General features: G+C 42.1%; 26 protein-coding genes across 26 annotated transcripts; all 26 read right to left on the bottom strand.

Moving 5' to 3' along the window:
• Nucleotides 1-11,006: 11,006 nt before the first annotated feature.
• LOC143132911 (protocadherin alpha-3-like) lies at nucleotides 11,007-13,673 on the bottom strand. Its single transcript, XM_076292736.1, has 2 exons — nucleotides 11,313-13,673; nucleotides 11,007-11,012 (listed from the first exon to the last, which is right to left on the bottom strand). The coding sequence occupies exons 1-2, from the start codon at nucleotides 13,671-13,673 to the stop codon at nucleotides 11,007-11,009; spliced, it is 2,367 nt and encodes a 788-aa protein (XP_076148851.1).
• An 846-nt stretch (nucleotides 13,674-14,519) lies between these two features.
• LOC143132912 (protocadherin alpha-8-like) lies at nucleotides 14,520-16,880 on the bottom strand. The gene has a single exon (XM_076292737.1). It carries the CDS (start codon nucleotides 16,878-16,880, stop codon nucleotides 14,520-14,522), a length of 2,361 nt encoding a protein of 786 aa, XP_076148852.1.
• A 361-nt stretch (nucleotides 16,881-17,241) lies between these two features.
• LOC143132913 (protocadherin alpha-3-like) lies at nucleotides 17,242-20,130 on the bottom strand. Its single transcript, XM_076292738.1, has 2 exons — nucleotides 17,809-20,130; nucleotides 17,242-17,295 (listed from the first exon to the last, which is right to left on the bottom strand). Exons 1-2 carry the CDS (start codon nucleotides 20,128-20,130, stop codon nucleotides 17,242-17,244), a joined length of 2,376 nt encoding a protein of 791 aa, XP_076148853.1.
• Nucleotides 20,131-23,271: 3,141 nt separating this feature from the next.
• Nucleotides 23,272-25,647, bottom strand: LOC143132915 (protocadherin alpha-3-like). The gene has a single exon (XM_076292739.1). It carries the CDS (start codon nucleotides 25,645-25,647, stop codon nucleotides 23,272-23,274), a length of 2,376 nt encoding a protein of 791 aa, XP_076148854.1.
• Nucleotides 25,648-26,035: 388 nt separating this feature from the next.
• LOC143132916 (protocadherin alpha-3-like) lies at nucleotides 26,036-28,622 on the bottom strand. The gene is made up of 2 exons (XM_076292740.1): nucleotides 26,259-28,622; nucleotides 26,036-26,068 (listed from the first exon to the last, which is right to left on the bottom strand). Exons 1-2 carry the CDS (start codon nucleotides 28,620-28,622, stop codon nucleotides 26,036-26,038), a joined length of 2,397 nt encoding a protein of 798 aa, XP_076148855.1.
• Nucleotides 28,623-28,704: 82 nt separating this feature from the next.
• Nucleotides 28,705-31,550, bottom strand: LOC143132917 (protocadherin alpha-3-like). Its single transcript, XM_076292741.1, has 2 exons — nucleotides 29,175-31,550; nucleotides 28,705-28,764 (listed from the first exon to the last, which is right to left on the bottom strand). Exons 1-2 carry the CDS (start codon nucleotides 31,548-31,550, stop codon nucleotides 28,705-28,707), a joined length of 2,436 nt encoding a protein of 811 aa, XP_076148856.1.
• Nucleotides 31,551-31,677: 127 nt separating this feature from the next.
• Nucleotides 31,678-34,598, bottom strand: LOC143132918 (protocadherin alpha-7-like). The gene is made up of 2 exons (XM_076292743.1): nucleotides 32,223-34,598; nucleotides 31,678-31,716 (listed from the first exon to the last, which is right to left on the bottom strand). The coding sequence occupies exons 1-2, from the start codon at nucleotides 34,596-34,598 to the stop codon at nucleotides 31,678-31,680; spliced, it is 2,415 nt and encodes an 804-aa protein (XP_076148858.1).
• A 127-nt stretch (nucleotides 34,599-34,725) lies between these two features.
• Nucleotides 34,726-37,586, bottom strand: LOC143132919 (protocadherin alpha-8-like). The gene is made up of 2 exons (XM_076292744.1): nucleotides 35,259-37,586; nucleotides 34,726-34,764 (listed from the first exon to the last, which is right to left on the bottom strand). Exons 1-2 carry the CDS (start codon nucleotides 37,584-37,586, stop codon nucleotides 34,726-34,728), a joined length of 2,367 nt encoding a protein of 788 aa, XP_076148859.1.
• A 53-nt stretch (nucleotides 37,587-37,639) lies between these two features.
• On the bottom strand, nucleotides 37,640-40,488 carry LOC143132920 (protocadherin gamma-A4-like). The gene is made up of 2 exons (XM_076292745.1): nucleotides 38,131-40,488; nucleotides 37,640-37,657 (listed from the first exon to the last, which is right to left on the bottom strand). Exons 1-2 carry the CDS (start codon nucleotides 40,486-40,488, stop codon nucleotides 37,640-37,642), a joined length of 2,376 nt encoding a protein of 791 aa, XP_076148860.1.
• Nucleotides 40,489-40,925: 437 nt separating this feature from the next.
• On the bottom strand, nucleotides 40,926-43,658 carry LOC143132921 (protocadherin alpha-8-like). The gene is made up of 2 exons (XM_076292746.1): nucleotides 41,295-43,658; nucleotides 40,926-40,937 (listed from the first exon to the last, which is right to left on the bottom strand). The coding sequence occupies exons 1-2, from the start codon at nucleotides 43,656-43,658 to the stop codon at nucleotides 40,926-40,928; spliced, it is 2,376 nt and encodes a 791-aa protein (XP_076148861.1).
• A 304-nt stretch (nucleotides 43,659-43,962) lies between these two features.
• Nucleotides 43,963-46,703, bottom strand: LOC143132922 (protocadherin gamma-A5-like). Its single transcript, XM_076292747.1, has 2 exons — nucleotides 44,349-46,703; nucleotides 43,963-43,974 (listed from the first exon to the last, which is right to left on the bottom strand). The coding sequence occupies exons 1-2, from the start codon at nucleotides 46,701-46,703 to the stop codon at nucleotides 43,963-43,965; spliced, it is 2,367 nt and encodes a 788-aa protein (XP_076148862.1).
• Nucleotides 46,704-46,879: 176 nt separating this feature from the next.
• LOC143132923 (protocadherin alpha-8-like) lies at nucleotides 46,880-49,692 on the bottom strand. The gene is made up of 2 exons (XM_076292748.1): nucleotides 47,301-49,692; nucleotides 46,880-46,885 (listed from the first exon to the last, which is right to left on the bottom strand). The coding sequence occupies exons 1-2, from the start codon at nucleotides 49,662-49,664 to the stop codon at nucleotides 46,880-46,882; spliced, it is 2,370 nt and encodes a 789-aa protein (XP_076148863.1). The 5' UTR covers nucleotides 49,665-49,692.
• A 209-nt stretch (nucleotides 49,693-49,901) lies between these two features.
• On the bottom strand, nucleotides 49,902-52,840 carry LOC143132924 (protocadherin alpha-8-like). The gene is made up of 2 exons (XM_076292749.1): nucleotides 50,477-52,840; nucleotides 49,902-49,916 (listed from the first exon to the last, which is right to left on the bottom strand). The coding sequence occupies exons 1-2, from the start codon at nucleotides 52,838-52,840 to the stop codon at nucleotides 49,902-49,904; spliced, it is 2,379 nt and encodes a 792-aa protein (XP_076148864.1).
• Nucleotides 52,841-53,515: 675 nt separating this feature from the next.
• Nucleotides 53,516-55,903, bottom strand: LOC143132925 (protocadherin alpha-7-like). The gene has a single exon (XM_076292751.1). It carries the CDS (start codon nucleotides 55,901-55,903, stop codon nucleotides 53,516-53,518), a length of 2,388 nt encoding a protein of 795 aa, XP_076148866.1.
• A 359-nt stretch (nucleotides 55,904-56,262) lies between these two features.
• LOC143132926 (protocadherin alpha-3-like) lies at nucleotides 56,263-59,051 on the bottom strand. The gene is made up of 3 exons (XM_076292752.1): nucleotides 59,002-59,051; nucleotides 56,495-58,880; nucleotides 56,263-56,283 (listed from the first exon to the last, which is right to left on the bottom strand). Exons 1-3 carry the CDS (start codon nucleotides 59,049-59,051, stop codon nucleotides 56,263-56,265), a joined length of 2,457 nt encoding a protein of 818 aa, XP_076148867.1.
• A 611-nt stretch (nucleotides 59,052-59,662) lies between these two features.
• On the bottom strand, nucleotides 59,663-62,059 carry LOC143132927 (protocadherin alpha-8-like). The gene has a single exon (XM_076292753.1). It carries the CDS (start codon nucleotides 62,057-62,059, stop codon nucleotides 59,663-59,665), a length of 2,397 nt encoding a protein of 798 aa, XP_076148868.1.
• Nucleotides 62,060-62,877: 818 nt separating this feature from the next.
• Nucleotides 62,878-65,277, bottom strand: LOC143132928 (protocadherin alpha-7-like). Its single transcript, XM_076292754.1, has one exon. It carries the CDS (start codon nucleotides 65,275-65,277, stop codon nucleotides 62,878-62,880), a length of 2,400 nt encoding a protein of 799 aa, XP_076148869.1.
• Nucleotides 65,278-65,550: 273 nt separating this feature from the next.
• LOC143132929 (protocadherin alpha-8-like) lies at nucleotides 65,551-68,323 on the bottom strand. Its single transcript, XM_076292755.1, has 2 exons — nucleotides 65,969-68,323; nucleotides 65,551-65,574 (listed from the first exon to the last, which is right to left on the bottom strand). Exons 1-2 carry the CDS (start codon nucleotides 68,321-68,323, stop codon nucleotides 65,551-65,553), a joined length of 2,379 nt encoding a protein of 792 aa, XP_076148870.1.
• A 126-nt stretch (nucleotides 68,324-68,449) lies between these two features.
• LOC143132930 (protocadherin alpha-8-like) lies at nucleotides 68,450-71,520 on the bottom strand. The gene is made up of 2 exons (XM_076292756.1): nucleotides 69,163-71,520; nucleotides 68,450-68,479 (listed from the first exon to the last, which is right to left on the bottom strand). Exons 1-2 carry the CDS (start codon nucleotides 71,518-71,520, stop codon nucleotides 68,450-68,452), a joined length of 2,388 nt encoding a protein of 795 aa, XP_076148871.1.
• Nucleotides 71,521-71,883: 363 nt separating this feature from the next.
• Nucleotides 71,884-74,298, bottom strand: LOC143132931 (protocadherin alpha-10-like). The gene has a single exon (XM_076292758.1). The coding sequence runs from the start codon at nucleotides 74,296-74,298 to the stop codon at nucleotides 71,884-71,886; it is 2,415 nt and encodes an 804-aa protein (XP_076148873.1).
• Nucleotides 74,299-74,410: 112 nt separating this feature from the next.
• LOC143132932 (protocadherin alpha-11-like) lies at nucleotides 74,411-77,438 on the bottom strand. Its single transcript, XM_076292759.1, has 2 exons — nucleotides 75,081-77,438; nucleotides 74,411-74,467 (listed from the first exon to the last, which is right to left on the bottom strand). Exons 1-2 carry the CDS (start codon nucleotides 77,436-77,438, stop codon nucleotides 74,411-74,413), a joined length of 2,415 nt encoding a protein of 804 aa, XP_076148874.1.
• A 2,032-nt stretch (nucleotides 77,439-79,470) lies between these two features.
• Nucleotides 79,471-97,312, bottom strand: LOC143132933 (protocadherin alpha-C2-like). Its single transcript, XM_076292760.1, has 3 exons — nucleotides 94,913-97,312; nucleotides 85,687-85,723; nucleotides 79,471-84,156 (listed from the first exon to the last, which is right to left on the bottom strand). The coding sequence occupies exons 1-2, from the start codon at nucleotides 97,310-97,312 to the stop codon at nucleotides 85,712-85,714; spliced, it is 2,412 nt and encodes an 803-aa protein (XP_076148875.1). The 3' UTR covers nucleotides 79,471-84,156; nucleotides 85,687-85,711.
• Nucleotides 97,313-98,025: 713 nt separating this feature from the next.
• On the bottom strand, nucleotides 98,026-100,901 carry LOC143132934 (protocadherin alpha-C2-like). Its single transcript, XM_076292761.1, has one exon. The coding sequence runs from the start codon at nucleotides 100,423-100,425 to the stop codon at nucleotides 98,026-98,028; it is 2,400 nt and encodes a 799-aa protein (XP_076148876.1). The 5' UTR covers nucleotides 100,426-100,901.
• A 3,080-nt stretch (nucleotides 100,902-103,981) lies between these two features.
• On the bottom strand, nucleotides 103,982-106,529 carry LOC143133187 (protocadherin alpha-C2-like). The gene has a single exon (XM_076292953.1). It carries the CDS (start codon nucleotides 106,422-106,424, stop codon nucleotides 104,022-104,024), a length of 2,403 nt encoding a protein of 800 aa, XP_076149068.1. The 5' UTR covers nucleotides 106,425-106,529; the 3' UTR covers nucleotides 103,982-104,021.
• Nucleotides 106,530-106,561: 32 nt separating this feature from the next.
• Nucleotides 106,562-112,546, bottom strand: LOC143132935 (protocadherin beta-16-like). Its single transcript, XM_076292762.1, has 3 exons — nucleotides 110,140-112,546; nucleotides 107,157-108,022; nucleotides 106,562-106,618 (listed from the first exon to the last, which is right to left on the bottom strand). Exons 1-3 carry the CDS (start codon nucleotides 112,544-112,546, stop codon nucleotides 106,562-106,564), a joined length of 3,330 nt encoding a protein of 1,109 aa, XP_076148877.1.
• A 21,419-nt stretch (nucleotides 112,547-133,965) lies between these two features.
• Nucleotides 133,966-139,339, bottom strand: LOC143132936 (protocadherin-10). Its single transcript, XM_076292763.1, has 2 exons — nucleotides 136,933-139,339; nucleotides 133,966-134,357 (listed from the first exon to the last, which is right to left on the bottom strand). Exons 1-2 carry the CDS (start codon nucleotides 139,337-139,339, stop codon nucleotides 133,966-133,968), a joined length of 2,799 nt encoding a protein of 932 aa, XP_076148878.1.
• Nucleotides 139,340-139,359: the final 20 nt, after the last annotated feature.

Genomic DNA, 139,359 nt, shown 5'->3' on the forward strand with positions numbered 1-139,359 from the left:
ATTTCAGATTACAGCATACTTCAAGATTTCATTATTTTATTCATGATGGGAAAGATGTGCAGGAGCTAAAAGTAGAAGTGTTGAGGGGGGAAAAAAACACGTTCTAGAGCACTACAGGAGAACCCCCTGTGCTCTGTGGCAGGTGTGTGTGTGCTCTATTTGCAAATCTACCATGCCGAGTTACCCTTTAATGAAGCTCAGCTACTGCTTATTTTACTGCCCCATTTAGAGATGAAACCCTAACTCATGATAAAAATGCACCATCACACACTATTATTGCATGCACTCATCCCCTAAGATGAGGCAAATGTAATTAATGACATAACTACTAATAATAATGAAGTAATATTTGATTGCAAGTCTAACATGACACATATTAGTAAAGCAAGTGAGTGAATTAATTGTGTACATGCCCCTGCATACAATATTTATGTTATGTATGCAATAAGGTTACCAGCTGATGTATTCAAAGAGTAGGCTATGTAGCCTATTCCTAACTAATGAGTACTGAGCCCTAGAGGGAAGGTGCCTCAGCCTATGGTCTCAGCTCTTATTTACATCAGTAAGTTGCTCTTAATAAAATGTCAGAAGGGGCCTTAGGACTGGTTAGAATATTTGTCATAATGACTCATCACATCAGAGGACATTCACTGTATGCTGCCCCATAACAAAGGATATGACTATAAAGATACATAACAATGAAATTGAACTCAATACTGCCACCTTGAGGAAGGAGTGTAGAGGAGGGGTGTGGTCATTGAGAGACATAAATTGCTTTGTGTCAGTGTGGTAAGAGGCTACTCGAAGGACAACCACAGGACATTTGTGTGGATGGTGATGCATTGAATGTCGCAGTGAATGAGAGCAGAGAAGAGCACACAGAGTCTGCAGGGAGGAGGACTACATCTGTGACCCTACTCACAGAGAGCCTTCTGCAAGGGAAAACAAGGCTCCACACAGGCTCCACACTGCACAATAAGAGGCCTGCACACTTAATCGAGATGGATTTGAGAGCAGTCGTGTGGGCGCTAAGCACCACAGCATCTGTGAGACGCAGCAGCAGTTTACACAACCCTGCAGTGCGACGTCATGAGGAACAGGACACGTATGGGTCAGCGAGCATCATCTCAAACTTAAAAAGACCTCTACCTACTGCTACGGCACACGTCCCTGTTTTAGCTTCAGCCCTTTGAGCCTTTAGTCTGTCATTTTCCCCTCTCTCCCCTCTTACACAGTGGCCACTGGTTTAGGCAGGTTTCGGATAATACACAACAAATCAATCACTCTCAATCACTCACAAACATTAATCCTCATGCAGGTGAAACCACTCGCGTCATGTTTTTATAATGTTTTTCCATGTCATTCTGAAGCAAACGGAGGCAAAGTGGTCCCTGTGCTAATGGCGTGAAGAGAAAGTGTGGACCTTCTGCTCCCACAAACAAGTCACAAATGTGAGTCACAGAGATGAATATGCAAATGGCCATGTGTGTGTGTGTGTGTGTGTGTGTGTGTGTGTGTGTATGTGCGTGTGTAGTGTGTGTAGTGTGTGTGGGTGTGTGTGTGTGTGGTGTGTCTGCAACAGAGGGGCCGTGTAGGGCCAGAGACACGCAATGGATTGATTCAAAACGCCTGGCTGAGAATTACCCAGAGTGCAAATGCGAGGTGAGCAGGAGAACAAGCGGCCACGGGGGAGTAGTGACCTGGCAGCTGAGGACCCGACTGCAGCCAAACAAAAAAATACCCAGACACTGCAGCAGCACCCAACCTCCACCGCCCCGCATGGCAATACCCAGACACTGCAGCAGCAACCAACCTCCACCCCGCATGGCACGACACGACACAGCACAGCACAGCACAGCACAGCACAGCACAGCACAGCACAGCACAGCACAGCACAGCACAGCACAGCATATAAAGCCACACTCAACCCCCCAGGTCTGTGCACAAAAACATTTTTTTTTAAAACAGCAGGGCAAATTAAATTGCTTCTGTTCAATACAGTGTATGATCTAAAGCACCAAGGGATTACGGTTGTTCGTGCCTTTGAGACCTTACCGATTGCTATTTTTGGGACTCACTGCTCCGGGTTCGTGTGTGCTTCACCTCACTGTGTGTTCACTGTGTGCTGTTTGTGTTTCACTAATTCACGGATTGGGATAAATGCAGTAACCAAATTTCCCTCACGGGATCAAAAGAGTATACTTAATACTTAATACTTATACAACTCTGGAGAAGACCCATGCTGTGTGCTCTATCTGCTGGAACAGGCCGTGTGTCCTCGTGGACAAAGTGAAACTCATTTAAGTCTCGTTAATAATACAGTCGTCTTTCTTTTTTTACTGCTGTTACATTTGCCGCCTAGTTAATTTAAGCAGTCGGTGCTGAGTGCTTGTTAGAGCTGAGTGCTTGACTATTGTGTCGAGAGAAAATGTCAGTGAAATTACTGATAAGTTATCTAATGCCAAGGCACCAGCACCATTCCAGGACTCGACAAAAGGAACTCTGCAGGATCACAGGCCTAGTCTGACCCACTGAGGGAAGGGCCTTTGATGAGAGATCACTGGATGTACAGAGACTGAATAAAGACAGGGGGTTATGTAAGCCTCGGTGGTACTGTTGGAGTGCATGCCTGTGTGTGTGTCTATGGCAGTGTGTTAAAAGACCAGTGTACAGGGGGGGTGGGATAGAGACAGAAAGAGAGCGGGAGAAAGAGAGAGAAAGAGAGGGAGAGAGAGAGAGAGAGAGAGAGAGAGAGAGGGAGAGGAAGAGAGAGAAAAGGAAAAGAGGAGAAAGCTGAAGAAACTGAGTGAGTGAGTGAGAGAGAGAGAGAGAGAGAGAGAGAGTTATGCGTATAAAAAGCCATGCACTTGGGGCAGGCTGCAAAAAGTGAGATAACAAGGCCAGGCCTACTAATATGAGACCAGGCCAGAACCAGAAAAGTCTTGACCTACTGCAGCCTCAAATTAAAACTGTTCTGGCCTGACCTCATCTGCTCTGCCAAAATCAGACCTGGAACTCAGGAAGTTTGTCAGTTCAGGTCACTATTGAAGCTTACATGATTGCACAACACTTGCACTCTTATTTTTTCTTACTAAAATCTTTCATCAACCAATGAGAAAGGAAAGAAAGGGGGAGGGAAACAGACAGCGCTGTTAAAGTGTGTTGGAAGAAGCACGGAGAGACATGCCTTCAGTGAGCTTTGGAGGGCTTACCTATTGTGGGATTTTATGTGATGGCAGACATAGGCCTATAAAGGTGGAAATGTCTAGTTGGTTAAGAATGTTCAAGTCCATATTACAATAATGGCATTAGCATATTATTAAGAATAGGACATGGTTTGTCAGATTAACTACACATGAATTCACAGGATGAACCTAAGCTGCTTCCTGGTAACATGTGTAATAAGAGAATAAATTGAACTAGAACACAACACCTTTAACTAAAGTTGCCCCCTTCATAAGCTCAGTTATTACAATATAACCACAAACCATGGACCGACAGAAAATAAACATCTAAAGGGCAATGAGTGGTTGTTGTGCCAAAAATACACACAGGCAGCCAAAGAACAAATAAAGGGCACAGTGTCAAAAGCAAGGAAAACTTCCCAAGGAATTTGAGTACACTAAGGACAAGGACAAAGACATAGGAAAACAGAAATTGGACATAAAAAAACAATCATAACACTATTTTGTTGGTTTGACTGAAATATTATTCTGACAGGTGACCCTAGTCCCCCCATATATTTATCTCATTTTAACAGAATCATTCTCATGATAAGGAAAGGGGATACCTCCCCAAAATGAGAAGACTTGAAATTACTTTTTTTCAAGTTAGATGGATCTGTCTGATGACAGCCACCCCTTTATGTACTAGCTGCTTTTGTGCTCCTTAATTCTGATATAAATCCTATATGATACAATAGACCCCTTCAATGTTTGTAAACATCCAGAGCCTGTTAATAGACTGGCATGTTCAGCTGTCAAGGTATGCACTGCCATTGTTACCCAAGGGCCGCAAACTGCACCTTAACCCTTGTAAGGTGTTCATATTTTTGTTACTCAGCCAATGTTCCCGGGTCTGGTGGACCCACCACATTATTAGGCTTTTAAATCAATACAGCCATAACAATTTATGTAAAAATACTTAACAGATGTTTACTTTAGCTCAATTACCAATGATATAGACATCATTTATGGTTCATATTTGCCATTTGCCCCTGTGAGATCACATTTATGATCATAGCCTATGATCATTTTCGTTTTTTGTGAGAAAACAAGAAAACTCAATTAAAAAAGATAATTATTGGTGCTTATTTGTTACTTAGAACGTAATCAAAACAGGTGAAAGTGCTTGAAATGTAACAATTTCTAACTTTGTGTGGGAATAGCAGGTGCAGCACCTTACAAGGGTTAATAAATTAGTCTTAGCTAATGGCGATTGTCTGCCTGATCCTGAGCTGATAACAGAATGGTAGACGACGTTAACAAGTGGCCAGAAATGTATTAGCCCGACATATACGGCTATCTGAGCCCAGCGTGTATACATGGAAAAAAGTAGTAGGCCTACAAGTAAGCATTTTGTCGTTTCCTTGACGTTTCATTCAATTCACACACACACAATTCAATGGGATGGAAAGCTTTCTGACCCCAAAAGGAAAAAAGGTGGATTGTCCGCACACTTGCTCCCATCAGGATTTTTTTTGATAGCCTAGCACTTTTTGTCCAGCACCTGCCTTGGATGTGCGCACCAACAAACTACTTTTCATTTGACAAGCTTTCTGACCCCGACAGACGCACACTTTCTGTGACATGAACCGTGAAGGGGTCTAAGCAACCAGTCACTCCCTGAAGCTTCATTAGATAAGTTCACATTGTGCGCTAAACTAAACAAAAATGGTGAGCAATAAACTACTATAAACGTTCATTGACACTAAACCAGCACGCTCTTCTAATTTTTGGCATTGTTATCTTTCCCTGGGGAATGCATTAAAACACGCAACTTGTCCTTAATACTACACCAGTTTACACTTAAAACCGAATGATAGAGGACTGATGGATTTCTTGTGTGTCTGCGCAACTGAACCACCTTTCCTCTCCTCACCTCATAGTGGCCACTGGCCAAAGCATATCCGTTTCAACAAGTCCCTCAAAGTGCAGCTCGATAACATCTTGTCGCAACATGAAGAGGTCCAAAGTTGTTTACTTTAAACCAAACAGTCACGCTTGCAATGGACTGGTGTGTGGTCTCTATTGCATTTGTACAGTTACAGCGGATGTTTGTTAGTTAGCCTAAAGTTAGCTTTACTACCTGGACAGCTGCAGTCGACGAACGTTAGCCAAATGGAACACTTCCTTAGCGGTGTTGTAGTGAAAGTCAACACAAATCCAAGACGGGGGGACCATTGAACAGACGTTCACCAGCAATGGAACTCTTCGCTTTCCTGCATCAACGAATTGTTTAGAGGTAAGCAGCCATGTTTGTCTTAGCTTCCCAAACGGCACTGCAGTAGAATCAATGTAAGTTTACCGGGCGGTCGTCTTGGTTGTTGGGCCTAATCAAATTGGGGGAGGGAATCATGCAGTAGGCTATCTTACTATGCCTAGGCAGATGTGCACTGTGGACTCGTATCACCCCAGTTTAAAAAGGTCAGTAGTCCTATAATAGACCCTCTCCTTACATGCCCTTGGCTACTACAGAAACAAACTATACATCTAGAATAAATAAATGGCCTGAGAATGAGTTGCAACATTAATGGATAAAACGCGTTGGTTACAGTCTTAAGTTGTAGTTGATTGAAAACAAACAACACTCTGCCCCTCATTAAAGAGTAAATGCCTGAGCCAGAGAGTCCTCTGGGAAAGCGCTGCTGTGCTGTTTCTGTTTAAAATGTGCAGCTGTATCCCTCCAGACTAGCTGACCTTCACACCGCCGGGTCTTCACATGTGCTGATCTGTGCACTATAAAGGCTAGATGGATGTGCCATCACTGCAGACACAATAAAAAGCCTCAACTTAAGCAAACCCAGAGACTTAAAACTGCAGCATGCAAGCAAGTGTGATAAAACCACAGATTAAAATCAAGCATCAGGGCTTAAGGGGTTAAAGGTTTTAAGTTTATCTGCGCATAGAAGGGAACACCACAAATAACCACAGCAATGTCAAAAGCAACAGAACAGCAGGACAAAACTGAAGTAGGAGAGAGAATGGTGCAGGAATGTTTAAAAGAGAGAGACATCTTTGACCCAGAACAGAAGGATGCAGGCGGAGGGGGGTGGGTGATGGGATGAGGTCTGGGGACGCAGAAAGTGTGTCAATTTGGCAAGATGCAGCATTACATAATGCGCCCTCTGTCCCTCTGCATGCGAGGAAGTGTGTGTCAGCCTTAGCGCGTGTTCCCTGTCATCAGAATGATGGCTCTCCAGGGCCGCACAGATTGAGTGAACAGGCACAAAGATGAGTCTGATGTAGTGTGTGTGAGAGAGAGATAAAGTGTGTGTGTGTGTGTGTGTGTGTGTGTGTGCGCGTGCCCCAATGTGGCTGATTGCACTCCTAGAACCCCAAAGCTGACCCTCTTGCAAGCTGATTTGCCCTCTTGAACCAAACCCAACAGCCGAAAAGCATTCATGCCCTACTGACACAAAACATGGGCTTACTGCACACCAGGATACAATCCCAAACAGTACAGTTCAGATAAGTGAAGGGGCAACATACAGTTGAACATTGTTTTGTTACTCATCAAGTCTTACTAACAAACACGCACATTTCACAAAACATCTAGTATGTTAGTATACTATAGACTGAAGAAGATGAAGATGTATAATTTCCATGCATCACACTGAGTCTGCTGTCACATCAATCAGTATCACTCAGCAGCATTTACAGGGCCCAGTGGCTCATTCAGTATTAAGACTTCAACACATTAAATTTCAAATGGCTAGCACTGTAATTATGTTTCTATTAGTGCTGCTTACTGACAGAGTAAGTACTAACAAGACATGGTAACATGAAGGTGCTCAGTGGAGAGGAAAGTCACCATATCTGTCCTGTCCGTCATATCATTCAAAAAACAAATCCTGCACAGCATATTTGAGACACAGTCAGCACACAGTGAGCTGAAGCACACACTAATCCCGGCACAGTGAGCTGCCTGCAACAACAGCGGCGCTCGCGGAGCAGTGAGGGGTTAGGTGCCTTACTCAAGGGCACTTCAGCCGTGCCTACTGGTCGGGGTTCGAACCGGCAACCCTCCGGTTTCAAGTCCAAAGCGCTAACCAGTAGGCCACGGCTGCCCCCTATAGCCTGGGTTGAACTAAATACCAGACCCGGTTCAGATTTAGTTGATCAAGATTTAGGAAAGTGATTTCAGATGTGCAATTTGGATTATACATGCCTGGATCAGGGGTTCTGGATTAAGATTAATGATTTTGGGGTCTCTGTAAGAGGCTGCAGTGGACTGGTCCTCCCTTGAAGGTTTTATGGGAATCACAACCATATCTCTCAGCAACAGAAGAGTACTCATGCCTCTCCCCAATGGAGAGAACGACAGAAATGGAGTACACAGTAAACAGCAAGCATCTCTACTACTAGGCACAGAATATTATGTGAGTGCTATGTTTTAACATTTTAATACGAAAATGGATGGCATCATGCAAATAATTCAACACATCAGCTACTCATACCTCTGCAGTTCTCTACCCCCCCCCCCCCCCCTTCCCCAAAGGTTCTTTGGGAATCAGCATTTCTCAATAATAGAAGACTGTTCATGCTCACATTCCCAGTGTAGTGCCTAGGTGATTTTAAAGAGCCATTTTAAAGAGCATGGTTATGCACTTTTTGAAATAAAGTCCCTTTATGTCAGCATGTTCAGTGAGATCATATAAGAAGTTGACTATTTGCAGAGTCCCCTAATGCATTAGGTTGTAATGGGAATCCATTATTACAATGTTCATCTATGAATAGAGGAAGAATATAGCATTTCATCTATTAGCCTAGCAGAGCAAGAATAAGAACTTTAAAAAAAAAAACATGTAACGAGGCAACACTCATCCATGAAGTATTTGATTTTATTAAACGCCGTCCTTCTTCAAATTTATTTACCATGCATGTATTTTATGGTCTAAACGACTGAGCACTGTGAGAGAGTTAAGCATGCCAGAGCCCTGCTTTCATTTCCCCTTTATACAGTGCAGTCCAGCATGAATGTTCCAGCTGTGGCTGGCTTTAGGCTATTAGCAACTGTGGAAATCAAATATGGGCTGTAAGTTTGCATTCAAAAGGACAAAACTGTTAGGCGACCATATGCTGCACTGTTCACATTCAGTTTTTAATGTACTTGGAAATCATCAGGTTGCAGGAAAATTTCAGAGATATGTATGTCCAGATGTAGGTGGGTTGGTATTAATCCAGGTGTTTGCATTAGATAACAGAATTAATAGGTCACTGAATTTCAGATCAATGACGTCAATAGCATCCTGTTTAAAGATGGCCAAAAGCCAGCCAACCAAAGCACCAGTTAGTATTGATAGCTACACAGATAGTTCAGGGCAAACACTGTTCCAATGCCACGGCTTTGTGTCACAAAAATAATTTGTTTCTCTCTCTCTCTCTCTCTCTCTCTCTCTCTCTCTCTCTCTCTCTCTTGCTTTCTCTCTCTTGCTTTCTCTCTCTCTTTCCCCCTCTGTCTCTCTTTCACTTGCTTTTTTCCCTCTCTCTCTCTCTCCCTCTCTCTCTCTCTCTCTGTCTCTGACACACACACACATACATTTACATTTTACAATTTAATTTACATGTATTTATGTGGCAGGTACTTTTATCCAAAGCGACTTTTATCTAAAGCGAACAAACTGGAATAACATTCAAGCTTCATTGCAGATGAGACCTTGGGTAACGATTAATACTACAACAATAAATACTACTACTAGAGGATGAGAGTGCAGAAGATTAAGAACTAGTCAAAATGTAGTGGAAGAAGATAGTGGTAGAAGAAGGAGGTAAAAGTAGAATGAGGGAAGAAGGGAAGTGCACAGTAAGTAAGTACACAAGCAGACACACACACACACACACACACACACACACACAAGTAGATAACATAGCAACAACATAACATAGCAGCGTGGCCTACTGACACAGAGCAGCCTACTCCAGACACACACAGCAACATACCCCTGGGCAGAGCATGCAGACAATGAGACGGGGAGCAGAGAGAACATGAACATAAAAAAACACAGAGATAGGAGGGGAGAGAACACAGATTGGACGCGTAAACACACACATGAGTAAAAGAAATGGGAGATGTACACAATAATGTGGAATGCAACTAAGATTGCAGGTGAAAAATGAAGCGATGCACACACATGTTAAATATAGGAGGAATGGAAAAGGGGGGAGGAAGGAGTCTGCGTGAGAGAGAGAGAGGGAGAGAGAGAACATGAAGGAAGCTTGTTTGTGAAAAGAAGGTCAGACACATGCATAAAGAGAGAATGTGTAGGAGTGTGCGGTGGAGAGAGGGCTGGAGAGGGAGAGGGGAATTGAAAAGGACAGGGGCTTGGGGAATCGGTGCTGTGCAGCAGCATAGAATAAGGTCGTTTCTCTCTGCCTGATGGCGGAGAATATGCCAGTTTAAAAGCCTGGGGTGTTTTTTTTTTTTTCCTTTTTTCATCTCCAAATGCATCTCTAAAGCCCGGCTTGAATCGCAGAGGGCGCGATCGACACATCTCTCTAACTAAATACAATAGTGATGTGCTTAAATGTGCAAGGCTGTCGTAAGGAATTGCTTTGCGCTAAACACGCAATCACTAAATGAATGAGAGAAAGCAACGCTTGGCACACTAACACAATTACGCAAACAAACTGAGATGCAGCAGAGCATGATGTACCACACCCAAAAGGGGAACACTGAGACAACGCCCCCCACCGCCACCCCCCCCCCCCCCTCCCCTTCAACCCACACTCACATGAGAGCACCCTTGACAGTCTAATCATACTGGAATGGAAAAAAAAGGCAAACATTTTATTACATTGGAAAGGATCACGCTAGATCTTATATTCATCATGGTCATCACCATCTGTTGCCCAAATTAAAATGCGGATTTTTCCTCCTAACGTAATCCATCTGGTTTGATCAAAATAAACCCATTTCCTTTAATTCGTTCTGAGCGAGAGGGGGAGCTCAGACAAAAGACACCCCCTACACACATGCACGCGTGCGCGCACACACACACACACACACACACACACACACACACACATAAATACACACATGTCCACTCCGCCTCCTCCTCCTCTCTTTCTCTCTGCTACCAAGGCTCTCAGTCATGCTGACAGAGCTACACAGCCAATAGCATTGCAGGGAAGAAACCAGTGTGTTTCCATGGGAAACCAGAGCAGCATCCACACCACTGCCAGCTGAGCTACAACAAAAAATTAACTAGCACACGGCACACAGACTGTATAACCCCGACCAGAGAATGGTTATGAAACAGCACAGATATACAGGCACAGGGCAGCCGAGAGAAAGGGGCTTTTCTCTCCTGAACGCCGGGCCTTCGTGTTTGTCACACGTTAGCATGCCACTCATGCATAGGGGAAGGTCCACCCCAGGCTGGTAGTGAGGCAAGCTCGTGGATGTGAATAATGAATGGATGCCACACAGAGGGAGAGAGAAAGAGCGTCAGCAGGAGACAGGGAGAGAGGGAGAGAAAGAGGAGAGAGAGAGGGAGGGAGGGAGAGAGAGGAGAGGGAGGGAGAGAGAGGAGAGGGAGGGAGGCAGAAAGAGGGGAGAGAGAGAGAGATGGAGCAGCCTCCCCCACCCCCAGTCCCCTGCGCTGGCTGACTGACTCATCCAGTGCCTGTAGCGAGTGGCATCGCAGCCTCAGCAGCACAGCCACGGCCCCTGCTAGCGCTAACAGCACAGCCCTGGCTGGCGTGCCAGTCACACATTAGGGAAAGGGAGTAAATAAAACAACAGCAAGCCCTCTCTGCTACTGAACACACAATAGCCTGTGACAGCTATGTCTAAAAAAAAAATACGTGAAAAATCATCATTAAAATGTGCAATTAATTCAACACCTCAACTATTGTGATGCAAGATGTCAAAACAATCCATCGGCACTCCAGGCTATACTGTACTCCTTGTGTATGAGGTTATGTTCATATTACAGGACTCATTCACACACACACACACTCTTACGCACACAGACAGACACATTCCATATCTTGGTATTGGTATGTGTGTGTCCTGCGTTCACAACAAGCCATGGAAGTCAAGACAGTTGATAATGTATTAAAAGGCCTGTCTACAGTGTCCCTGCTTACCTCTCCAGATGCCCTCCTCCTGCGATCTGGCACGACTAGTGTATTCCCGTTACTGCCTGGAACTATAGTAGAACCGATACTCATTCTGGGCCCAACCAGCATGTATCTTTTATCACCAGATCTGTACTGGATGCTATGGCACAGAGTTCCATCATAGTTTGTATCCTGCAAATACTTGGATGAATAGTCTGTTGATTTGGAGCACTGCATGATGATCAGCACAATGATGCTGATGAGAAAAAGGGTAGAGACTGACCCTAGTGTAATAATTAAGTAGAATGTCACATTGTTTTCATCCTCATCTTTCAGGATGCCTTTAACATCTGAGGCTGCAAATGCTTCTCTGGGCTCTACAAGATTGATAAGTACAGTCGCTGTGGCTGACAGTGATACATTTCCATTGTCTTTTACCAAGATGACCAGTTTGTGCTTAGCCTCATCAGTCTCTGTGAATGGCCGAAGGGTTCTTATCTGACCAGTGTAGCGGTCTAAACCGAAGAGGGTGTGGTCAGAAACTTCGTGCAGTGCGAATAGCAACCACCCGTTGTATCCTACATCGAGGTCGTAGGCCCTTACTTTGGCCACTAAATGTCCAGCATTTACATTGCGGGGAATCTCCTCCACACCTTCTGCAGAGCCGTTGCTGCTGAGAGGGGACAGAATCAGGGGGGTGTTGTCGTTCTGATCCAGAATAAAGACTGTTACTGTGGCGTTGCTGCTGCGCGCTGGAGTTCCAGAGTCTGTAGCAAGTACATGGAACTGAAATGTTTTCACTGTTTCAAAGTCGAAACTTTTTAATGCGTAAACCATCCCATTTTCTGAGTTAATGTTTAGGGCGGATGTGTATTTAGTGTCGTCACCACAGTCTCTACAAATCTGATAACTTACCAATGCATTTTCATTTAAATCGCGGTCAAGCGCTGAAACTGAAAACATCGACTCTCCTGGAATATTATTTTCTGCCACATAAAATGTGTAAGGGGTTAATAAGAATTCCGGACTGTTATCATTGACATCTGATACAATTACCTTAATGGTTTTAAGAGATGACAATGAAGGTTCACCCGCATCTTTTGCAACCAAAACAATGTCGTGTTCATATACGCCCTCTCTGTCAAGTGGTGACTTCGTTACCAAAGAGTATATATTATCTTGCGTTGAAGGCATTAATTTGAAAGTTGTTTCGTCGGGAAGAGAAAGGGATACTTTGGCATTCTGGCCATCGTCAAGGTCATGTACACTTATAAGTGCTACTGTAGTTCCTGATCTTGAATCCTCAGGAATGGCACTGGAGAATGATGTCACGTCAATTTCTGGAACATTGTCATTAACATCAATAATCTTAATAATTACGCTTTTATCAGCTGTTAATGGAACAGCACCTCTGTCTGATGCCTGAATGTCTATCTCGTAACTTCTTTGTTCTTCAAAATCTATGTTCCCTTTCACGAGTATTTTGCCTGTAATGAAATCTAAATCAAAGAGTTCTCGCAACTTGCTATCGACGTCATTTCCAAATGTATAGAACACCTCACCATTCGGACCGTCATCCAAGTCAGTGGCGTTTACTTGTACAACTGTTGTGCCTACAGGTGAATTTTCATTCAAAGTGACGGAGTATACATCCTTTGTGAAAACAGGCATGTTGTCGTTGATATCCAGCACATCTACAGTTATCTCCATTGTGCCAGACTTTGGCGGACGACCACCATCAACTGCAGTGAGCAGTAGTTTATGATTTCTTTTCGACTCTCTGTCTAGCGGCTTCTGCAGAATTAGAAAAGGCATTTTTCGATCCTCGCCTCGCTCTTTGACATCAATACGAAAGTGGTCGCTACTGCTTAATTTATACATCTGTATGGAGTTGGTGCCACCATCGGGATCACGGGCTGCTTGAAGCTGATAACGCGCACCTGGCATGGCTGATTCGGATATCTCCAGCCGTTTCTCTCGCTCAGGGAAACTCGGAGCGTGATCGTTTACGTCCACAATCTCGACAACAACATAATGGATTTCTAGAGGGTTTTCCAAGACAGTTTTGAGATTAATCAAACACACAGTGGTTCTCTCGCAAACCTCCTCTCGGTCTATTTTCCCTTTCACATACAATATGCCATCATTGTGGTCAATCTGAAAAAGAGAATCCCTCGAGCTTGATACAATACGAAATCCTCGCTCTTTCAGTGTACGTGGATCAATTCCCAAATCCTTTGCGATATTTCCCACGGCAGCCCCGTCCTTCATTTCTTCAGAAATAGAATATCTTATCTGCGCAAAAGACCCCTTTAAAAAGAGAAGCAGAGCGACAAAAATCAGATGCTGGAAAGGCTCTCGCCATGCCCCGCGTCCTTTATGTCCCATTTTCTCGAAAATAAACGCTTCGCGCGTCAAAACCCAATAAGCTCTCTATGCATCGGTAGCCGTAGTTAACACAATGAAACACATTTATTTTAAATTCCTTTTCTCTGATCTTCACAACGATGGGTGTAGGAAAGAGCGCTCTCGCGAAGTCATCTAACGTGGTTATGATGCATTATCTACGACGTGTTCTTTTTCTCCCTCTCTTGGAAGCGTTTCTTTAGATGTACAGCGACACCATCCGATTACTAGTAGACACTCACTGTCATTGGCTATTTTGTGTGCCTCAAAAGAGAGGCTATTCAACTTCTTAATATGAAGCCGAAACGTATTGGTAAAAGTTTCAGCACTCGCACTATGGACAGCAACCAGTACTGTGTACTGCCTTGTCGGCTACCACAGCAACCACTTACCACCTGTAGGCCTAACTAGGCCTACGCCATGTTGCTAAAGGGACAAAAACTGTGAAACTACAACAAGGGAAATAGAGAAAGAAAAACAGACATTTCGGATCTTCTATGTGAGAGGTTTTTAAAATGTCCAAAAACTGAAATGTAAACATTTTTTTTTTCACACATCTCAGCACTCAAACTGGACAGCGACCAGTACTGTCTCCCTTATCAGTTGCTACTGTAACCTCCTACTGTAACCTCCTACTACAACTGTGCAATAGTGCTTAGGGCAATGCACACAACAATGGCAATAAGCAATCAGGGAAATAGTTAGAAATAAAACCTCTCAAAACCCATTACCATAGGAAATGAGTGTTTACTATATCAAGTGATCTGAGTAATTTTGAATGGGGGACACTTGGAGACAAAATATTGTTTTCAGTTTAACTGCGTAACTTCATCTTACCTCCACAGAAAGTCGTCGTCTTCGATCTGGAATCACAAGAGTGTTCCCATTACTTCCAGGAACTATAGTAGATCCAATACTCATTCTGGGCCCAACCAGCATGTAACGTTTATCTCCTGATCTATATTGAATACTGTGGCACAGGGTTCCGTCATAACTTGGATCTTGTAAGTACTTGGACGAATAGTCTGTTGATTTGGAACATTGCATGGCAATCAGCACGACAACACTGATTAAAAACAGTGCTGACACTGACGCCAGTGTTATGATGAGGTAAAATGTGACATCACTCTCATCGTCGCTTAATGGGTTTTTAACATCCGAAGCAGCAAAGGCCTCTTTTGGCTCCACCAGCTTAATAATAAGTGTAGCAGTTGCAGAGAGTGAGACGTTTCCATTGTCTTTGACCAGTATGACCAGTTTATGTTGGGCTTCATCTGTTTCACTGAATGACCGCAGAGTCCTTATCTGTCCAGTATAACGGTCCAAACTAAAGAGAGTGTGGTCAGTGACCTCTTGTAATGAAAAAAGTAACCACCCGTTGTAACCTACATCGGCATCAAAAGCTCTCACTTTGGTGACTAAATGACCTGCGTTCACATTACGTGGGACTTCCTCTACACCTTCTGAGGTGCCGTTGGCACTTACAGGAGACAGAATCACTGGTGCGTTATCATTCTGATCAAGTATAAATACATTAACTGTGGCATTGTTTCCTTTGGATGGTTTCCCACTGTCACTTGCCAATACTTGAAACTGGAAAGATTTCAGCGTTTCAAAATCAAAACTTTTAAGTGCATAAACGTTACCATTTTCTGAATTAATGTTTAGAAAGGATGCATATTTACTGTCATCTCCACAATCCCTGCAGATCTGAAAGAGAACGAGAGCGTTTTCACCAAGGTCTTTGTCAGAGGCAGACACTGTGAAAATGGATTCACCAGGAACATTATTCTCTGCCACATAAAACGCATACTGACTGACTGGAAACTCTGGACTGTTGTCATTGACATCTGATATCAGCACTGTTATTGTCTTTTCAGATGACAACGGTGGTTGTCCTGAATCTACGGCAGTTAAAGTGACATCATATTGAAATACTTTCTCCCTGTCCAGTGGCGAGCTAGTGATTAATGAGTATATGTTATCCTGAGTGGATGCCATCAGTTTAAAAGGTAAGTGTTCAGGTAACGAACAAGCCACTTTACCATTCACACCAGAGTCTAAGTCATTTACACTGATCAGTGCCACTGTTGTTCCGGGTCTAGAATCCTCAGAGACTGCTCTTGAGAAGGATGTCACCTCAATCTCAGGTACATTGTCATTAACATCCACAATTTTTATAGTAACACTTTTGTCTGTTGTCAGAGGAGCAAACCCTTTATCTGAGGCTTGTACATCTAATTCATATCTGTCCTTTTCCTCGTAGTCTATGTGTCCCTTTACAGTAATTTCACCGCTGACGTGGTTTATGTCAAACAGCTTGCGTAATTTACTGCTTACAATGTTGCCGAAAGAGTACACGACCTCGCCATTTGAACCTTCATCTAAATCACTTGCATTTACTTGTATCACTTTGGTTCCGATTGGTGCATTTTCCTTTAGCGTGACCGTATATATCTCATCTGTAAAAAGAGGAGCATTATCATTCACGTCCAAAACATCAATATGTATCTCAGCTGTTCCCGACTTGGGAGGTTTTCCACCGTCAATAGCGGTAAGCACTAGCTTGTGGGTTGTGGCAACTTCCCTATCTAGAGATTTTTGTAAAATCAGAATGGGAATTTTACCATCCTCCCCACGATCTTTTACCTCTAAGCGGAAATTATCGTTTTGACTTAGTTTGTACAGTTGAATTGAATTTATACCTCCATCCGGGTCGCGTGCTGGCTGAAGCTGAAACTTCACACCGCGGAGTGCAGATTCTGATATTTCTAGACGCGTTTCTCGATCAAGAAAGCTCGGGGAATGGTCATTGACATCTACAACCTCCACTGACACATAATGGATCTCTAGCGGGTTTTCGAGAATTGTTTTAAGATTAATCAAACACGAGCTGCTTCGCTCGCAAACACCCTCCCTGTCTATTTTACCATTCACATACAATATACCATCGCTTTGGTTTACCGTGAAAAGGGAATTGTTTGAACTTGACACTATACGAAAGCCTCGTTCCTTCAGTGTTCGAACATCAATCCCCAAATCCTTAGCAATGTTCCCAACGACAGCTCTGTCGTGTTCCTCAGAAACAGAGTATCGTATTTGTGCCAAAGATCCTTTCCCAGACAAAAAGGCTGCAAACAATACTAGGCACTGCCATCTCTTCCACCATCCACGTCCCCTTTGTTCCATGTTCTCTACAATATAGTATCCTACTGTTCCTCTTTCTTAAAGCATATCCAAATCCAAATAATGTTTATCCATTGACCGTCAGATGTGCAGTTGATAAATGTCCCGTTAATGGCAAATCGGTGATCGTCTGTTCGGGCTTAGCTACACCTGTTTTTTTCCGTTCACTTGAACGGAATGAACTTGATGGGCAGGACCTTAAAACTATGATGTTTAACACTAGATGTACAGTGACACCATGCGTCTGGCTGTGTATTGCACTACATCTTGATAAATTAGCATTTTATTAATCACGAACATATAAGAAAACACTAACACAAACCTGTGTTCACATATTTCCAAGCGTGAGTTTAAGCACATGGGATTATGACTTTTCTGCTTTTGAAGTGTCATATACAAAACCGAATCCGTCGTCATCCTGCAGACGCCATGCATGGTTGGATAGTGCTCTTTAAGCAGTGGAAACCGTGCAAACAGTATATTTCTGTAGGAAATGACAACTTATATGTTTTAGCTTCCCAACATTAAAAAATGCAGAGAGAAATTCAAAAGGCTCTTAAGTAGGCTACTAGGGCATGACCCATAACGAAATGGTAGTTCACCATGAGAAGAACCCTTCCAAAATGGGCCACGTCATGTATTCTAATGTAAGCGTCTATATGTAAGCACTGTGCAGCGCTAGATCAACACATTACATTGTTAAAGCACATAAAATGCAAAAGGAAACTCAACAGGTGAAGATGCAAACGGATCGCAAACTGTCTATACATTTCTCTTGTCCATCCAAACAATAAACCTCTGTTCCAAAACACTAATGCATGCTTGATTGTCTCACCGCAATGTTTCATTAGCAGGGAAGACGTGCGAAACATGAAGAGAAGAAGTAATGTCTGAAAGAAATTAACGCCTTTATTATGAAGCAATATCTTACCTCTCCAGACGGCCGTCTTCTATCAGGCATCATAAGTGTATTGGCATTACTGCCTGCAGCAATAGTAGAACCGATACTCATCCTGGGCCCAACTAACATATACCGTTTATCTCCAGATCTGTACTGGATACTGTGGCACAGTGTCCCGTCATAATTCGCATCTTGTAAGTACTTGGAGTTATAGTCTGGTGACTTAGAACACTGCATGGCGATCAGCACAATGATACTGATGATGAAAAGTACTGAAACTGACCCCAATGTTATAATCAGATAAAACGTTACATCGTTCTCCTCGCCCATGTTCGCTGGGCCCTTCACATCCGAGGCTGCGAATGCCTCCTTAGGTTCCACTAATTTAACAGTTAGTGTAGCAGTTGCAGAGAGTGAAACGTTTCCATTGTCTTTGACGAGAATGACGAGTTTATGTTCAGACTCATCTGTTTCAGTGAACGCACGAAGAGTTCGTATCTGCCCTGTATATCGATCCAAACCAAACAGTGTATGATCAGTGACTTGATGTAATGAAAATAACAGCCATCCGTTGTATCCTACGTCGGCATCAAAAGCCCTGACTTTTGTGACCAAATGACCTGCATTCACATTACGAGGAAGTTCCTCTGTACCCTCATAAGAACCATTTGAGCTTACAGGATACAAAATGACTGGTGCGTTGTCGTTTTGATCCAGTATAAACACGTGCACAGTTGCATTGCTTTCTCGAGATGGTTTTCCACTGTCACTTGCCAATACTTGAAACTGGAACCTTTTCATCGTCTCAAAGTCAAAGCTTTTGAGTGCGTAAACATTCCCATTTTCTGAATTTATATTCAAGAAAGAGGCGTATTTATTTTCTTCCCCACATTGTCTACAAATCTGGTAGCGCACGAGAGCGTTGTCATTTACGTCTCGATCAGAGGCAGTCAGGGAAAACATGGGTTCTCCGGGAACGTTGTTCTCCGACACATAAAACGTATATGGATTATGGGAAAACACTGGATTGTTGTCATTCACATCAGACACTATCACTGTTATTGTCTTCATAGACGACAACGGTGGCTTCCCTGAGTCTGTTGCAGTTAAAGTTACGTCATATACACTCACAGCCTCCCTATCCAACGGTAAAGATGTGACTAATGAATACATGTTGTGTTTTAAGGACGGCATTAATTTAAAAGGCAAATCTTGAGTTATTGAACAGGACACTTTTCCATTTTCACCAGAATCTAAATCAGTAACGCTTATGATTGCAACCGTAGTTCCAGGTCTAGAATCCTCTTGGATAGCTCTTGAGAAGGACGTTACCTCAATGTCAGGTGTGTTGTCATTTACATCAACAATTTTTATAGTCACACTTTTATCCGTTGTTAAAGGTGCGGGTCCTTTATCGGATGCCTCTATATCTACCACATAAACGTCGTTTTCCTCAAAATCTATATGCCCTTTAACAGTAATTTCTCCATTAATGGAGTTTAAGTCAAAAAGGTCGCGTAATTTGCTGTGTACGCTATTTCCGAATGAATAAACAACTTCTCCATTCAAACCTTCATCTAAATCAGTGGCATTTACTTGAACCACAGTAGTTCCAATTGGTGAATTTTCCTGTAAAGTAACTGAATAAACCTCCTCTGTAAAAACAGGTGCGTTATCATTTACATCCAGTACATCAACTATTATATTCACAATTCCCGATTTCGGAGGTTTTCCTCCATCAATGGCTGTAAGGACTAACTTGTAGGAAGGGGTGGTCTCTCTGTCTAATGGCTTTTGTAAAACTAAAATTGGGATTTTACCATCCTTGCCCCGATCTTTCACCTCTAAACGAAAATGATCGTTTTCGCTAAGTTTATAAAGCTGAACCGAATTTGTACCACCGTCTGGATCACGGGCTGGCTGTAGCTGAAAACGCACACCGCGTAATGCCGACTCTGCTATTTCTAAACGTTTCTCGGACTCCAGAAAGCTGGGGGCATGGTCGTTAATGTCTATGACTTCTACTTCAACATAATGAATCTCGAGAGGATTTTCTAAGACAGTTTTCAGGTTAATCAAACAAACGCTGCTTCGATCGCAAACCTGCTCTCTGTCAAGTTTCCCATTCACATACAATACCCCGTTGTTCTCGTTTACTCTGAAGAGAGACTCGCTTGTACTTGTCACGATACGAAATTCTCTCTCCTTTAGTGTTCTGACGTCGACCCCTAAATCCGTTGCGATGTTGCCCACGACTGTTCCATCCTCCTGCTCCTCTGAAATGGAATATCGTATTTGTGCCAAAGATCCTCGCCAGAACAAAAAGGCAAAACTGAAGACCAGCCACTGCATTGACTTCCGACATGAAGGGTGTCGTCTTCTTTCCATATTCCGTGAGGTAAGTCGCAATCCACCCTTTTTATTGTGTGTTCAAACGCGCAGATTGTATATCCATTTGCAAATCGTTGTTTCTAATAAAATTGTAAGACATCCACCCTAGAATTGTATTTCATCTGTGGAATAGCCGATATAGCCAAGTCTGTTCAGCCCCCTTCTAGTAACCTGATTGGGTGGACTTAAATGACGATGCGTTCGCTTCGTCTCTTTGTGTGAAGCGATACTTTAGATGTGCACTGACACCATGCGATGTCAACTCATACTACAGCACGTCGGTATTCCCACGTCCATTGGAATGGACATGATATATTTTGGGGTCTAAACCAATGAAAATCTGTGGTTTCACCATTTTAATTATGCTTTGCTACTGATTGGATCCTGATGACCCAATCAGAATGCAGTTATGACCTGAAACTTGATCTGAGAGCACCTCAGACATCAAACAACACAAGCATGGCTCTGAAGCTAGATAGGAACAGGAGTAAGCATCTTTTTTCCCTCATCAATATGAATTTATGTTTATGATAGCCTAACCAATTTGCACTCAGTATAATTCTAACCATTGCAGGTGATGATATTTTAAGTTAGTTTGAATATATTTCATAACAGTGTAGTACAGGATTTTTTCAAAGTTTAATGTCCATCCCAATGGACACCAGGTGTTGGGAGATGTTAGCCAACACTCACTTAATTATTGTCACCAGGCAAGGTTCTGACATCCTCAAGACCCAAGCTATAATTCTAAATATATTTTTTATTTATTTCAGCTTTTTTGGATGAATGTGCACTCATTTCACTAAAATTAGTGGTCGGTTGTACTAAATCGTCCTCTCATTTTACTAGATTGTGCACAGAATTTAGTAAATTGTGTGCCCGGTTTACTAAATAGTATCCTCATTTTACTAAATCGTGGACTTATACAACTACATATTCTGAGCATTTAGCTAAATTGTGCTATTTTTTGTGCAAAAGTGTGGAAGATTTAGTAAAACGAGCGCACTATGTAGTAAAACGAGCGCAAAATTTAGGGTGCGTTTGTAAATTCAATCTGACACGCTCTGAAGTTCGAAAAAGACAAGCAGTCTAAATCTCTGTGAATTATTTTGGGTTACAAACAGTTTGGTTTAGGCCTACAATATGGACACCACTACAGCACTTGTGAAACAGTGTTTAGGGCCACTTCAACCTTAGGCTGCTTCAACCTAGCCTGACGAGCCAGATCCATATTATTTGCTGCCGCTAGGGTGTGTCTAGATTTCTAGGCTAGCTTCAACTCTCTCTGGTATAACACTCTCTCAGCCTACTGTGTGATGTCATGCTCTGCCACTCCATCCCTTCAGCTGGAGTGCCCAGAGTACGCACTGAAAGCTCCAAGATTGTGACACTCTGAATAAACGAAAATCCGACCAACGCTCCGAATTACGAACGGTTAAAAGTTTCAATGTGTACATTTGGAATGGCAATTTAAGAATGCACTCTAAGTAAAATGAGTGCATAATTCAGTAAAAACAGTGTATATTATCTTGATATACAAAAACAATCTTGCAATGACATCTCCTGGGGTGTGTCATTGCACGATTTTCTATGTATTGAGAAAACATACACTCGTTTTACTAAATCATGCGCTTGCTTTACTAAATTGTGCACTTGTTATACTACATTGTGCACACAATGTGTGTATTGTGCTCTTGTTCTCATTTTGCTAAATTGTGCTCTCATTTTACTAAAAAGTGCACTCATTTTAGTAAATAGTACGCTTATTTTACTAAATTGTGCACTCATTTTACAATGTGATGTAGTGAAATGAGAGTGGAATTTAGCAAATTAGCCCACAATGTAGTAAAATAAATGCACTGTTTAGTAAAACAAGCACAGGGTTTACTAAATTGAGCAAAAATGTAGGAAAATGTGAGCACAATTTCGTAAAACGAGCGCACAATTTAGTAAAGTGAGCAAACAAACATGTTCAAGCATACCTCCGGTGTTCCGTATTGGAACATGTAATTAAACAGTTCAGTTCACAAGACTGTGTGAAAACAACAAAATGCAAAAAACAATGCAAACAGTGTGTGTATTGAAAACTGCTAAACATTTAGCACTAGCACCACAGGTCTATTGTGTGGACACAATCCGGCACATTACAACTATGATGTTATATTTTAAAACTCTTTGGACCTTACAAAAAAACATAATTTGAACTGTTCAAGTTCATGTTCCATGTGATATCAATGTGAATTATAAGACAAAAAATAGGTATGAATGTGAATTATAAGACAAAAAATAGGTATGATGTTGTCATATGATGTTGGTATTTTAACAACTGTTTGGACCCGATGTCCATTGAAATGGACAAAAAAAAAAAACAATTAAAAGGTTGTGATAAAAAATTTTTTTTTATTGATTCTCATTTATGGTTGCATTAAGGATGGGAAAAAATCATTATTATATTTTTCACCACCTTGGAACATAATTGGGGTCTGAAGGGGTTAAAACCAAGGGCAAAGTTATTAAACGTGGCACTTCACAGTGTGTTTGACATAGTCATAGACCGTTTCAGCACTCTGGATATGGACAGCAACTTCTTTAAAGAAACTCCCCACCCTCATCCTCGACCCAAAATGATTACTGCCATGTTATACATGAATTTAGCATACTTCTGAAGGCAGCAGTTATTCGACAAGAAAGGAGGGGGGGGGGCGAAATAGGTTAGGCCTACTGATAATAAAGTTATGTTTCCCAATCTGCAAAACAGATGGATCCTTTCTTTTTGGCACACAGTGACAAACGCCATGACCAATTACCAGAACAAGCTACCCTGGATTCCTTGTAGAAAAAGTGTAAAACAAGTTCAGCAAATTGTTGCAAAGATGTATTGGAAACTTCCTTAACTAAACAAGGTAATGTCTAAGTTTCTGCTTCCCTAGACCAAAACAAATGGCATTCACTCCGACAAGAGAACACCACGATGCAACAAACATCTAAACACCCCGTAAAAATGTTGTTTCTGCACATTATACAAAAGTGTAGCTCCAATTTCAGAGAATAAACAAAAAATAATATGTAACTTTATTAGAACAAACTAGATTATAGAATTTGTTACACTTGTTTGTGTCTTACCTCATCAGAGGCTCTTCTCCTTCGATCCGGAATCACAAGTGTATTCCCGTTACTGCCGGGCACTATAGTGGAACCAATACTCATTCTAGGCCCTACTAGCATGTAGCGTTTGTCTCCAGATCTGTACTGAATGCTGTGGCACAATGTCCCGTCGTATGCCGCATCTTGTAAATACTTGGATGAGTAATCTTTTGGTTTGGAGCACTGCATGACAACTAGCACAATGATACTGGCCAGAAAAAGTACAGAAACGGCTCCCAGTGTGATGATTAGGTAAAATGTAACACCATTTTCCTCGTCATCCTGTGCCACGCTTTTGTTGTCAGCTGCTGCAAAAGCCTCCTTGGGCTCCACCACCTTTACTGCCACAGTCGCTGTTGCTGAGAGTGAAACGTTCCCATTATCTTTGACTATTATAACTAGTTTATGTTCAGATTCATCTGTTTCTGTAAAGGACCTTAGGGTCCGTATCTGTCCTGTATAGCGGTCCAACCCAAAAAGAGTATGGTCAGTAACTTCTTGTAATGAAAATAGCAACCAGCCATTGTATCCGACATCGGCATCGTAGGCCCTCACTTTAGCCACAAGATAGCCAGCGTTTACATTTCGGGGAAGTTCTTCCACACCTTCAGCAGAACCATTCGTGTTTATAGGAAAAAGTATCACTGGAACGTTGTCGTTTTGATCCAGAATAAAGACGTTTATTGTGACATTACTAGTAAGGGAGGGAGATCCGGTGTCTGTGGCCAACACGTGGAAATGGAACATTTTAACAGTCTCAAAATCAAAGCTTTTTAGGGCATAAACCTTCCCATTTTCCGAATTTATGTTTAGGAATGATGTGAACGCATTATCGCCACAATCTCTACAAATTTGGTAGGAGACAAGTGCATTGTCACCTTGGTCACGGTCAGAGGCAGAAACGGAGAATATTGGCTCACCTGGTTCATTATTCTCCTTCACATAAAACGTGTAAGATGTTAACGGAAACTCGGGACTGTTGTCATTCACATCTGACACTAACACTTGGATTGTTTTCTCGGATGACAAGGAAGGCTTTCCAGCGTCTTTTGCACTTAATGTAATATCATATTGAAATGTGTTTTCTCTGTCTAAAGCGGAATTTGTAATTAAAGAATATACATTATCCTGCAAAGACGGAGTTAATTTGAATGGTAAGCCTTCTGGTAATGAACAGGACACCTTTCCATTAATACCAGAATCTACATCATTCACACTAATCAAAGCTACTGTAGTGCCTATTCTGGCATCCTCAGGAATAGCGCTAGAAAATGAAGTAACTTCTATCTCAGGTGCATTATCATTTATATCAACAATTTTTATAAGCACGCTTTTATCTGTTGTTAAAGGAGCAAGGCCCTTATCTGAAGCTTGTATATCAATTTCATAAACATCCTTTTCTTCAAAATCGATTAGTCCTTTCACAATTATGTCTCCAGTAATAGCATCTATATGAAATAGCTCTTGGAATTTGCTGTTAACGTCATCACTGAATGCGTAAAAGACCTCCCCATTTTGGCCATAATCCAAATCAGTTGCGTTTAGTCGTATAACTGTTGAGCCAATTGGAGCATTTTCATTGAGAAAAGCAGAGTAGACATCTTTTGTGAAAGTTGGCGAGTTGTCATTTACATCCAAAACATCGACATTAATCTCCATAGTTCCTGTTTTGGGTGGGCGTCCTCCGTCATTGGCAGCAATAATTAACTTATGGTTTGGAATAGACTCTCTGTCCAGTTGCTTTTGTAAAACTAAGAACGGAATTTTACCATCAGCACCGCGATCTTTCACCTCAATTCGGAAGTGCTCGCTCTGGCTGAGTTTATATTGCTGCACAGAATTGGTGCCTCCGTCAGGGTCTTGAGCGGGTTGCAGCTGAAATCGGGTTCCGGGTAAAGCTGACTCGGAAATGTCTAACTTTTTCACTTTTTCAGCGAAATTCGGGATATGATCATTGATATCCAATACCTCAACTGCAATGTAATGTATTTCAAGAGGATTTTGTAGGACCATTTTGAGGTTGATCAAACACACGCTGGTTCGATCACAAACCTCCTCTCTGTCAATTTTCCCATTCACGTACAATACGCCATCGTTCTGATTCACCCGGAAAAGCGATTCACCTGAGCCCACAATACGGAATCCTCGCTCCCTTAAAATTCGCGGATCAATCCCTAAATCCTTTGCTATGTTCCCCACCACGGCTCCATCCTTCTGTTCCTCCGAAACAGAGTACCTTATCTGGGCAAAGCACCCTTTCCACAACAGAAAGACAGCGATGCTGAACAGCCACCATCGTGGCTCCTTCAATGCTCCACATCCTCTTTGTTCCATATCCGCTAAAGGAAAATATCACGCTCCCAGGTTGTCACAGTGAAACTACAAACACTCGATGCATATCCATTAGGCAGTACTTGCGGAATAAATCCCAAAAAGTAAGCAGAATCAAATCCGTTATGCAGAGCGATTATTTACCACACCTAATGACTGATGCAGCCGCAAGCGGGCATTCAGTAAGTCTACGTGAATAGGCGGGATCAAAGCACTGCAACCAATGACCCTCGGCTGCGTGTTATTTTAGTTTTACACTGACACCGTGCGATTACAGAGAATATAGCATTTTTGTAATAAAAGAAAGCAAAAAAGGAGAAAGAAAAAAACCCCAAGGATGTCTCTGTGCTTTCAGCACCAGGATGATGGACAGCGATTTTTAAAAACTAGATTACCCTTTCAACAGTTTTGTTATATCAGTAACCTGCATGAAAGTGCATACAGAACCACCTGGCATGTGAATGCCAGAATCTCAGCAAGTGTCAAATTATACATGAAAACCATGTCAGACGACGTCTTTCTGACGTCATGCCAATACATAAGCCAGCCCTGCGCCTTTCAGCACATTCAGATATTTGTAGGATTGGAAAATATTGTAAGCCTTTACTTCTTACCTCCAGAGAGGCTCGTCTCCTTCGATCTGGAATAACTAGTGTATTCCCGTTGCTGCCTGGGACTATTGTAGAACCGATACTCATTCTGGGCCCAACTAGCATGTACCGCTTGTCCCCGGATCTGTACTGGATGCTGTGGCACAGTGTCCCGTCATAGTTCGTGTCTTGCATGTATTTGGAGGAAAAGTCATTGGGCTTAGAACACTGCATAGCCACCAGCACGGCTATGCTGATGAGAAACAGTACCGACACGGATCCCAAAGTAACAATTAAATAAAATGTCACATTTGACTCCCCATCATTAGCGGCTGTGCTTTTTACATCAGAAGAGGCAAATGCCTCTTTTGGTTCCACCACGTTGATTTTAACGATTGCTGTTGCCGAACGTGAAACGTTACCATTGTCTTTGACTAGTATAACCAATTTATGTTCAGCTTCGTCAGTTTCCGTGAAAGGTCGTAGAGTCCTTATCTGTCCTGTATAGCGATCCAAACCAAAGAGAGTGTGGTCGGTAATTTCTTGAAGCGAAAATAATAACCAGCCGTTGTATCCTACATCAGCATCATAGGCCCTCACTTTAGTTACCAAATGCCCGGCGTTGACATTGCGCGGAACCTCTTCTATGCCTTCAGCAGAACCGTTGGCACTGACAGGAGACAGAATAACTGGAGTGTTGTCATTCTGATCTAATATAAAGACGGTCACTGTAACGTTACTGCTAAGCGATGGAGTCCCAGAGTCAGTGGCGAGAACTTGAAATTGAAGCATTTTCATGGTTTCAAAGTCGAAGCTTTTGAGAGCGTAAACATTTCCGTTTTCGGAGTTTATGTTGAGGAATGATGTATATTTATTGTCCTCACTACCACAATCTCTGCAAATCTGATAAGTAACTATGGCGTTTTGATTAATGTCCCGATCAGATGCAGACACTGAAAACACGGAGTCGCCTGGCACATTGTTCTCTGTCACATAAAACATGTATGGAGTGTTCACAAATTGTGGAACATTATCGTTGATATCTGATATTAATACAGTTAGAGTCTTTACAGATGACAACTGTGGCTGTCCTGCGTCTTTTGCAAAAATTGTAATTTCATACTTGTCTGTGTTCTCTCTATCTAGTGGTGCATTTGTAGTTAAGGAGTACGTGTTATCTTGTAAAGACTGCATTAATTTGAAAGGTATATCATCAGTTAAAGAACAAGATACTTTGCCATTAAGCCCAGAGTCCATATCATTCACACTGATCAAAGCAACAGTTGTCCCTGGTCTGGAATTTTCAGGGATTGCATTTGAGAATGATGTTATTTCCATTTCTGGCGCGTTATCATTTACATCAACAATTTTAATTACTACACTTTTATATGTAGTTAGAGGAGCGACTCCTTTATCAGATGCCTGTATATCAATTTCATAACTATCCTTCACCTCAAAATCTATAGTTCCTTTAACAAATATCTCGCCTGTTATTGGGTCTATATCGAATAGTTTACGTAATTTATTGTTTATGTTCTTCCCAATGGAGTAGATTACCTCGCCATTTGCGCCCTCATCTAAATCAGTAGCATTTACTTGTATAATTGCTGTTCCGATCGGGGTGTTTTCATTTAATCTGACAGAGTACACATCTTTTGTGAAAACGGGCGTATTGTCATTAACGTCCAACACATCCACATACAGATTCAGTGTTCCAGACCTAGGAGGTCTCCCGCCGTCGAGTGCAGTGAGTAACAAATGCTGCGTTTTTGTCGTTTCTCTATCTAATGGCTTTTGAAGAACTAAAATGGGAATTTTACCATCCTCGCCACGGTCTCTGACCTCGAGGCGGAAATGATCGTTGTTACTGAGTTTATATGTCTGTACTGAATTCATGCTACCATCGGGGTCGTGCGCAGCCTGAAGCTGAAATCGAGCACCTGCCAGCGCCGACTCTGATATCTCCAAGCGTGTTTCATTTACAGGAAAGCGGGGTGCATGATCATTAACATCAACCACGTCCACAGTTACATAGTGGAGCTCCAGCGGATTCTCCAAAGCGAATTTTAGATTGATCACGCATGCACTACTTTGCTCACAGATCTCTTCTCTGTCTATTTGTCCATTCACATACAGTATGCCATCGTTACGATTTACCCGGAATAGTGTGTCGCTTGAACTAGACACGATGCGAAATCCTCGCTCATTTAGTATTCGGTGATCGATGCCCAGATCTTTGGCAATATTTCCCACGACAGTCCCTTCTTTCTGTTCTTCCGAAATCGAGTACCGTACCTGCGCAAAACATCCTTTCCGAACCAAGAAGATGGCTAGGAAAAACAGCCAGTTCCTTATATCCTTCCACGAGACACGCCGGCTTTGTTCCATTGCGACGTCCCACATTATTTCTGACAGTGTTCTCAGAACTTGGCAGGACGTTCATACATATTGTCAACACGTTTATGCTTAACTATACTTCCACAATGACGGAATAGCAAATGATACCGATCGACACTTTTCTTTCCGACAACTGAGAGCGCGCACAAAGGAATAGCGTGAAGAGGCGAATTCGGCGAGCTGTGACGTATTTGCTCCCTGTGAAACACATTTGTTTTGCTCACAGTGACACCACGCGATTATTCTGTGCATGGCAATTTTAAGAATAGTGGTCATCTGCTAAATGCATATCACCTTACAACATACATGAGAGAAAACAATCCACGCAACCCCAAAAACTCAATTTTAACACATCTGAATGTTGCTGCTCCCAACGCATTTTCAGCACCTGCGCTATGGACAGCGATATACCCAGACAACATAACACAATGCAGCAGGATCAGCTTTTCAATGATTTTCATTGTCATATAGCCATTTCAATGTGCACATTTGAGCTGTTTCAAATTTAGTGTTAAATAGCGTGTAATTATTTTGAACCCTTACCTCTCCAGATGCTCTACTCCTTCGATCAGGTACAACCAGAGTATTCCCATTGCTGCCGGGAACTATGGTAGAACCGATACTCATTCTAGGCCCAACCAGCATGTATCTTTTATCACCAGATCTGTACTGGATGCTGTGGCACAGAGTTCCATCATAGTTCGTATCTTGCAAATACTTGGACGAATAGTCTTTTGGTTTTGAACACTGCATTACAACCAGGACCACTATGCTTATGAGAAACAGAAAGGAAACGGACCCCAAAGTAATTATTAAATAAAATGTGACATTGTCTTCGCTGGTGTCTGCTGCGGCATTATTGACTTCAGATGCAGAAAATGCCTCTTTGGGCTCCACGGCGTTAATAATAACCGTCGCAGTTGCAGAAAGTGAAGTGTTCCCATTGTCTTTTACCAGTATGACCAGTTTGTGCTGAGGCTCGTCTGTCTCTGTGAATGGCCGAATGGTCCTAATCTGTCCAGTGTAACGGTCCAAACCAAATAGCGTGTGGTCGCTAACTTCTTGAATAGAAAATAGTAACCAACCGTTGTATCCTACATCAGCGTCATACGCTCTCACTTTGGTCACCAAATGGCCAGCTTTTGCATTGCGCGCAATTTCTACCACGCCTTCAGCTGACCCGTTAGCGCTGACCGGTGACAGAATCACCGGTGCATTGTCATTTTGATCCAGAATGAATACATGTACCGTCACGTTACTAGTTAGGGGCGGTCGTCCAGCGTCCAAAGCGAGTACATTGAACTTAAAAGTCTTGATTGTTTCGAAATCAAAACTTTTTAGTGCGTAAACATCTCCATTCTCAGAGTTAATGTTCAGAAAGGACACTACTGAGTGGTCTGCTCCCTCGCCTTTTATAATGCTATAAGCTAGTTGGGCATTTTCATTTTGGTCTAAATCTGACGCGCTGAGAGAGAATAGCACAGCGCCAGGTGTGTTATTTTCCACCAAATAAAACGTATATGGACTTCGAGAAAATACAGGACTGTTGTCATTAACGTCTGAAATATCAACACTAATAGTTTTCTGTGATGACAGGGGAGGATCTCCTTTATCTACAGCAGCTATAGTGATTGTATAAACTGAGGCAGATTCTCTATCAAGCCGTGACTTGGTGACTAAAGAATACATGTGCCTTTGAAAGGATGGTTTTAATTCGAAGGGCACGTCATTTTCAAGACTGCATATAACTACACCGTTGTCACCCGAATCCTTATCTGATACACTGATTAAAGTTATCGTCGTGCCAGGTTTCACGTTCTCAGGAATTTCGCCAGAGAGGGACGTAACATCTATTTCTGGCGCATTGTCATTCACATCTTTGACATTAATAATAACGCTAGAATGCCCAACCAAAGCCACCGGGCCTTTATCAGAAGCTTGCACGTCGATTTCGTAACTATTCTTCTCTTCAAAGTCTACAGCTCCTTTAACAGTTATCTCTCCTGTCAAGGCATTTATCTGAAATATATCAAGAGCTATGTTTTCAAGACTATGGTCAAATGCGTAAATAACCTGTCCATTTTCGCCTGCATCTAAATCTGTGGCGCGCAGTGTAACAACTGATGTGCCCGGAGGAGCATTCTCTGCTAAGTTGACTGTATACACCTGTCGCTCAAAGATGGGTGCGTTATCGTTTATATCTAAAACAGTTATAGAGATATTTACAGAACCCGATCTTTCTGGCTTCCCTCCATCATATGCAGTCAGTACTAAAATTACTTCTGGTTCTTGCTCTCTGTCTAGCGGCTTTTTCAGTATCAAGAAAGGGATCTTTTCCTCGCCACGAGATTTGACATCCAAATCGAAGTGGTTATTCGAACTGAGGGAGTACTTACGAAGAGAATTCACTCCTACATCAGGGTCACGCGCTGCATCTAGGGGGAAGCGTGTGCCCTGGAGAGCAGCATTCTCAGATATTTCCAAATGCTTTTCTTTTCCGGGAAACACGGGAGAATGGTCGTTGATATCCATTATCTCTACTTCGACATAATGAATTTCTAAGGGATTTTCCACAGCGATTTTTAGGTTGATGAAGCACTGAGTGTTTTTCTCACATATGATCTCTCTGTCGATATCTCCGTTTACATACAGCGCGCCATTGTCTTGGTTAATCTGCAAAAGATTCTCCTTTGAGCCTGACACAATACGAAACCTTCTTTCGGTCAGTGTGTTTACATCAAATCCCAAATCCTTTGCGATGTTTCCCACGAAAGTGCCCTTTTTAGACTCCTCTGGAACCGAGTAGCGAATCTGCCCTGATGCTCTATGACAAAGGTACATAGAAACAACACAAAGCAGGAGCACTTCCACTCTCCCGAATGTCTTTCTGTTCCGTCCGATCACCATGATGCCACGCATTCTTTCTTAACCCACATCACCAGATCTGAAATCCAAGTGAAACACGCTGATCAAACTAATTACATTCAATATGATAAACAGACTCGTGAGGTATGTCAAAAATCAGAAGGACTATCCGCCGTCTCTGTCACACTTGGTGTAATGGACGCACATTGACAAACTGATTCTGAGCACGTGCAAGAGATGGGAGGAGTTTAGATATGTCTATGTGAAACCATTGCATATACCTTAAGTTGTATTGCAGCGACACCAGATGATACAATAATACAAACGCAGAGAAACGCAATGCAAAATAGATCGTCTAGACTGTAAGTGAATGTCACATAAGCAAGCATCACATAACTTTCCGCAGTGACACCACGCAATTTTTCTGTGCATGGCAATTTGAAGTATAATATCGTCTGCCAAATGCATATCACCTAATACACTGGAGAGAAAAGAGTCACGCAACACCAACACTCAGTTTTAACACCTCTGAATGTTGCTGATCTCAACGCATTTTCAGCACCTGCGCTATGGACAGCAACATACCCAGACATCAGATGTACCAGATGCATCAGTTCAGCAGAATCAGATTTTCAATGATTTTCAGTTTCATATAGCCATTTCAATGTGCACATTTGAGCTAGTCTGTTTCAAACTTAAAAGCGTGTAATTATTTTGAACCCTTACCTCTCCAGATGCTCTACTCCTGCGATCAGGTACAACCAGAGTATTCCCATTGCTGCCAGGAACTATAGTAGAACCGATACTCATTCTGGGCCCAACCAGCATGTATCTTTTATCACCAGATCTGTACTGGATGCTGTGGCACAGAGTTCCATCATAGTTCGTGTCTTGCAAATACTTGGACGAATAGTCTTTTGGTTTTGAACACTGCATTACAACCAATACCACTATGCTTATGAGAAACAGAAAGGAAACAGATCCCAAAGTAATTATTAAATAAAATGTGACATTGTCTTCGCTCATGTCTGCTGCGGCATTGTTGACCTCAGATGCAGAAAAGGCCTCTTTGGGCTCCACGGCGTTAATAATAACTGTCGCAGTTGCAGAACGTGAAGTGTTCCCATTGTCTTTTACCAGTATGACCAGTTTGTGCTGAGGCTCGTCTGTCTCTGTGAATGGTCGAATGGTCCTAATCTGTCCAGTGTAACGGTCCAAACCAAAGAGTGTGTGGTCGCTAACTTCTTGAATAGAAAATAGTAACCAACCGTTGTATCCTACATCAGCGTCATACGCTCTCACTTTGGTCACCAAATGGCCAGCTTTTGCATTGCGCGCAATTTCTTCCACGCCTTCAGCTGACCCGTTAGCACTGACGGGTGACAGAATCACCGGTGCATTGTCATTTTGGTCCAGAATGAATACATGCACCGTCACGTTACAACTTAGGGGCGGCCGTCCAGCGTCCATAGCGAGTACATTGAACTGAAAGGTCTTGATTGTTTCAAAATCAAAACTTTTTAGTGCGTAAACATCTCCATTCTCAGAGTTAATGTTCAGAAAGGACACTACTGAGTGGTCTGCTCCCTCGCCTTTTATAATGCTATAAGCTAGTTGGGCATTTTCATTTTGGTCTAAATCTGAAGCGCTGAGGGAGCATAGCACAGCGCCAGGTGTGTTATTTTCCACCAAATAAAACGTATATGGACTTTGAGAAAATATAGGACTGTTGTCATTAACGTCTGAAATATCAACACTTATAGTTTTTTGTGACGACAGGGGAGGATCTCCTTTATCTACAGCAGCTATAGTGATTGTATAAACTGAGGCAGATTCCCTATCAAGCCGTGACTTGGTGACTAAAGAATACATATGCCTTTGAAAGGATGGTTTTAATTCGAAGGGCACGTCGTTTTCAATATTGCATATAACTACACCGTTGTCATCCGAATCCTTATCTGATACACTGATTAAAGTTATCGTTGTGCCAGGCTTCACGTTCTCTGGGATTTCACCGGAGAGGGACGTAACATCTATTTCTGGCGCATTGTCATTCACATCTTTGACATTAATAATAACGCTAGAATGCCCAACCAAAGCCACCGGGCCTTTATCGGAGGCTTGCACGTCAATCTCATAACTGCTCTTCTCTTCAAAGTCAACAGCTCCTTTAACAGTTATCTCCCCTGTCAAGGCATCTATCTGAAATATATCAAGAGCTTTATTTTTAAGACTGTGATCAAATGCGTAAACAACCTGTCCATTTTCGCCTTCATCTAAATCTGTGGCGCGCAGTGTAACAACTGATGTACCCGGGGCAGCATTCTCTGCTAAGTTGACTGTATACACCTGACGTTCAAAGACGGGTGCGTTATCGTTTATATCTAAAACAGTTACAGAGATATTTACAGAACCCGATCTCTCTGGCTTCCCTCCATCAAATGCAGTCAGTACTAAAATTACTTCTGGTTCTTGCTCTCTGTCTAGTGGTTTTTTCAGTATCAAGAAAGGGATCTTTTCCTCGCCACGAGATTTGACATCCAAATCGAAGTGGTTATTCGAACTGAGGGAGTACTTACGAAGAGAATTCACTCCTACATCAGGGTCATGCGCTGCATCTAGGGGGAAGCGCGTGCTCTGGAGAGCAGCATTCTCAGATATTTCCAAATGTTTTTCCTTTTCGGGAAACACGGGAGAATGGTCGTTGATATCCATTATCTCTACTTCGACATAATGAATTTCTAAAGGATTTTCAACAGCGATTTTTAGGTTGATGAAGCACTGAGTGTTTTTCTCACAAATGCTCTCTCTGTCGATATCTCCGTTTACAAACAGTGCGCCATTGTCTTGGTTTATCTGCAAAAGATTCTCCTTTGAGCCTGACACAATACGAAACCTTCTTTCGGTCAGTGTGTTTACGTCAAATCCCAAATCCTTTGCGATGTTTCCCACGAAAGTGCCCTTTTTAGACTCCTCTGGAACCGAGTAGCGAATCTGCCCCGATGCTTCATGACAAAGGTACATAGAAACAACACAAAGCAGGAGCACTTCCACTCTCCCGAATGTCGGTCTGTTCCGTCCGATCACCATGATGCCACGCATTCTTTCTTAACCCACATCACCAGGTCCGAAATCCAAGTGAAACACGCTGATCAAACTAATTACATTCAATACGATAAACAGACTCGTGAGGTATCTCAAAAATCAGAAGGACTATCCGCCGTCTCTGTCACACTTGGTGTAATGGACGCTCATTGACAAACTGATTCTGAGCACGCGCAAGAGCTAGGAGGAGTTTAGATATGTCCATGTGAAACCATTGCATATAAGTTGTATTGCAGCGACACCAGATGATACAATAATACAAACGCAGAGAAACGCAGTGCAAAATAGATTATTTTGACTGTAAGTGAATGGCACATAAGCAAGCATCACACAACTTTCCGCAGTGACACCACCGATTGTTCTGTGCATGGCAATTTGAAGTATAATATCGTCTGCCAAATGCATATCACCTATATAATACACAGAGAAAAGATTCACGCAACTCCAAACACCTCTGAATGTTGCTGCTCTCAACGCATTTTCAGCACCTGCGCTATGGACAGCAACATACCCAGACATCAGATGCACCAGATGCATCAATTCAGCAGGATTAGTTTTTCAATTATTTTCATTTTCATATAAACATTTGGTGATGTGCACATTTGAGTCTGTTTCAAACTTAGCGTTACATGGCGTATAATTATTTTGGACCCTTACCTCTCCAGATGCTCTACTCCTGCGATCAGGTACAACCAGAGTATTCCCATTGCTGCCAGGAACTATAGTAGAACCGATACTCATTCTGGGCCCAACCAGCATGTATCTTTTATCACCAGATCTGTACTGGATGCTGTGGCACAGAGTTCCATCATAGTTCGTGTCTTGTAAATATTTTGATGTGTAGTCTGATGGTTTTGAACACTGCATCACAATCAGCACAATGATACTGATTATAAAAAGGCCCGAGACTGAACTTAGAGTGATGATCAAGTAAAATGTTACATTGTTCTCGTCTTCACTTGTCACTGTGTTCTTGGTATTGGAGGCAGCAAACGCCTCTTTTGGTTCCACGACATGCACAATAACTGTAGCTGTTGCAGAGAGTGAGGTGTTTCCGTTGTCCTTGATGAGAATAATCATTTTATGCTGAGCTTCGTCCGTTTCTGTAAATGACCTAAGTGTTCTGACTTGTCCAGTGTAGCGATCCAAACCAAAGAGAGTGTGGTCGGTTATTTCTTGAAGAGAAAATAGGAGCCAGCCATTGTAACCGATATCTGCATCGTAGGCCCTCACCTTGCTGACTAAATATCCAGGATTCACATTACGCGGAACCTCTTCTATACACTCAGCGGAACCATTCGTATTTATTGGGTACAAGATAACTGGAGCATTATCATTTCGATCCAAAATGTACACGTTAACAGTGACGTTGCTACTGAGCGGCGGGTTTCCCGAGTCCGTGGCCACTACATGGAATTGGAAAGTTTTCATAGTTTCAAAGTCAAAGCTTTTAAGCGCGTAGATATTCCCGTTATCAGAATTAATATTAAGGAAAGCTGACATATCTTGTTGTAAACCGTCGCCTCTAACTAGATTGTATGCGATGGCAGCGTTTCCATTCAAGTCTTTATCAGTTGCTCTCATGGACAGTATGCTTGCACCTGGACCATTGTTCTCCATTAGATATAGTTCAAGAGGATTTTGAGGAAATTCTGGCGCATTGTCATTTACGTCTGATACCTGCACGTTCAATACCCTGGATGCTAACAGAGGAGGCTGACCCAGGTCTGACGCGGTAATTGTGATGTCATAGAAAGATGTTTCCTCTCTGTCCAAACGTGCCTTTGTTACGAGGGAATACATGTTTTCTTGAATGGAAGGTTTCAACTCAAAACCCACGTTTTCTGACAGATTAACTGTTACTTTTCCATTGGGACCAGAATCCCTATCTGTAACACTGATTAAGGCAATAACGGTCCCTGGTTTAGAATCTTCTGGAACTAAGTTCAGCAACGAGGTAATTTCAATTTCTGGCTTGTTGTCATTTACGTCTTGTATCTTAATGATGACTCTGCTTTCTGCTGCCAAAGGAGGCTGTCCTTTATCTGTGGCCTGCACGTCCAGTTTAAAAACTTCTGTATCTTCAAAATCTACCTGTCCTTTCACGGATATTTCACCTGTTATTTTATCCAGTTGAAATATGTCATAGACTTTACGTTTCAGGGTTTTTCCGAGGGCATATTCAATTTCCCCATTCAAACCTTCATCTAAATCGGTAGCATTAACTTTAAGGACTATTGTTCCAGGTGCAGTATTTTCTTGTATTGTGATCACATATGTGTCTTGACTAAACACTGGACGGTTGTCATTCGAGTCTAGGACAATAATGCTTATATTTAGACTTCCAGACTTTGGTGGATTTCCACCGTCTATTGCCGTAAGAAGCAATCGATGGTTCTCTTTACTCTCTCTGTCCAGCGGCTTTTTCAACACTAAAAACGGTATATTGTCTTCATCGCCTTTCCTGAAATCAATTTCAAAATTATCATCCCTGCTCAGTTTGTAACTGCGCACTGAATGCACGGCGGTGTCAGGGTCTCTGGCTGCATGTAGCTGGAAGCGCGTTCCGAGCGCTGTTTGTTCCCCTATCTCAAAATGTTGCTCTTTTTCTGGGAAAGTAGGAGAGTTGTCATTGACATCCGCAATGTCCACTCCAACATAATGTATCTCAAGGGGGTTTTCGACGACTAGTTTTAGGTTAATCAAACAAACTACGTTATCACACAGCTCCTCTCGGTCGATGTTATTACTGACATACAATACGCCATTGTTCTGATTTACCTGAAACAGCGCGTCATTAGATCCAGAAACGATACGAAATCGTCTCTCTTTCAATGTACTGACATCAAGTCCCAGATCCTTAGCAACGTTTCCAACGGTAAATCCCTCCTTCACACCTTCTTGAATAGAATACCTTATCTGTGCAGACACACGATCCAAGAAAAGCAATAACGAAAACAGCCGAATAATCCACCAGCAGTCCATTCCGCGCCTTTGTTCTTTGCATCCCATCATGAATGTCGTAGACCTCCTGGATATCAGATGCCTCCGATTAGCTATAAACACACCCCAAAATATGTGCTGAAAACCCGGCGCATCGCCGTTAAATATGAGGTGAAATCATTACAACACACCGCATGTCTGTCTTTAGTAAAAACGGACGGTGCATTTCCCTGGCTTTGTGTGTGAGCAGCTCTACGTAGTCAAGTAGGCAGAGCAAAGCGTTAAGCATTTTCTTGTATAACACTGACACCACTTGGCGTACTACAAGTACAACAAATGCCACATCTCCGCAAAATAAGTAAGTTAAAACACAAGGGTAAACGTAATGACTCCAATACTTCTAACACATATCCAAGCATCTGACCCGGTAAAAAATCCATCTGTGATATTTAGCTTGAAGTAAACCCAACGGATGCATTTCAAATGTGGCTTAGTGAGACATGTTGATGCATTGTGCTTTTTGTGTGTGTTTTGTCGCACTTGTATCACCATTGCACGCTTGTAGTATTATTTGAACTTCTCTTACCTCTCCGGATGTTCGGCTCCTGCGATCTGGTACGACAAGAGTATTTCCATTACTTCCAGGAACAATAGTGGAGCCAATGCTCATTCGGGGACCAACTAGCATGTAGCGCTTGTCTCCAGATCTGTACTGGATGCTGTGGCACAATGTCCCATCGTAATTCGTGTCTTGTAAGTATTTGGAGGAGTAGTCTGTAGATTTTGAACACTGCATAGCTATGAGCACTACGATACTGACGAGAAAAAGCACTGACACCGAGCCCAAGGTGATAATCAAATAAAATGTAACATTACTCTCATCTTCATTGCTTACTGTGCTTTTGACATCGGACGCTGCAAAGGCTTCTTTTGGCTCAACAACGGTGATTATTACTGTTGCTGTAGCTGAGAGTGAAACATTTCCATTGTCTTTGACCACTATGGTCAGTTTATGTTCAGCCTCGTCTGTCTCTGTAAATGACCGAAGAGTTCGTATCTGTCCCGTGTACCGGTCAAGTCCAAAAAGAGTATGATCAGTAACTTTGTGAAGTGAAAATAGTAACCAGCCATTGTATCCTACATCTGCGTCATAGGCCCTCACTTTCGTAACAAGATGCCCTGCGTTCACATTTCGTGGAAGCTCCTCAACACCTTCTGCAGAGCCATTGGCACTGACAGGAGACAGAATGACTGGTGGGTTGTCGTTTTGATCAAGAATATATACTTTTACTGTAACATTACTGCTGAGAGGAGGACTTCCAGAGTCTTTTGCAAGAATCTGAAACTGAAAAGTTTTTACCTTCTCAAAGTCAAAGCTTTTCAACGCATGTATATGTCCGTTATCAGCGTTAATATTCAGAAAAGAAGCCATGTCATTTTGCGTTTCCTCATTTCTCACAATGTGATATGTGATGGCAGCGTTCTCATCCAAGTCTCTGTCTGATGCCGTAACAGACAATATGGAGGCGCCAGGCGCATTATTTTCCTCCAGGTAAAGCTCAAGAGGATTGTGGGGAAACTGTGGACTGTTATCATTAACATCTGATATTTCTATTTTCAATGTTTTGGAGGTAGACAAGGGAGGTTGACCAAAATCAGTTGCTGTTATTGTTATTTCATAGTGCGAAGTCACTTCTCTATCTAACTGTCCTTTTGTCACCAAAGAGTACATGTTATTTTTAAATGATGGCTTCAGTTCAAATGGTACATTGTCAGGCAGAGAACACATCACTTTCCCGTTGTCACCTGAATCCTTGTCTGTCACACTAATAAGTGAGATAACTGTCCCGGGTTTGGAATCCTCGGAAACGATGTTAGAAACCGAAGTAATGTCAATATCTGGAGTGTTGTCATTTACGTCGATTATTTTTATAATGAGACCGGCTTCTACTGTTAAAGGTGGCTGTCCTTTATCTGAAGCTTCCACGTCCAATTTGTATATCTGAGTATCTTCATAGTCCACATTGCCTTTAACTCGTATTTCACCTGTTATGCTATCTAGCTGAAACACTTCATAAACCTTACGATTTAAATTTCTGCCGAGAACATATTCAATATCGCCATTTGAACCCTCATCTAAATCCGTAGCCTTTATTTTGATCACAGTTGTTCCCACTGGGACATTTTCTTTTAGGTCAACAGCATATGTCTCCTGGCTGAACACAGGGCGGTTGTCATTTGAATCGAGCACTGTGACAGTAATATTTAAGATTCCTGACTTCGGAGGGCTCCCCCCGTCTATAGCTGTCAGCACAAGTCTGTGTATACTTTTCATCTCCCTGTCCAGAGCTTTCTTCAAAACAATGAAAGGTATTTTTTCTTCATGCCTCTCCCTTGTCTCAATTTCAAATTGGTCATTTTGGTTAAGTTTATAAAAGCGAACAGAATTCATACCCACGTCTGGATCCCATGCGCCCTGAACTTGAAAGCGTGTTCCTACAATGGTCTGCTCCCCCATATCAAAATGCTGTTCACTCTCTCGGAATTTAGGAGAGTGGTCATTTACGTCCGTGATCTCCACATCTACATAATGAATTTCCAGTGGGTTCTCGACAACAATTTTTAAATTTGTCAAACAGGCGCCGCTTGCATCACACAGTTCCTCTCTGTCAATATTTCGGTGCACGTATAAAACGCCATTGTTCTGGTTTACCTCGAAAAGAGGCTCCTCTGATCCGGAAACGATACGGAATCGCCTTTCCAACAAAGAACCAGTGTCAAGACCCAAATCCTTCGCAATATTTCCAACAACAGATCCCCTTGTCACCTCCTCCGGAACAGTATATCGTATCTGGGCAGAGACTGGTCTCCCGATGCACAACAACAAAGAGAAGCACACAGCAACCTTCAAGCAATTCCATTTGCGTGTTTTCCAGTTTCCCATCCTGAAGGAATTATTTTAGACGACGCCAGTCTGATAAAATGTTACGTTTTAAATAGCTAACATGATATTTTATATAATGTCAAGTCGTTTTCAAAGAGTACACATCACCGAAGATAGGCTCCCATGCCACATAGCCCGTTTGTACAGGATGAACAGTGATGTAAGGTGGAACCAAACGCGTAAAGCAAACCGGAAAAGGGGGCAGGACTTGGCCTTCCACTTTTTACTTTGGTAACACTGACATCATGTGGTTTACAAAATTGCTACTGAAAATTCAGAATGTAATTTTATAGTTAAATGTGTTACTGCTCACAAGTGAAATGTTTGAGCGCAGAAGGAGATAAAATCAGTAGTCAATTAAACATTCAAATATATATTATCTGGGTATATATATTATTCTCAACAATACAACACCATCATTCATTATTTATCATTCATCAACCCTTAATCTGTTGGAAAAAGAAAAAAAAAAATACTTCCAGGGCGGAAGGCACCATTCAGCACAATGGACGGACGCGAAGGCACCATTCAGCACAATGGACAGCTCCAAGCCTCCATTATCCTGAATTTCTGTACTGAACTATGTGCACAGACTTTAATAAATGTGTACACACTAGTAATTCGTAACTTGTCTGAGCATTGTAAGAAACAAGGCATGTGTAAGTGCCCATGCACCCACTAGTGTCATGTAAATACAAATGAGTCTTGTTCATACTGTTTCAAGCCTGCGTGCAGATCAAAAAGTGCATTCTAAAACATATTGCTTATTGGCAAGGTGTTTAGAGTAGATTTATACAGATTCTTACCTCTCCGGATTCCCTCCCCCTGCGATCAGGAATAACTAGAGTGTTTCCATTGCTGCCTGGAACTATAGTAGAACCGATACTCATTCTGGGCCCAACCAGCATGTATCTTTTATCACCAGATCTGTACTGGATGCTGTGGCACAATGTCCCATCATAGTTTGTGTCTTGTAAATATTTAGAAGTGTAGTCCGTAGGTTTTGAGCATTGCATTGCAATCAACACAACGATACTGATTATAAAGAGACATGAAACTGATCCCAATGCGATAAATAAATACAATGTCATATCGCTGTCCTCGTCATTGATGACGGCACTCCTCACATCGGATGCTGCAAAAGCCTCCTTGGGCTCCACAAGAGTGACGATCACAGTAGCAGAGGCTGAGAGTGAAACGTTCCCATTGTCTTTGACTAGTATAACAAGTTTATGTTTAGCCTCGTCTGTTTCCGTGAATGGCCTAAGCGTTCTTATCTGTCCAGTATAGCGGTCCAAACCAAAGAGTGTGTGATCAGACACTTCTTGCAGAGAAAACAGTAGCCAGCCGTTGTATCCTATGTCAGCGTCATAGGCCCTCACTTTTGTTACCAAATAACCTTGGTTCACATTGCGCGTAGTCTCTTCCACACCTTCAGCAGAGCCATTTGCACTGACTGGAGACAGAATCACTGGGGCGTTATCATTCTGATCCTGAATAAATACTTTAACGGTAACGTTACTGCTAAGCGGTGGGTTGCCTGAGTCTTTGGCAAGAACTTGGAACTGGAAAGTTTTTATACTTTCAAAGTCAAAACTTTTTAATGCATGGATATTTCCATTTTCTGAGTTTATGTTTAAGAAAGATACAACGTCCTGTTGCGCTCCCTCACTCCTAACTATGTGATATGAGATGGCGGCGTTGTTATTCGCATCCTTATCAGACGCACTTACAGAAAATATGGAGGCACCGGGAGTGTTATTCTCCACCAGGTAAAGCTCCAGGGGATTCTGGGGGAACTCCGGGGAGTTGTCATTAATATCAGATATTTCCACTTTAAATGTTTTAGAGGTGGACAAAGCTGGCTGGCCAAGGTCAGTGGCTACTATGGTGATATCATAGTCAGGCACAAGCTCTCTGTCCAGCTGTCCTTTGATTACAAGGGAATACATATTGTCTTGAAATGAAGGTTTCAGTTCAAAGGGGACATTTTCTGATAAGTTGCAGATAACTTTGCCATTAACACCAGAATCTTTATCAGTGACGCTAATGAGAGAAATAACGGTTCCGGGTTTAGACCCCTCTGAAACCACATTGGACAGTGAAGTAACCTCAATGTCAGGTTTATTGTCATTCACATCAATTACTTTTATCATCACTCTACAATTTGTCGTCATAGGAGGCTGTCCTCTATCTGAAGCTGTAACATCGGCTCTGTATACTTCAGTGTTCTCAAAGTCAATTGTGCCTTTCACTCGAATTTCCCCTGTAACTTTGTCTACTTCAAAAGTGTCATACACATTCTGTTTTAAATTACCATTAAATGAATATACCACTTCACCATTTAAGCCGTCATCAGCATCACTAGCATTGACTTTTAACACGAATGCATTAGCTGGGGTATTCTCTTTGATAGATGCTGTGTAGACATTTTGACTGAAAACGGGCCTGTTATCATTTATATCTAGCACAGTTACAGTAATATTTATGCTGCCTGATCTGGACGGGTTCCCACCATCAACTGCAGTCAACATTAAATTATGTTTAGATTTATGTTCTCTGTCTAAAGACTTCTGTAATTTTAAAAGTGGAATTTTGTTCTCTTCGCCATCGTCACGCACTTCGAGTTCAAAATGTTCATTGTGACTCAGTTTATATAGACGTAGAGAATTCACACCCGAGTCAGAATCGCGGGCAGCTTGTAATGGGAAATCTGCGCCCGGTAATGTGTTTTCTGCTATTTCCAAATGTTGTTCTTTCTTGGAGAAGCGTGGAGCATGATCATTAACATCCACGATCTCAACCGACACATAATGAATCTCCAAAGGGTTTTCTACTGCTATTTTCAGGTTAACTAAGCATGCTGAATTGCCATCGCACAGCTCCTCTCTGTCAATCTTCCTATGAACATACAAGGCGCCGTTGTTCTGGTTTACCTGAAAAAGAGCGTCCTCAGATCCGGAAACAATACGAAAACCTCTCTCTGCCAAAGTACTAACGTCCAGACCCAAATCCTTTGCAATATTCCCGACAACAGATCCCTCTTTCACCTCCTCTGGAACTGAGTATCGTATCTGTGCCCAGGCCGTCTCCTCCAAGCACAAAAGCATAAAGAGCTGTACAGCAATCCATGGATACTCCAATCTGCTCCTTTGTCTGCCGCCTCCCATAGCGAACGATTCCGTGTCTGTATTCTCAGTATTCTGTATGTATGATCAATCTCGAACGCCGGTTTCAACTCTAACATTCAACATTTTGCCGTGAACGTGACATCGTGCGAACGTGCCTCATGCGAAAACCATGTTTTCTTACTGCCAAGCTCTGAAATATCACACTGCGTCTGAAACAACAAGCTGAACGACAGCGTAAATGGGCAGGGCTTAGCTTATCTCAGATGGATAGGTAGTACAACACTGACATCATCTGGTCCTCAATGTGAAATTCAAATTCATCTGTAGCTGTGATGCTGCTGCTTTAACCGTTCACCTTTAATTAATTTAAGCACCAAGGACAGAGACATATAGGCACATATTCAACTAATAAGACTAATTGCAGTGTCTGCTCTGCAAATACTTTCTAATATGCGTGGGACATATATGATAAGTGCATTTCCCTAGAGAAGATATTTTGGACATAACTCCAACAAACGTGCAATTGCATTATGACATTGACGATCATTGTTTTAATTATCTGTTAAATCTTACCTCTTCGGAAAGAGTTCTCCTGCGATCGGGAACAACCAAAGTATTCCCGTTACTGCCCGGTACTATGGTTGAACCAATGCTCATTCTTGCTCCAACAAACGTGCAATTGCATTATGACATTGACGATCATTGTATTAATTATCTGTTAAATCTTACCTCTTCGGAAAGAGTTCTCCTGCGATCGGGAACAACCAAAGTATTCCCGTTACTGCCCGGTACTATGGTTGAACCAATGCTCATTCTTGGTCCAACTAGCATGTAACGTTTATCTCCAGATCTGTACTGAATGCTGTGGCACAGTGTCCCGTCGTAGTTAGTCTCTTGTAGATATTTGGATGAATAATCTGTTCGTTTAGAGCATTGCATCGCAATCAAAACAACGATGCTGACGAGAAAAAGCACGGAAACCGATCCCAAAGTTATGATCAGGTAAAAAGTGATGTCATTGTCCTCTGTCTCCCCTGTTGCTTTAACATCAGACGAAGCAAACGCTTCTTTGGGCTCCACTAATTTAATGATAACAGTCGCTGTTGCAGACTGTGAAACATTTCCGTTGTCCTTTACTAATATAACTTGTTTATGCTCTGCTTCGTCTGTTTCTGTTAAAGGACGAAGCGTCCGTATCTGTCCTGTATAGCGGTCCAACCCAAAAAGAGTATGGTCAGTAACTTCCTGAAGAGAAAATAATAGCCATCCATTGTATCCAACATCTGCATCAAATGCTCTCACTTTGGTGACCAAGTGGCCTGGTTTCACATTTCGAGCAATTTCTTCCACGCCTTCAGCCGAACCGTTTGCACTGACAGGAGACAAAATGACTGGAACATTGTCGTTTTGATCTAAGATGTATACATTCACCGTCACATTGCTGCTCAATGAGGGGCTTCCAGAGTCATTCGCCACCACTTGAAACTTAAACGACTTTGTGGTTTCAAAATCAAAACTTTTTAGCGCATGGATTACTCCTGTGTCAGAATTAACGTTCAAGAAAGACGCCATGTCATTCCCCTCTCCTTTAAAAATGTGATACGTGATGGCAGCATTTTTATCCAAATCCTTGTCTGAAGCAGTTACAGAGAATATAGACGCACCGGGGACGTTATTTTCTGGTAGATACAGCTCAAGAGGATTTTGAGGAAATTGTGGTCTGTTGTCATTTACATCGGACACTTCTACAACCAAACTTTTGAATGCAGTCATTGGGGGCACTCCAAGGTCTGTCGCTTGTATCGTGATTTCATACTGTGACACCTTCTCCCTGTCTAAACTTGTTTTAGTTACCAAGGAGTACATATTTTCTTGTATGGACGGCTTTAACTCGAATGGTAAAGTGGTTGAGAGGCTACACAGAACTTTACCGTTTACACCAGAGTCGATATCCCGAACACTAATAAGAGATATCAACGTCCCAGGCTTAGAATCTTCAGATATCACATTAGAAAGCGAAGTTACATCTATCTCTGGTTTATTGTCATTTACATCTTGTATCTTTATCATTACTCGACAGTCAGCAGTCATAGGGGGTTGGCCCTTATCAGTGGCTTGTATGATTAAGCTGTGAAGTTCATGTTCTTCAAAGTCAATTTCACCTTTAACTTTAATTTCACCAGTGGCACTATCTAATGTAAAAATGTCATGCACCCTACGTTTTATGTTTCTACTAAAAGAATACTCAATTTCACCATTAATACCCTCGTCAGCATCTGTAGCGTTTATGGTCATAACAGAGGTACCAACAGGTGCATTCTCCGGTAAATCTACTGTATACACACTTTGACTGCATGCAGGTCGGTTGTCATTTGTGTCAAGCACCTTAACAGTAATGTTTAGACTACCAGATCTTGGGGGAATGCCACCATCTGTCGCTGTCAATTGAAACATATGCTGTTGGATATTTTCTCTGTCTAGTGTTTTTTGCAAAACTAAAAATGGGGTTTTATCTCCGTATCCACTGTCTTGTAATTCCAAGTCAAAATGCTCATTTGGAAGCAATTTGTATGAGCGTATAGAATTGATACCAACATCTGGATCACGAGCGCTCTGTAGCTCGAAGCGTGCGCCCTTTGGTGTATTCTCTGCTATTTCTAAATGTAAGTCTCTCTCTGGGAAACTCGGCGAGTGGTCATTTACATCAGTGATTTCAACACCAACATAATGAATTTCAAGAGGGTTTTCCACAACAATTTTTAAATTGATCACGCATGCCTCGTTGCCATCACACAGCTCCTCTCTGTCCAGTTTTCTACTGACTAATAAAGCGCCATTGTTCTGATTTACCTCGAACAGTGTGTCTTTCGATCCAGAAACGATACGCAACCGTTTTTCCACCAACGTGCTGGGGTCCAGACCCAAATCCTTAGCAATGTTTCCAACAACAGATCCTTCTTTAACCTCCTCTGCAACAGAATATCGGATCTGTGCCGAAGTCTGCTTCGCGAAACACAACAGCAAGTAGAATCCTAGTGCAGTCCACCCGCACTCCCACCATCCCCTTTGTTTTCGGTCTTCCATCACAAAAATAGAGCTAATTCATCTGACGTTAATGGACGTAACGTGCTCCTTCAATTTAGAAGAGTAAAGCAATATATACAGTAAGACATACCATTTCAAGTTCGGTTAGCCGAGTGGAGCATATAATAGCCTACCTAGCTAGGCAACACTGATGCGACCCTGCGCATCTCTCTCTCTCAGAGCTGCACAAAGAGCTCATACGTACCAGAGGGCAGGACTTAGTCTCAAAACTGCTTCCTTGTGTAACACTGACATCGCCTGGTGCCCATTGGCATTATTATAAGACAATAATATGTGTATTGAAATCATTTCACTAAGAATCACCGTCCAGACTTTCATATCACTGTGAGATGCAGTTCACAGATTTATCATTAACTTTTATCAACCATAATAATACACATCACGCAACCACGAATGATATAACCTTAACTTGTCTAGGATAAATTGCATGAACATGAATTTACTTATATGTCGCATAGCACTAGCCATCTCACTTTTGGTATTATGACATATGCAAATCCTGCAAAAATGAAAAACATGATTCAAAATTCAAATGGCCCCAGCTAGAATTATTGAAAAGATAGAATCGTCTCTTACCTCACGACACGTCCCCCCTCTATGATCCGGTAACACGAGGGTATTCCCGTTACTTCCCGGAACAATCGCGGAGCCGATGCTCATTCTAGGGCCAACTAGCATATACCTTTTGTCTCCAGATCTGTACTGGATGCTGTGGCACAATGTTCCATCGTAATTTGCGTCTTGTAAGTACTTGGAATTGTAGTCTGTGCGTTTTGAGCATTGCATGACGATTAAAGTAATTACACTAATTAGAAAAAGGGCTGAGACTGACACTAAGGTGATTATCAAGTAAAATGTCACATTAGTCTCATCTTCGTCTTTTACTGCGCTCTTCATATCAGACGCTGCAAACGCCTCTTTTGGCTCCACAAGCTTTATTTTCAAAGTCGCTGTCGCTGAAAGTGAAACATTTCCATTGTCTTTGACCAGTATGACCAGTTTATGCTCAGCATCGTCTGTTTCCGTGAATGGACGGAGGGTCCTTATTTGTCCCGTGTAGCGGTCCAACCCAAAAAGAGTGTGGTCTGTAACTTCTTGAAGAGTAAAAAGTAACCAGCCGTTGTAACCAATGTCAGAGTCGTACGCTCTGACTTTAGTCACTAAGTAGCCTGCATTGACATTACGTGGAACCTCCTCCACCCCCTCAGCGGAGCCGTTACTGCTGACTGGAGCAAGTATTACCGGTGTGTTATCGTTCTGATCTAGTATGAACACGTTAACTGTCACATTACTACTAAGAGGAGGTGTTCCGGAATCCTTGGCAATCACGTGGAATTGGAACGTCTTCACTGTTTCAAAGTCAAAGCTTTTCAGCGCATGGATATTCCCGGTATCAGAATTAATGTTCAGGAAAGATGTCAGGTCATTTTGTGAACCATTGCCTCTTGCTATTTGATAAGAGATTAAAGCGTTTTCATTGGCATCTTTATCTGACGCGCTGACAGAGAATATGGATGCGCCAGGAACATTATTTTCCGCTAAATACAGGTAAAGCGGATTCTGGGGGAATTCTGGACTGTTGTCATTAACATCTGACAATTGTACATGAAGAGTTTTGAATGAGAAGAGAGGTGGGTGTCCAAGGTCTGTGGCTGAGACAGTAATATCATAGTGTGACACGGCCTCTCTATCCAGCTGTCCTTTTGTTACAAGTGAATACAAATTATCTTGCCCTGAATGTTTTAGTTCAAACGGTATATTATCTGATATGCGACACACTACTTTGCCATTATCACCAGAGTCTTTATCTACAACGCTAATGAGTGAAATTACATTTCCTGGTTTGGAACTTTCAGAGACCATGTTAGAGAGAGACGTAACTTCAATATCTGGCATATTGTCATTTACATCTTTTATTCTTATTATAACTCTGCAATCAGTAGTCATTGGAGGTGTTCCCTTATCGGTAGCCTGGACATTGAAACGGTATACCTCGTTTTCCTCAAAGTCAATCGGACCTTTTACTCGAATTTCTCCAGTGATGCTGTCTAAAGTGAATAAATCTTTTACCATTGTTTTCAAAGATCGCCCCAAAGTATATTCAACCTCTCCATTTGGACCTTCATCAGCATCAGTCGAATTTATTACAATTACAACTGTTCCAAACGGAGCGTTTTCTTGAATTGTTGCAGAATACACTTCCTGACTAAATACAGGTCTGTTGTCATTTATGTCGAGGACGGCAACGGAGACGTTTAAAGTTCCGGATTTTGGAGGACTCCCACCGTCCACGGCTGTCACATGCAAAATGTGTTTAGCAGTTTTCTCTCTATCTATAGTTTTTTCCAAGACCAAAAACAAGACTTTTCCTTCATCTTCGTTATCTTTCAGCTGCAACTGAAAGTAATCATTATGACTTAACTTATACAGACGAACAGAATTGACACCAGCGTCTGGGTCTCTTGCCAGTGGTAGTTCGAAGCGTGCACCGGGAAGAGTATTCTCGGAAATTTCTAAATAGAGATTATGTTCCGAGAATGACGGGGAATTGTCATTAACATCGGTGATCTCCACTCCTACATAATGTATCTCGAGAGGATTTTCAACAACGGTTTTTAGGTTTATCAGGCAAGCCGTGGTAGCATCACACAGCTCCTCTCTGTCAATATGCTTGTCCACATATAACGCGCCATTGTTCTGATTTACCTGAAACAGAGCAACATCGGATCCGGAGACAATACGAAATCTTCTCTCTTTCAAAGCACCAACATCAAGACCCAAATCCTTTGCAATATTCCCAACGATAGATCCTATTCGGACGTTTTCCGGAATTGAATATCTTATCTGGGCAAAAGCATGTTCCCGAAAACACAGAATCAAAGAGAGACGTAGAGCAATCCACCACCACTCCCGCCTGGGTCTTTGTCCTCCGTTTCCCATTGTGGTGTAGTTGTGTCCGATTAGTATATCGAAAAAGAACGCATTGCTTCTTAGAAAGGATAGTTATACACAGACTACTAAATATGCCATTCTCTGTTAGCGACCAAGTTATATTATGGTGCGAATACCATCGGTCCTCTTGTGCAAACGTCAAGCTAATGTGTTACGTCAAATAGAATGAAAAGAGCTCTCGTGACTGTGAGAGGGCTGGGCTTATTTTGCAGACCTTTCTCTGTGTCATACTGACACCATCTGGGACACATGAGCTATGTCAATGATGCGCGTTAAATACACATTTCTAATTCACTTTAATTCAATCATTCAGCTCATTTTTTGAACAACAAGCGCATATTCTTATTTTACTGATACAGTCATACAGACTCACAGTATCTCCAATTCTCGAAACCATATTCAGACAAATGCACAGACACATACGTTATTCGATGGTATCTCAACCGCTCACATAAGAACATGAGTTGTATCCATCGTAACAGCAGCTGCATTGTTTCAGCATCGTGGCCAGCGCACTCGTAACTGCATGAAATGGGTAACTGCAATCTGCTAATTTGTTTTCTTAGAGACAAAAACGCGTGCGGAAAATTGCGTGACAATGTAATAGCAAAACAAAATAGGTTCCACACCATGCAAAAGCTTGTTTAACATTGCTGAATAAAAACTACCATCAGAGACACTAAGTTGAAAGTAGCATAATCTTCAAAAGCTGCATAATCACGCCATAGCACCCCTTAGCGCATCAAATGACCGTAATAATGACATAAACTGTGATGGAAACTATGATTTGTAATGCTTACCTCTTCAGAAGCCCTCCCTCTGCGATCGGGTACAACTAGAGTATTCCCATTGCTGCTGGGAACTATAGTAGAACCGATACTCATTCTGGGTCCAACCAGCATGTATCTTTTATCTCCAGATCTGTACTGGATGCTGTGGCACAGCGTGCCGTCATAGTTTGTGTCTTGTAAATACTTTGATGAGTGATCTGTAGACTTTGAACATTGCATGGCAACTAGCACGATGATGCTTATAAGAAAGAGGGTTGAAACCGCAGCAAGGGTTATGATTAAGTAAAACGTGATTCCGTTTTCTTCGTCATCTTTTACAATACTGTTAATATCAGAGGCAGCAAAAGCCTCTTTAGGTTCGACAACTTTGATGATCACAGTCGCCGTGGCTGAGAGTGACACGTTTCCATTGTCTTTGACAAGTACAACGAGTTTATGTTCTGATTCGTCTGTTTCTGTGAATGAGCGAAGAGTTCTTATTTGTCCAGTGTAACGATCCAGACCAAACAGCGTGTGATCAGAAACTTCATGAAGAGAAAATAGTAGCCATCCGTTATATCCAATGTCTGCGTCATAGGCCCGTATTTTAGTCACCACATGCCCTGCGTGCGCATTACGAGGAATTTCTTCCACACCCTCGGCGGATCCGTTAGCACTGACTGGAGATAAGATCACGGGAGCATTGTCATTTTCATCTAGAACAAATACGTTCACAGTAATATTATTGCTAAGGACGGGAGTTCCGGAGTCCGTGGCAATCACGTGGAATTTGAACTTCTTAATAGTTTCAAAGTCAAAACTCTTCAGTGCATGGACACTTCCAGTTTCAGAGTTGATGTTAAGAAAAGATGACTGATCATTTTGTGTTCCTTCACCTCGGACAATATGATAGACAATTGCTGCATTTTCATTCAAATCTTTATCTGATGCACTAACAGATAAAATAGATGCTCCAGGTGAGTTGTTTTCTCGCAAATATAACTCAAGTGGATTCTCAGCAAACTCGGGTCTGTTATCATTCACATCTGAAACTTCTATAGTCAAAGTTTCTGTAGCTGAAAGAGGCGGTTGACCTAAATCTGTCGCTGTTATAGTAATATCATAGTGAGATTCAAGTTCACGATCTAACCTCTGCTTGATTACTAAAGAGTACATATTGTTCTGTACAGATGGTTTCAACTCAAAAGGCAAGTTTTCTGAAATATGACAATCCACTTTTCCATTGACGCCAGAGTCTTTGTCTGTTACACTAATAAGAGAAATGACCGTCCCGGGTTTTGAATCTTCCGAAACTAAGTTAGAGAGTGATGTCACCTCTATTTCCGGTTTATTATCGTTCAAGTCTACAATTGTGATGATAACCTTGCAGTCGCTATCCATAGAAGGTTGGCCTTTATCAGATGCCCTTATACTAAGTCTGTACATTGCATTTTCTTCGAAGTCTACTTTGCCTTTAACTCGTATCTCGCCTGTAACTTTATCTAGTTGAAACATATCTTGTATTTTATGTTTGACCACTCTGCCAAAGCTATATTCCACCTGCCCGTTTACACCATCGTCTAAATCTGTTGCATTGACAGTAGTGACAATAGTTCCATTAGTGGCATTCTCTTCCAGGGTGACTGAGTATGTCTCTTGACTGCAAACCGGGCGATTGTCATTTATATCTAAGACTGTAACAGTAATATTAAGAGTACCAGATTTAGGTGGATTTCCACCGTCTAGTGCAGTCAGTAATAATATGTGTTTGTCACTTTTCTCCCTGTCCAGAGTTTTTTTTAATACCAAATGTGGACTCTTATCCCCATAACCACTGTCACTTAACTCTAAATCGAAATTGTCGTTTGGATTTAATTTATAGTAACGCACCGAATTGATACCTACATCAAGATCCCGAGCTGTTTGCAGTTCAAAGCGTCTCCCTGTCATGGTATTTTCTGCCAGCTCTAAAAATTGCTCTTTTTCGTGGAAAGATGGGAAATTATCGTTCACATCTGTAATTTCAACTGCCACATAATGTATCTCTAGAGGGTTTTCTACCACTATTTTCAGGTTTATCGAACAAGCGCCACTGTCATCACATAGTTCCTCTCGGTCAACAGTATTGTCCACATATAATACGCCAGTGTTCTGATTTACCTGGAAAAGAGCGTCCTTGGAGCCAGAGACGATACGAAATCGTCTGTTCACCAAAGAACTGATATCCAGACCCAAATCACTAGCAACGTTGCCCACAACTGAGCCCGCTTTTGCTTCCTCTTGAATGGAGTATTTTATCTGTGCCGACACACGGTCTCTAAAACAGAGCAGCAACGAGAAATGCAACGCCATCCACCAGTAGTCCCATCTGCGCCTTTGTCCTATTTTCTCCATCGCCAACAGACAAAAATAATCCTTTTCAAACGGAATTTATGAACTAATTCACAAAGATGATGAAAGAAGATGTTCCGAATTCTGATGTATGTTGCTCAATAGTGTTTCACTCCTCATTTCATTGTTTTCACGATTCCCCCCAGCCAACACAACCCGCTCGTGTCCATCGTTTTGTGTCGAACGAAATACCCTGTATGCAATAGAAGGGGCAGGGCCAAATCTTGAAAGCAAATCTCCTATGGTGTAATACTGACACCGTGAGGTGTATAACTAGCTTTGTGTGCACAATGCTGTTGCAAGAAAGACTGCTTAGCTTGGTTTGATATTTACAAAATATATTTAGGGGACAAGGAAATCACGAGGCATCATCAATTGCATGAAGTCGTTACATGGTAGTAGACCTACTTGCATAATGCATAATGATGAAATATAGTTCTGCTGATGGCTATTCTTATGAATACAAATACCAACGTCACCACCTTCAGCCTCTCCTCACCATGAACTGCTCTCTAAACATTGCCCCCTCTCCTGGGCCAGGTAACTCCCCTTAAGTAGTAGTAAAACAGACTAACAAACAGGCAGTCCGATATGAAACGATATTACGCATGGCCATAATCATTCTAATTCATTCCATTTTCATTATTTTAATCAAGTGTGAGTGGACAACAGTACATTTCATAATGTTTGAACATGACTTACCTCTTCAGAGGTTCTTCTTCCACGATTGGGAACAACTAGCGTGTTGCCATTGCTACCTGGAACTATAGTAGATCCAATACTCATTCTTGGCCCAACCAACATGTACCGTTTATCTCCAGATCTGTACTGAATGCTGTGGCACAGGGTCCCGTCATAGTTTGTGTCTTGTAAATATTTTGAGGAATAGTCTGTTGATTTGGAGCACTGCATAGCTATCAGCACTGTTATACTGATGAGGAAAAGCGCAGAGACTGATCCCAATGTAATAATTAAATAAAAAGTCACGCTGCTTTCCTCCTCGTCATCCACTGCGTTTTTAACATCAGACGCTGCAAAAGCCTCTTTAGGCTCCACGACATTAACAATCACGGTGGCTGTGGCGGAAAGTGAAACATTCCCGTTGTCTTTTACTAAAAGAATAAGTTTATGTTGTGGCTCATCCGACTCCATAAATAACCGAAGGGTCCGAATCTGTCCAGTATAGCGGTCCAAACCAAACAGAGTATGATCTGTCACTTCCTGGACTGAAAACAGTAGCCAACCGTTGTATCCGATATCTGAGTCATAGGCGCGAATTTTAGTCACCAAATGTCCAGAGTTCACATTGCGCGGTATTTCCTCAATCCCCTCAGCTGACCCGTTCGCGCTGACTGGAGACAGGATCACAGGTGCGTTGTCGTTCTGATCTAGAATATAAACTTTGACCGTGACATTGCTGCTCAGCGATGGAGCGCCAGAATCCGTGGCGACTACTTGGAACTGGAATGTTTTCACTGTTTCGAAATCAAAACTTTTCAGTGCATGAATATGTCCATTTTCTGAATTAATATTCAGGAAAGAAGTCATATCAGTCTGCGTTCCGTTGCCCCGAACAATTTGGTATGTTATGGCAGAGTTTTCATTTAGGTCTTTGTCAGTGGCACTCACAGAGAATATTGAGGCTCCTGGTGCGTTGTTTTCCATTAGATAAAGTTCTAGAGGATTCTGAGAAAATTCTGGGTAGTTATCATTCACATCTGAAATCTCCACAGTCAATGATTTTAACGTGGACAGTGGCGGCTGACCAGCATCTGTGGCTGTTATTGTTATTTCATATGACGATGTGTGTTCTCTGTCTAATGTACTTTTGGTCACTAAAGAATACATGTTATCTTTGAAGGATGGTTTTAACTCAAAAGGCAAGCCATCGGACAGAGTGCACCTAACTTTACCATTTTCTGCAGAGTCTTTGTCCGAAACACTTATGAGAAATATAACAGTACCTGGTTTAGAATCTTCAGGAACTACGTTAGACAGTGATGTTACGTCTATCACTGGTTTATTGTCATTAACGTCAGTCACCTTTATGACAACCTTGCAGTTAGTTGTTTTAGGGGGTTGTCCTTTATCGGATGCTGTAACATCAGCCCTGTATATTTCCGTGTCCTCGAAATCCACACTACCCTTGATGGTGATTTCGCCCGTTTCTTTATCCAAGTCAAATGTGTCGTACACTTTTCTCTTGAGACTTTTTACAAAAGAATATACAACCTCGCCATTCAGACCTTCATCCATATCTGTCGCGTTGACTTTAAGTACTAGAGAGTTAACTGCAATATTTTCTGGTATGGTTACAGAATATGCGTCTTTATCGAATGCAGGTCTGTTATCGTTGTTATCTAACACTACTATAGTTATGTTCATGCTACCTGATCTCGGTGGATTTCCTCCGTCTACTGCAGTTAATATTAAATTATGTTTGGATTGATGCTCTCTATCCAGGGCAGTTCTCAACTTTAGAAATGGCATTTTCGCATCTTCTCCGTTGTCCCTTAGTTCAAGTTGAAAGTAATTAGTTTGACTCAGTTTATAAAAACGGATTGAATTTTGCCCATGATCAGGATCACGTGCCGGATGCAACTGAAAATCCTCGCCCGGAGCTGTCGATTCAGCTATCTCAAAATTCTGTTCTGACTCGGGGAACATAGGGGAGTGATCATTTACATCGGTTACCTCGACCTCTACATAATGAATTTCCAGAGGATTTTCAACAACAATTTTCAGATTAACGACGCAGCTCACACTGCCATCACACAGCTCTTCTCTGTCGATTTTCCTAAGCACGTATAAAGCTCCATTGTTTTGATTTACCTGGAAACGAGCGTCCTCGGATCCAGAGACTATACGAAACTGTCTCTCTGCCAATGTACTGACGTCGAGGCCCAAATCTTTAGCAACATTTCCAACAACGAAGCCGTCTTTTACTTCCTCTGGAATAGCGTACCTTATCTGCGCCAATGTATGCTGCCAGAAGCACAGCAACAATAAAAACCGCAAAGCAACGCACCAGTGTAGCCATCTGCGCCTTTGTCCTCGGTATTCCATCGTCAATGAAATTGTATATTCCAAAGATCAGCGTGAATCAGGCACCAGGTCTTCACAAATAATCAAACTCCAGCTTAAAGATCATTCCATATCAGCTATTTATGCCATGGTGATTTCAAGAAAACCATCGCAGCCTGCACATCCCTTCAAGAAGGACATACCCAGTTATTATGCCAAACAGAACAACGACCTTAATGCAAAGGAAGGGGAATGGCTTACACACTAAACCATTTCTTTGTATAATACTGACACCGTCTGGCGCAGACGATCATTGGTCTAACCACATATCAAGGGCTCTCTCTTTCAAACGCATACACGTATTCCCACGTCCTTTTGCTTTTCATAACTTTTATAAATGACTAGGGCTGTCTTTCAGATAGCTGTAAGGAAAATTGAAGAGGTCTATTCATAAAATCCAGGTAACATAAGTAATAATATTCAAACGTAGAAGTTTTTCAGCACCACGGACAGCTCCATACAATGACAGTAAATTATTTATGTCATTTAACTACTTCCTCATACACTGATTTTTTTTTTTAATCCCATGACGGAAAATAACGAGCTAAAGTTAAAAATTAGACCAGCCCTTACCTCACCAGATGCTCTCCTCCTGCGATCAGGTACAACCAGAGTATTTCCATTGCTGCCAGGAACTATCGTAGAACCGATACTCATTCTGGGCCCAACCAGCATGTAGCGTTTATCACCAGATCTGTACTGGATGCTGTGGCACAGAGTTCCATCATAGTTCGTATCTTGCAAGTACTTGGAGGAATAGTCTGTAGTTTTGGAGCACTGCATTATAATCAAGACTATGATACTAATGAGAAATAATGTTGATACTGATCCTAAAGTAATGATCAGGTAGAATGTAACGCTATTATCCTCGTCGTCTTTAATTACACTATTGACATCAGCTGCAAAAGCCTCTTTGGGCTCCACAACATTGATGAGAACTGTTGCTGTTGCAGAGAGTGACACGTTCCCATTGTCTTTCACAAGTATGACCAGTTTATGGCGCGAGTCATCTGTCTCTGTGAATGCACGGAGAGTTCTTATCTGTCCAGTGTAGCGGTCCAACCCAAAGAGTGTGTGATCACTGACTTCTTGAAATGAAAACAGCAGCCAGCCGTTGTATCCAACATCAGCATCGTAGGCCCTTACTTTAGTGACCAGGTAGCCTGCGTTCACGTTCCGCGGAATTTCCTCCACGACCTCTGCTGAACCGTTCGTGTTTACAGGTGATATGATAACAGGTGCGTTGTCATTTTGATCCAAGATGAAAACATGAACTGTGACATTACTACTGAGAGATGGTGTTCCTGAATCTGAGGCGCCCACCTGAAACTTGAACGTTTTGGCAGTTTCAAAGTCAAAGCTCTTTAGCGCATGTATGTTTCCATTCTCAGAATTAACGTTGAGGAAAGATGTCATATCATTTTGCATGCCTTCACCTCTGATTATATGATAAGAGACAACAGCATTTTCATTCAAGTCCTTGTCATAGGCGCTGACAGAAAATATAGATGCACCTGGAGAGTTGTTTTCCACTAAATAAAGTTCAAGAGGATTTTGAGAAAACTCCGGGCTGTTGTCATTGACATCGGAAACTTCTATATGCAGTGTTTTAACTATAGAAAGTGGTGGTTTGCCCAAATCCGTTGCAGTTAATGTGATATCATAGTTTGATATACGTTCCCTATCTAAGCGCTCCTTTGTTATTAGAGAATACATATTGTCTTGTACAGATGGTTTTAGTTCAAATGGCACACCGTCATCTAAGTTGCACAAAACTTTACCGTTCACTCCAGAATCTTTATCAGTGATGCTAATAAGGGAAATAACAGTTCCAGGCTTTGAATCTTCAGATACCCTGTTAGAGAGTGATGTCACTTCTACCTGAGGCTCATTGTCATTTATGTCTAAGATTTTTATAATAACCCTACAGTCCACTGTCATTGGAGGCTGGCCTTTATCAGAGGCCAAAATATCCAGTCTATAAACATCCATTTCTTCGAAATCAATTGCTCCTTTAACTTTAATTTCACCACTGTTGCCATCTAATTTAAAAGCCTCATACACTTTCTGGTTCAACTTCTTGCCAAGGGTATAGACCACTTCACCGTTTACGCCTTCATCCAAATCCGTCGCATTTACTGTAATTACAATAGTCCCAATGGGTACATTTTCTGGTAAATTAGTCGTGTAAACTTCCTGCTGAAACACAGGTCGGTTATCATTAATATCTAGAACTGTGACAGTTATGTTCATAGTCCCTGATCTGGAGGGGTTGCCTCCATCAACAGCGGTCAGGAGTAACGTATGTTTTCTCTGTTGTTCTCTGTCAAGTAATTTCCGTAAAATCAAAAAGGGAATTTTTTCGTCACCTCTATCTCGTATTTCTAGATCAAAGTTGTCATTATGGCTTAATTTGTAAGCTTTAACAGAATTTATTCCTGTGTCTGGATCACGAGCTGCGTCTAACTGGAAACGCGCTCCGGGAAGGGTGCTCTCAGCGATCTGAAGAAGCAGCTCTTTTTCTGGGAATTTCGGTGAATGGTCGTTGACATCCGTAATCTCAACTCCTACATGATGAATTTCTAAAGGATTTTCCACCACTATTTTCAGGTTGATCAAACATGCGGCGTTAACATCACACAGTTTCTCTCTGTCAATATTTTTGTGAACATATAGGGCGCCATTGTTCTGGTTTACCTGGAAAAGACTGTCCTCAGATCCAGATACTATGCGGAAACGCCTCCCAGTTAAGGTACTGACATCAAGACCCAAATCCTTGGCAATATTTCCAACAACGGACCCTTCTTTCACTTCCTCCGGAATAGAGTACCGTATTTGTGCAGAAGCCTGCTCGCCGAAAAGCAGGAGCAGAAAGGAAACGAAGGCAAACCAGCAGTATTCCCATCTGTGCCTTTGTCCGCGGTCTCCCATCATTACTGAGATGCCTCTGACGAACGTTCTACATCCAAATATCGTATTCGCACTTACAGTTTGCCTCTGGTCTCACGTTTACAGTGCACCATTTTCTTTAGATAACGATAAATCCCAGGGAGAAGCAGACTACTCGTAAGACGACAGACTGACGGTTCATCTCTCGGCGGTTCAGAACAATACCCAGCGCGTAATACATGGGGCAGGGCTGAATGTTAACACCGTTGCCTTGTGCAATAGTGACACCATCTGGTACAGGAAATCTTTATCAACAGTTACACAAGCCGCGCGTCCGCTCCCACATACACACACACAAAAACACACACGTGTTCAACATGCAAATACTGTAAAACGTAGTGTATGGACCCACAATAAATTGACAGGCGTATCCTCAGATTATGAAATTGCATGTAAGGACTAACCGTAGCTAAAACTCAAATTCCCGTTACATCACACACATACAAGTTTCTCTTTCTTGAGCGCACATTTACAAAGACGTAGCAGAATATGTAGGTCTATGAAAGTCTATGAAAAAGTAGACGAAGAGAGATAAACACATCTTCATCTCATACGATTTAAAAAACGTTTTTCATCTCGCAAGGAAAAATATGATCAGATAAAATGTCTAACACTTTAGTGAGAATGATGAGGTGCACCTACCACCAGAAGCAAAGTATGACTGTATTTTAACAGGTGTCACTGCTCCATCACGCATTTGCAAAAAAAACACTTTCATTCACATAATTCTAGCAGTGTATAAATGCGTAAAGACAACCATTTGTAAAAAGCATGGCCCCACGACAAGGAGCATCAACAGATCAAGGTATTAATGGTATCTGCCCTTACCTCCCCTGACGCTCTCCTCCTGCGATCAGGTACAACCAGAGTATTTCCATTGCTGCCGGGAACTATAGTAGATCCGATACTCATTCTGGGCCCAACCAGCATGTATCTTTTATCTCCAGATCTGTACTGGATGCTGTGGCACAGAGTTCCATCATAGTTTGTGTCTTGTAAGTACTTGGAGGAATAGTCCGTAGATTTAGAGCACTGCATTATAATCAAGACTATGATACTGATCAGAAATAGAGTTGACACCGATCCTAAAGTAATGATCAGGTAGAATGTAACGCTATTTTCCTCGTCATCTTTAATTACACTATTGACATCAGATGCCGCAAAAGCCTCTTTGGGCTCCACAACATTGATGAGAACTGTTGCTGTTGCAGAGAGTGACACGTTCCCATTGTCTTTCACAAATATGACCAGTTTATGGCGCGAGTCATCTGTCTCTGTGAATGCACGGAGAGTTCTTATCTGTCCAGTGTAGCGGTCCAACCCAAAGAGTGTGTGATCGCTGACTTCTTGAAATGAAAACAGCAGCCAGCCGTTGTATCCAACATCAGCATCGTAGGCCCTCACTTTAGTGACCAGATAGCCTGCGTTCACGTTCCGCGGAATTTCCTCCACGACCTCTGCGGAACCGTTCGTGTTTACAGGTGATATGATAACAGGTGCGTTGTCATTTTGATCCAAGATGAAAACATGAACTGTGACATTACTACTGAGAGATGGCGTTCCTGAGTCTGAAGCGCCCACCTGGAACTTGAACGTTTTGGCAGTTTCAAAGTCAAAGCTTTTTAGCGCATGTATGTTTCCATTCTCAGAATTAATATTGAGAAATGAGGTCATATCATTTTGCATGCCTTCACCTCTGATTATATGATAAGAGATAACAGCATTTTCATTCAAGTCCTTGTCATGAGCGCTGACAGAAAGTATAGATGCACCTGGAGAGTTGTTTTCCACTAAATAAAGTTCAATAGGATTTTGAGAAAACTCCGGACTGTTGTCATTCACATCTGAAACTTCTATATGCAGTGTTTTAACCGTAGAAAGTGGTGGTTTGCCCAAATCCGTTGCAGTTAATGTGATATCATAGTTTGATATACGTTCCCTATCTAAGCGCTCCTTTGTTATTAGAGAATACATATTGTCTTGTACAGACGGTTTTAGTTCAAATGGCACATCTTCATCTAAGTTGCACAAAACTTTACCGTTAACTCCGGAATCATTATCAGTGATGCTAATAAGGGAAATAACATTTCCAGGCTTTGAATCTTCAGACACCCTGTTAGAGAGTGATGTCACTTCTATCTGAGGCTCATTGTCATTTTTGTCTAAAATTTTTATAATAACGCTACAGTCGACTGTCATTGGAGGTTGACCTTTATCAGAAGCCAAAATATCTAATCTATATACATCAGTTGCTTCAAAATCAATAGGTCCTTTAACTTTAATTTCGCCACTGTTGCTGTCTAACTGGAATGCCTCATACACCCTCTGGTCCAATGTATTGCCAAGAGTATACACCACTTCTCCGTTTGCGCCTTCATCCAAATCTGTGGCATTTAATGTAATTACAATAGTCCCAGCAGGTACATTTTCTGGTAAATCGGTTGTGTAAACTTCCTGCTGAAACACAGGGCGGTTGTCATTATTATCTAGAACTGTGACGGTTACGTTCAGAGTCCCTGATCTGGAGGGGCTGCCTCCGTCGACAGCAGTCAGCAGTAACATATGTTTCCTCTGCTGCTCTCTGTCCAGTAATTTTCTTAAAACTAAAAAAGGAATTTTTTCATATCCCCTATCTCTTATTTCTAGGTCGAAGTGATCGTTGTGGCTTAATTTGTAAACCTTAACAGAATTTATTCCTGCGTCTGGATCACGAGCTGCATGCAACTGGAAACGTGCGCCGGGAAGGGTGCTCTCTGCAATCTCTAGAAACAGCCCTTTTTCTGGGAATTTCGGTGAATGATCATTCACATCCGTAATCTCAACTCCTACATAATGAATCTCCAACGGATTTTCCACTACTGTTTTCAGGTTGATCAAACATGCGGCGTTAATATCACACAGTTTTTCTCTATCGATATTTTTGTGAACATATAGGACGCCATTGTTCTGGTTTACCTGGAAAAGACTATCCTCGGATCCAGATACTATGCGGAAACGTCTCCCAGTTAAAGTACTGACATCAAGACCCAAATCCTTGGCAATATTTCCAACAACGGACCCTTCTTTCACTTCCTCCGGAATAGTGTACCGTATTTGTGCAGAAGTCTGCACGACGAAAAGCAGGAGCAGAAAGGAAACTAACGCAAACCAACAGTATTCCCATCTGTGCCTTTGTCCGTGGTCTCCCATCGTTACTGACGGCCTCCGATGAACGTTCTACAGCAAAATAGCGTATTTGCACACTTACAGTTTGCCTCTGGTCTTGTGTTTAAAGTATACCATGTTCAATAGATAACCATAAATACCACGGACAAGCAGACTACCCATTAGACGACAGACCCGACTGTACATCTCTCGGCGGTTCAGAACAATACCCAGCGCGTATGACGTGGGGCAGGGCTGAATGTTTACATCGTTGCCTTGTGCAATACTGACACCATCTGGTACAGGGAATCTATATCAAGAATCACACACTCGCACACACACCGCGCACGCACTCACACACATATTCAACATGCAAATACTGTAAAACACATGCGTAAAACTTAATATATGGACGCACGAAAGTGACCGCGGATATCCCGAGTACCAGGCTATGCAATTGTATTTAACAAGGCTTATTACCTAGCTAAAACCTCTCTTTCCGATTGGCAGAGAATAGCTTACTCCATTATGAACATCATAAGCATACACATCTCTCTCGGGTACACATTGACAGAGAGAGAGAATAGAATATGTAGGTCGATGTAAAATAGACGGAGAGAGACGAAAAACATTTTCCATCTCGCAAGGAAAGAATATGATTGAATCAAAGCGTCTAACACTATATTGAGACTGATTAGGTGCACCATATCACCAGAAGCAGAGTATGACTGGACATGCTGAACAGGTTTCACTGCCTTATCGTGCATTTGCAAAATAATACATTTCCATCACATAATTCTAACAATGTAGAATGTGCGTAAAGACAGGAATTTGTACAATTCATGACCCCAGGACAGTAAGTATCAACTCAGCACGGTATGAATGGGATCTGCCCTTACCTCTCCAGACGCTCTCCTCCTGCGATCAGGTACAACCAAAGTATTTCCATTGCTGCCGGGAACTATAGTAGAACCGATACTCATTCTGGGCCCAACCAGCATGTATCTTTTATCACCAGATCTGTACTGGATGCTGTGGCACAGAGTTCCATCATAGTTCGTGTCTTGTAAGTACTTGGAGGAATAGTCCGTAGATTTAGAGCACTGCATTATAATCAAGACTATGATACTGATCAGAAATAGAGTTGACACCGATCCTAAAGTAATGATCAGGTAGAATGTAACGCTATTTTCCTCGTCATCTTTAATTACACTATTGACATCAGATGCCGCAAAAGCCTCTTTGGGCTCCACAACATTGATGAGAACTGTTGCTGTTGCAGAGAGTGACACGTTCCCATTGTCTTTCACAAGCATGACCAGTTTATGGCGCGAGTCATCTGTCTCTGTGAATGCACGGAGAGTTCTTATCTGTCCAGTGTAGCGGTCCAACCCAAAGAGTGTGTGATCACTGACTTCTTGAAATGAAAACAGCAGCCAGCCGTTGTATCCAACATCAGCATCATAGGCCCTCACTTTTGTGACCAGATAGCCTGCGTTCACGTTCCGCGGAATTTCCTCCACGGCCTCTGCTGAACCGTTCGTGTTTACAGGTGATATGATAACAGGTGCGTTGTCATTTTGATCCAAGATAAAAACATGAACTGTGACATTACTACTGAGAGATGGTGTTCCTGAGTCTGAAGCGCCCACCTGGAACTTGAACGTTTTGGCAGTTTCAAAGTCAAAGCTCTTTAGCGCATGTATGTTTCCATTCTCAGAATTAATATTGAGGAAAGATGTCATATCATTTTGCATGCCTTCGCCTCTGATTATATGATACGAGATAACAGCATTTTCATTCAAGTCTTTGTCATGGGCGCTGACAGAAAATATAGATGCACCTGGAGAGTTGTTTTCCACTAAATAAAGTTCAAGAGGATTCTGACAAAATTCCGGGCTGTTGTCATTCACATCTGAAACGTCTATGTGTAGTGTTTTAACAGTAGAAAGTGGTGGTTGGCCCGAATCCGTTGCCGTCAATTTGATATCGTAGTTTGATATACTTTCCCTGTCTAAGCGCTCTTTTGTTATTAGAGAATACATATTGTCTTGTACAGATGGTTTCAGTTCAAATGGCGCACTGTCATCTAAGCTGCACAAAACTTTACCGTTAACTCCGGAATCTTTATCAGTGATACTAATAAGGGAAATGACAGTTCCTGGTTTTGAATCTTCGGATACCCTGTTAGAGAGTGATGTCACTTCTATCTGAGGCTCATTATCATTTATGTCTAATATTTTTATAATAACCCTACAGTCGACTGTCATTGGAGGCTGGCCTTTATCAGAGGCCAAAATGTCCAGTCTATAAACATCAGTTTCTTCAAAATCAATCGCTCCTTTAACTTTAATTTCACCACTGTTGCCATCTAATTGAAAAGCCTCATACACTTTCTGGTTCAACTTCTTGCCAAGAGTATACACCACTTCACCGTTTACGCCTTCATCCAAATCCGTCGCATTTACTGTGATTACAATAGTCCCAATGGGTACATTTTCTGGTAAATTAGTCGTGTAAACTTCCTGCTGAAACACAGGTCGGTTGTCATTATTATCTAGAACGGTTATCGTGATGTTCATAATTCCTGATCTGGAGGGGCTGCCTCCGTCAACAGCGGTCAGGAGTAACGTATGTTTTCTCTGCTGCTCTCTGTCAAGTAATTTCCGTAAAATCAAAAAGGGGATTTTTTCGTCACCTCTATCTCGTATTTCTAAATCGAAGTGGTCATTATGGCTTAATTTGTAAGCTTTAACTGAATTTATTCCTGCGTCTGGATCGCGAGCTGCGTCTAACTGGAAACGCGCTACCGGAAGGGTGCTCTCAGCGATCTCAAGAAGCAGCTCTTTTTCTGGGAATTTCGGTGAATGGTCGTTGACATCCGTAATCTCAACTCCTACATGATGAATTTCTAAAGGATTTTCCACCACTATTTTCAGGTTGATCAAACATGCGGCGTTAACATCACACAGTTTTTCTCTGTCGATATGTTTGTGAACATTTAGGACGCCATTGTTCTGGTTTACCTGGAAAAGACTGTCCTCAGATCCAGATACTATGCGGAAACGCCTCCCAGTTAAGGTATTAACATCAAGACCCAAATCCTTGGCAATATTTCCAACAACGGACCCTTCTTTCACTTCCTCCGGAATAGAGTAGCGTATTTGTGCAGAAGCCTGCTCGCCGAAAAGCAGGAGCCAAGGCAACAAAACGAAGGCAAACCAGCAGTATTCCCATCTGTGCCTTTGTCCGCGGTCTCCCATCGTTACTGAGGTGGCTCTGATGAACGTTCTACATCAAAATAGTATATTATGCACTTATAGTTTGCAATTGGGCTCACTTTTAAAGTACATCATATTCATTAGATAAGCGATAAATCCAACGGAGAAGCAGGTTTCCCATTAGAGGACAGACCGACTGTTCCTCTCTCTACGGTTTAGACAACAATACCCAGCGCGTATGATATGGGGCAGGGCTGAAAGATTACTCGCTTGCCTTGTGCAATACTGACACCATCTGGTGCAGGGAAACTTCATCTAGAGGCGCACACATGCACCAACCTGATCTCACAGAGCACACACCGCGCCCGCGTACACACACTCTTCTTCAACATGCAAATACTGTGTTAAACTGAATGTTTGGAGACAGAGAGAGAGAGCATATTCACCAAGAGAGAACAGAACATGTCGGTCTATGAAAAATAGACGAAGAGGGAGGACAAAAAACGTTTTTCTATCTCGCTAAAAAATATGATGTTATCAAAAATGACTCTGTAATGAGGATAATCAGGTGCACCACACCATACCACCAGAAACAGTATGACCAGACATGCTTAACAAGTATCACTGCTCCATCATGCATTTGCAAAAATCACACTTTCCATCACGGTTGCAATTCTGACAGTCTATGAATGCGCAAAGACAGAGTAAGGTATGAATTAGACCAGCCCCTTACCTCACAAGAAGCTCTACTCCTTCGATCAGGTACAACCAGAGTATTTCCATTGCTGCCAGGAACTATAGTAGAACCGATACTCATTCTGGGCCCAACCAGCATGTATCTTTTATCACCAGATCTGTACTGGATGCTGTGGCAGAGAGTTCCATCATAGTTCGTGTCTTGTAAGTACTTGGAGGAATAGTCTGTAGTTTTGGAGCACTGCATAGCTATCAGTATGACTATGCTGATTATGAAAAGCACTGAAACAGATCCCAGAGTGATGATCAAGTAAAACGTAACGTTGTCTTCTTCGTCTTTAACAACACTTGTCAAATCAGACGCTGCAAAAGCTTCTTTCGGTTCCACGACTTTAATTACAACTGTGGCAGTTGCTGAAAGAGAAACATTTCCGTTGTCTTTTACAACAATGATTAATTTGTGTTCGGCCTCGTCTGTTTCTGTGAATACACGGAGAGTCCTTATCTGTCCCGTATAACGATCCAAACCGAATAAAGTGTGATCCGTAACTTCATGAAGAGAAAATAATAACCAGCCATTATATCCCGTATCAGCGTCATATGCCCTCACTTTGGTAACTAAATGTCCTGCGTTCACATTACGTGGAATCTCCTCCACACCCTCAGCAGATCCGTTTGAACTGACTGGGGACAAGATAACGGGAGGATTGTCGTTCTGATCCAGAATATACACTTTTACTGTGGCGTTGCAGGTGAGGGGTGGAGTCCCAGAGTCAGTGGCTAGCACGTGAAATTGGAATATTTTCACTGTTTCATAGTCGAAACTTTTGAGTGCATGTATGTGGCCGTTATCAGGGTTAATATTGAGAAAAGAAGCCATGTCGGTCTGTGCTCCGTCTCCTCTGAGAATATGATACCTGATTTCTGCATTTTCATTCAAATCTTTATCAAATGCGCTTACTGAAAATATAGACGCACCAGCTGGATTATTTTCGACTAAATACAATTCAAAGGGATTTTGAGGAAATTCTGGACTGTTATCATTTACGTCTGATATGCCAAAGCTTAATGTTTTAAATGCAGACAAAGGTGGCTGACCAAAGTCTGTGGCTGTTATTGTGATGTCGTAATGAGATTGGCTTTCTCGATCTAAACGTGCCTTTGTCACAAGTGAATACATGTTATCTTGGATTGAGGGCTTCAGTTCGAATGGTACATTTTCTGATATTTTACATTGCACTTTGCCGTTTAGACCAGAATCTGCATCCGTCACGCTAATCAGAGATATGACTGTGCCAGGCTTACTGTCCTCAGAAACCACGTTGGACAAAGATGTGACCTCGATGTCAGGTTGGTTGTCATTTATATCTTGAATTTTTATGACCACTCTACAGTCAGAAGTTGTAGGTGGCTGGCCATTATCAGAGGCCTGAACGTCCAACTTGTAAACCGCATTTTTCTCAAAATCCACTCCACCTTTGACTAGAATGTCCCCAGTGGCACTGTCTAAACTGAAAATGTCAAACACTTTTGAGTTTAGGTGACTTACAAATGAGTATATGACATCACCATTTGGGCCTTCATCTAAGTCGGTTGCAAATACTTTTATTACAGTTGTTCCTACCTCTACATTTTCGTGTAATGTAGCAGAATACACATCCTGGCTGAAAGCAGGGCGGTTGTCGTTAATATCTAATACAGAAATCGTTATGTTGAGATTTCCTGATCTTGGTGGACTACCTCCATCGGTAGCAGTCAATATTAAAGTGTGTTCAGCTTTGCGCTCCCTATCGAGAGGTTTCTGTAGTATCAGGAAAGGGAGTTTATCATCTCCCCTATCTCTTATTTCTAAATCAAAGTGTTCATTTTGACTTAATTTATACAAACGGACGCCATGTGTCGCTAAATCAGGATCGTGCGCTGTTTGGAGTTGAAATCGAGCTCCTGGTTGCGTGTTCTCCGCTATTTCTAACCGGTTTTCGTTATCAGTGAAAGTGGGCGAATGGTCATTTACATCAGTTATTTCAATAGCAACGTAATGTATCTCTAAAGGATTTTCAACAGCAATTTTCAGGTTTATCACACAGGCTTCATTGCCATTACATAGCATTTCTCTGTCAATTTTCTTCTCAACATACAACACGCCATTGTTCTGGTTAACCTCGAAAAGAGCTTCCTTAGATCCAGAAACCACTCTAAACCGTCGCTCCACCAGAGTACTCACATCGAGACCGAAATCCTTAGCAATGTTTCCGACAATAGTTCCCTCTTTTGCCTCCTCTGGAACGGAATACCTTATTTGTGCAGAAATCCGCTCTCCGAAAGACAGCAGCGAGACACATAAAGCAATCCGCCACAACTGCCCTCTGTGTCTTTGTCCTGCGTCTGTCATCGCAAAAAATCCTCGCTGAACTCCCAGTTAGTATCCTATTACTGATTTATGGATGATGGGAAAGGTATGTTACAGAAAGTAACATTTTAGATAAAAACCTCAGTCAGGCAAAATAGTTAACGATTTTCACAGCGCGACCGTTCGGTAGCTCTTTCTCTGTATGAATGAGACTGAATTGACACAGAGCTACATAAGAGGGCACTCTACCTTCGAAGCCAACACTGACCCCGTGTGGATATCATATGAGGAAGTTTGTGTCGTGTGAGTTTGTGTTGTATTTGAAACAATCCAAGAGGTAGCCTACTGACTGACGTGATACGCAGCATTAGAACAAAACAAATCTTATCTTTGATCACAGTGGAAAAGATCCAGAGTTCCGTGCTCTTAATATAATCTTGGGTATAGGCCTAATAGGATAAATAACCTACAAGCCTTTACCAGAAATCTTCAGGACCCTGGAGAGCTCCAGGACCGGACTTTAGCCCTTATCCATAAGCTTTTCAAGCTAATTAACTCATAATTCCATGTAATTTTGAGCGATATTAGAAACCCCAACATGGTTTTCCATTCAACAGACCGATTCTAGCAAATTAAAACTTTGTTATGTCTGTTTTCCTTTACAATATGCTAAATTAGTTTATTTTAGAACAACGTGTTCTGTGGCTGCACTTTTACACATGTGAACTCTTGAACCACTTCAATCCGTCTCCCACAACAGTATACAGCAACCCAGTTACACCTTATCAACAGTAACCTGTCGGTCATGTTTTCCTTCAGTAGCATTTGATCCAAGAGCATCAACGTGAAATCTGCGAGTAAAAAGTTAGATCAGCCCTTACCTCTCCAGATGCTCTACTCCTGCGATCAGGTACAACCAGAGTATTTCCATTGCTGCCAGGAACTATAGTAGAACCGATACTCATTCTGGGCCCAACCAGCATGTATCTTTTATCTCCAGATCTGTACTGAATACTGTGGCACAGAGTTCCATCATAGTTCGTGTCTTGTAAGTACTTGGAGGAATAGTCTGTAGTTTTGGAGCACTGCATAGCTATCAGTATGACTATGCTGATTATGAAAAGCACTGAAACAGATCCCAGAGTGATGATCAAGTAAAATGTAACGTTGTCTTCTTCGTCTTTAACAACACTTGTCAAATCAGACGCTGCAAAAGCTTCTTTCGGTTCCACGACTTTAATTACCACTGTTGCAGTAGCAGAAAGAGAAACATTTCCGTTGTCTTTTACAATGATAACTAATTTGTGCTCTGCCTCATCTGTTTCGGTGAATAAACGGAGAGTCCTTATCTGTCCTGTATAACGATCCAAACCGAATAAAGTGTGATCCGTAACTTCATGAAGAGAAAATAATAACCAGCCATTATATCCCGTATCAGCGTCATATGCCCTCACTTTGGTAACTAAATGTCCTGCGTTCACATTACGCGGAATCTCCTCCAAACCCTCAGCAGATCCGTTTGAACTGACTGGGGACAAGATAACGGGAGGATTGTCGTTCTGATCCAGAATATACACATTTACAGTGGCGTTGCAGGTTAGGGGTGGCGTCCCAGAGTCAGTGGCTAGCACGCTGAATTGGAATTGTTTCATTGTTTCATAGTCGAAACTTTTGAGTGCATGTATGTGACCATTATCAGGGTTAATATTGAGAAAAGAAGCCATGTCAGTCTGTGCTCCATCTCCTCGGAGAATGTGATACTTGATTTCCGCATTTTCGTTCAAATCTTTATCAAATGCGCTTACTGAAAATATAGACGCACCAGCTGCATTATTTTCGACTAAATACAATTCAAAGGGATTTTGAGTAAATTCTGGACTGTTATCATTTACATCTGATATGCCAAAGCTTAATGTTTTAAATGCAGACAGAGGTAGCTGACCAAAGTCCGTGGCTGTTATTGTGATGTCGAAATGAGATTGGCTTTCTCGATCTAAACGCGCCTTTGTCACAAGTGAATACATGTTATCTTGGATTGAGGGCTTCAGTTCAAATGGTACATTTTCTGATATTGCGCACTGCACTTTGCCGTTTAGACCAGAATCTGCATCGGTCACGCTAATGAGTGATATGACTGTGCCTGGTTTGCTGTCCTCAGAGACCACATTGGACAAAGATGTGACCTCAATTTCTGGTGTGTTGTCGTTAGCATCCTGAATCTTTATAATGACCCTGCAGTCAGTGGACATAGGTGGCTGTCCACTATCAGATGCCTGCACATCCAACTTGTAAACTGCAGCTTTCTCAAAATCGATCTCCCCTTGAACTACAATGTCCCCGGTTTTGCTATCGAGACTAAATATGTCTAATAGTCTAGAGTTAACATCACTCCCAAACGTGTACACCAGATCCCCATTTGGGCCTTCATCTAAATCAGTGGCATATACCCGTACTGCAATTGTTCCCACCTTTACGTTTTCATCTAACGTTGCAGAATATACATCCTTGCTAAAAACAGGTCTGTTGTCATTGCTATCAAGAACAAAAACTGTAATGTTCAGTTTTCCTGATCTGGGTGGACTGCCTCCGTCAGTGGCTGTTAAAATCAAATGATGCTGAGCTTTGCGCTCCCTATCGAGTGGTTTCTGAAGTACTAAGAAAGGGAGTTTGTCCTCCCCTCTGTCCCTTATCTCTAAATCAAAATGCTCATTTTGACTTAATTTATATAGACGAACACCATTTGCTCCTGAATCAGGATCATGCGCTGTTTGGAGTTGGAAGCGAGCACCAGGTAGTGTTCCTTCTGCAATTTCAATCCGTTTTTCTTTATCAGTGAAAGTGGGAGCATGGTCGTTTATATCAGTTACTTCTATCCCAACGTAATGTATCTCTAAAGGGTTTTCAACAGCTATCTTTAAATTCATTATGCACGCGTCATTGCCATCACATAACATCTCCCTGTCGATTTTCTTTTCGACATACAACACGCCATTGTTCGGATTAACCTGGAAAAGAGCGTCCTTAGATCCAGAAACGACTCGAAATCGTCGCTCGACCAGAGTACTCACTTCGAGACCGAAATCCTTAGCAATATTTCCGACAGTAGTTCCCTCCTTTGCCTCCTCTGGAACGGAATACCTTATTTGTGCAAAAATCCGCTCTCCAAAAGACAACAGCAGCGAGATACATAAAGCAATCCGCCACAACTGCCCTCTGTGTCTTTGTCCGGCGTCTGTCATCGCGGAAAATCCTCGCTAAAATTCACAGTTAAAATCCACTTAGTGGTTCATGTATGATGCGAAATGTGTCCAGTTGTTACAAAAACTGACATTTTTAGATAACAAAACACCGTAATCCACTATATCGTTTTCACCAGCAGTTCCGACCCATAGCTCTCTCTCGGTAAGAATGAGACAGCCCTCACACAGAGCAATATAAAGGGCAGGGCCAGTCCTTTCCAAGCCAACACTGACACCATGTGGATATTACACAGTCAAAGTTGCGCGGTAGAAGTCTGCTTAAATCACAATGTAAAGCTGATTTGGCGGTTGACGCCCGTCATCTTGTATATCAAAACATAGCACTATAAATAGCTGTTTTTTTCACACTGATGATGCAGCTAGACCAAGCCTTAATGTGCACATCACATAAAAGGTTTTTCTTACCTCTCCCGAAGCTCTGCTTCTGCGATCCGGCACGACTAGTGTATTTCCATTACTGCCTGGAACAATAGTTGATCCGATACTCATTCTGGGCCCAACTAGCATGTACCGTTTGTCTCCAGATCTGTACTGGATGCTGTGGCACAGTGTTCCGTCGTAGTTTGTATCTTGTAAATACTTGGATGAATAATCTGATGTTTTGGAACATTGCATGGCAATCAAAACGGCAATGCTAACCACAAAAAGTATGGAAACCGCTCCCAAAGTTATCATCAGGTAAAATGCAACGCTACTGTCATCCTCTGCATTCTGATCACCTTGAACATCGGAGGCGGCGAATGCCTCCATGGGTTCCACTGCTTTTATGATCACAGTTGCTGTTGCTGATAATGAAACGTTGCCATTGTCTTTGACAACTAAGATCAGTTTGTTCTGAGCTTCATCAGTTTCTGCAAATGACCGAAGCATTCGTATCTGTCCAGTGTAACGGTCCAACCCAAAGAGAGTATGGTCAGCAACTTCGTGTATAGAATACAGTAGCCACCCGTTGTACCCAATATCTGCGTCATACGCCCTCACTTTAGTGACCAAATACCCTGGGTTGGCATTGCGCGGAATCTCCTCAATGCCCTCCGCTGAGCCGTTTGCGCTTATTGGAGATAAGATGACTGGAGCGTTATCATTCTGATCCAGAATGAATACTTTTACAGTTACATTACTACTTAAAGGCGGTTTCCCAGAGTCCTTTGCTATTACTTCGAATTGGAAAGCTTTTACGGTTTCGAAGTCAAAACTTTTAAGCGCACTAATTTTCCCATTTTCTGAATTGATATTGAGAAATGCTGCCATTTCACTATGAACCCCGCGAGAAATCTGATAAGAAATAGCCGCATTTTCATTTAAGTCTTTGTCAGTCGCACTGACAGAGAAGATAAACGCACCTGGAACGTTGTTTTCAAACATGTAAAGCTCAAGTGGATTCTGGGGAAATTCTGGGCTGTTGTCATTCACGTCCGATATCTGGATGCTCAAAGTTTTGAATGTTGAAAGTGGTGGCTGGCCAAAGTCGGACGCAGTTATTGTGATGTCATAATATGACACAAGCTCTCTATCAAGCTTCCGTTTCGTAACAAGGGAAAACATATTATCTTGAATCGATGGTTTCAGCTCAAATGGCACGTCACCAGACAGACTACATAACACTTTTCCATTAATGCCCGAGTCTTTATCTATTATGCTAATAAGTGAAATAACTGTGCCAGGTTTTGCATCTTCAGAGACTTCTGTGGAAAGTGATGTTACTTCAATCTCTGGTGTATTATCGTTAACATCTAATATTTTAATGATGACTCCACATTCGGCATTCATAGGCGGCTGGCCTTTGTCTATGGCCTGAATATCTAATTTATACATGGGAGTCATTTCAAAATCAAGCGCACGTTTTACTTTTATCTCACCAGTAATACTGTCTAAATCAAATATGTCATATAATTTTGGATCGAGATCGGTGCCCATTACATACTCTAATTCTCCATTCGTGCCCTCGTCATTATCCGTGGCCTTAACTCTTACTACAACTGTTCCCAATTCCACATTCTCTGGTATGGTTACTGAGTAAAGTTCTTGGCTAAATGCTGGTGGATTGTCATTTGTGTCAAGAACAGTGATTGTTACGTTTAGAGTCCCTGATCTAGGGGGAGTTCCTCCGTCATACGCCGTTAAACAAAGGCGGTGTTCGGCTTTATTTTCTCTATCGAGGTGTTTCTGTAAAACTAAATATGGAAATCGATCCTGTCCCCTCTCTCGGACTTGTAGCTCAAAATTCTCATTTTGACTTAATTTATATGACTGCACAGTATTAATTCCGATGTCTGGGTCGCGTGCTGCTTGTAGCTGAAATCGAGCTCCTGGCAGTCTGTTTTCGGCTATCTCGAGTCGTTTTTCCTTTTCGGGAAAGCTGGGAGAATGGTCGTTTACATCCGTGATTTCAACTCCAACATAATGTATCTCTAAAGGGTTTTCAACGACGATTTTGAGATTTATCAAACAAATGCCGGAGCCATCGCAAATGTCCTCTCTATCAATATTCGTGTTGACATACAAGTCGCCATTGTTCTGGTTTACCTGGAAAAGGGAGTCCTTAGAACCCGAAACGATACGCAGTCTTCTCTCCACCAAAGCATTTATGTCTAAGCCCAGATCCTTCGCAATATGTCCAACGACAGATCCCTCTTTCTTCTCCTCTGGTATAGAGTATCGTATTTGAGCTGAAACCAGTTCTCCGATGCATAACAGTAAAGGAAGATGCACCATCCACGAACGCTCACGTAGCAGCCTTTGTCCTCCGTCTCCCATCGCGAGTCACCCCAAATCACTCTCCGTACCAATATAAACCCCAAATAACAAACACTATTCAAGTCATTATTGTATCTAATTGAATGTAGAACAAGACATTGTCTCCAAAGATCTACTCAGCGTACGCGTCCTCCGTGTTATTAGTATCAGACGCAAATCGCACCCCACACTGAGCCAAGGAGGGCAAGGCTTGTGCTTGTCATGTGCCGCTGTGTTTTCCTAATGTTGTAGTGACACCACATGGTCTTACTCTGAGATGTTATTTTTTCACAGTGCCATAGCATGTACGTTTGTTTTCATGACAAGTCGTAAGGCCATGATGTGTCTGTCAAGATTGTAAATAGTTTTTTCCCTCTTCGGCATATAACATGTTAAATTGATGCTTACTTCTTTATCAATTATGTTTTATGTTTATCAATTATGTTTTATGTAACATTTACGTCTAGATTCAACAGTCAATGTAGCATCCACACGAAAGTATTGTTTTGGTGAACAGAATGACAGTAGCAATAGATAAACTATAAAGGTTGCTACATTTCAGCACCACGGAGAGCTCCACACTTCTCAGAGATCTCCCGTGACCGTTTCACACACAAGCATGCACACTAGTGGACACCAAGTGCACAACTAGAGCAATGATTTCTTCCACTCTACACGAAAGACCCCATTTTATTACACAATTACATTTTAATGTTTTGTTTGTGTTTTCGTTTATTTGTTCATTAGAATGGGAAAAAACAATACGCGTGAAATGTATTAATTGACATAAGACCAGCTCTTACCTCTTCAGAAGCTCTTCTCCTTCGATCCGGTATGACAAGTGTATTCCGATTGCTGCCAGGAACTATAGTAGAGCCAATACTCATCCTGGGTCCGACCAGCATGTATCTTTTGTCACCAGATCTGTACTGGATGCTGTGGCATAGAGTTCCATCATAGTTTGTATCTTGTAAGTACTTTGAGGAATAGTCCGTGGGTTTTGAGCACTGCATAATCATCAGTACTATGATGCTAATGATAAAAAGAACAGAAACTGAGGCTAAAGTTACGATTAAATAGAATGTAATGTTGTTTTCTTCATCGTTGTCTGTCGCGCTTTTAACATCGGATGCTGCAAAAGCCTCTTTGGGCTCTACCACGTTAACAATCACAGTTGCTGTAGCTGAGAGCGAAACGTTCCCATTGTCTTTTACTAATATGATGAGTTTGTGCCGAGCATCGTCAGTCTCTGTGAATAAACGCAGAGTTCGTATCTGTCCTGTATAGCGGTCCAAGCCAAAGATAGTATGGTCACTAACTTCCAAAAGTGAAAAGAGTAACCAGCCGTTGTATCCTATATCAGCATCATAGGCCCTCACTTTAGACACTAGATGTCCTGAGTTCACGTTGCGTGGTACTTCTTCCACTCCCTCAGCGGAACCGTTTGCGCTTACCGGGGAGAGAATTGCAGGCGCGTTGTCATTCTGGTCCAAAATAAAAACATTAACAGTCACGTTGCTGCTCAGAGGTGGAGTTCCTGAGTCTTTGGCAATGACGTGAAACTGGAATGTTTTAACTGTCTCAAAATCAAAACTTTTCAATGCATAGATAGTTCCATTGTCTTCATTGATATTTAAGAAAGATGTCACACCGTGCGCTGGACTTTTTCTATCCAGTGAATATGACACACGAGAATTATCTCCGTCATCTCTGTCATTTGCACTGACGGTGAAAATAGACATGCCTGGTTTATTATTCTCAGACAAGTAAAATGTGTACGGGCTTTGACTGAATGTAGGACTGTTGTCGTTTACATCCTCTATATCAACTTGAATGGTCTTAGTGGTGACTAAAGGGGGTGTTCCTAAATCCTTTGCTGATATTTCAATGCTATATGTTGCCTTTGATTCTTTATCTAGGTGCTCTTTAGTTATAATGGAGTAAAAATTGCCATCTGAGGACTGCTTAAGATCGAATGGTACGTCTAGAGGTACGGAACAAACTACCTGACCATTCATGCCAGAGTCTAGATCTGTTACTCCTATCAGTCCAACTACCGTACCTGGTGGCGCGTCCTCTGGTATACGGCTTGAGAGAGATGTGACGTCGATCTCTGGTTGGTTGTCGTTCACATCCTCCACCTTAACTACGACATTACAGTGTGTGGATAGTGGCCAAGCTCCTTTGTCCGAAGCCAGTATTTTAAGATCATACACTTGTTTCTCTTCAAAATCGAGACCGCTTTTTATTCGCAATTCACCAGTTTTATTGTCCAGACTAAACAGGTCAGACGCGCCATTCCTAAATTTGCTTCGTAATGAAAACAATATTTCGCCGTTGACTCCCACATCTGCATCAGAAGCGTCAACTCGCACTAGAAATGTACCCTCAGGTGCATTCTCTTTGACACTCACTATGTATTTAGATTTATTACATACAGGTGTGTTGTCATTAACGTCTAACACGATAATACTGATATTTAGAGTTCCCGACTTCTGTGGTTTACCACCATCTAAGGCTGTCAGTAATACATGTATTTTTCCTGTATGCTCCCTGTCGAGTTGTTTTTGTAAGATTAAAAAGGGAGTTTTGCCTTCCTCTCCGAACTCATCTGTTTCTAAACGAAAATATTGGTTTTGGCTGAGTTTGTAAGACTGCAATTCGTTTATACCTATGTCAGGATCATGTGCCCCCTCCAGTTGGAATCGTGTCCCTGTTGTAACAGATTCCAGTATTTCTAAATTATAATTTTCGTCTGTAAAAGACGGGGGATTGTCATTTACATCCGTTATTTCCACATTTATTTGATGCATCTCCAATGGGTTCTCGATTACAGCTTTGAGAGTAACCAAACACGGGCTCGTTTTGACACATAACTCCTCTCTGTCTATCCGTTGACTGACGAACAAAGCACCGTCTTTCTGGTTTACCTGAAACAGCTCCTGTTTGGTCCCTGTAACTATGCGTAGGTTGCGACCAGGTAATGTTGCAGAGTCAAATCCCAGATCCTTAGCAATATTCCCAACCGTAGTTCCGACCTTTAATTCCTCATGGATGGTGTAACGTATCTGCGCCGCGATTCCTCTCCAGAGAAAGAACAAATACGCAAAATGAAGGAGTGTACTTCCGAGTAATCTCTTTCGAACACTTTCCCTCGCCATGCTGAGAATTTCATTGACAAATATTAACCACACTACCGATCAGACTGGTCACATTCTATGTGATGGTAATAATAGCAGGTGCTGCCTTCATTGTTGGTCCCTTCTGTGCCTCGTCTTTTTTGTCTCCCCTTCGCGAAGCTGCATCTGGGATTGAGGCTGGACTGATACACCCCAATGAAAAGCGTTGATGATCCAACAGCGCCCCGTAAGGGAGAGGATGATGAGAGTAAGACAACCCAGTTGAGTTCATTACGTAGACAACACACAGGGTGGTCGCAGTTTTCTACTTGAATTAAATTACCAAATTCATTCAAAAGAGCATTTTTGTGTGATTTTACTGATGCAAATGCTTGCAAAGCACGACAATCTACGTTTAATTTTGCATGAGAATGGCACTGTGGCCATGTTTGTCTATTATTAATGCAAATGTGCATTTCTGCATGTCGTTATTTCACATTTCAAATGTTATTGTGTTAGGCTACGGTGTAGGTGAAGTGCTTGCATGTGGTATTAGAAGAATGGTGCACATATTTGTGTGACATTGATTGTAATATTAAGCTCATTCGACAATGCTTGTGCAGAAGTCCAGCATAAATCGCATTCAGCCAGATCTGCGCAGCGCTGCATGCAGAGGACGTGATTGACTTGCCCAGTCTTAGAACACACCGCTCTCTAATACTGGTGAACAGCGACGCTCTGTGGCGACTACGAGCAAATCACGTGACCAATCTGTTTTGACGTCACTCTGCCACATTGCAGTGAGCATGCGGGCTTTTCAGCTTTGCAGCCAACTGCACATGTCATGTCCTAATAGTGCCTTTCATACCGGCAGGCTGAGCTATAGGCGGTATGCAGCCTGAGTCTAAGTGATAAAAATTCACTACAATAACTGCCGGTTCGGTTTTCATAAGGGCTTTTTAATGGAGCATGCTTTCTTTGCTTGCACACAAAGAAAACACTGTTATATTATAGTATCTCTGCATAGTGAGTAAAATGTAAACAGAGAGATCGCCTAGATATTATTTGCAGAGATGTGTTAAGCAGTAGCCTATTCTTCGTCATATCCATGAGCTTCCCTGAAAATTAACGGATTTGCGGTTCTTGTATACATTGCAAAAATATGTTGTTCATTTATGTCACACGAGGACAATAGTCTGACTTTGGTGTGGTGTAAGATGAGCAGAGGCGCATGTCAGAATATCAAATTACAGACTGCTGGAGAGCTCAGCACAATCTCCCCCCTCTCCCGGCGAGCACGATGTTTCTATGGCAACGGACCTTGCACGAGACAGGTCGTTGTCCGCGGTGCTGAGGCAGGCGCTAGATAAGGAAACGGGGTGGGGGAGGATGGTAAAGCCATATTTCCCCCAAATAAATTACAGTCGAATCTCAGGTTTTCTGAATTGTATTTTACATTTAGGTTTAAGTGAAATTACACTGTAGAATCTGTATTGTACCCCCCCCCCCCCCCACTCCTTTTGCACCCCTCCCCCTAGCCCTACCCATAATCAGTCAGTATTGTCAAGGGAGACTGCTGTCGCCTAGTAACATGCTGTCTCCACTGTTCTGCTCAGCATCATGTATGTGTGTGTGTGTGTGTGTGTGTGTGTGTGTGAGTGAGAGAGAGAGAGAGAGAGAGAGAGAGAGAGAGAGAGAGAGAGAGAGAGAGAGAGAGAGAGAGAGAGAGAGAGAGAGAGAGTGAATGAGAGACAGAAACAGGGTGTGTCTGGTTTGGGGGAGTTGGATGCACAATGATGTGGGTGGGGACTGGGAAGGGATGGATGCAAATGCAGCAGTGAGTTTGAGCGTGTGTGTGTGTGTGTGTGTGTGTGTGTGTGTGTGTGTGTGTGTGTGTTCTCTGCATCAGCCTCTGAGCAGTACAGAGAGCAGTGCTGCAGTCTTTCTTTCTGTGTGTGTGTGTGTGTGTGGGAGGGAGGCAGAAATCTGGGTCAGGAGGAGTAGAGTGGCAGAATACTGCATACCATTTTGGCACACTGCACTGAAAGACAATCAAGCCAAAGCCAGGTCTCATTTTAAAGCTTTATTCACACAGTTATATTTACAGTTTAATATGTCTAATGCTAAACAGTATGTGATTATTACCAATAGCTACATACAGTATAGTTGTCATTTTAATAAAAAGATTGTTCATATAGAAATGAGACACCATCTTCAGGCCATTCCTACCACTTCTCATTGTGACACCATCTTCAAGATGACCTCATCCCCATCCACCCAAACAAACACCACGCCGCACGCTTACATGCTTGTGCATTCTACACACACAAACACACACACACACACACACACACACACACACACACACACACACACACACACACACACACACACACACACACACACACACACACACACACTGCCTCTCACACTCAGACACAGACTGACACATGTAAAGGCAGGCATAGACATAATACAGCTCATTAATATCCAAACATAAGAGCCATGTGATTTCTTTTACCAACATTGATCATAACATAGATCAATTTGATTTTTAGCTGTAACACAGTCACCATTATACAGAATAAACAGCTATTACATCAGAGCAATGCTCCCTTTTCTTAAAGAAACCCCTCACTGCTGTCTCTGCCATGGTTACCAATACCTTATAAAAGCTGATATTTGGACAAGACTTTCTGTGCAACCCAAATTACCCAAACGTGTCTCAGTTCATAGTGCTTTCGAAGACCATTTTCCTACATGTCTGTAGCAAGAAAATGCATTAACATACCATGCCCACTGAAAGGGGCAATGACACTTGACATCAAATGTTTCTATATTTCTATTGTAGAGTAAAATGAAGTGATGAAATTGTGGATCATACTCCACAGCTTGTTGCTTTTTTTATTATCATTTCCCTTTTTACCCCACGTATGTAGCTAGAAGACAACACTGTACACAAAACAACCAGCTGAAGCAGTCAGGGTCTAAGAAGCCATCTCAGGCCCCATATGTTCTGGGCTGGGCCTGAATTAGTCCCTTGGAACACACACACACACACACACACACACACACACACACACACACACCGACTTTAAAAAGGCCTTTGAAGCCAGCTGATCACCAGCAGTGCAGTAATACAATTACCCCCCCACTTCCACCCACTGCAGGCAAACAGACTCGGTCACATTAGGGCTGCCTGAGAGGATGGAGTGAACTCCCCCAGTGGCTGTCATGAAAATGAGTCCCTCTTTTGCCTATCAGCCTTTCCTCTGATATTTATAAATAGCCTAGGCGCTCCATTTCCAAAATCAGTGGGGAAAAAAAGCTTCAGGTTAAATGAATAATTGTGGCTTTCATGAGCTGTGTGTGTGTGAGAGAGAGAGAAAGAGAGAGTGACCCAGTCCCAGCCGCAGTAACCTCAGCAGCAGCCAAGACTTAGCATGTCTTGCATGAGAACTTGGTGTTCTGAGAATTGGCTGGAATTGGTCCCTGCTGTTTATCTTGTACACACACAGCCCACGCACACAGCTGTTTTTCATCACCCTCTCCTCCTCTCTCTTGCATTCTCTTTCCCCAGTTGCCTAACAGAGTTCAAAGCTGAGAACAGCTTTAGTTGGGCCTGCATGGCCTCGTTGGCCTGAGAGAGCTTCCAGACCCTTCTGCTTGTTTTACCAGGAAATCTATCAAATTCATAAGCATAACCATGACTGCTGAAGGGGCAGTGTAGCATTAAAACAACACAGTATAATACTGTATTTAAAAAAAGAAGACACCTACATATTGCACCACAAGTAGAATACCATACACAAAGCACTTTCAGAAGCTTGCACAATAAATGAAAGCAGCAGTTGCAGTTAGGGTCAATGTTACAAAATATCTAGCATTTCGTCATACTAATTGCCATTTTTTTGTATATAAAAAACAAACATATATTTAAAAAAATGAATCAACAAACTAGACAGGTTGCTGTTGCTGCTGAAGCAGTCAGGGTCTAAGAAGCCATCTCAGGCCCCATATGTTCTGGGCTGGGCTTGAATTAGTCCCTTGGAACACACACACACACACACACACACACACACACTCACACCGACTTTAAAAAGGCCTTTGAGGCCAGCTGATCACCAGCAGTGCAGTAATACAATTACCCCCCCACTTCCACCCACTGCAGGCAAACAGACTCGGTCACATTAGGGCTGCCTGAGAGGATGGAGTGAACTCCCCCAGTGGCTGTCATGAAAATGAGTCCCTCTTTTGCCTATCAGCCTTTCCTATGATATTTATAAATAGCCTAGGCGCTCCATTTCCAATATCAGTGGGGAAAAAAAGCTTCAGGTTAAATTAATAATTGTGGCTTTCATGAGCTGTGTGTGTGTGTGAGAGAGAGAGAGAGAGAAAGAGAGAGTGACCCAGTCCCAGCCACAGTAACCTCAGCAGCAGCCAAGACTTAGCATGTCTTGCATGAGAACTTGGTGTTCTGAGAATTGGCTGGAATTGGTCCCTGTTGTTTATCTTGTACACACACAGCCCACGCACACAGCTGTTTTTCATCACCCTCTCCTCCTCTCTCTTGCATTCTCTTTCCCCAGTTGCCTAACAGAGTTCAAAGCTGAGAACAGCTTTAGTTGGGCCTGCATGGCCTCGTTGGCCTGAGAGAGCTTCCAGACCCTTCTGCTTGTTTTACCAGGAAATCTATCAAATTCATAAGCATAACCATGACTGCTGAAGGGGCAGCGTAGCATTAAAACAACACAGTATAATACTGTATTTAAAAAAAGAAGACACCTACATATTGCACCACAAGTAGAATACCATACACAAAGCACTTTCAGAAGCTTGCACAATAAATGAAAGCAGCAGTTGCAGTTAGGGTCAATGTTACAAAATATCTAGCATTTCGTCATACTAATTGCCATTTTTTTGTATATAAAAAACAAACATATATTTTAAAAAATGAATCAACAAACTAGACAGGTTTAGTACATTGCACACTACCATCTTTTCTTGTAATGATGAAGCATTACCATATAATCAAAGCACATTGAAGTCACATTCCCAACAATCAGATAATCGCTTTAACAGTCGCACAGAAAAAGGAGATTAAGGGAGGAAAAAAAACTTGTTAAAAACGAGCGGTTACCATGGTAATCATGATGAGTTAGACTCAAAAGCCGAGGAAACCATCAGGCTCAATCACTGCTTGAGCATATCATGAAGATTAGAATGGTTTTAAACCAAATTGAAAGTCCTGTTTGAACAAGCTGGGACAGGGACCGTTTTCTGGCATTCGTCCACTGGTCAGTCCCTTGTCCAAGTTTGTCCTCTTGGCACCCCGTAAATTGGCCTGACTGAACTGAACTGGTTTTATCAGCTGTTGGCTGAGAGGCGCTCTGTAAGTAACATCAGAACATTTGGCCTTCAGATTCACTAATCAATCTGGCCCCTCACTCAGTGGTGAGTAGTTTATGAATATTTAAAAAGTGGACCAGCAAAGCACTTTGTGTGGCTTTGTTTGCGTGCAAGAGAGAAAAAGACAGAGACAGAGTTGGGATGGCATGGGAATATAGAGAGGCTCACAGATATGAAGAAAGGGTACATTTAGTCTGAAGTAGAGAGAATAACAAGTAATGGAACGACATGAGAATAAATAGAGACTCACAGACATAAAGAAAGGGTGCATTCAGTTTGATGTAAGATGCAGTATGCAGTGAGAGAGAGATAGAGAGAGAGATGGTGAGAGAGAGAGGGTGTCACTTTTTGCAGTGAGTGTGTCCAGTGCAGAAGAAATCATGTGAGTCTGTGTGGCCTGATTGTTAACTGACATCATTCAGTATGAATATGAAAATGGCTCATTTTCATAAAGTACTGGAGTCAGAGTGTGCTTCCATTAACGTCTATGAGCACATGTGTGGGGTGTTTAGCGGCAATACAAACTTGCATGAATATGTGAGGAGCTAGGTGGTCTGAGCACATATGTTAATATGTGAGGAGCTAGGTGGTCTGAGCACATATGTTACTGATATTTGCAGGCAATTTGCAGGAACATATCCCTTAATAATCTGGAAACAGTAATACTACATAGTCTGAAGATATCCTTTTTTCTATATTTTCATACTTTTCTTTTTTATTCTCATTTTTGTACACATACACCCCTCTCAACCCCTCCAGCTCACCACCTTTTAGAACCAGATGAAGGGGACATTTCATTTCAGGTCATCAGATGAGGTTCCCCACCAGGAAGATAATCCCTTATTCCTCTCTGCATCCCTGCCGCATGTTGGGTTTTGTAGTTTTCTGCGATGTCGTTCCCGAACCAGTCCACAGCCGTAGCGCTTTCCCAGTGGTCCTCTCTCCAGGGTCATGGTGGAACATGAAAGGGCCATAAGCGTGTCAGTCTCTGATGTACGCGGGAGTCATGCGGGCAGACAGGCTGGGTAAAAAAGGCTCTGATTTGTGGGCAGTGGCGGAGTGTTCCAGGGCAGCGAGGGGCAGTGAGGGCGGGCAGTCCTGGGAGGGGTGATGGGCAGGGGGAGACGTTACCGTGGCTCGTGCAGGTGCGCGTGGGAGTATGAGTGGACATGAGAAGGGGCAGACGGCCTCGGGATCCTCCTGGTTGGTCAGCTCATCCGGGGCAGGGCTGGAAAGGGACAGGGGTAGGGTTGGGGCGATTTGGCGTTTTGCGATCCTCCTGAAGTCGCTCCGGCGTCAGCGTAGCCAGGAAGGGGCCTCATGAGGAGCTGCTGCTGGTGGTGGTGGACGCCTGGCGGACGAGAGAGAGAGAGAGAGAGAGAGAGAGAGCGAGAGAGAGGAGAGAGAGAAGAGAGAGAGAGATAGAGAACAGGCATTAGGACCCAACATCAGCCGCCACTCGCACCGCATCCAAACCCCAGCACCTAGGGCCAGAAATCTCACACATCACATCACATGCAGCCGAAGGCCTGTCAATCAAAGGGGGGGTGGGAGAGGGGCTTCAGGCATGGCGATAAAGAAGGGAAGAGGAGAGTGGGGCATTAACCATGCGAGTAGACTGTATGAGGGGTGGAGGAGTGGGGCTGATGGAAGACTTTGTGGGGTGTTAACTTTGGAGATCAACCCTCAGGAGTACAGAGTCCGGTCACATCACATGTCAGTGAACGGGGATATTCCGTATGTGAACACACTAACAACCATTTTGCCCATCAAACAAACAGTCCAACTCTCACGAAACGATCCATCCATCCAACATACATACGTCAAGTCAAGTACATTGATTTGTTTAGATCTACTGAATGGCGTAACAAAAAGGGCTCTTAATCCTGCTCTTGGGGAACCACTTGCACTGCATACATCCCATCCGCGTCTGTCTCAAGCACCTCTGATTGAAGTCTTTGTTTTGTTTTGTTTTGTTTTTATCACACCCTTGGTTAGCTACACCAGGAGTGGTCAGCTAAACAAGAGTGCCACTGATGAGCTGTTTCAAGCACACAGAGTGGGGACAGATGGAGCGCATGCAGAGCAGAGGGTCCCCAGGAACAGTATCTAGAACCCTTGAAGTAAAATATACAGACACACGTCAGTAAACTCATGCACAGAACCGTGTGGAAGGCCTTGAGGTGTGAATTAAGGGAACAGATATGGATTTGTTTTGTTTTGTTTGGTTGGTGTTCTCCTAAATCCTGCCACTAAAGAGGATAAGTGCAGCTATGGAAGGGAACTGGCTGCAGTCTTAGCGTGTCAGGGTGTGACATTCTACGTGCCCAAGAAGGAGTGGAGGTGAGAGGGGACATACTGTACCTTCCTCCCTTGCCTCGGCACACATTAGCACTTTAGGCTGGGCCTCTGCCAAAACACACGAGCAGAGAAACCATCAGTACTTAAATGCTCACGACTACACAGCCATGGTGGCGAGGGATCACCTGGCAAACGCCGACATAGCCACTGCTTAAAAGACTGAGACATTTTGAGCAACATGCATGTGGGCTGTTTATCTGGCTGTGATATATGATGTATGATGAGATGTTATGTGATGTCCTAAGGATCATCCATTGTCAAAAGGTCTTGGTTAGATGGGCCAATCAGCTGTTAGTCAGGCCTAAAGGAGCTGCATCGGGGATGAATGGTTGGGGGGGGGGGGGGCACTATATGATATAGGCTCACAGCTCCTCCTCCAGTGAGGTTAGGTTAACACAACAGAGAGAACTTCACTGACAAGGAAACAAACACACATCAAGGAGAAAACAAACACTCGTTTCTGGAAACATCAAAGGTCATCATCATTCAGGCCTCCTAAGGGCCAAGAAGGGCTGCATACCTCCAGCTGTGGGAAGGGATCGCTCTCATTTTGAGTACTTCAGAACAGAAACAAAAGAAGAAACAAGCATTTCAATGAGCAGATCATCATGAACAGCACAGAAAGGAAGCCTATTATCCTATGTGAGTCAGGCATTTTGACATATCTGTCTAAAATTATCCAAGGATAATCAAAACTAAGATGATTATTTTTCATTATCATAATATACTATTTATTAGAGCTGGAATAAGCTCTTACTGCACATTTTAGGTCATTATATACAGCTAATCTATGTCAGAACAAGTTCATTTAAATAAAACAACACATGTAAGCAGGATATTCCAGTTCATGGTAATGCCATTTTATCAGTGAGAGAACACAGGAATTTAGTGAGGACATGAATAGAGGTCAGATATATGCTGGACATCCTGAGGAGGAGGAGAGAAATGTTAGACGAAAAAAACATTCTGCATTTCTGACTGTAGTCTTTCTCCTGTTTCTATGTGGATAACATCCAACCTCTCCCTCCCCCTCTTACACAAACACACACGCGCTCGCACACACACACGCATACAAGCACAAGCATTCATGCACACACGTTCAGTTTGAGGGAGAGACAGAGATAACACTTCCCTCTTGGTTCTTTTTGCTTTGCTTTTGTAACCTTGATCAAAAAGAGATGCTTGGTTAGACATGGTTTTCAACTGACACAGTAAGCATTCAGTATATGTATTCTTGCAAATGCAGTGTAGGCCTGAAAACTATGACAATCAATACTATATCTAACATGATCATTTACTGCATCTGTATACTTTGTGTAGCGAAAAATGGCAAAAAAATATTTCTAAATCTATGCAATGAAACACCTTGATCTATTAGAATTCTCCACATACTACTTATACAACAGTGAATTCACTGTCCATTAATAATCATTGATACGCACACGTTCTGAACCGTAACATTCCGTAATCCCAGAAACCGTTGTCAATAAAAGATGCATTTCACAAGAGTATAGTTCCTCTGCTGCCACAATGTAGGCTCCTCCTGAACAGTCACACAGAACAAGCCTCATAGCATCCGTGTCTGCATTTGTAACCGTGGATGTGAAATGTAGGTCACAGAGCCGAGCACTAGGGCTGCTAACTTTTCCGACCACCAGCCTGGGCTGGCGCAGCCGTGTTCAGCACCAGGTGATCACAGACGAGCCAGAGGCCACCGCGCACAGCTGACGAGGGGAGACCTGTGAGCACGCTTCCATTTCAGAGCACCAGGCCCAACACCAGATGAACAGAGCAGCACAACACATGCGCTTGGTTGCCACCTATTACACACACACACAGTGCCTATACCCTGTCTGCGTCTGCATGATAACAGCAGGCTACTGTATGTACATCCCCCTTTTGACAAGCACAGCTGATTACCTTGTTCTTTTGATGGATTTTTCCAACAATTGAGACCTCACACAGGTATGCATGTATTATTTGCTGGACACTCAGATAGAAAATAATATAACAAAAAAAGGAATAATGCACGCTTTCCCTGAAATGTACAAATCTGCTCTTTTAGCATTGGTCTTTTAATACTACTGTCCTTTCTTCAGATCTTCCTAATATGGTGCCTCAGTTGTATAAGATGAGGATTTGCCCATCATTGTCACAGTGGAGAGTTGGATGGTCACAGTGGCAGAAAGCACAGGCTCTCCTCTCTCTTCAGTAGAGACTATATAAGGCAATATTGGCTGAGATTTGTGTGGCTGAACACTCTCATTGTTCTCATTTCTCCACTGTCTGGATTCAGGCTGAATAAAGAAGTGTCTGGGTATTGATGGAAATGTCATGTTATATAAGAGTTTTGGAATGAGTCGACCTTTGAGGGAATCACTTTGGCTACCAGAGGCCCTTTTTAACAGAGGAAGCTTTCTTTTCCTGTAAGGCCATGAGACTATGACGGAAGTGTTCTGTTCTGGTCCCCAATAATGATGTGAACATGAACAGTAGCACTCAGTGGGGGAGTGACCGAATCCCTATCTTTGACCTGGGGGGGGGTCTCATATATCAGTCTCATAATCAAATTGTAAAGGTTGCCATTCTCATGGTGAAAATGGAATAGCAAGGGAATGGAAGCATCTGCTATCTACATCTGACCGTTTCTATGATGCAATAGATGAAATACTGATTGAGATGTAGATCTGGATCCACCGCTAATGACTGAGCACGGTGGCAGGTCTGGTGGGTTGTTAAGGGTTACATTGCACATTAGAATAAATATCAAAGACTTCTAATGTGATTGTTTCATTGTATGATAATGGGGTATAGCCTCTGTCTGTCACAAAGAAGGTGACCTTATATTCTGAACCTTTTCCCGGTCCAGTGGTCCTGATCATATAAACTGCCAGATGACTCTCATTATAAATGGTACTGGCCCAGATATTTGAATATCAACTTCCCCATTTAACCCTGAATCTTTAACACTAACACACAAACGCTGTCACTGTGTTAATGAAAGCTTCTCTCACTGCTGCCTACCCTGATTTGACTGATCTCTGGAAGATGGTCATTCTGTGACTAACATGGTTCATTTGCATCATCCAGATGAAGAATGGACATGTTTGTTTTTGGGAATTCTATCCATATCATGCATTCCTTGTAGTAAATCAGATTTTTAACTTGTAACTCTCCACTGTTTTGATTTAAACTAAATATCTCCTGAATCTTCCCTGAAGTGCTGAATGAAAAGTCAGTGTCTGAACTAGGCCTCTCATCTGAGCCTGCTACATTAAGGTAACCAAAGTAACAGAATTTTCAATGAGATTTATACTGCAGATTTCTCTGCCACATGCCGGGGTATAATTACTGACAGCCAAAGCATGCACAATTATACTCACACTGCTTAAACACACAGAGATGCCTCCATCCACAACAACAAGTATTAAACTGTGATATGAATGCACTTCTCAGTTCAACTGTTTCTTTATGATCAAATCAACATACCGTGGCCCATGTCAAAAATATTAATTTTCACTAAGATGGTAAGCTTGGATGGAATTTGTGTTGATATTTAGATCCACAGCATTAATTATTGAGACCCCCTCACCAACAGAGGCAGATTCAGAAACATCAAGACTAATATGTAGTGAATAACTTTGACAGCTGTGTGCAAGGTGGTATGAACTTTCACAAATTATCAAATCATCAAATGGCATATCTTAAATGCTTAGATGTTTAAATAAATAATGCTTGACAAAAGTAGGTTTGCAACTGATGTTAATGCCTCAGGCTTTTATTATGGTCAGAGATGAGGACCTCTCCACTCTAGTGTTGTTTGTGTCAACAATAATGTGTGACTGCAGTGGGAGGAAATATGCCTCTAGAGATGTCAACTGATTTGACAGCGTATTATTGTCTCACCTGAAGTGTAGAGGCAGCCGAGTCAGTGGGTTCGGACAGGCCTGTGCTTCTCGGTAGGCTTGACACAACGTACCTCGCTCCTTTTGGAACTGGCTGTCGAACAACCAGCTTCCCTTTACGTGTCTCTGCTAGGAACATGCTGTACCAGTATGCGTCATTGGAGACCAGGGTGGAATCTGCGAAGGTTGAGTTCCTCTCGCTGACAACACTGTTCCTACTGGGAGGAGCTGGTTTACTGTGTTTGGCTTTCTGACACTTCAGCACGATGGTGACCAGTATGGTGATGAGTAACAGAAATGACACTGAGCCCAGTCCGATCACCAGATAAAGATTCAAGTCCGAAAAGATGTCATATTCCAGAGGCACTTCAGTCATGTCAGCGTAGGATTTCAGGGCCGTTTCCACAGTTGAAAGTTTGATTGTTACTGTTGCAGATAACGCTGGCTCTCCATTGTCTTTTGCTATCACCACCAGGCGCTGGTGGCGCGCATCTCTGTAACTGAACATCCTCATGGTCCGAATCTCGCCGTTATATTGGTCCAGACTAAATAAGGTAGCATCTGTTTTCTGCAGGAACTGATACGTGATTCTAGAGTTCAACACGGAGTCTGTATCGATTGCGATAACTTTGGACACGAGAGAGCCTTTGTCTGTGGATCTTGGAATCTTTTCCTCAACCACGGAGCCGTGCGCGCGCCACGGAGAAACAATAATGGGTGTGTTGTCATTCTGGTCCATTATAATAATATGAACTGTAACATTATTACTGAGTGGTGGGACACCGGAATCCCTTGCTTCAATGTGAAAAAGAAACTCTTTCTCTATCTCGTAGTCAAAAGTTTTCAGCGCGTAAAGATTTCCATTCTCTGGGTTGATGGAGAAAAGCATGGACATGGATGTGTTCGCAATTTCCTTTTCTAAGATAAAATACACTAAGTATTGGTTTTCGTGGAGGTCTGGATCAAAAGCTGTCAGTGAACTTAGCAGCGCCCCAGGTGCGTTGTTCTCCATAACTTGAATCGTATAGAATGACTTTGGGAATAGTGGGGCGTTGTCATTAACGTCTAACAACTCTAGCGTTATGGTTTCATTATCGAACAGTGGTGGGGAGCCCCTATCAGTAACTGTAAATGTTATGTCATACTCTGGCACTTTTTCCCGGTCTAATGGTTTTGAAACTACAAGCTCATAGTAGTTATCAGCTGACTTTTTCAGTGAAAATGGTAGGTTGTCAGAAATGTGAATGTCCACAATACCATTTTCTCCTGAGTCTTTATCACCGACACTAACCACTGCAATAACAGTGTCTACTTCCACATATTCTTTAATTGGACTCTGAAAGGACTTTATTGATATTTCTGGATGATTGTCATTCATATCGGTCACCAAGATGGTTAATTTACATTGGCTGGACAGGGAATTAGCGCCTTTATCCTTGGCTATAACCTCCATGTCATAAATTTTGAAATCCTCATAATTGATCATGGATTTGACACGAATTTCGCCATTAGTGGGATTTAAGCTGAATGTTTCCTGAGTCTTTTCTGATGTATACAGACTGAATGTGTATTCAATATCTGAGTTGGAACCTTCATCTAAATCCGTTGCATTTAATTTAACCACAAGGCTACCAATAGGCGCGTTTTCTGGTATGTTTATGGTGTAGTTGTCTTTATCAAACTGAGGTGCATTGTCATTTGTGTCCAACACGCGAACAATGATACTTGTTGTGCCAGAGCGCGTGGGGACCCCGCCATCTAAAGCTGTGAGTATCAGGTTATACATTGCCGTCTTTTCTCTGTCTAAAGGTTTTGTCAGAATTAAGTCGGCAAATTTGGAGCCATCTCTACCTGTTTGTATTTCAATACTGAAATGTTCACTCTCACTTAAACGATATGTGTTAATTGAATTTGAGCCGAAATCAGGATCAACAGCATTGTTAAGAGAAAACCTCTCGCCCGTAGAAGTAGACTCAGAAATATCTAAATGCATGGTATCTCTACGGAAGTGGGGTGCATTGTCATTAATGTCAGTTATTTCTAACTCAATGTTGAACATACGTATGGGATTCTCGATGGTTGCTTCCAATTTAAGAAAACAGTTCGAAGTCGTCATTTTAACAGGACACAGAATCTCTCGATCAATCCTTTCCAAAATGTAGAGTTCACCAGTCTCTCTGTTCACATCCAGATATTTCCTGTTGGCGATAACATCTAACCGCACCTTACGTTTCGATAAAGACTTAACGTCTAGCCCTAGATCTGTAGCCAGGTTGGCCACCACCGATCCTACCTCCATTTCTTCTGGTATGGAGTAGTGGGTAACGGCAGATGTTCTTCTCAGGCTGACATACAGACAGATAAATACCGCTACATACCTTATCCAGTGCGAGCCTCTAATAATTGACTCCATCTTTCGATTTGTCACCAGTATAGTCCACGAAAAAAGGAAAAGAATCGTGATCAAATACAACACGGGTTTCTCCCAAAATGCATCATAAAGCATAAAGCACTGATACTGGGCGTGAAATGAGCGCAACGTCCTTATGACTGCATGACGTATTGTGATGACAACTCTCGCGTAGGCCTATATTCAAGATTTGTGAGTGAACAGCGACACGTTGTGCAACAAGCCAAATAGGACATACTTCTTATGAAAATGGCCATATCAAATTTTCAGAAGTTTGCAAAATATCCACCAATACTTTTAACTCCTCGAGTTAATAAGACCTTTGATTATTCTCTGGAAATTTTGATTACACACCAACAGGTCATAACTTTGGCTTTTCTATAAAACTCCACAGTGTATATAAGATCGCAACTTCCTCTTACCTGAAGAGTAGAAGCAGCCGAATCACTGGTCTCTGTCAGGCCTGTGCTTCTCGGTAGGCTTGACACAACGTACCTCGATCCTTTTGGCACAGGCTGTCTCACAACCAGCTTCCCTTTGCGCGTCTCCGCAAGAAACATGCTGTACCAGTATGCGTCATTGGAGACCAGGGTGGAATCTGCGAAGGTTGAGTTCCTCTCACTGACCACACTGTTCCTACTTGGAGGAGCTGCTTTACTGTGTTTGGGTTTCTGACACTTCAGCACGATGGTGACCAGTATGGTGATCAGTAACAGAAATGACACTGAGCCCAGTCCGATCACCAGATAAAGATTCAAGTCCGAAAAGATGTCATATTCCAAAGGCACTTCAGTCATGTCAGCGTAGGATTTAAGAGCAGTCTCTATCGTGGAGAGCTTGATGGTCACGGTTGCTGAGAGCGCAGGCTCTCCATTGTCCTTGGCGATCACCACTAGGCGCTGGTGGCGCGCGTCTCTATAGCTGAACATTCTCATGGTCCGGATCTCTCCGTTGTACTGATCTAAGCTGAATAAAGTAGCGTCCGTGTTCTGGAGAAACTGGTACGTTATCCGATAGTTGTGAACAGAGTCCGTGTCAATGGCGATCACTTTGGCAACTAGAGATCCTTTATCAGTGTTTCTGGGGATCTTTTCCTCAACTACGGTGCCATGCGCGCGCCATGGAGACACTATCACTGGAGTGTTATCATTTTGGTCCATGATGATGATATGAACCGTAACGTTACTGCTGAGAGGAGGAACGCCTGAATCCCGGGCTTCAATGTGAAAAAGAAACTCTTTTTCCATTTCATAATCAAACGTCTTTAGTGCGTAAAGGTTGCCATTCTCTGGGTTAATAGAGAATAGCATGGACATAGAGGTGTTGGCAATCTCCCTTTCTATGATGAAATAAACGAGGTATTGGTTTTCATGGAGATCTGGATCTACAGCGGTAAGGGCAGCTAATAGTGCTCCTGGTGCGTTATTCTCAGTCACTGGTATTGTGAAAAACGTCTGATTGAACCGAGGGACGTTGTCATTAACATCAAGCAATTCTACGGTTATAGTCTCGTTATCAGATAATTGAGGTGTGCCCCTGTCTGTGACAGTAAATGTAATATCATATTCGGGAACCCTTTCTCTATCAAGAGGGGTGGATACCACTAATTCGAAATAGTTGTCTGCAGACTCTCTTAATGCAAAGGGCAAATTATCATTTATTTTAATGTCAACAACACCGTTTTCCCCAGAGTCTTTGTCACTGACGCTTACAACAGCAATGACAGTATCCACTTCAACATTTTCCTTAATTGTACTTTGAAAGGACTTCACTGAAATTTCTGGATGGTTGTCGTTTATATCAGTAATCAATATAGTTAATTTGCATTGCCCTGATAAAGAATTTACAGCTTTGTCCTTTGCTATGATCTCCATATCATACATTTTAAAATCTTCGTAATTAACCATGTCCTTTACCCTAATCTCGCCATTATCAGGATTTAAACTGAACGTTTGTTGTGTTTTCTCCGATGTATATAGGCTAAATAGATAAGTGATATCTGAATTTGAGCCTTCGTCTAAGTCTGTAGCATTTAATTTCACAACCAGACTTCCAATGGGGGAGTTCTCTGACAGTGTTATCGTGTAGCTTTCTTTGTCAAACTGGGGGGCGTTATCATTTGTGTCTAACACCTGCACTACAATGCTGGCTGTGCCAGACCGTGCAGGGACGCCACCATCCACAGCAGTAAGTATTAAGTTGTGAATATTCTGCTTTTCTCTGTCCAAAGGCTTTTTCAAAATCAAATCTGTAAATTTTGATCCATCGCGACCAGATTGTATTTCAATGTTAAAATGCTCGCTCTCACTAAGATAATACGTTTTGATTGAATTCGACCCAACATCAGGATCCACAGCATTGTTCAAAGAGAATCGTTCACCAACTGGTGTGGATTCAGATATGTCCAAATGCATAGTATCTCTGCGAAAATTTGGCTCATTGTCATTTATGTCCAAAATTTCCAGTTCAATATTAAACATTCGAATGGGATTTTCTATTGATGCATCCAGCTTTAATACACATGTCGATTTGGAAGTGCAGAGATATTCTCTGTCAATTCTCTCGAATATGAACAGTTCTCCTGTCTCTTTGTTGATTTCGAGGTATTTTTTGTTTGCAATATTATCCAGACGCATCTTCCTTCTGCTTAGTGTTTTTACGTCAATGTTCAAATCAGCAGCTAGATTTGCGACAACAGAGCCAATCTCCATTTCCTCGGGAATTGAGTAATGTGTTACGGCAGATGTTGATTGCAAAAGGCATAACATTAGAAATGCTAAGACATACCTTTGCCCTTGACGCGCGCTAATATGGGTATCCATTGTTCTCCGATAGACTTGTGCGCGCAGTTTGTTGTGGATCGCTGGATTCTGATATTCTTACCCGTAAATATCCACTCTAGGCTACCTCCACCTGCCTTGATCTAACAGCACGAATAAATTAGAGCGGTAGTCTAATGTGTTGAAGCACTGGCTTCTGCAACCGTCTCAGAAAAATAGAACGTTACCTCATGACGATGCGTAATGGCGTCTCAGGGAGGATACCAATGCGACTTTTGCTGACGAACAGCGACCCTTTGCGCTTTCACGATCTCAGTGCAGCCTTTATTGTTGTTCTCGCAAAGTTTTAGAAGCAGTCAACATATGTATTTTACATCAAATAGTCTTCGCCTGTCTATTACATAATTGCATGTATGTTGAACTCAACAGGTCTTCCCCATAAATAAAAACACCTCTGTAAACCAAACTTAGAACTGTCCATTTCTCCATACCGTACAGTGCGTGGCATCTTAATGCTAAAACTCAGTAAGATGACCCGCGTCAATCAAAAAATGATCTAATGCGCCGAATATATGTGACACATGGGTGTTGAATTGAACACTATTGAAAATTGAATATAGTGTATCTATGAAGGAATAACACATCTCTCACCTGTAAAGTAGATGCAGCTGAGTCACTGGTCTCTGTCAGCCCTGTGCTTCTCGGTAGGCTTGACACAACGTACCTCGATCCTTTTGGCACCGGCTGTCTCACAACCAGCTTCCCTTTACGCGTCTCCGCAAGAAACATGCTGTACCAGTATGCGTCATTGGATACCAGGGTGGAATCTGCGAAGGTTGAGTTCCTCTCGCTGACAACACTGTTCCTACTGGGAGGAGCTGCTTTACTGTGTTTGGGTTTCTGACACTTCAGCACGATGGTGACCAGTATGGTGATCAGTAACAGAAATGACACAGAGCCCAGTCCGATCACCAGATAAAGATTCAAGTCCGAAAAGATGTCATATTCCAAAGGCACCTCAGTCATGTCAGCGTAGGATTTAAGAGCGGTCTCTATCGTGGAGAGCTTGATGGTCACGGTGGCAGAGAGCGCAGGCTCTCCATTGTCCTTGGCGATCACCACAAAGCGCTGGTGACGCGCGTCTCTGTAGCTGAACATTCTCATGGTCCGGATCTCTCCATTGTATTGATCTAAACTAAACAATGTGGCATCCGTGTTCTGGAGGAACTGGTACGTTATGCGAGAGTTGTGAACAGAGTCCGTGTCAATAGCAATCACTTTGGCCACCAAACTTCCTTTATCAGTGTTTCTTGGGATTTTTTCCTCAACCACGGTACCATGCGCGCGCCATGGAGACACTATCACTGGGGTGTTATCATTTTGGTCCATGATGATGATATGAACTGTGACGTTGCTGCTGAGAGGAGGAACGCCTGAATCCCTGGCCTCAATGTGGAAAAGAAACTCTTTCTCTATTTCATAATCAAACGTTTTCAGTGCGTAAAGGTTGCCATTCTCTGGGTTAATAGAGAATAGCATAGACATAGAGGTGTTGGCAATCTCCCTTTCTATTATGAAATAAACGAGGTATTGGTTTTCATGGAGATCTGGATCTACAGCGGTAAGGGCAGCTAATAGTGCTCCTGGTGCGTTATTCTCAGTCACTGGTATTGTGAAAAACGTCTGATTGAACCGAGGGACGTTGTCATTAACATCTAGCAATTCTACAGTAATGGTCTCGTTATCAGATAATTGAGGTGTGCCCCTGTCTGTGACCGTAAATGTAATATCATATTCAGGAACCTTTTCTCGATCAAGGGCTGTTGATACTACTAATTCATAGTAATTGTCTGAGGATTCTCTTAATGCAAAGGGCAAGTGATCGTTGATTTTAATGTCAACAACTCCGTTTTCTCCAGAATCCTTATCGCTAACACTTACAACAGCAATGACTGTATCTACTTCGACATTTTCCTTGATTGTACTTTGAAATGATTTGACTGAGATCTCTGGATGATTGTCGTTCATATCAGTAATCAATATAGTTAGTTTACATTGTCCTGATAAAGAATTAGTGCCTTTGTCTTTTGCTATTATTTCCATGTCATAAATTTTAAAATCTTCGTAGTTAACCATGTCCTTTACTCTGATCTCGCCGTTGTCAGGATTTAAAGTGAACGTTTGTTGTGTTTTCTCCGAGGTGTAAAGACTGAATAGATAAGTCATGTCTGCGTTTGAGCCTTCATCTAAATCCGTTGCATTCAGTTTCACAACAAGACTTCCTATAGGAGTGTTTTCGGAAAGGTTTATCATGTAGTTCTCTTTGTCAAACTGGGGGGCGTTGTCATTAGTATCTAACACCCGCACAACTATGCTGACTGTCCCCGACCGTGCGGGCACTCCACCGTCTACAGCGGTGAGTATTAAGCTATGTACATTCTGCTTTTCTCTGTCCAAAGACTTTTTCAAAATAAGATCCGTGAATTTTGAACCATCTCGTCCAGACTGTATCTCTATGTCGAAGTAGTCACTCTCACTAAGGTAATACGTTTTGATTGAATTCGACCCGACGTCAGGATCCACAGCATTGTTCAAAGAGAATCGTTCACCGACTGGTGTGGATTCTGATATGTCAAGATGAATTATATCTTTACGAAAATGTGGGGCATTATCATTAATATCTAATATTTCCACCTCAATGTTAAATATTCGAATAGGGTTTTCTATTGTAGCGTCCAGTTTCAATACACATGTCGATTTTGCAAGGCAGAGGTATTCTCTGTCAATTCTCTCGAATATGAACAGCTCTCCTGTCTCCTTGTTGATTTCGAGGTACTTTTTGTTTGCAATGTTATCCAGTCGCATCTTCCTTCTACTCAGTGTATTGACATCGATGTTCAAATCTGCGGCTAGATTTGCAACAACGGAGCCGATCTCCATTTCCTCAGGAACTGAATAATGTGTTACAGCAGATGCCGAATGCAGGAGGCATGACATTAGAAAAGCTGAGACGTACCTTTGCCAGTGACGCGCGCTAACATGGGCATCCATTGTCCTCTAAAAAAATAGACTTGTGTGCTATATCTCAGATTATTGATCGGTCGATTCCGATGTTGTAATAATTGCAATATCCACTGTACTTTCGCCGGTCTTCTACTGACAACACGAATAATTTCCACCTTTATCCGTTATGGCCATGGACTAGCTACTGCAACTGCCTCAATGAATAGAGACCGTTGCCCACTTTATGACGATGTGTAATGGCGTCGTAGGGAGGATACCAATAAGACTTTTGCTGATGAACAGCGACCCTTTGTGCATTTAGAGTCTTGGTGCAGCATGTATTGTAGTCCTCAATGTCTTAGAATTATTATCAATAAATAAACACATGTAACGATCTTGAAGAGTAGCCTAGCTCTATCTCAATTTAAGTAAAGACAGGCGAAAACAAAATGATGTCAAATAAATAACTGCATGCTCGAAGTGATTTGTCAATTCGTCAGGTCCTCATCACCACCACCACCACCACCCCCAAATACATTATCTCTAAGCCATACCTTAGTTTTATCGCCAAGTCATCCACCTCTCCAAACTATAGTTCCAACTTGTTAATTACATGTCTGAATGCAATAACACCGTGACAGAAGCACAAACCCTTTGACCCGCGTCAATTCAAAAATATGCCCAGGCGCCAAATGTAAGGAGTACGCTATGTTACGCATGAATGTTGAAGTTGAATATAATGTGTCTTATGATTATGAAGGTCAAATAAATAACACATCTCTCACCTGTAAAGTGCTAGCAGCTGAGTCACTGGTCTCTGTCAGGCCTGTGCTTCTCGGTAGACTTGACACAACGTAACGCGATCCTTTTGGCACCGGCTGTCTTACAACCAGCTTCCCTTTGCGCGTCTCCGCAAGAAACATACTGTACCAGTATGCGTCATTGGAGACGAGTGTGGAATCTGCGAAGGTTGAGTTCCTCTCGCTGACAACACTGTTCCTACTGGGAGGAGCTGCTTTACTGTGTTTGGGTTTCTGACACTTCAGCACGATGGTGACCAGTATGGTGATCAGTAACAGAAATGACACTGAGCCCAGTCCGATCACCAGATAAAGATTCAAGTCCGAAAAGATGTCATATTCCAAAGGCACCTCAGTCATGTCAGCGTAGGATTTCAGAGCAGTCTCTATCGTGGAGAGCTTGATGGTCACGGTGGCTGAGAGCGCAGGCTCTCCATTGTCCTTGGCGATCACCACTAGGCGCTGGTGACGCGCGTCTCTGTAGCTGAACATTCTCATGGTCCGGATCTCTCCATTGTACTGGTCCAGGCTGAATAATGTAGCATCAGTGTTCTGGAGGAACTGGTATGTTATCCGAGAGTTGTGCACAGAGTCTGTGTCAATAGCGATCACTTTGGCAACTAGAGACCCCTTATCAGTGTTCCTGGGGATCTTTTCCTCAACAACGGTGCCATGCGCGCGCCATGGAGACACTATCACTGGAGTGTTATCATTTTGGTCCATGATGATGATATGAACCGTGACGTTGCTGCTGAGAGGAGGAACGCCCGAATCACGTGCCTCAATGTGGAAAAGAAACTCTTTTTCTATTTCATAATCAAATGTCTTCAGTGCGTAAAGGTTTCCATTCTCTGGGTTAATAGAGAATAGCATAGACATAGAGGTGTTTGCAATGTCTTTTTCTATGATGAAATAAACGAGGTACTGGTTTTCATGGAGATCTGGATCTACAGCGGTAAGGGCAGCTAATAGTGCGCCCGGTGCATTATTTTCCTTAACTGGTATCGTAAAAAACGTCTGATTGAACCGGGGGACGTTGTCATTAACATCTAGAAGTTCAAGATTTATGGTCTCATTATCAGATAACTGAGGTTTACCTCTGTCTGTTACAGTAAGCGTAATATCATACTCAGGAATCATTTCTCGGTCCAGTGGTTTAGACACCACTAATTCATAATAGTTATCGGAGGATTCTCTTAAAGCAAATGGCAGGTTTTTATTAATTGTAATGTCGACAACTCCGTTTTCTCCAGAGTCTTTATCACTGACACTCACAACAGCAATTACAGTGTCTAGTGGAACATTTTCCTTGACTGTTCTTTGAAATGACTTGACTGATATTTCCGGATGGTTGTCATTCATATCCGTAATCAATATGGTCAGTTTGCACTGTCCCGATAAAGAGTTTAGACCTTTGTCCTTTGCTATGATCTCCATGTCATACATTTTGAAGTCTTCGTAATTGATCATATCTTTAACTCGAATCTCGCCATTATTGGAATTTAAAGAGAATGTTTGTTGTGTTTTCTCTGAGGTGTAAAGACTGTACAGATATGCAATTTCCGCGTTTGAGCCTTCATCTAAGTCTGTTGCATTTAATTTCACAACGAGACTTCCAATGGGGGAATTTTCTGAGAGTTCGATCTTGTAGCTTTCCTTGTCAAACTGGGGGGCGTTGTCATTTGTATCTAACACTCGGATAATAATGCTGGCTGTACCAGACCGTGCGGGCACTCCACCATCCACAGCGGTAAGAATTAGACTATGATTGGTCTGCGCTTCCCTGTCCAAAGCCTTTTTCAAAATCAAATCGGTAAATTTGGACCCATCTCGTCCAGATTGTATTTCGATATTAAAATGCTCACTTTCACTAAGGTAATACGTTTTTATTGAGTTCGACCCGATATCAGGATCCACAGCATTGTTCAAAGAAAAACGTTCACCGACTGGTGTGGACTCAGATATGTCCAGATGAATAGTGTCTCTTCGAAAATGTGGTGCATTGTCATTAATGTCCAGTATTTCAACTTCGATATTAAATATCCGAATAGGGTTTTCTATGGTTGCATCCAGTTTCAACACGCATGCGGTGGCTGATTTTGTAGTACACAGATATTCCCTATCAAGTCTCTCTACAATGAAAAGCTGCCCCGTCTCTTTGTTTATGTCGAGATATTTCTTATTTGCTATATTATCCAGTCGCATTTTCCGTCTGTTGAGTGTATTTACATCAATGTTAAGATCAGCAGCTAGATTTCCTACAACAGAACCAATTTCCATTTCCTCGGGAATGGAATAATGTGTAACACCTGATGTCGAGTGTAGCAGAGCGAAGATGAGAAAAGCCGAGACATACCCCATGGTGCGTCGTGCGCGCTGTATAATTCCCTATTGCTTGCTGATGAAGTTAGGCGATATTCTTCAAACGACGGCGTATTGGTAGATATGGATCTTTGAATTACCATGAACATGCACGATACCTCCTCGAGAACATTGCTTTTTTGACGGAGAGCTTGGTGTATTCAAGAAATAGCGTCCGTCACAATGAAACGAGACCTCACCCTCTGCGACGAGGCGTTTAAAAAAGATAACCAATGGTGTTTAGTTGGAGAACAGCGACCCTTGGTGCACTCAGATAATCGTTACAGTCTTGGCTAGTTATTAATATTTTAACCGACACAAAATTGCCACAGTGAAAGGTCATGGTGAATAGCTCTTAGACAACATGACGTGGGACAACTACACAACGATATTTTGACTGTGCCATAGTATTATGGATTTGAAGATTTACTAAGATAACAGTTTAAGTGGTATAAGATATACAAGGAATTGAACACTGTTTACTATAAAGCCCTTACTGTAAGTTTGATATAAAGTGTGATCTTCAGCTTCCACCCCCTATAGTGTGTGTCGCTGGTTCGCGTGTAAAAGTGCATCATTCTCTGAATAAAATAAATGTGATGACGGGACTAAACCGACTTGTAGCACAAATCCTCTGGCTTATCCCATTCCAAAATTATCTCAATCATCTCAAACGGGCATCTGAATAATTTTGGTTTCAAAGCTTCAAAAATAATCATATGTCAAACATAATTATTTAACCTGAATATGATCGCACTAAAGGAGCAGAAATGTTTTTCTCACCTGCAACGTAGATGCAGCTGAGTCAGTGGGTTCTGACAGGCCTGTGCTTCTGGGTAGGCTTGACACAACGTACCTCGATCCTTTTGGCACCGGCTGCCTCACAACCAGCTTCCCTTTACGCGTCTCCGCAAGAAACATGCTGTACCAGTATGCGTCATTGGAGACCAGGGTGGAATCTGCGAAGGTTGAGTTCCTCTCACTGACCACACTGTTCCTACTGGGAGGAGCTGCTTTACTGTGTTTGGGTTTCTGACACTTCAGCACGATGGTGACCAGTATGGTGATCAGTAACAGAAATGACACAGAGCCCAGTCCAATCACCAGATAAAGATTCAAGTCCGAAAAGATGTCATATTCCAAAGGCACTTCAGTCAGGTCTGAGTAGGATTTAAGAGCAGTCTCTATCGTGGAGAGCTTGATGGTCACGGTGGCAGAGAGTGCAGGCTCTCCATTGTCCTTGGCGATCACCACCAAGCGCTGGTGACGCGAGTCTCTATAACTGAACATTCTCATGGTCCGGATCTCTCCATTATATTGGTCCAGGCTGAATAAGGTAGCATCAGTGTTCTGGAGGAACTGGTATGTTATCCGAGAGTTGTGCACAGAGTCTGTGTCAATGGCAATCACTTTGGCCACCAAACTTCCTTTATCGGTGTTTCTTGGGATCTTTTCCTCGACCACGGTGCCGTGCGCGCGCCATGGAGACACTATCACTGGGGTGTTATCGTTTTGGTCCATGATGATGATATGAACTGTGACGTTACTGCTAAGAGGGGGAACGCCTGAATCACGGGCCTCAATGTGGAAAAGAAACTCTTTCTCTATTTCATAATCAAACGTCTTCAGTGCGTAAAGGTTGCCATTCTCTGGGTTAATAGAGAATAGCATGGACATGGAAGTGTTTGCGATTTCTTTCTCTATTATGAAATAAACCAAATACTGGTTTTCATGTAAATCTGGATCTAAAGCTGTAATCGAGGCTAGCAATGCACCTGGTGCGTTATTTTCAGTGACTGGTATTGTGTAGAATGTTTTGTTAAATCGAGGAACATTATCATTAACATCAAGAAGTTCTAAAGTTATAGTCTCATTATCAGACAACGGAGGTACACCCCTGTCCGTTACTGTAAATGTAATATCATACTCTGGAACCTTTTCTCTATCCAGTGGTTTAGATACAACTAATTCATAGTAATTGTCTGAGGATTCCCTTAGTGCAAAAGGTAAATCATCGTTGATTTTAATGTCAACAACACCGTTTTCACCAGAATCCTTATCACTGACACTTACAACTGCAATCACAGTGTCGACATCAACATTTTCCTTAACTGTACTTTGAAATGATTTAACTGAAATGTCTGGATGGTTGTCGTTCATGTCGGTTATTAGTATAGTTAATTTGCATTGTCCCGACAAAGAGTTTATGCCCTTATCCTTTGCTATTACCTCCATGTCATATATTTTAAAATCTTCGTAATTAACCATGTCCTTTACTCTGATCTCGCCATTATCGGGATTTAAACTGAACGTTTGTTGTGTTTTCTCCGAAGTATATAGACTGAAAAGATAAGTGACGTCTGCGTTTGAACCTTCATCTAAATCGGTTGCATTTAATTTTACAACAAGACTTCCGATAGGTGAGTTTTCGGACAGATTGATCGTATAGCTTTCCTTGTCAAACTGGGGGGCGTTGTCATTTGTATCCAGAACCCTGACGACAATGCTGGCTGTACCAGACCGTGCAGGTATCCCACCATCCACAGCAGTGAGTATTAAATTATGAACATTTTGCTTTTCCCGGTCCAGAGCCTTTTTCAAAATCAAATCGGCGAATTTTGATCCGTCTCGTCCGGTTTGTATTTCAATGTTAAAATGATCACTCTCACTAAGATAATATGTTTTGATTGAATTCGATCCGATGTCAGGGTCCACCGCATTGTTCAAAGAGAATCGTTCACTCACTGGGGTGGATTCTGATATGTCAAGATGGATAGTGTCTCTTCGAAAACTTGGTGCATTGTCGTTAATGTCCAATATCTCCACTTCAATATTAAATATACGAATTGGATTTTCAATTGTTGCATCTAATTTCAGAAGACACGTGGCTGATTTGGTACTACAAAGGTATTCCCTATCAATTCTCTCAAAAATAAAAATCTCCCCGGTGTCTTTGTTTATCTCGAGGTACTTTTTGTTTACAAAATTATCCAAACGCATTTTCCGTCTGCTCAGTGTTTTTATGTCGAGGTTCAAATCAGCAGCTAAATTAGCAACAACCGAACCAACCTCCATTTCCTCGGGAACAGAATAATGTGTAATGGCAGATGCTGAGCTGAGAAAGAAGAAGAGGAGGAAAACCGCAACGTACCTCCTTCTCCATTGATGCGCGTTTTTACAAATATCCATTGTTATCTTGTAAAGACTGGTACAAGATAATCCAAGTTACCGCGGATGTAACTATTCAGATGCTGATATATCAAGGACAGTATCTTTATGTCGCTTATTACCACAAGCACGATTTATGTCCAAGGTCTAGGAGCACAGTCAAGAACTGACCGCCGTCACAAAAAAACCCAGCGTCGCCCTTTCTGTGACGCAATGAAAGGTTGTACAAATGCGATTTGCTGACGCATAGCGACCCTTTGCGAAATATCAACCACGGTGCAGTTCTATATGCATTCCAGTCGCTCTCTTAAATATAATCTTGAACTTTCAGAAAAGAGACTGGTCATTAGTTACTGCTAGGCAACAGTAGAGTGACAGCTATATGTATAACTTAGTTTGGGGGAGAACAGCACAGATAGGAAATAAAACTAATTTCTCACCTGTAAAGTTGATGCAGCTGAATCAGTGGGTTCGGACAGACCTGTGCTTCTCGGTAGACTTGACACAACGTACCTCGATCCTTTTGGCACCGGCTGTCTCACAACCAGCTTCCCTTTCCGTGTCTCTGCTAGGAACATACTGTACCAGTATGCGTCATTGGAGACGAGTGTGGAATCTGCGAAGGTTGAGTTCCTCTCACTGACCACACTGTTCCTACTTGGAGGAGCTGCTTTACTGTGTTTGGGTTTCTGACACTTCAGCACGATGGTGACCAGTATCGTGATCAGTAATAGAAATGACACTGAGCCCAGTCCGATCACCAGATAAAGATTCAAGTCCGAAAAGATGTCATATTCCAAAGGCACTTCAGTCATGTCAGCGTATGATTTAAGAGCAGTCTCTATCGTGGAGAGCTTGATGGTCACGGTGGCTGAGAGCGCAGGCTCTCCATTGTCTTTGGCGATCACCACTAGTCGCTGGTGACGCGCGTCTCTGTAACTGAACATTCTCATGGTCCGGATCTCTCCATTGTACTGGTCCAGGCTGAATAGTGTAGCATCAGTGTTCTGGAGAAACTGGTAGGTTATTCTAGAGTTATGCACGGAGTCAGTGTCGATGGCAATTACTTTTGCCACTAGAGAACCTTTGTCGGTGGACCTAGGAATTTTTTCCTCAACGACGGAGCCGTGCGCGCGCCATGGAGACACTATCACAGGACTGTTGTCATTTTGGTCGATGATGATTATATGAACAGTGACGTTACTACTCAGTGGTGGAATCCCAGAGTCTCTGGCCTCTATATGAAACAGAAACTCTGTCTCTATCTCATAGTCAAATGTTTTTAACGCGTAAAGATTTCCATTTTCCGGGTTAATAGAAAACAGCATAGACATAGATATATTTTTGATTTCCTTTTCTATAATGAAGTATACTAAGTATTGGTTTTCGTGGAGATCTGGGTCTAATGCTGAAAGCGAGCTTAACAAGGCCCCTGGCGCGTTGTTTTCCATGACTCGTATAGTGTAAAATGATTGGGGAAATTGCGGTACGTTGTCATTAACATCAAGCAACTCCAAAGTAATTGTTTCATTATCTGACAGAGGTGGAGAGCCCCTGTCTGTAACGGTAAAAGTTATGTCATATTCTGGAACTTTCTCACGGTCAAGTGGTTCTGATACAACAAGCTCGTAATAATTGTCTGATGATTTCTTGAGCGCGAATGGGATCCTATCAGGAATGTGTACATCAACTACACCATTATCCCCAGAGTCTTTGTCACTAACACTGACCACTGCAATTACAGTATCTACTGCCACATTTTCCTTAATAGGGCTTTGGAAAGATTTAATAGATATGTCAGGATGGTTGTCATTCATGTCTGTGATCAGAACTGTTATTTTACATTGCCCGGATAGAGAATTTGCCCCGTTATCTTTGGCAATGATTTCCATATCGTATATTCTGAAATCCTCATAATTTATAATTTCTTTAACTCTAATTTCGCCATTATTTTGATTTAAACTAAATGCTTCTTGTGTTTTCTCGGATGTGTAGAGGCTGAATGAGTACGTGATGTCCGCATTACTCCCCTCATCTGCATCTGTTGCATTCAGCTTAACAACCAGGCTACCTATTGGAGAGTTTTCGGCGAGAGTGATGGTGTAACTCTCCTTGTCAAACTTAGGGGCGTTGTCGTTAGTGTCAAGCACACGAACAATGATGCTAGCTGTTCCAGAGCGCGCTGGGACACCACCGTCTACTGCAGTTAAAATCAGATTATGAACAGCCTGCTCTTCACGGTCCAAAGCCCTCTTTAAAATCAAATCTACGAATTTAGACCCATCTCGACCCGTCTGAATCTCTATATCAAAATCTGAACTTTCCCCCAAATAGTATGTTTTAATGGAATTGCTGCCTATGTCGGGATCTACGGCATTGCTAAGAGAGAAGCGCTCTCCCGCTGGAGTCGATTCGGAAATATCTAAATGTATTGTGTCCCGTCGAAATTGAGGCGGATTGTCGTTTATGTCAACAATTTCCAGTTCTATGTTAAATATGCGCACTGGATTATCGAGAATAACCTCCATCTTCAGAAAACAGACCGTCTTTGAGGTACACATATATTCTCTGTCCATCTTCTCTAAAATGTACAGCTCTCCGGTTTCTTTGTTCACCTCTAGATACTTTTTACTCGCGATGATGTCAAGCCTCATCTTGCGTTTACTTAACGTTTTCACATCCAGTCCCAAGTCTGTCGCTAAATTAGCAACAACCGATCCTAGATCCATTTCTTCAGGAATGGAATAGTGAGTAACAGCGAACACAGATGTGAGAGTTGAAAAGACAAGAAAAATGGCAAAGACGTACCTCTCACACGGCATCATGATCATATGCAATTCCACTGTTACTCTAAAAGCTATTGCGCAGTGTCTTGAATATGCCAAGTAAATCCATCCGATGGTTAACAAACAAGACCATCACAAGTGCGTGGTATAATAGTGTAAGAAAATGCAATTTAAACGTCTTACTACTGCGAGACTGCTGCGAGACGTCCACGTTCACCACAGATAAAGAGAACGTGTCCCTGAGATGACGCATGACGCATGGCGTCAAGGAAACGATTAAACGTTTTGTTGGGAAACAGCGACTCTCGGCGTGATTGACAAGACAACACAGGGCGTGGCGTGGTGGGCGCATACATTTTATTTGCCGCTCCAGCTTCCACATCCATGAGTACAGAGTAATTAACTGTTCAAGTTTACCTGATAACTCATGGTATGGGTGTGGTTGTATTGAGCACAGCTTGATATGTTATTATTGACCTGCTAGTTATGAGGTCATATAACAGCAACACTATGTAACTGCAGTAGTAGCAAAAGAGGATGACGTTTCAGTACTATGATTGTGCAGACTTACAAGTAGCCCATTACACTTAAAATGCTTAACTAATGTATGATGTACATTATGTATGAGTGCTGTTAACTTAGGTATGAACGGCACCATAACGAGCGCATATTCAGTACATGAAATTATGGACACAAACGCAATAGCATTTAAACATTGCAATTTTGCCCAAAGAGAGAAAACAATTGGATTAAAAAAAAAGTCCAATATGCTCTTACCTGTAAAGTGGAGGTAGCCGAACCACTGGTCTCAGTTAACCCAGTACTCCTTGGTAGACTGGAAACGATGTACCTCGACCCTTTTGGCACTGGTTGTCTGACAACCAGCTTCCCTTTCCGTGTCTCTGCAAGGAACATACTGTACCAGTATGCGTCATTGGAGACCAGGGTGGAATCTGCAAAGGTTGAGTTCCTCTCACTGACCACACTGTTCCTACTGGGAGGAGCTGCTTTACTGTGTTTGGGTTTCTGACACTTCAGCACGATGGTGACCAGTATGGTGATCAGTAACAGAAATGACACAGAGCCCAGTCCAATCACCAGATAAAGATTCAAGTCCGAAAAGATGTCATATTCCAAAGGCACTTCAGTCAGGTCTGAGTAGGATTTAAGAGCAGTCTCTATCGTGGAGAGCTTGATGGTCACGGTGGCAGAGAGCGCAGGCTCTCCATTGTCCTTGGCGATCACCACTAGGCGCTGGTGACGCGCGTCTTTGTAACTGAACATTCTCATGGTCCGGATCTCTCCATTATATTGGTCCAGACTGAATAATGTAGCATCAGTGTTCTGGAGAAACTGGTATGTTATCCGAGAGTTGTGCACGGAGTCCGTGTCAATAGCAATCACTTTGGCAACTAAACTTCCCTTATCGGTGTTTCTTGGGATCTTTTCCTCAACCACAGTGCCGTGCGCGCGCCATGGAGACACTATCACTGGAGTGTTATCATTTTGGTCCATGATGATGATATGAACTGTGACGTTACTGCTGAGAGGAGGAACGCCTGAATCTCTGGCCTCAATGTGGAAAATAAACTCTTTCTCTATTTCATAATCAAACGTCTTCAGTGCGTAAAGGTTGCCATTCTCTGGGTTAATAGAGAATAGCATGGACATGGAGGTGTTTGCGATTTCCTTCTCTATTATGAAATAAACCAAATACTGGTTTTCATGTAAATCTGGATCTAAAGCTGTAATCGAGGCTAGCAGTGCACCTGGTGAGTTATTTTCTGTAACAGGTATTGTGTAGAACGTCTGATTGAACCGAGGAATATTATCGTTAACATCAAGAAGTTCTAGTGTTATTGTCTCATTATCAGATAACTGAGGACTACCCCTGTCAGTGACTGTAAATATGATGTCATACTCAGGAACCTTTTCTCTATCCAGAGGTTTTGCCACAACTAATTCATAATAGTTGTCTGAAGATTCCTTCAAGACAAATGGCAACCTGTTATCAATTTTAATATCTACAACACCGTTTTCCCCGGAATCTTTATCGCTAACACTTACAACAGCAATGACTGTACCGACTTCAATGCTTTCCTTCACTGTACTTTGAAATGACTTGACTGAAATTTCCGGATGATTATCGTTCATGTCAGTTATTAGTATAGTTAATTTGCATTGTCCCGATAAAGAGTTTATGCCCTTATCTTTTGCTATTATCTCCATGTCATAAATTTTGAAATCTTCGTAATTAACCATATCCTTTACTCTGATCTCACCATTATCAGGATTTAAAGTAAAAGTTTGTTGAGTTTTCTCTGATGTGTATAGACTAAATAGGTATGTGATGTCTGCATTTGAGCCTTCATCCAAGTCTGTTGCATTTAATTTTACAACAAGACTTCCGATGGGCGAGTTTTCGGATAGCTGTATTGTGTAGCTTTCCTTATCAAACTGTGGTGTGTTGTCATTTGTATCTAACACCCTGACGACAATGCTGGCTGTACCGGACCGTGCAGGTATCCCACCATCCACAGCAGTGAGTATGAAATTATGGATATTTTGTTTTTCCCGGTCAAGTGACTTTTTCAAAATAAGATCCGTAAATTTCGTTCCATCTCGCCCAGTTTGTATCTCTAGGTTGAAATGGTCACTTTCACTAAGGTAATAGGTTTTGATAGAATTCGAGCCGATATCAGGATCCACAGCATTGGTCAAAGAGAATCGTTCACCAACTGGGGTGGATTCAGATATGTCCAGATGCATAGTATCTCGTCGGAAATGCGGTGCGTTGTCGTTGATATCTAGTATTTCCAATTCGATATTAAACATTCGAACAGGATTTTCAATTGTGGCATCTAGTTTCAGCACACATGCTAATTCTGATTTTGTATTGCAGAGATATTCCCTGTCAATCCGTTCTAATATAAAGAGCTCCCCAGTCTCTTTGTTTATTTCAAGGTATTTTTTGTTAGCGACATTGTCCAGCCGCATTTTCCTCCTGCTCAGTGTTTTCACGTCAAGGTTTAAATCAGCAGCTAAATTTGCAACAACAGTGCCTATTTCCATTTCTTCGGGTATAGAATAATGATTAACAGTAGATGCTGATTTTAGAACTGAGGAAAAAATCAGGAAAGCAGCTACGTACCCCCTCCACTGAAATGAGTTTTTGTGGTTCTCCATTGTTCTGCGGTAGCGATTGGTATATCCACACACAGCAGACAATACGATTCACACTACATTGAACTGGAATGACAAATGTTCCGTTACCCTTTCACATTCGATGCACAAAGGCTATTTTTTTAAGAACGGGGTGCATCAGTTCGATCAGCAGTCACAATGAAAAGAGAATATCTCCTCCCTGATGACGGCATATCATGGCGTCACCAAAGGAGCGCCTAAATACATTTTGGTGATCAACAGCGACCCTTTGTGCATTCATAGGATCGGTGCACTCTGTATAAATCATTGACATATTTGACATATTTGAACAATCTTGTTTCGAAAATTAATTGTACCGTTCAGAATGACACTGTTGTATTCTATGTAAGTCTCTTCGTTTGGTTCCGTTTCACACCTTTGTAGTGTCATTGCACCCCACTGCCCATTGCACTCCTCAACTCTCGCACCAACTTACGCACTATATTTACGCAACAACCTAGCAACAACCATCAATTATGCAAAGAATTGATGACATTTGGATATGAAGATACGTGCCTGTGTTCAAGTGCTGCAAATGTAAATTAAGGAAAAGCACCTCTCACCTGCAGTGTAGATGCTGCTGAATCGCTGGTCTGTGAAAGTCCTGTCCCTCTGGGTAAACTGGACACAATGTATCTGGACCCTTTTGGTACTGGCTGTCGAACAACTAGCTTCCCTTTCCGCGTCTCTGCTAGGAACATGCTGTACCAGTATGCGTCATTGGAGACCAGGGTGGAATCAGCAAAGGTTGAGTTCCTCTCACTGACCACACTGTTCCTACTGGGAGGAGCTGCTTTACTGTGTTTGGGTTTCTGACACTTCAGCACGATGGTGACCAGTATGGTGATCAGTAACAGAAATGACACAGAGCCCAGTCCAATCACCAGATAAAGATTCAAGTCCGAAAAGATGTCATATTCCAAAGGCACTTCAGTCAGGTCTGAGTAGGATTTAAGAGCAGTCTCTATCGTGGAGAGCTTGATGGTCACGGTGGCAGAGAGCGCAGGCTCTCCATTGTCCTTGGCGATCACCACCAAGCGCTGGTGACGCGCGTCTCTGTAACTGAACATCCTCATTGTACGTATTTCTCCATTATATTGATCAAGGCTGAATAAAGTAGCATCCGTGTTTTGGAGGAACTGATATGATATCCTGGAGTTGTGCACAGAATCCGTGTCAATGGCGATCACTTTGGCCACAAGAGATCCCTTATCAGTGGATCTTGGAATCTTCTCTTCGACCACTGAACCGTGCGCGCGCCATGGGGAGACGATAACTGGAGTGTTGTCATTCTGGTCCATGATAATGATGTGAACTGTCACGTTACTGCTGAGTGGAGGAACGCCGGAATCTCTGGCCTCGATGTGAAAAAGAAACTCTTTCTCTATCTCATAGTCAAATGTCTTTAACGCGTAAAGATTCCCGTTCTCTGGGTTAATGGAGAACAGCATGGACATGGACGTGTTCGCGATTTCTTTCTCTATGATAAAATAAACTAGATATTGGTTTTCATGGAGATCTGGATCAAATGCCGAGAGGGAGCTCAACAAAGCGCCTGGGGCGTTATTCTCTATTACCGGAATGGTGTAGAATGATTGTGGGAACTGAGGCACGTTATCATTAACATCTAGAAGTTCTAATGTAATTGTTTCATTATCTGATAAGGGTGGGGAGCCTCTATCGATTACTGTAAAAGTTATATCATATTCAGGGACTTTTTCTCGGTCCAATGGCTCAGACACAATTAGCTCGTAATAATTGTCTGAAGATTCCCTTAATGTAAAGGGTAAGTGTTTAGGGACATAAATGTCAACTACACCATTGTCCCCCGAGTCTTTATCGCTAACACTCACTACCGCGATAACGGTATCTATGGCCACGTTCTCTTTAATAGGACTTTGGAAAGACTTAATTGATATCTCAGGATGATTGTCATTCATATCTGTGATCAGAATAGTTATTTTACATTGGCCTGATAGCGAATTTGTCCCTTTATCCTTTGCAATGACCTCCATGTCATAAATTCTGAAATCTTCATAATTGATCATTTCTTTAACTCTAATTTCGCCACTATTTTGATTTAAACTAAACGCCTCTTGTGTTTTCTCGGATGTGTAGAGGCTGAATGAGTACGTGATGTCCGCATTACTCCCCTCATCTGCATCTGTTGCATTCAGCTTAACAACCAGGCTTCCTATTGGAGAGTTCTCGGGGAGAGTGATGGTGTAACTCTCCTTGTCAAACTTAGGGGCGTTGTCGTTAGTGTCAAGCACACGAACAATGATGCTAGCTGTTCCAGAGCGCGCTGGGACACCACCGTCTACTGCAGTTAGAATCAGGTTATGAACAGCCTGCTCTTCTCGGTCCAAAGCCTTTTTCAAAATTAAGTCGACAAATTTAGAGCCATCGCGACCCGTCTGAATCGCAATATCAAAATCTGAATTCTCTCCCAAATTATATGTTTTGATAGAATTGCTCCCTGTATCGGGATCCACAGCATTGCTGAGGGAGAAACGTTCGCCAGCCGGTGTAGACTCAGAGATGTCTAAATGTATAGTATCCCTTCGAAAATGAGGCGAATTGTCGTTTATGTCTAAAATTTCAAGTTCAATATTAAATATGCGCACAGGATTGTCGAGAATAACCTCCATCTTGAGAATGCATGCAGTAGCAGTCTTCATGCTGCATAAATATTCCCTATCCATTCTTTCTAAAATATACAGCTCGCCAGTTTCTTTGTTCACATCCAGGTATTTTTTATTCGCGATGATGTCAAGCCTCATTTTGCGTTTACTTAACGTTTTAACGTCCAGTCCCAAATCCGTAGCCAAATTAGCAACAACTGAGCCCTCTTCCATTTCTTCGGGAACGGAATAGTGAGTTACAGCAAGCACAGATGCTAGAGTTGAAAAGACGAGAAGAAAGACGGAGACATACCTCTTCCATTGTAGGACGGCCGCCATTGTTATTGTTTCACCTTTTTGCGCAGTGTACAAATGAAGAATACAATCCCTCCAGTGCTTAACAACGTCCAAAATCACAGCGGCGTGACATTATGTTTTAAGAAGGTATAATTTAGCCGTTTCAAAGACTGTTCGGAGACCACGATGCTCACAACAGACAGAACGAGAATGTGTCTCTTTATGACAAGACATACTGGCGTCCAGGAAACGGTTATGCGCTTTGCTGGTGAACAGCGACTCTCAGCGTAACTGGTAAGACAATACAGGGTGTATATGGTACTACATAGTGTTAAATGATAGCCACAGAACGTTTCTGCTGCCCCAGTTTACTCAGCAAGTCAAGTCAAGTCAGATTTATTTTTAAAGCGCATTTAACATGCACATAGTGCAATCCAAAGCGCTCCACAAACAAGACACATAACAACAAGACACAAGATGCCGGATGGAGCGGCGTAGTCGCCAGCGTACCCATGACATCAAGACAAGACAAATACATTTTAAAAATAACAAATACAAAAAAAGCTGGACGGAGCGGCGTAGTCGCCAGCGTACCCGTGACACCAAGACATACAAGACAGACAACAAAACAAATAAAAAAAGAAAATATATTTTAAAAGGGGAAAAAGTGATGTTAAAATTAGTCCAATTTCCAAACCAGCTGAAAATGTCCAAGGGCAATGATGATCCGTGAAAACTGTGCACAGAGCTGCCGAGCTTCACAACCGATGCAATGCCAACAAAGTTCTTTAGCAACTGACCAACCCGGTGAATTCACTGGCAGTCTGGAGATAACGTTAACGTTAGAAGCTAGGCCTGCTAGACTGCAGTCTGGAGATGATGGAAGCAGCGATCGTGTAGATCCGCAATTCGGTGGACTTAACAGCGACTGTTTGTTGCTCCGTGAGAATGCAGCTCTTCACCGTTAACGTTAGTCTGCAGTTGGCAAGGCAGCTCGCAGGTCAGCAACAGCTCGGCGGCCACGGTAGATCTTTCGCAGAGTAGAGCCTAGGTCCGGCTGTCCCGAGAGATCCCTTCGACCAGACAGTGAAGTGCACTGTTCACGGATGGATGGAAGGATGTCAGAGGCCCAGTTAGTCTGCAATTGGCATGGCAGCTCGCAGGTCAGCAACAGCTCGGCGGCCACGGCAGATCTTTCGCAGAGTAGCCTCTGTCCAGCTGTTCCGAGAGATCCCCTCGACCAGACAGTGAAGTGCTGCACCGCTCACGGATAGATGGAAGGATGTTCGCTAGCCATAGCAAGCTCCCAATGGACAAATGTCAACGACATCAGCTGACTTAGGAGTAAAAAGGACTAAGAATAACACGAAAACTATCAAAAATAGCGTAAATAAATAGGGAAAACATTTAACTAGACAAACCAATACAAAAAAATAAACATGACAGTACATAAAATTACGAACATTACATAAATGAAGAAACTGCTAGCAAGAACACCCCTTGTTAGCAGTTTACTTCAGAAGGTATTGTACAGATGTGATAGCTGCTAGTTAGTATTGATATAATAGTGTTGACCTTGTAGTTGAGTAAAGCCATGGAGAAACAACATTAGACAATATAGTTTCTACCACACAATGACGCGCTCCTGTAGTGGAAAACTTAAAAGAAACGGATGGCATTTCAGCACTACCAATGTGGACAGCGTCCGTTCAAAACGTCACCACAATGCGTCTGTATTTCTGTGTAGTTATATGTTATATGTCTGACATGATGGTAGGTGTAAGACTTAGGAATTGTAATGGGCAATGAAAAAAATCACTACTAAGAAGGTATATTTTACAGTGATAAACAACAGTAAGTAGATGTTACATTTTACCTGGAGCGTAGAAGCAGCGGAATCGCTTGTCTCGGTCAGACCAGTGCCCCTTGGAAGGCTGGACACGATGTATCTCGACCCTTTTGGAACTGGCTGTCGAACAACCAGCTTCCCTTTCCGTGTCTCTGCTAGGAACATACTGTACCAGTATGCGTCATTGGAGACGAGTGTGGAATCTGCGATGGATGAATTCCTGTCGCTGATCACACTGTTCCTACTGGGAGGAGCTGCTTTACTGTGTTTGGGTTTCTGGCACTTCAGCACGATGGTGACCAGTATGGTGATCAGTAACAGAAATGACACTGAGCCCAGTCCAATCACCAGATAAAGATTCAAGTCCGAAAAGATGTCATATTCCAAAGGCACTTCAGTCAGGTCTGAGTAGGATTTCATGGCCGTTTCCACTGTAGACAGTTTGATGGTGACTGTGGCAGATAGACCAGGCTCTCCATTGTCCTTTGCGATGACCACTAGCCGCTGGTGGCGCGAATCTCTGTAACTGAACATCCTCATGGTCCGAATCTCTCCATTGTACTGGTCCAGACTAAATAAAGTAGCATCCGTGTTCTGTAGGAACTGATATGTTATCCGAGAATTGTGCACAGAGTCTGTGTCAATGGCAATGACTTTGGCCACTAGTGATCCTTTATCAGTGGATCTCGGGATTTTTTCCTCCACCACAGAGCCGTGCGCACGCCACGGGGAGACAATGATAGGAGTGTTGTCGTTTTGATCCATTATAATAATGTGAACTGTTACGTTACTGCTCAGTGGAGGAACACCGGAATCTCTGGCCTCTATGTGGAAGAGAAACTCTTTTTCGATCTCATAGTCAAAAGTCTTTAGTGCGTAAAGGTTACCGTTCTCGGGATTGATGGAGAATAACATTGACATTGATGTATTTACAATTTCCTTTTCAATAATAAAATAAACAAGATACTGGTTTTCATGTAGGTCAGGATCCAAAGCTGTCAGCGAGCTTAATAGGGCTCCGGGTGCGTTGTTTTCCATAACAGGTATAGTATAGAAGGACTGGGGAAACCGAGGCGCATTGTCATTGACGTCCAGTAGGTGGACAGTTATGGTTTCGTTATCAGTCAGAGGTGGTGTCCCGCTATCAGTCACCACGAGAGTTATCTCATATTCTGGTATCTTTTCACGGTCTAATGGTTGTGAGACTATAAGTTCATAATGGGACTCGGATGTCTTGTTTAAAAGAAATGGCAATTGTTTGTTTATCGTGAGATTAACTTTGCCGTTGTCGCCAGTGTCTCTGTCACTAATTCCCACTAGTGCTATAACTGTACCAACGGCGACGTCCTCTTTTAACGTGTTCTTCAGAGATTTTACAGTTATTTCTGGATAGTTGTCGTTCATGTCGGTTACATGTACCGTTACTCTGCACTGACCAGTAAGAGGAACAGGACCGTTGTCTTTAGCCTCAATGTGCATCTCGTAAATTTTCATATCCTCGAAATCAATAGTGCCTTTCACAGTTATTTCACCTGTGGTCGGATTAAGAGAAAACATCTCTTGAGTTTTCTCAGATGTGTATAGAGTGAAGTGGTAAGTCACCTCTGCGTTTACGCCCTCGTCTGCATCAGTTGCGTTCAGTTTAGTTACTAGAGTTCCGATTGGAGAATTCTCACTCATATTTACAGAATATGCATGACGCTCAAACTGAGGGGCGTTGTCATTTGTATCTAGCACTCGAACAATGATGTTCGCTGTACCCGAGCGGGCTGGGACTCCGCCATCCACAGCCGTGAGAATTAAATTATGTACAGCCTGATGTTCGCGGTCTAAGTCTTTCTTCAGAACTAAATCAACATACTTTGTACCATCACTGCCAGCGTGAATATCAATTGTAAAATGTTCGCTTTCACTGAGTCGGTACGTTTTAACCGTATTAGAGCCAACATCCGGGTCTATTGCGTTTGGTAAAGAGAATCTCTCTCCTGGCATTGCTGACTCTGAAACATCTAGCTCCACTCTGTCCATTCTAAAATGAGGCGCGTTGTCATTAATATCCGTGATTTCTAATTCAATATTGAATATGCGCAGTGGGCTTTTAATTATTACGTCCAACTTTATATAACATGTTGTCTTCTGACAAAGGTTTTCTCGGTCTATCTTTTCGTTAATATAAAGTTCTCCTGTTCTTTTATTAACCTCTAAATATTTCTTACTGTGTAAAAAGTCCAGCTTTACCTCCCGTTGTGCCAGATCGCTCAAGTCCAGTCCCAAATCAGCAGCCAGATTGGCGACCACGGATCCTCTTTCCATTTCCTCCGGTATGGAGTAGCGGGTCACAGACAAAGCCATCCACCACTTCGTGCAAAACACAAAGAGAAACGATAAATACATCCTTTCCAGTTCCATGATGAAGCATGAAATTAACTCCTTGGTGTGAAAACAACCGTGTGAGTTTCCAGAGTTATCTTCTTCAGATAAATTTGTAAAAGAAGATGCCGGATGGTTCACACTGAAAACCAGGCATGCTAGTCTCACAACAGAGTAAGGTAGATGTGGCTGCTTTCCCTGTTAAAAAAGGAAAAGTGTTATGCCATTTACTGGCGAACAGCGACACGATGTGACCACAATGAACACTTCAGAATGTTTGTTATATCACGTCACAAACGTGCGCAGTACGCAACAAGACTGCATTTTCAGCACCACGACGATGGACAGCGACTAGTCTGGCATTTTGAGTTTAAATGGCAAATCACCTGGGTTCAGTTTTAAATTTAGCTTTTAAGAAAGGGTGACATTATCAATGACTGTTGTACAAACTTTTTTATACAGCCTTTTGTCCTGTGTCGTCCCTCCCTCTGGTCACGTTCTGACCAGTTCCTTCCCACTGTTAGCCATTCTGACATAAATACAGCATGAGTAAGGAAGCCAGATTAGGGACATTACAAATGCATTTAAGGCCACAGAGGTTAACGTAAATCTGTAATGGGATAGCTGAAAGGCCTGACAATCTCCCAAGGGAGTTGGGAAGGGATATCCTCATTTCCTCATGTACAATTACAAAATAGTGTTTTTGCCTCAATTGGTGACATCTGTCTACAGAAATATGCACATATATCACATATTTGTTGTCTACAATTTAACTGGTTGAGCAAAGTGTTAACAATTAATAATATTATAATAATTAGTTGCTACAGTTTTGGAAATGCTGTTTGTGTGTGTGTGTGTGTGTGTGTATAAGCTTTATTGCAGACACAGGTCCATATCATACACACACATGATACATAGTATAAAAAGGAGATACAAAATACATAGAAAATCACATATTAGCCTATAGGACATACAGGCATTTGCACCAATGCCTTCTTAACCTAGAAGTGAATCTCGAGCAGCTTTTCAGAGGGCTGACTAGGGCTTCAATTATGTGGTTCTCTGACTTGTCCAGGCGGCACATAAAGCTAAACATCAATTGTCTTAGAAATGCCTCACAGGTAGGCACTCTAGTGGACACAAATAATTGCCTGGCACTGTGCCACCTAGGGACACGAAGCAGCAACCTCATTGCATCATTGTATGCTACCTTAAGCCTCTGCATACTTTTCTTCTTATAGTTAGTCAAGTCAATTCAAGTCAGTTTTATTTTTAAAGCGCATTTAACATGCACATAGTGCAACCCAAAGCGCTCCAACAAACAAGACACATAACAAGACCAACGATGCCGGATGGAGCGGCGTAGTCGCCAGCGTGCCCATGACATCAAGACATGACAAATACATTTAAAAAATAACAAATACAAAAAATGCTGGACGGAGCGGCGTAGTTGCCAGCGTACCCGAGACACCAAGAGTTAGACCACAATTGAGCAGTATATAGTGGTGTTATGTAAGTTCTAAACAGGGAGCACTTCACAGAGTCAGAGCACATAGAAAACTTCCTTATAAGCATGTTAGCTTGAGAATACATTTTACAGCGCTGTCGGTATAGATCTTTGTCATCTGTCCAATCATCAGATATGACATGACCTAGGTATTTAACCTCCTTACACACATCAAGAGGGCTGTCTGACAAATAAAAGGTCGGGGAAGTTAATTTCCTGTCCTCAGCACTTTTAACTATCATTATATGGCTTTTCTTAGCATTATACGTTACGTCATGGTCAATGCCATACTGTGTGTGTGTGTGTGTGTGTGTGTGTGTGTGTGTGTGTGTGTGTGTTTGTTTTTGAGTGTGTGTGTGTGAGAGAGAGAGAGAGAGGAGAATAATGAGAATGTGCATGCCCTGAAACACACAGACTGAAAAAATGCTTTGAAAGACAGAAATGTTTTATTTGCTTGCATGAGTGGCGTGGCATGAAGTGAGAGAGTAGCATCTCTGCACATTGTTCTGCAGTGGGCTGTGCCACAGATTCTCAGTAGGATTTTGACCAGCCCCTTAGATACAGAGATTTCTATAAACAGAGAACTTTATGTCATCTTAGGGTGCATCTCATTTTGATTGGTTATGGTCAAATAAATGGCACCTCTGTAAATGTAAATCATGTAAATCAGGTTTCTCGGTCAGGTATATTTGCTTATACAAGGACTTTGGTCTCTGCATTTATCCCATCCGTGAATTAGTGAACACACAGAGCACACAGTGAACACACAGTGAGGTGAAGCACACACTAACCTGGAGCAGTGAGCTGCCTTGCTTAAGCGGCACTTTGGGAGCAGTGAGGGGTTAGGTGCCTTGCTCAAGGGGACTTCAGCCATTCCTACTGGTCGTGGATCGAACTGGTAACCCTCTGGTTACAAGCCCGAAGCCCTAACCAGTAGGCCACAACTGCTGTAGAGGGGAGCAGGGCATGTTGTCAAACTTTCCAAACTATTGCACCAAATGAAAGACTGTGCTAGCCTGGTAAACCAGACCCTGGAATCTTTCAGATTAAGGGTCTGGCCACGAGTAATGAAAATGGCCCAATTCGAGGGGCGGCACCAAGCATGCATTTGAAACTCTCACTGCACGCAGTTGGATAACGCTACGACCAATCACAACAATTCACGGTGTGACGTATCCAGTTCTTGCAAAGGAACGATTTGAGGGCGATTTTCTGCTCCTCTTTTAGTTGAAAAGCCAAATCTAAATCCTTTATTGTAGCGGCCAAAGCCGTTTCAAACAACTGGTGTTCATCGGTAGCTATCTTGCAATGTTTTCTAGATGATTCCGGACGTCGCAGCACCGTCGTCATCAGTGCAGCTCGCCTTTGTCCCGCCTACACCGATTTGATTGGTCTCTCTCGCTCGAGAGGTAGAAGAAATTTGGATCATTGCTCGTGGCCAGAGTATCTTGCGGGCACAATTCAAATTGTGCTCTCGCGAGAACTCTGGATTTCCAGGGTAAGACTGTGCAGTGTGGATCTTGAATATTATTATGCAGGCACGTAAGGAAAGCTGGCTCTGTAGTGGGAGCTGAACTGGAGTGCATCACTTCAATATCTGACAAAAGAACCCTGAACAAACTGATCAACATTTTGGACAATGAGTGTCATCCACTCCACAGCACTATTATAAAGCAGAAGAGCCTGATCACCTGGAGACTTCACTCACTGCCTTGCACAACAGACAGACTGAGGAAGTCATTTGTCCCCAGAGCCATTGAACTGTTCAATGCTTCACTTAAGGGAAGAGGAGAGATAGACTTCTCCTCATAGTCTGTCTGCCTCTCCACCCTCTCCATGTTTGTGTACTGTCTGTCCACTAGCCACTTTTTACCACTGTCTTACTGCTTCGCTGTTTGCGTGCTATATTAGCACATATGCATAACCCCTCCCTCCATCCCACAGCCGGATTGTTGTCACACTTATACCTTATACCTTTACTTAATATAGTTATATATATAGGTTTTCTATAGTTTTTTTTTATATTACCTTGCCTACTCTCTTATATGTCCATATTTATTTTATGCTGGTCTCTAGACTTATTCTTGCACTGTTGCACTGTTTGACTTACTCATTTGCACCATCACCATGACACTCACTCTCACAGAGCACCTTACCTTACTATGCACAGAGAATCACAAACTCACTCCCTGCCTCAGTCATTGCAAGCGTCTCATGCCAAATCACCCACTATGTGGTTACTGTTTTAGACTTGTTTTAGATTTAGTGTTATTTGTATTTTAGTATATTCTTTATCTTCTACTGTCCTTATTGCTTGTTGTGTTTTTTATATTATATACGTTTAATTACTTTTTCTGCTGTTAGTGAATGTTGTGTGTGATGTCTGTATGCTACTGAGACCTTGAATTTCCCCTTGGGGATCAATAAAGTATCTATCTATCTATCTATCTATCTATCTATCATCTATCTATCTATCTATCTATCTATCTATTTATCAATCAATCAATCAATCAATCAACGTGTGGCAACTTAACTGAACTTAACATCCACCCTGAACATAAAAGTAACAAATCACTTCTCAAAATATATGGCACACACTATCATAACTAACCTGTTGAATGCAGGAAAAAAGTTGAAGAAAAAGTTTGAAATATAAATACCTGGCTCCATTAAACAAAGTTTTATTACATGAGATGTCATATTTTTACATTAGAGGGGGGAATTGTACATTGATTAGAGATATTGAGAGATGTTAACTCAGGGGAGGGGGTTTCAGATCTGAGAGAGTGACCACAGTATTGGAGGAATTAACAGTGGGACCACTTGTAGGAGTAAACTTGTGTTAACTTGTGACATTGCCTCACTCTCTCCTTTTAGACTAATTTGCCTGTCTAAATCTGGAACACAAGGGTCTCAATACCTATAAATGTAGTATGTTTTACTTTTCAACTTGTTTACATGTAATGTTAACAGACAAATTCTGATTAAATAAAGATGTGTTTTGCTTTCGGGAATAAACTTCAATATGAGTGTTTGCTGTATGTGTAATTGTGTCTTTTGTAATTGAGGAAATGCTCATGACTTTCAAGAGTTTTTTTTTTTTTAATCAGACACGGTAAATTAAAGACTGATATGCTTGAGGACTAACTTGCTTAACATGCTTAGTTTTTCTTAAAATATAATATTCATACACTGTAAAACCCAACTTGCTGTTTGAACTTAAATATTTATGTAACCATGCTGCGAAAGAATTTTATGTTACGACAACAAAGACAATGGAGTTAACTCAAATAAAACTTGCTATTTGACTCAACTCAACTCCAGTTTGTATGACTAGATAGCTTTAGTTGATATAACTTGATATCTTTAGTTCATTTAACTTCAGCACTTGATATCTTTAGTTAATATAACTTGATTACTTTAGTTGACATAACTACACCACTTAATATCCTTAGTTGATATAACTTGAAACCTTGAGATGATTTAACTTCAGCACTTGATACCTTTAGTTGACATAACTTCATACCTTTAGTTGACATAACTTCATCACTTGGTAGCTTTAGTTGATATAACTTATCCTTAAGCTACTTAAGCCTTTGGATGATTTCACTGCAATGCTAGTGAGTTACATACACCAACTACTTAAATGTAATGTAGTTCTCACCCCACACATCTAATACAATTTAACAATTAATACTGCCCAATATGTTTTATTGAAGATATAGCTTCATAAACCAAAAACACTGAGATCCAACTCAAGCCTCTTTAATAAAAACAGTTGAGTAAATACAATTACTTTTTGGAACAAATACTTATTTTCTATCAGTTACACACCCCATGAAGGCTTGAATTCATGAAGATTGTTTGTTTTTGCATTATTGAGCCAATAATTTGATTCAAGAGTGAAGACTCACATTGTCTCAATTAGGAATGCAACAAAAATAAAAAATAAATGAATTGAAGGCTTCATGAGGTGTGTAAGTGATAGAAAAGAAGTCATTTTTTGAGTGAGCTACTCCTTTAAAACAGTACCAACACATGATGTCATCAAAATGGAACATTTGTACCATCTCACTAGGTGTTATCCATTATTTAATGCATCCTATTTAGGCAATCACCAATACTAAAATGTATCTTGCATTGTAAGTTATAGAAATTTAAGGCAACATTTTAAATTTTGATGACAAATGTTTTGGCATTAAACAATGTGCAGCCAGTTACAAATAATAGAGCAATTAACCAAATAATAAAGTGCATCACAAATAACAAGATTGATCACATACACACTGTGGATAAAACCCCAGTTCGTGTTACCTTCCCCCAAATAAATCCATACTGTGTGTTTTACTGTCCTTCAAAATTAATACACACGAGTGTGTTACCGTGTCCCCAAAATAAACACACCGAGTGTGTTACTGTGTCCCCCAAATAAATCCACACCGTGTGTGTTACTGTGTCCCCCAAATAAATCCATACCTTGTGTGTTACTGTGTCCCCCAAATAAATCCATACCGTGTGTGTTACTGTGTCCCCCAAACAGTACACAATCTATAAGACGTCTAACAAAAATAACAAAAGTCCATTTCTCAATCAAGTTCACATTTTGTTCACATTTGGGCAAAGCTTAAACTCTGCTTTAAGCTTACATGGTTTTCCTCAAGAGTCTGTTTCTCAAGCCATGAACCAACGCAGTGCAATGGCCTCCACCAATGTCCATGAGCACCTTCTGAATGACTTCAAATGTGTACCTTGTGTCTTTGGGGTAGTCAATGTTCAGTGCGTAGAGCAGACCCATCAGAAGTGCCACAGCCGTTGGAAAATCACTGAGCGACGGAAGGATGATTTCTTCCTCAATGACCACAGCGAAACCAACAGTATCATTCCCGTCTGCCACCACGAGGATGCCCACAGTCATTCCTCTCGTCATGTCCTCCTCAGCAACTGTGGCCTAAAAAAAAATGGACAAACATATGATAAAATAAACCTTCATTGATTCTGTTGTTGTGGCCAAAACGGCATTAAGACACCAGTGGTTCCTAAACATTCTCCCCGGAACCCAAACTAGTGAAAATAGCTGACCTGCAAGATCACAACACTTCACAATATTGATTAAAAAATTTTTTTTTTAAAAAGCACAATGTGAGCTATTGAATACTTAAAAACCTATTTTTAAAGGCAATTATTAAAAAAACAAAAAACAAATAACACCCAGTGTGAAATGAGCAGTGCTTTCATTAGGCCCCTTCAGATCGTAGGGCCAAAGCCAAGCTAGCCACCTTCAGATCGTAGGGCCAAAGCCAAGCTAGCCAGGCCGTGCCAAGGCTAATTCCTTTCGCACCTTTAGGTGCGGGTGCTAACTGGTGCCACTTGGGGCTATAGACCCCTGAATTCTGGCCCACCCAAAACGTTAGGCCACTTGGCTCGACGACCTGAAGCCGGCTACTGAGTTAATTTATGTGCCACAGAAGTTATGTGAAGCCTGGACAATGACATTGAGGCCATGCTGGTATGGACATACACACATGTTGGAGCGGTTAGCGCTATAGGGCTATTTACTCCTGATTGGTCCCAACCCGCTGTTTAGGTCCTAAAATACAGGATATGTACATGTAAGGGTAAATCCATAAGAATGGGGGGGGGGGGGGGGGATGATCTGCATTGACAAAATATAAAATATACCTGAACTTTCTTGTAAAAGTTGGACGCAACATCTTTGAGGTAGTGGGGGAGACCCATCAGCACGATGGTCCTTTTCCATTGGTTGGAACACTAAAAACAATTGACAATACACAATCAATGGAACAGCTTCAATCAGATAGCATCAGAAGAGAGTATTTAACAGTAAATAAAGTGTGTGTGTGTGTATGTGTGTGAAAGTGTTAAATACTGTAGCTCTATGTTCCTAATATACCCATTTCATCCAACCAGAGAGAGACACAGATACAGGATAAACAAGTGCAATTATAAGTCATGAAACAAAGAAAGCTGCAGACAAAATTGGAAAACTATAAATTTGAAACTGATAAAGCGTTTTTTTTCCTGGTTGGATGACACCATTGACCCGTGTGAAAATAAGTTTGCTGTTTATTAAAGAGAGACAGGAACTGGGAGAACCCTGTTACTGAACCAACACCATGTAGTAATATTTACTATAATAACTTTTGTTTAAACAGAAAAACATATTGTTTAAAATATCACACAAGCCTACTTACATCACTATCCAGTGTTGTCAACAGCTTCTTCAGCTCCACCACACTTGGCTCTGTAGAGATCAATAAACCTCTGCAGATACTTGTCAAGGCCAGCAAAGAGACAGCCTTTCAGGTCAACAGTGGTGAGGCGAGCAAACTCGGCTTCAATCTAGTAGGCATAAAAGAAGCAAATAACAAGCCGAGGGATTCAATAGCACTGATATTTATCATTTTAAAGTCTTCATGACAGCAGATATTAGCAATTGTTGTTTAACACAGTTATTTTCCTCAAGCAAACAACAAAATAGCACTGTATTACCCCCATGCTTTCTACTAGGAGGCGACCAGTGTTGAGCATAAACTAATTCATTTTTCTATTAACTCTGAACTTAATATATTTTTAACTAAAGAACTTGAACTGACTCCCAGAGTTCCTCAGCTTCTAAACAAAACTGTTAATGAACTGAACATGAACTAGTTCAAAACTGAATTGGTGAAATATGAACGTGAATTCTTTAATTTTCTTTTGAACGAACTGAACTGAAGTGTGAACTTTGCCAACAGTGCAGGCGACCCTATCGGTTGAGGGTTGAGCGTGTGAAGTGGCTGAAACGCATGTCACATGGCGAATAGGAGTCCCGCTAACCCACTCTGAAGTACACCGAGCGTCATGTTTCAGGGCTAGCTAGCCGTGTCCTAAAGAAAGCTAACCGCAAACAAACTAAATAAACGGTCTCCTGCCCTGGGCTTAATGATTTCTCCTTTCGAAATCGTTCGACGAATAATGTCTAGGGCAGCTAACTCGGTCTGCTACGCTGTTAGCTGCTAGCTATACTGTGAATTTCAGCCAGCAAGTTTTGCTGTTACGTTTTCAATAAACGGGGCAACACAATTTCATCAAGTAAAAAACGTAAAACATGTAAAATATTACTTGCAAGTTAACATTTACACTCACCTTGTAAAAATAATATGATGGGTATCAGCAAGGGCGTCGTAGTGGGGGGACAAGTGGGAATAAATTACCCGGGCCCCAAGTAGGGGGAGGGCCCCTAAGGAGTTGAATTTTATTTTCCTTAATAATAAATAATTTCCTTAATTTAAAGATCTTAATAAATGTTATTAACTAATATAGATGCAAATATTTCGGGTAAATGCATCAGTTGATTGATGTATTAAATTGTGTCCAAGCCAACATTGTTTGAGGGCAGGCACCCTCTCCCTTGCACAAAATGGTTCAGTCCGCCTTCCCCTGCTAGGCGCATTTTTGAAGTAACGTTCATTCTGCCGAAGCGGCAATGCAGACGGTCAACGGTGTGGAGATGTCTAAGTCTAAGAAAGCTAAATCCGGTTCCCAGAAAAGAAAAGAGAGGCAAGAAAGGGAGAAAAAAGAAATGAGGGAAAACAAGTGTTAACAGCCTTCTTTCCCAAGAAAGGTGAGCCCAATGTGAAAGCAATAGTCTACAAATGAAATGAACTCCTGAAGGTTACAAAACACTTCAATACCACCGGGAATCCGCGATTATCAGTGCTAAAACAGCATTAACACAAAATTAGAAATAACATGATGCCTGATTTATAGCCTACCACAACATTTCAATAGCCTACTAATTCGAAAATTATTATGAGCTAGTAGCTTAACTTAGTAGGCTCAATGTTATATAGGTTCATGAGGAAAGGCTGTCAAATTAGTAGCAAAGCTAACTTGTGAAACGCATCACACTCAGTTTCAGATACTGTCACAGAGGGTGATGCAGCAGACCTCTCACCATCTGATGTAGACTTGAGACAAGGTGAGCCTATAGTTTAAAATGAAATCACACGAAAGGCTATGTATATTTAGCAACACTGTCATGCTCTGTCTTTCACTGTAGTCTAGTCTAATTAGAGTAGACCATTTTTTTGCCAGAACCATTAGAAAAATAAAATGTTCTTATGTTTTTATGAAGCAAATGAAAAATGAAAATGAAATTTGAGGACATTTTACACAGAATATTTAAATATTAAAGCATGTTCAGTCACATCCATAAGGCTACATAAGCTGAAACTGGTTACACAATGAGTCAGGATAGATTGAACAGCCTTGCCCTTCTCTCCATTGAAAGTCAGTTGGCAAGAAAACTGGACTTTAAGGACCTCATCAAGGATTTTGCCACCAAAAAGACCCGTCAGTGGGCACTAACTGGAGTGTAAATTTCAGTGTTTAGCACTTTGTGGAAGTCTGTTTTTTTAATGATTTTTTTTTCTTTCATTGAAATGAAGCATTTTGTTAATGTGGCATTTTTCTTTAATATGCTCCTTGATAGACAGCTGTTCTCTTCAGCCAAAAGTGTTCAATTTGTATAGATAGCTGTTCTCTCAGTCAAAAGTGTTCAATTTGTATAGATAGCTGTTCTCTCAGCCAAAAGTGTTCAATTTGTATAGATAGCTGTTCTCTCAGCCAAAAGTGTTTTCATTCATTTCATGTTCTAGCTTTTAAACATTCTTCAAATAAAACAGAAATTCAGTGAAGTCTTGGGTAATAAGATTATTTTCTGTTATACAGTACATATAAGAGTTGTTAGATTAATTCAATGTGTGATTAGATAGTAGTTAGTTGTGAACCTCATGCTTCATGCTTACAGCCGGTGGTTGGTTGGTTGGTTGGGGGGGGGGGGGGGGGCCCATGGCCACCACTTGTGCATAGGGCCCAGAATTTGCTGCTACGCCCCTGGGTATCAGTCTCTGGTGGTGTTGTTCCACGAATTTCCATCCATTTCACTCTGCACCGACCGTAAGAACGCGCGTAAGCCACTACATGATGACGCAAGACGCAAAACGTGCTACACGTGATGCTGCACAAGTTGGCAGTAGTCAACTCAACTTGACATTTATTATTAACATAACATGGCTTTTCATTGAGTGAACTTCCATGTAGTTGAGATGTTTTCAATTGATTATTTTAAGTTAAAATGACTATTTGCACAAATCTGTGTTGTATTGAAAAGGAAAAATTAGTTATGAAAACAAACAAGCAACATTGGGTTTTACAGTGTAGATTTCTCCTCTAGTGGCATTTACAAACTTTCTATGTTCTGCATCTTTCTCCCTTTTCTATTCCATACTTCCAGTAGGTCTTTGTAATATTCATCTGACCCCCTGCCACCACCTGCTGGGCTTGCACGGCAACTGCAGGGACATGGGTGCAGACAGTCTGGCTGAATGTAGCCTTTATCTGTTGAGGTGGTTAATGGACATAATTGTCAAATCCAGTGACATTTACACTACATAATCTCCCAATTATTTTAATAAAAAAAATATTTAAAGTAAGAAATACAAAAAAAATACTTTAAAAAGTATTTCTGATTCTAGAAAGCTAGTTTTAATGAATGAATGAGTGAACAGAAAAGCACTTTGAGTGAACAGAAAATAAATAATAATAAAAATTAATAAATAATTATGTCTGGTCTACTCAGTTCATATTTGCCCCTTTTATTACATACCAAACACAGTACACATATAGAGCCTGCAGACTTCACAACAACACTTGATCCTGAGCTGTTCTTTGACCCTTATGCATTATTTTACTGAAACAGAATGTGATAGGATAACAATATTAGCAATATTATAGAACGTTTGGACATGAGTAGCATGAGTCTTTGGAAACCAATGTAATGCCTACCATTAAACCTACCAGTGAGTGAAACAGCAGAATTTTTTTTTGTGCAACAGATATACTGTTTACTTCAAACAATAGTAACTGTGCAATGACCATGTATTTTTCAGAGATTACACTTTCAGCACATATGAATTTGTATAATGACATGTAACACTAGGCTTATTTACCTATGAATCCCAGCTATTGATGTTGCATTTTTAATTAGCAAGATATTGTAATAAAACATTTATATGACAATGATTCTTTTTTGGAAGTGACCCTGATAAAATCCCATAATGCCAGCATTCATCACTACGGTCACAGGCTACACATTGCAGTGTGGGTTAATATGAGTACTGCTGATATATATGACCTAATATGTGATAACTATCAGTACTATACTCATATAGTGTATACTGGCCATTGCAATTAGATTCAGCCCTTTAAGTAATTCGGTGCTCAACAATACCTCAGACAACTATATTGTTGCAGCAAAGCTGTTTTCCTATGTAGCAGGCCCATAGCCTCGACCATGCTGACACTGTTATTATGTAGTTATCTTTCGAAATTGAACTTCATAACATGACAGAGACCCCCTTCACATTACCAACCTTCACCTGAGCTCATCTGCTTTCACCTGCTTTCATCCTCTTCAGGCCTGTGTGGCGTTTCAGTCTAAACGAGGCCCACATAGAGCCACAGAAAAAGCTGCTGTTGAAATCCCACTTGGAGGAAAGAGAAAAGACTTGCCATGAACTGTATGAGACAACAGCTTTTGAGTAAGTGAGCCTAAATGAAGCCTGTCTTCTGTAGGTTATTGCAGCCACTACCACAGAGTGATACACTCAGTAACTGCAACTGACACCTGGCACAAATGGGTAAGCTCAACAAGTCTGGTACAATAAAGTATTTGAACTGGATGCTGCAGTGAAAGATAACAGTTCACAATCCATATGTGTATATCACTTGATATGAACCTGAATTCACACTGTTGAGGACAGATGACTAAAAGACTACATTCATGAAATGCTGAAGCTATTTTTAGCCATGTTTGTGGGACCCTCCACCATGTATTCATATCATAGCACACCATTACTGCAAGGCATTGCAAGAGGATTCTATGTAAACAGAAGAGAATGAAGTGCCAAATGGTCAAATAAATGTGCATGTAGACAATAAAAACACTTGCTTGGAGATATGTATTTTGTTATTTCTTATTGTGAGTGAGTGAGTTTCTTTTATTTTATTAAGTATTTAGTGTAAATGGTATTATGGGAGTTGCTTTTTTGTTTGTTTTACCTTTTTAGAGGTTGTATCATAGCCATTAACACATGTTGGAAATACATTGCTGGAGTCATCCAGGTGAGTCTCGTATAATGCTATAGTGACATCCACTCAGTAAAGTGGGTATTGTATGGAAATTGACAGTGTTATCATTCTTTGCATGATTCCTTATGAGCATGTTTGTCAACTTCTCATATCAATCTGGACTAAAATACAGTATAATTCCATTTTCCACTTGTCGGTTGAAAACATTTCATAGTCTTAAATCTCATGAATTAGAGTCCAATTGTTGACAGACTGCAGTTGTCCAGAGACAACTGACAGAAATTCATACTTCCATAGTGGTCTCTTGAACTGTGTGTGTCAGGTGATCATGTTAGAGGGCCAAGATATGATGACCCTCTAGGCCTTATATGAAAATTTGAAGTACACTGGGGGCGGTGGTAGTGTAGGTTAAGGAGCTGGGCTAGCATGCAGTAGTCTGAAAAGGTTGTGGGTTCAATTCCTCCTTCCTTTTCCTTCCTTTTGTTCAATTTGCAAAATCGGTTTGGATAGCAGCGTCTGCTAAATGAACAAATGTAAATGTAAGTAAATCAGACCGGTGTTTCTTAAGTTATGTAAGCGGGGACACACACACACACACACACAAACTTTTTGGCTCAAGGGCCACATTGGGTTTTGAAAATTGGCCGGTGGGCCGCACAACACAATACAACACTGGGCCCAATTGAGGACCAAACAGTCCTGTTTTGCTGCCAAAGACAAGTTTACTTCAATGAAGACAATGGCATATGTGGGTTGCTTTTACGAAAGCAGTCCTCCAAAATCAACAGTAAAATTATACTGGTGTGCTGTTGATTTAGTTTAGTTATGCAGGTGTGTAGTTTAAGGATTATGAAGGCAATTTTCAAAAGGTGGCGTTTCTAGGACATTACTGTAGGTACCTGGATGAATGCAACTCCATATTATCTCCTCTGCTTTATATGACAGCTGTAATCATTTTCCAGTTCCTGGGAGTGTGAAGTGTGTTCATGTATTTATAGTAGCCTATATTTATGGAGACCAGACAAATCTTGAGTGCATTTGATTTGATGTCAGCCAGGCTACCTTTACAGTAGACTCTGTGTGGATATGCCTTTTGAACTTCAGCTGAAATAGAAACCATGCGTTTCATAATGATTCGTGATGACTGAAATAAAGATTATGTCACAGAAATGAGATGTAGATACACTTTCATCCCTACCTTCACCACACTTTGAGGGTTGAAATGATGTGGCTAAGAGGACAGCTGAGGACAGCCTGGTGTTAAGTAAGTTGGCAGGCAGAGCTAGTCTTAAACTGAAGCAAAGCCCAACATCAAACAAGATCAGCTGTGCTAGCAGAAGGTAGTCATTAAATCCTCAGTGTTGGAGAGCAGTAGTAAAAGGAGTAATAAAGGAGGAGGGTTATAGCAGGGAAGTGGCAGCCCTATCAATAGTGTTTGTGCTCATAATAGTAGCTGCAGCAGTGGCTGCAGTAGTAGTGGATCTGGGAGTGTAGAAGGTAGTTTTGCAGTGGAGCCAATTCGCCATTATAATTAACAAAAAGTAGTAAAGGGCATCACGCTGAGCAAAAGAATTATCACCATTGACCCATGCCCATCACATTTCCTGCACTAAAACTTTTAATTTTTTGGTTCATCAAGTTTAATTGCCAAAATCCAAGAATATTACCCTTACTCCTTCTTTTCTTTATATGGCAAAATGCTGCCCTCTAGAGGCCACTTTTAGTCCCTGCCTTCTCCATGTGTATCCTGACCAATCTCCCTCTGTGACATCAGAATAATGAAAACATAATTGTGTGTAATAAGTAATGATGGAGTTTTTAATAGTTAAAGTCTACAGGCATAACCAAGCGAGGGGAAGTTGCTCATACACTGCACATGTAACAATGGGGAAGTGAAAACACTATTCTTCAATGTGCACTGTATCAATGTGCTCCAAGTAGGTGGAAGTACAGTCAAGCTTTTACATTCAAACCATTTACGCAAGTGTAAGACTTGTTGCTACTGTATATGTAACAAAATAATTACATTGTGTGCATGAAATACATGGGCCATGGAATAAGAATGCGATTTTATGGTCTCCTTTGGCCTGATCTTGGCTCTTAAGCTCAAGTCACAAACAAAGGGAGCACACTGACAAATCTGCACATGCCCTGTACGGAAGAAATCTCACTGTCCAAAATGGACAAGTATGGAAATGTAATAGCATGTTGTGCAGTAAGCCTCTGAGCAATAGGTTTCCAGTTCTATTAACTATCCTATTTACATTATTGTTAATTCAGTAGTTAGTATTGATTCTGTTATTACCTCCGGCACTTATTGGAAGTACATCTTGAAACGGCAACATATAGGCCTATGTTATATTCTACCAGTACTAAGTATGAAGGATGCTATAAGTATGATATTAAAAGGTTCTAAAGCCTGTGTGTATACAGTATGTGCACGTGCACCTCTCCTTACATGTTTTCTCACTGTTGACTGAAACATATTTAAGCATAATTATGTGTGTGTGTGTGTGTGTGTGTGTGTGAGAGAGAGAGAGAGAGAGAGAGACAAAAGGACAGCAAGGACCAGTGAAAGAAATGGTTAGAGCCGCTACTTAGTAACCCATCCGACTTACTTTACAGTCCTAATGGCAGATTTGCTGCTTGGAAAGAGAGCTAACCCAGTTAGGAGTTGTCTCCAGAACAGATCTGGCCCTGATCTGGCACGAGATCACATGACCAGAGTCAGATGCTGTTTGAGGTTAAATGTCAGGGACAAGTGCATAGAATGTTCCCTATAATAATCATGTCTTTAAATACATTCGACCTGAATTGTTCCTAAACCCCTACAGCAATTATTCGCTGACTTCGCCATTGTCAAAGGGGCCATTCTTCCGCATGGCCGCAGTCTTTCAATGCATAAAGTATGAGCTTAAACAATTTGCTGCTATGCCTCTGGTTCACTGGCCAAACGGCTGGTGAACTTTAGTGTCTATGAAGTGTGTCGACACCATGGAGACCGTTTCCTCATTAATGTCCGTAATCTAAGGGGACACGCGGCACATCTAATTACCCCTCTCAATTGGCCGATACTCATCTATTGACATTCTGAACTCATTTCCCAGGGAAATTAAAAGGAAAAGGGCATCGGCGAAAGAGAGCGGCACCGCACAGATTGCGTGCAGGTGTGGCATTTTGAAGGAGCGACTTAATTCCCTGACGCTTCATTCGCTGTTTCGTCGTCTTTAATTAAAATGGTATTTCCAACAAGGAGTCTCTGTTTGTTCAGTTAATGAACCCAGACAATTCTCAGCGGGCAAGAAAAGGGAATATAAGCAATCTGATTAGCATATGTTAGCATTTACAATGCGCACCAGAGGAAAAGCCTTACTTACTTACACGTTCTTGTTTAGTGCTGAACCCTCTGTTCTTGCTGACTACGTCCAAAAGAGCGCAGTAAACAAATTAATGGATTGTACTTCTAGAAATGTAGATTATCTTGCAACAAAAAGAACATAAGCGTGCATCAACACCAAAACAAACAAATAAATCAAAGTAGGAACAGGCGACATCATGTAGTTGACTGGCCTATGACCTACCTCAGAATTACCATATTCATCTCGTTAGAAAAACCTTGCTAGAATCGTATCAGAAAAATAGTTTATTTTCAGAGTTGTTTGTACATGTGTTGTATGGTTGGCACATTCTTAAATGAAGTACCATGACGTCACAGGTAAACGTTTATTTTCGCAAAAACTTGCACCATGAAGAGACTGGATTTTGATGTCAGCTAGGTGGAATATTTTAGTATTTTTATCACGTTTTATGAAATCAAAAGTGATTTCCCTATTCAAAGTGATATCTTTGATTATCCAGACTTTACAGTAAAAGCAACTTGGTCATCTTGATTGTCAAAACAATAACGACATATAATAATAATAATAATAATAATAATACACTACAGTGAGAGGTGTGACACTTTGACAATCATAAATCAGTAGCAAAACATGGAATGTTTTTTTTTGTTGTTTTTTTTCACAAGAAGATTTGACCCATGTGAATATGCTGGACATTGATTGACATTCAAATATGAGCATTAACTGAACTTGTGGAACTGTATAACCCTCCTGCATTCAGTATCCAGGGTTGTCATGGTCTGAAACTGTGAGAAGAACACACTTTATTCGAACCCTTATAGGCGCTTCTGATACTGGCACCCACTCAGGAAATATAGGCCCAAGCTCTTTAATAACACGAAATGATAAGATAGCCTACTTGAAGATAATCTTCATATAAACTAAAGAGCACACTTGCAATTGGAACAGATGATTCTGATGTCTCTTCCACCAAGTCAGTAAGCTCAATGCCATCATCTATAAATATGATGAGACAAATACATATGTAAACCAAAACATGAAAGGTGCATATCAGAGCTGCTGAACACACATCCTCAGCTCAGTGTCCACTGTGTGAAGCTCGACCACTGTCCTCACAGAGAGCTGCTGCTCTGTGTCTCTTCCAGAAGGTGGAGGAAACCCCTGTCCGTTTCCCTCGTCAGGCTCTGCCACCACCACTAGCCTGTGCGTCAGCCAGGCCCCACTAGTTGTTGTACAGGTCATTGTTAATGACCTCGGGTGTGGGCGTTTCATCGCGCTGCTCGTAGTGGCTGGCGTGGAAGCGCCTCTTCTTGCCGAAGGTGGAGAAGGCGTTGTGCACGTCCAGCTCGCTGGTCCGGTGGCTGGGCCGCAGCGTGCACACGGCCGAGGGCGTGCCGGGGATGTAGACGTTGTGTTGGTAGTCGGGCGGCGGGTGTGGTGGCGGGTGGGGGGACGGCTGGGTCTGCTGGAGGGTCTGCTGGAGGGTCTGCTGCTGAGGGGGGGTGTAGCGAGGAGTCCAGGCCCGCGGGGGAGCGCCGACGTTAGGGGGCGACGTCCTGTACTCTGTCGTCGGATGGTGCAAGGTAGACGTAGCAGAGTGGTCAACCTTGGGACCTGTGTGGACAGAGACAGTGCCACTTGAGTAAACCAGAAAACGGGTCAACAGCATGAAGGAGGAAGAGTTTGGCAAGCACTTACCACGCATATGGTTCCCCCAGGTCCAGTACTGGCCTGCCATCGGGCTGACAAAATTTTCTGGGTCGGTTTGCATTGCCTTGCGCATTAAAGTCCCATCCATATTGATAGAGTTGTAGCTATAAATGAGAATGAGGGCAGATCAGTCATCCATCCTTCAGTGTGAGCAGAAAACACCATATCCTAACAAGCACTGTTAGTGATTATGTGGCATGCATCTGTGCATTACCTTTTAAGTGAGGACGTTTGATTCTTTGTGAGAGGCCAGTCTGTATTTGGTTGCTTCAGCTGCAATAAGGGATAGAACTGTATCAGTAAGACGTATATCCACTACGTTTTAAAGAGCTCAACACCCACTAAAGCAACAAAATAACCTAAAGCTTAAGAAAAGAGCAGCGATAAAGACGTTGACTGCCTCCCTGTGGCGAAATTTTAAATGGCATTTGCGCCTCTTTAGAGGTGGTGCTTCGCTTGGCATTTTATTTGCCTTTCAACAGTTGAGGAACATTGTGTTGGTTGTTGGTTCAGGCTTTGTGGTGTGCATGGGCGGCGGGTGGGGGCATTTATCCCCACTATAAGTCGCTGGGCATGGATTCCACGCTCTAATAATTCACTTAAGCCGTTGACAAGGAGAATGCAATGTTAGCTTATTAATAGAATTGTTATTCACACCACCTTCCGAAACCAATTAGAGTACCGCTGGGATGAAACGAGACATGATTTTAATCTTCAAAGGAAACCACTCAGCAGCGGAAATTAATAATAAAAACGGTTAATTGTGGGGTGGAATCGATTTATTTTAAGTTTTGCATGATTGCAGAATAGCCTACAATGAGACGATTCTAAGCAGCGGTTCTTGTGGATTAAAATAAACTTTGTTTTGCTTCTTTATGAACCCTGAAAATGTTTTCAGCAGTCTCAGTTGAACAAAACTAACTATTCAGTTTGCTATTTTAAGACTAGGCTATACTGAATTCAATTAGAAGGTCTTTACAGCCAGCCATTCAATGTGTTCATTCATGTTGACTACTTACTGTATAATGCAAGGTTTAATAGCCATTATTTTACCAGTTGTCAGTTTGCAGATAGGGGCTAGTTGAAGGTTCGCCTAATCATGATTGAAATGTCCATTTTTATATATAAATTAAGAAAATGATATAGACTGTTCAAGTGAACGGTCTAATTAACAGGCGAAGCTGTCCAATTTCACCTCTATGAAACAGTTAGCAGTAATTTACATTTTACGGCCTGATACTTCCATCTAGTGGATTCCACAAGCACAAACCACATAGATTGCCTGCCTGCCTGTTTCTCTCCCTGTCTCTCTCTCTCTCTCTCTCTCTCTCTCTCTCTCTCTCTCTCTCTCATACACACGCACACACACACACACAAACATCCTCTCTCTCGCTTTCTTCCCACCGCCACCCCCTCTTTCAAGCGTAAGGCGTCCTCCTTCACTCTCCTCCTCACATTCCGTAAGGACAACGCAGACGCATCTACAGTCGCGACACGTCCCAGCCGGCTCCTGCGCTCCCCCTTAAACGCTCCAACTCCCATTTTTCATCCATTATAGACGGATCCAGCCCGCGTTCGCGCACTATTGTACGTCGGATAATGGCTCTCTGTTGTGTGCCTGTCTGTGTGTGTGTGTGCGTGTATGAGTGTGTGTACATATGTCCTTGAGGTTTAGTTAGCGAGAGCTCCCATTACCTGAAATACTTATAGTAATCGAAATACCAGTTGGAAATGTTATCAGTACATCGTACATATAATATTCTCTAGAATGTTTATTTGAGAATAAATATGCTTACAGAGATTTTTTTCATTATTATTATTTTGAACTCTAACCAATATATTTCATTGAAGAACAATACTATAACATAGTCTACGACCTACAAGTGTTTTATGATATTTTCTTGCAATGTGCCCTTGTAAGCTATGATGAGGTTATTTATAGTTAAGTAATTGACGCGTATTAGAAACAATATATAGTCTATTTAACATTTTGAACAAACTTGCATCTGTGTGCATGCTGTTATTCAAAGCTTAACTGAATGACACTCGTTGTCCTTCATTTCACAGACCTCAGTTCAAGCTGAAGCTGTTGGTTGTGAAGCGAGTGGAGTGTCAGACTCGATCTAGCGTAAAAGTGCGTAGCCCACAAGACACAGTCGCAATTGATCGACTTGCGAGTTTTGATGAGCTATTCATAGACTTGAAACTAATTAGTTCGAACTTCCACCAGGACTATAAGGTGCAAGAGCGTGTCATTTCGACATGAAGGAACAGGCTCACATTCAATGTTATATACACAGTAATTAGTGTCATATACACTATAATTAAGCTAATATAAGCTTCTGAGAACAGCATTAATAACGCGTAACAAACCATTAAACACATTTTAATAAACCACATGTATTGACATAAATGATATGATGACCTTAGCTAATCATAAATAGGACGCAAAACGACTAAATGTTCTCTCTTACCTCACTGGGAGTAGTTGCTCCATTATTCCGGTTTTGCGCGTTCCATCCAAGCGTATCAGCACCCTTTGGATTGGCATTGTTCCTCGGCGTTTCGGGACTACACGGCTTCAGGAACATGAAGTCGCTTTTGGCCGATTCTGGTGTCAGACAAACCTTGTAGCAGTACGCTTGAGACAGTGTGTTCGTGCTGTTCACCTCCATACAGTTCGTGGGCACTTTGGCGCCTGTGGAGATCTGTAGATTTAAGTTGGATTTTTTGAACACTTCAGTCGGAGGTTCTGGCTCTATACCACAACAGGCGGCTCCGACTGTGGATAGACCGAAGCCGTTGAGCGCGTCGCGATCTTTGTAGCATTTGACAGAGGCGAGCACAATGATTGCTATGAGGAAGATGAGCGAAATGGTGCTCAGTGACACGATTAGGTAAAGGGCGAGATTGGACGGAGGCTGCTGGTTTAGAGTGAGGTCGCCGAAATCTGACAGGGATTCCGGCACGTTGTCCACCACTGACAGAATGATGGAGACGGTGGCCGAAAGGGGCGGCTGACCGTTGTCCTTGACCAGGATGACAAGTCGCTGCCTGGTGGCATCTTTTTCAACGAAGCGGCGAATTGTCCTGATCTCACCCGTGTAAAGGGCAACGCTGAAAAGCCCAGGATCAGTCGCCTGGAGCACTTGGTAAGACAAGCGCGAGTTTTGCCCGGCGTCAGCGTCTATTGCCGTGATTTTAGCGACTAGGTAACCAGCATCCACTGACCTGGGGACCATCTCTGTCGCAACCGTGCCGTTTTTTGGCAGTGGCGAAATGATGACCGGTGCGTTGTCATTTTGATCCAAAACGAATACATTCACAGTTACGTTGCTTCGCAGTGGCGGAAAGCCAGCGTCCTGTGCTTGAACTCTAATCTGAAAGTTTCGGAGCTGTTCGTAGTCGAAGGAGCGCAGCGCGTAAATGTTTCCGTTATCCGAATTAATGGAGACGTAAGTGGACACTGGCATGCCCTGTATCTGACCCTCCAGAATGGAATAAGACAGATAGGCGTTCTGATTGGAGTCGGGATCGAAGGCAGTCACCGAGCAAATGGAAGCGCCAGGGGCATTGTTCTCGGTTACATAGACAGTGTAGGACGGCTGAACAAAGCGCGGCGGGTTGTCATTAATGTCAGACACAGTAACAAGGATGTTTTTTTTGGTCGAAAGTGGCGGCGAGCCCAAGTCTTTCGCGGTCAGCGTAATGTTGTACTCTGCCACGTTCTCGCGGTCAAGAAACTCACTAGTCACCAAAGTGTAGTAATTCTTAAACGATGAGTGGAGCTGAAATGGGACGTTTCCTGGAATTTCGCAGTCCACATTTCCGTTCTCGCCCGAGTCTCGGTCCATCACGCTGATAACGGCGATCACAGTCCCCGGTGGCGCGTCTTCCTGAACAGGTGTAGACACGGAGGTCAGGATGACCTCGGGTGCGTTGTCGTTTACGTCCATAATATCTACCAGCACTTTGCAGTGCACAGCTACGGCAGAGGGACCCTTGTCTTTGGCTTGCACGTATAACTCATATACGCTTGCCTTTTCATAATCCACAATCCCTTTTACTCTGATTTCTCCTGTGTAGGAATCCACGTTAAACAATTCACGCACTTTTAACGGTGCGTGCCCACTGAAAGAGTACGAAATCTCGCCATTGGGACCCTCGTCGAGATCTGTGGCATTAAGTTTGAGCACGAGTGTGCCTCTTGGAGCATTTTCAATAAGGCTGACTCGATAGACAGACCGGTCGAACACAGGGACATTGTCATTTGCATCCAGCACCGTAACTGTGATTTTTGCTGTTCCCGAGCGTTCGGGAGACCCTCCGTCCACAGCTGTCAGCACCATTTCGTGCGCCTTCTTTTGCTCTCGGTCCAGCGGCGTCTCTAACACGAGCTCCGCGAACTTACTGCCATCATTGCGCGTCTGAATATCCAAGGCAAAGTGCTCGTTCGCGCTGAGTTGGTATGAGCGGAGAGAGTTGGTGCCGACGTCCAAATCTTGCGCGCTCTCCAGTGGAAAGCGAGAGCCCGGCGCCGCTGACTCCGTGATCTCCAGATTGAATTCGCTCCACGGGAAACTAGGAGCGTTGTCGTTCACATCCAAAATTTCCACCTCTACACGGTAGAGCTCCAGTGGGTTCTCGATGACGACTTGCAAGTGCAAAAAACAAGTTGGACTTTGCTCACACAGTTCCTCGCGATCAATCTTTTCATTTACAAACAAAATACCGTTTTCTAAATTCACCTCTAAGTATTGTTTCTTGGCGCCTGATACTATCCGGAACCGACGTGCTGACAGTTTCGCTACGTCTAAGCCTAAGTCCTCTGCAATATTTCCGACGAATGCCCCGTGTTCTAGCTCTTCTGGAATTGAGTAGCGCATTTGCGCAAAAACCAAGTCCA

This window comes from Alosa pseudoharengus, unplaced genomic scaffold (assembly GCF_046254945.1).
Source record: "Alosa pseudoharengus isolate Yale_2024_CS ecotype anadromous, Long Island Sound unplaced genomic scaffold, YU_APseudo_1.1 YU_APseudo_1.1_scf_19, whole genome shotgun sequence".
Classification (NCBI taxonomy): domain Eukaryota; kingdom Metazoa; phylum Chordata; class Actinopteri; order Clupeiformes; family Clupeidae; genus Alosa; species Alosa pseudoharengus.

Excerpts from the sequence above, each read along its gene's own strand:
- LOC143132911 (XM_076292736.1), bottom strand. The coding sequence starts at position 13,673 with ATGGGACATAAAGGACGCGGGGCATGGCGAGAGCCTTTCCAGCATCTG.
- LOC143132912 (XM_076292737.1), bottom strand. The coding sequence starts at position 16,880 with ATGGAACAAAGGGGACGTGGATGGTGGAAGAGATGGCAGTGCCTAGTA.
- LOC143132913 (XM_076292738.1), bottom strand. The coding sequence starts at position 20,130 with ATGCAGTGGCTGGTCTTCAGTTTTGCCTTTTTGTTCTGGCGAGGATCT. Across the intron at positions 17,296-17,808 it reads GAAGACGGCCGTCTGGAGAG|GATGACGACGGATTCGGTTT; the intron begins GTAAGATATTGC and ends TGGCGTCTGCAG.
- LOC143132915 (XM_076292739.1), bottom strand. The coding sequence starts at position 25,647 with ATGGAACAAAGAGGATGTGGAGCATTGAAGGAGCCACGATGGTGGCTG.
- LOC143132916 (XM_076292740.1), bottom strand. The coding sequence starts at position 28,622 with ATGGAACAAAGCCGGCGTGTCTCGTGGAAGGATATAAGGAACTGGCTG. Across the intron at positions 26,069-26,258 it reads GGAGACGAGCCTCTCTGGAG|GTTACTGATATAACAAAACT; the intron begins GTAAGAAGTAAA and ends ACTTTCATGCAG.
- LOC143132917 (XM_076292741.1), bottom strand. The coding sequence starts at position 31,550 with ATGCGTGGCATCATGGTGATCGGACGGAACAGAAAGACATTCGGGAGA. Across the intron at positions 28,765-29,174 it reads GGAGTAGAGCATCTGGAGAG|TTGTCGGAAAGAAAAGTGTC; the intron begins GTAAGGGTTCAA and ends GCGCGCTCTCAG.
- LOC143132918 (XM_076292743.1), bottom strand. The coding sequence starts at position 34,598 with ATGCGTGGCATCATGGTGATCGGACGGAACAGACCGACATTCGGGAGA. Across the intron at positions 31,717-32,222 it reads GGAGTAGAGCATCTGGAGAG|AATCAGTTTGTCAATGTGCG; the intron begins GTAAGGGTTCAA and ends GCACGTGCTCAG.
- LOC143132919 (XM_076292744.1), bottom strand. The coding sequence starts at position 37,586 with ATGGACTGCTGGTGGATTATTCGGCTGTTTTCGTTATTGCTTTTCTTG. Across the intron at positions 34,765-35,258 it reads GGAGTAGAGCATCTGGAGAG|AATCAGTTTGTCAATGAGCG; the intron begins GTAAGGGTCCAA and ends GCGCGTGCTCAG.
- LOC143132920 (XM_076292745.1), bottom strand. The coding sequence starts at position 40,488 with ATGGGAAACTGGAAAACACGCAAATGGAATTGCTTGAAGGTTGCTGTG.
- LOC143132921 (XM_076292746.1), bottom strand. The coding sequence starts at position 43,658 with ATGGGAGGCGGCAGACAAAGGAGCAGATTGGAGTATCCATGGATTGCT.
- LOC143132922 (XM_076292747.1), bottom strand. The coding sequence starts at position 46,703 with ATGGAAGACCGAAAACAAAGGGGATGGTGGGAGTGCGGGTGGACTGCA.
- LOC143132923 (XM_076292748.1), bottom strand. The coding sequence starts at position 49,664 with ATGGGAAACGGAGGACAAAGACCCAGGCGGGAGTGGTGGTGGATTGCT.
- LOC143132924 (XM_076292749.1), bottom strand. The coding sequence starts at position 52,840 with ATGGAGAAAATAGGACAAAGGCGCAGATGGGACTACTGGTGGATGGCG.
- LOC143132925 (XM_076292751.1), bottom strand. The coding sequence starts at position 55,903 with ATGGAATACCGAGGACAAAGGCGCAGATGGCTACACTGGTGCGTTGCT.
- LOC143132926 (XM_076292752.1), bottom strand. The coding sequence starts at position 59,051 with ATGTATTACGCGCTGGGTATTGTTCTGAACCGCCGAGAGATGAACCGT. Across the intron at positions 58,881-59,001 it reads CGCCGAGAGATGAACCGTCA|AACGTTCGTCAGAGGCATCT; the intron begins GTCTGTCGTCTT and ends ATTTGGATGTAG. Across the intron at positions 56,284-56,494 it reads GGAGGAGAGCATCTGGTGAG|CTATCTGAAAGACAGCCCTA; the intron begins GTAAGGGCTGGT and ends TTTTCCTTACAG.
- LOC143132927 (XM_076292753.1), bottom strand. The coding sequence starts at position 62,059 with ATGGGAGACCACGGACAAAGGCACAGATGGGAATACTGTTGGTTTGCG.
- LOC143132928 (XM_076292754.1), bottom strand. The coding sequence starts at position 65,277 with ATGGGAGACCGCGGACAAAGGCACAGATGGGAATACTGCTGGTTTGCC.
- LOC143132929 (XM_076292755.1), bottom strand. The coding sequence starts at position 68,323 with ATGACAGACGCAGGACAAAGACACAGAGGGCAGTTGTGGCGGATTGCT. Across the intron at positions 65,575-65,968 it reads GGAGTAGAGCTTCTTGTGAG|GTTGGTGCATGTGTGCGCCT; the intron begins GTAAGGGGCTGG and ends CTGTGAGATCAG.
- LOC143132930 (XM_076292756.1), bottom strand. The coding sequence starts at position 71,520 with ATGACAGACGCCGGACAAAGACACAGAGGGCAGTTGTGGCGGATTGCT. Across the intron at positions 68,480-69,162 it reads GGAGTAGAGCATCTGGAGAG|AGAAAGAGCTACCGAACGGT; the intron begins GTAAGGGCTGAT and ends TCATTCATACAG.
- LOC143132931 (XM_076292758.1), bottom strand. The coding sequence starts at position 74,298 with ATGGGAGACGGAGGACAAAGGCTGCTACGTGAGCGTTCGTGGATGGTG.
- LOC143132932 (XM_076292759.1), bottom strand. The coding sequence starts at position 77,438 with ATGGCGAGGGAAAGTGTTCGAAAGAGATTACTCGGAAGTACACTCCTT. Across the intron at positions 74,468-75,080 it reads GGAGAAGAGCTTCTGAAGAG|TGTGGGGTGCGATTTGCGTC; the intron begins GTAAGAGCTGGT and ends TCCTTGGCTCAG.
- LOC143132933 (XM_076292760.1), bottom strand. The coding sequence starts at position 97,312 with ATGGATGCCCATGTTAGCGCGCGTCACTGGCAAAGGTACGTCTCAGCT.
- LOC143132934 (XM_076292761.1), bottom strand. The coding sequence starts at position 100,425 with ATGGGGTATGTCTCGGCTTTTCTCATCTTCGCTCTGCTACACTCGACA.
- LOC143133187 (XM_076292953.1), bottom strand. The coding sequence starts at position 106,424 with ATGATCATGATGCCGTGTGAGAGGTACGTCTTTGCCATTTTTCTTGTC.
- LOC143132935 (XM_076292762.1), bottom strand. The coding sequence starts at position 112,546 with ATGGCGGCCGTCCTACAATGGAAGAGGTATGTCTCCGTCTTTCTTCTC. Across the intron at positions 108,023-110,139 it reads ATCTACACTGCAGGTGAGAG|AGAATGGCAACCTTTACGCA; the intron begins GTGCTTTTCCTT and ends CTATTAACCCAG. Across the intron at positions 106,619-107,156 it reads CGGCTACCTCCACTTTACAG|GGACACGTTCTCTTTATCTG; the intron begins GTAAGAGCATAT and ends GCGTCATCTCAG.
- LOC143132936 (XM_076292763.1), bottom strand. The coding sequence starts at position 139,339 with ATGCGCTACTCAATTCCAGAAGAGCTAGAACACGGGGCATTCGTCGGA. Across the intron at positions 134,358-136,932 it reads TAATGGAGCAACTACTCCCA|GTCCCAAGGTTGACCACTCT; the intron begins GTGAGGTAAGAG and ends CTGTCCACACAG.